Raw genomic sequence first — 102,984 nt, forward strand, 5'->3', positions numbered from 1 at the left:
AGGTCCTGGGGTAAATCATAGGAAAGGAACCTTCTTTTGAAGGAAGTATCCAAAGTTTGGTGTAGCTGCAGCCCTTGTCCTGAATGGTCCTGGATTTCTACAAAACAAAAAAAAAAAAAAAAAAAAAAAAGGAGGGGTGTGTGTGTGTGACAAAAATAGTAGCTGGTTCAGGAATTATGATTTCCCTCCTCTGTGCACATGGTTGAAGAGGTGAAGGAAAGAAAGTGAAGGGTTTTCTGGTGTTTTAAAGCCTGAAGCCACCCCCACTGTGTTCACCATCCCACCCATCACATTACACACACACACATCTCTCTTCCAGTCAGACTCGTTTCTCTGAGTAACACAGAAACTGATGGTTTCACAACAAACCACATCACAACACAGACCAGTTTTTTCTTTGAGAAAGAAAACTTTTTCATCATCCTTCACATTCGAGGTGTTCACTTCTTCTACTTGTATATTACTGTACAACCCTGAGGTCTCTCACAGACACATTTCCTTACTGGCTCCTGTACAAGAAAACGTATTGACTTTCTTACTTCCTGTCTTAATAACTGTTCTACATCTCACCACAACTAACACCTAGATTTCTCAACCTAAATCTAAGTCATGTTATAATGCCTCAACTAAGTACATGTGATTGTTTCTAATAAATATAAGTGTAAGTGTGACAGTGGGTGTAAGTGCATGCTCCATGTTCAGCCTGTGGCAGAAGGTTTTCTCAGGGTTTCCTGGTTTCTTTCCACAAATAACACGTGAAAAAGTTCATTCTCACCTCGTTTTACTTTCCTGCCACGAAGACAAATGTGACAGGTACCATCCTTGGATACGTTTAATAATGGCATTTGTTATGATATTTATATAGGTTCAGCAGGATGTATTGTAAGAATTGTCTGTGACGTCATTTCTATGCGCCATCACATGTAGTAAAACGACGAGCACGACTCTTTTATTTTGTTTTCCTGTACAAATTCTCTGCTTTATAACCCCAGTAAATAAGTGGATCAAGTTTTTAAAAAAAATACTTATTAAAGTATTAATACCTAACCTATACTTAATATAAATATTGCTAACTTTGTTGTCTCACTTCTATCTACACAACTGCACGATGGGTTAGATAATTTACTGCTGTAATCCAAGCGTCCAAACACTTTAATTTCCGACACCAAGTTAATCCGTGGTCGGAAAGACCATGAACAACATGGTCCTAGTTTCAATTTTGACAAGTCCAAGGACCAAAGATGGTCATGAAAGAATTGCAGTTGAAATGGTCCATAGTGTATTTGTCAGCATTGTTCTGCAAGTCGATGGCATTAATATTGAGGTCCAAAAAAATAAAAGGATCTCAGTGCCTTATATTATAACAAATCAGGGGGTTTAATGAACAGAAGTGTTAAAAAAAAAAAAACCTGCATTAAGCATCCCAACCATGGCAGTGACATTTGGATGACTTATGAAATCATTTTACAATGGAAGAAGAAGAATATTGCTCAGTCTCTGCAAGCTGCTGATCCACAAAAAGAAAATTTGATTTATTTGAACATAAAAGCAGCCTCCACTGCCTTATTATATTTGCAATATATGCATTAGAGGTAGCTGAAAAAATAATTGCTGTCATGTAGTCTCTTTTTATGTGCACTGTATGTGTAGGCAAAACCAGCACATCTTTTTCCTTCATGCAAATGCTTAAGTCATACGTATTGATAAGATCGTAGGATGACACAATCCACCCTAAATTGCCTTGTTGTAAAAAAACCAACAAAAACAAACAAAACACACACATTGCCAGGCAGTGCAATCACACTGTGGAACAAGTAGTGCAGGCCAGCACGTCTGTCAGGGGTGTGTTTCAGCTTTATTTGCAAATGAAACCTAGAAATGAGACATATGCAGGGAATGTAGTCATGTCACTTTTTAATACCTGTACAATAAACACCAGCCTTCACAACTATGCAAAGTACTTCTTAAATGTATTAAAATAGTTTTTACAAATAATTACAAATAAAACAAAAGCTCAGATGTCAGGGGATCCAATAAGTAATTCCAAGAGGAGCCGATAAAACTGCAGAGAATGGGAGTGGCTACGAGATGCATTTACACCTTACCCAATATTCAATAACTGCTTTATCCTGGTCACAGGAATGTCTCGTTTCTCCATGTTTGGACTTGTAGAACCTACCACATCTGATTAGATTGGACAAAATGTGTAGAAATGAAAAAAGACTCCTTACACACCTCTATGTTCCAACATATACACTGATACCATGACCATACTGTACAGTTTCTTTAACTTCCAATCTATGTTTCATGCCATCACCCCTCTAGGCTCCTTCTCTATCACTGTATAGTAAAACTTCTGAGGTACCAATGACACTGTTCATTTCTTCTTTCCAGATGACACCCTACCTCTGGATGGAGTTCTTTACATTTGGAGACATTTGCATTTATTGAGACATTACACATCCATAAACCTCCAAATCTTTTCCTCCTTCCTGGTGGCTCTATCCTCAGCATTCTCCCACTGATATACCCCATGTCCCTCCTCTGCACATGTCCAAACCATCTTAATCTTGCCTCCCTCACCTTGTCTCCAAAATATCCTACATGCACTGTATCTCTAATAAACTCATTTCTAATCCTGTCCATCATCATCACTCCCAACGAAAACCTCGACATCTTCAGCTCTGCTACCTCCAGCTCCGCCTCCTGTCTTTTACTCAACGCCACTGTCTCTAAACCATACAACATCTCAGGTCTCACCACAGTCCTATAAACTTTCTCCTTTCACTCTCACAGATACTCTTTTATCACAAATCACTCCTGCTATCACTCTTCTCCACCCTGCCTGCACTCTTTTCTTGACTAACACACTCTCCATTACTTTGCACTGTTGACCCCAGGTACCTGACGCATTGAGCTACCAAAAAACCAACGATCATAGAATCACATTTGAAGGTTACATTCTGTAGCAGCATTGCGTCATTTACAAATTCACGAGTCTAATGTTTATCTGACCTTCGCTAAAAGACTTTAGGTATTTCGAACAAAGACGACACAAATAGTTTATATGACGATCCTTGAAACAGAGTGACACTCTTGAAACAGCTATTAAATTCAGGTGTTGACCTGACAGGACGTCCCCAAAGCAGAGACAAAACTCCAGTGTTTAGTATTGTGTAAGTTTTTATTAAATCTCTGAGTACGGTGAGGCAGAACAAAACAAAAGACAAAAGGTGGTCTAAGGCAATACATAAATTAATGGAATTAAATGTGTTGGTGTGTGTAAATGTGCACGAGAGGTTCCGAAGGCTCACATGACCAGTCCTCCACCCATTATCTCCAATCTCTATAAAAAAATAAGGAACAGACATACAGACACAAAATGTATTAGTACAGGTCAATTGTATTGTGTAATTCGGCCATATTTCTGGCTTACAGGCAGCTTGTGTAGGTTGCTTCATACCTGCGGGGGCTCGATAAAGGCGAGCCAGTCAGACGAATGTGTTGGGAGGAGACCCATTGATTGACACTTGTAGATGGCGAGCGCCGAGCCGAGCAGGTTGCCGATTAGGTAGACCAAACCCTGGAGCCACTGCTGACTGGAACTCTCCAGGAGTTTAAACGCTGAAACACAGAAAGTAAGATCAAGAGCATGTTTATTTAGTGATATCCGGTGTCGTGTGTTGGGGTAGCAGGGTGAAGACAGCAGATGCCAACAGACTATAAGCTTCCAAAAGCAAGCTCCATCATAGGAGTGGAGCCTCTGGGTAACGTATCTGAGGAAAGAACGCTAAGGAAACTGTTCAGTATCCTTGACAACGTGTTACACCCAAATTCAACCATACAATGAAACCACCAAGGCCAACCACAGGAGGTCTTTCCTACCAGTGTCCATCAAACTCTATAACTCCTTCCCTTTCACGTATCACTGTGCCTTTATATGAATCATCATTATTAGAATTTTATAATAATTACAATGTACGTTCATATAATACAGAATCATGTCACGTGCAATATCACTATTATATTTTGTATATACAGAACTTTTATATTTGTAATCTGTAACATCTAATAGTATGGATGCTTCAGCGCCTAATTGCATGGTTGCAGTCTAACTGCACTGCATCAGGCTAGCTCTAAAATAAACAGTATAAACATGTAACTATTCTCTCGGATTCTCTTAAAAATCTCAATGCACAGCTCAAGTGACCTGCATCATAGCTCTGAACGTACACATGCAATCCAGGGAAAAGTGCTACAGCGATTTATTCGATATCCAGCTTGTAGTTTCAGAGTAAACCGCTAGAGGGCAGCTGTTTTTTTTTTTTCCTCCCCCTGCACAGTATGTATACAGATGAATAGCAACAAATATGGACAATTGGAGAGAAAAAAAAAGTTCACTAGCTCACTAGAATATTAATGAAGACTTAAAATGAAGATTTACTTACTGGCAGACATGGACATGAGCGCCTGAATAGGTCTCCACGCCATCATGCACACCATCATGATGGGGAAGATAGAAATTGTGTTGCCAGACATGTACATGATGAACAGGTTCATGGGGATTTGCTTCAGAGGGCCAAGGGCTACATCCCAGCATCTCTACACACACAAAGTTTATGATGTAAGGCAAATATGTAAAGAAATATTATGTATTTTGTATTTGTTATTATTACAACAGTAATAAATTGTATTATACCAATAACTAATATTTCAATAAATGTTTTTAAATGTTTCTAAAATTAAATACATAATATTGGTACAAATAAAAATATGTTTTCATTAATACTTTTATTATTTAAATTTTTTTTTATGACAGATTGGCATTAGAATCATAAGGCAACCTGGGATGGTTTTCATTTCACAGTTTTGCCTTATTAAAAGTTTATTTGCACCTTTTCTTGCTTTCTTAATGTGCTTTAGACTCGTGGTTCCCAACCTTTTTTTTTTCCAACCCCCAAATTCTTACGCACTTGTATGTTTTTAGTAATTACAAAAACAGCGGAATGCAAACAATTACCCGCAACAAGCAACTATTCATTAAGATTTTTGTGCAACAACCGGTTCCCCTTCTACAACAAATAACAGCAGCATTAACATTTTTATCTATTAGTGTAAATATCAAACATATGATCCATTTTACTTATTACTTTAATAACATGTAACATGGAAGGGTTTACAAGGACAGACTTTTCTTTTCTAATTCTGCTATTTAACTGTTGAACAAACAACAGGAGCAAATTCAATCTATTAACATGAATACCAATTAATCAGAGAATTAATCTATTATTGTATTTTTTTGTTTTGGATTCTAAAAACATACAAACATCAGTTAAAACATAACGTTTTATACACAACAATAATTATTTGTTGTGCTTTTATAAATGAAATGTTGATTAATTAAAAAAATATATACAATCAAATAAAATCAAGAGCGCACTTGGCGACCCCTAGTGGAAAGCTTATGTAAGAGCTATTTGTCCTATTTCTCTCATGAGGCTGAACTCCCAAGAGTGTGAAAAGCTGCCATCAAAGCAAAAAGTTTCGATTACATAATTTCATTCACGTTCTTTCACAGTTTTGACGACTTCCCTTTCACATTATTAATGTTTAAAATAATTAAAAATCCCTAAAAAATACATGTATTTGTGTGTTTATATGTATGCACACGCACTCGTTCTTATTTCTGTCCCAAACATTATTTCAATCTACACTTCGTGCACTTGTACCTTCTCCACCAGGTTGCGATCTGCTTCCTGCACGCTGGTGTCAGGGACTGGTTTATCCGAGTATCCCACAGGATACATAACTTCTCCATCCTTCAGCTGCCTGTCTCCTCGGCTCCTGCGCAAAGGAAGAGATGAGAGAGGCATTTTTATACGGCAATCCTTTCTCCGATAGTTACACCAAAGACTGTAATAAATAAAGTGGAAACACTGAATCTCTACTAGGAAACTTGAGTGGGCTCCATCAAATCTACAGTGGATATATACAGGGAGTGCAGAATTATTAGGCAAATGAGTATTTTGACCACATCATCCTCGTTATGCATGTTGTCTTACTCCAAGCTGTATAGGCTGGAAAGCCTACTACCAATTAAGCATATTAGGTGATGTGCATCTCTGTAATGAGAAGGGGTGTGGTCTAATGACATCAACACCCTATATCAGGTGTGCATAATTATTAGGCAACTTCCTTTCCTTTGGCAAAATGGGTCAAAAGAAGGACTTGACAGGCTCAGAAAAGTCAAAAATAGTGAGATATATTGCAGAGGGATGCAGCAGTCTTAAAATAGCCAAGCTTCTGAAGCGTGATCATCGAACAATCAAGCGTTTCATTCAAAATAGTCAACAGGGTCGCAAGAAGCGTGTGGAAAAACCAAGGCGCAAAATAACTGCCCGTGAACTGAGAAAAGTCAAGCGTGCAGCTGCCAAGATGCCACTTGCCACCAGTTTGGCCATATTTCAGAGCTGCAACATCACTGGAGTGCCCAAAAGCACAAGGTGTGCAATACTCAGAGACATGGCCAAGGTAAGAAAGGCAGAAAGTCGACCACCACTGAACAAGACACACAAGCTGAAAGCGTCAAGACTGGGCCAAGAAATATCTCAAGACTGATTTTCTAAGGTTTTATGGACTGATGAAATGAGAGTGAGTCTTGATGGGCCAGATGGATGGGCCCGTGGCTGGATTGGTAAAGGGCAGAGAGCTCCAGTCCGACTCAGGCGCCAGCAAGGTGGAGGTGGAGTACTGGTTTGGGCTGGTATCATCAAAGATGAGCTTGTGGGGCCTTTTCGGGTTGAGGATGGAGTCAAGCTGAACTCCCAGTCCTACTGCCAGTTTCTGGAAGACACCTTCTTCAAGCAGTGGTACAGGAAGAAGTCTGCATCCTTCAAGAAAAACATGATTTTCATGCAGGACAATGCTCCATCACACACGCCCAAGTACTCCACAGCGTGGCTGGCAAGAAAGGGTATAAAAGAAGAAAATCTAATGATATGGCCTCCTTGTTCACCTGATCTGAACCCCATTGAGAACCTGTGGTCCATCATCAAATGTGCGATTTACAAGGAGGAAAACAGTACACCTCTGAACAGTGTCTGGGAGGCTGTGGTTGCTGCTGCACGCAATGTTGATGGTGAACAGATCAAAACACTGACAGAATCCATGGATGGCAGGCTTTTGAGTGTCCTTGCAAAGAAAGGTGGCTATATTGGTCACTGATTTGTTTTGTTTGGTTTTGAATGTCAGACATGTATATTTGTGAATGTTGAGATGTTATATTGGTTTCACTGGTAAAAATAAATAATTGAAATGGGTATGAATTTGTTTTTTGTTGTTGCCTAATAATTATGCACAGTAATAGTCACCTGCACACACAGATATCCCCTAAAATAGCTAAAACTAAAAACTACTTCCAAAAATATTCAGCTTTGATATTAATGAGTTTTTTGTGTTCATTGAGAACATGGTTGTTGTTCAAATTAAATCCTCAAATAAAATTAATCCTCAAAAATACAACTTGCCTAATAATTCTGCACTCCTGTATATATATATATATATATGTGTGTGTATATATATATATATATATATATAAAGTCTACATACTATAAGTGAAACACTACACGTATTTGTACCGAGATGTTTCTGTACAGGGCTTTCGGGTCGTGTGGAACATAGTTACAATCGGAGTTCACGCAGGAACGTATTAAGTGGCGGACCGCAAGTTTGTTTAGTCTCCGCCTTGCACTTTGAGTGCATTTTTTAAAAATTATTATTAAACATAAACAACACTGCCAGGGGTACAATAAGAAACTAGAGTTAGGGCAGTGTCACTGTGGCTACTCGCTCTGTACCGGGAAATAACATTTAATTTTCAATGTGTAACGCTTTCTGGCACTACAGAGGAGGTGACGCTGCCCGATTGGCTAAAAAAAAAAAACTTGGAATTGGGAGATAAAAATACAGAATTGGGAAAAAGAAAAAAATTCGGAATTGGGAGATAAAAAAAATTAATAATCGGAATTGATAGAGAAAAAAAAAAAACAGAATTGGGAGAAAGAAAGAAAAAACAGAATTAGGAGAAAGAAATGAAAAAATAAAAGAATTGGGATAAAGAAAAAACAGAATTGGGATAAAGAAAAATAACAGAATTGGGAGAAAGAAAAAAACAGAGTTAGGATAAAGAAAGAAAAAACAGAATTGGGAGAAAGAGAGAGAAAAACTGAATTGGGAGAAAGAAAAAAAACTAAATTGGGAGAAAGAAAGAAAAAAATTGGGAGAAAAACTGAATGAAGAGAAAAAAGAAATCTGAATAAGGGAGAAATGATATTTGATTATGGCTTATATAAACCCGTCCAGAGCGCTCTAGGGTTTAGCGGTTGGTGCGTCAGTAATAATGGTCCGTGGGGAAACACAGTGCTCCTTGTGTATTTAAATGTGTATTTAACACAGTAAAAAGACCCTGGTGCTACATAAACAACATTCCTACCTGGTGTTGGCCAGACTCAGCTCGAGAGTCCATTTCATCCTCTTTGATCCTGTGGCTTTATTGGACAAAGCTCCTCCCTGTCCCCCAGGTGAGGACATGTCTCCTCTTACTAATAAAGAACACAAGAAACAAACACTTAATAAATGTACTTTAATCTTAACAGAACCAGCTCTCTCCTGGGGTATGTGGCAGTAGGTAGATGGAAATATAGGTAAAGAAATAAGTGTAGCTATATGGACTAAACTATATATATATTAGTGTATTTAATGTGCAGTTTGTATGAGATTTACTGTCCAAAAATAAGTACACCCTCAGTGATAACGGATACTGGAGTATACCATACTACAGTAGTGCGCAGTTTCAGCACCCAGCTAATGCTAACGTCCATATTCACGAAGAAAAAAAGCACCTATACCTTTTACATTGCGCTTATTTTTCCCCATACAGTTATATAATTAATCATTAATATGATTCTCCGTAGAAATGTAAAAAAAACTCCTGTCTATCTTACTTGTATTTACAGACTGAGTGCAGCAGCTTCGGTGAGCTTCTTTTTTATCGTGACTGGGTGCCAACGTGGGTTGCCAGACCTTCAACCTTTAAAACCCGTAAATGAGAGAACGTTCTTAACTCCCTGTGACGTCTGATTTCTGCGATATTATTTATCTCTCATATACCTACACATCATCCACCAAACAATTTATTGTGAATAATGAGAGGTATTTCTATGTATTGTGACATAATGTTGAATTTAATTAATGTGGAAAATTCAATTTATATTAGGAACATAAAATTGAATCAAGAAAAAGTAAGGTAAAAAAGAGGTTGAAATCGTTCATCTGGCAACTCGTTGAGTGTTGACACACCGGATGCATAAGGTTTAGTTAGTGGGCTGTGGTTATATCGCCCCCTATTGTACTGGAGACAAACAGCAGGAAGAGCACCAAGCAGACAGACAGACAGACAGACAGATAGATAGATAGATAGATAGATCTTTACTGTCATTGCATTGTACAGGTACACAGCAACGAAATGCACATCAGCTTCTTATATCCAGTGGTGGATGAAATACACAAACCATGTACTTGAGTTAAAGTAGAGATACATAAAGTAAACTATTACTTGAATAAAAGTGCTCCTTTTAAACTTTAACTGTAGTAAAAGTACAAAAGTATTTGCCTTCAATTGTACTTAATTATCCAAAGTACTATAATTTATGATGGCTTTTAATGTTCCTATTATCATTTTTGTAACAAGACTCTTTGCATAATCAACTCAGTTTCTTTGAAAAGACTCAAACACTGATTGATATCTCTTACAATTATCATGAGCCCAAAATCTTTTCAACTACTTAAAGAAATTACACAAATGAGTCCATGAGTTTTGTGGCAATTTAGAGCCAAGAGTTTTTGTAAAATGTAGTAAAGTTAAAGTAAAAAAAATAAAAAATAGTATCAGTAGAGATACATGAAAAACTTCGTTACCTGGGGTCAACAGTGCAAAGAGAGTGTGTTAGAGAAGTGAAGAAAAGAGTGCAGGCAGGGTGGATTGGGTGGAGAAGAGTGATAGCAGGAGTGATTTGTGATAGAAGAGTATCTGTAAGGGTGAAAGGGAAGGTTTATAGGACTGTGGTGTGACCTGTGATGTTGTATGGATTAGAGACAGTGGCATTAAGTAAAAGACAGGAGGTGGAGCTGGAGGTAGCAGAGCTGAAGATGTGGAGGTTTTCGTTGTGAGTGATGACGATGGACAGGATTAGAAATGAGTTTATTAGAGGGACAGCGCATGTAGAACGTTTTGGACAAAGCGAGGGAGGTGAGATTGAGATGGTTTGGACATGTGCAGAGGAGGGACATGGGGTATATCAGTAGGAGAATGGTGAGGATGGAGCCACCAGGAAGGAGAAAAAGAGGAAGACCAAGGAGAAGGTTTATGGATGTGGTGAGGGAAGACATGAAGGTAGTTGGTGTGAAAGAGGCAGATTTAGAAGACAGGGGGGTATGGAGACAGATGATCCACTGTGGCGACCTCTAATGGTAGCATGCGAAAGAAGAAGACAATAATCCCCAAAGCATCACTGGACATGTTTTATAATGGTGGGGAGCCTTCATTTCTGTGCTCACTGAATGCTAAATTGTTATTTTATCAGTCAAACCTGCTTCATCTTGGTGCCAAATTATTGACTCTATTGAATTTTCACTGAATTATGCTTAGTCTTATATAACTTCTAAAGAAACGAAACAATACACGCGTTTGAAAAGTGGATTTTATACCCATAACATTAGCGAGCTGTCAGTTATATACATCAGTATACTGTTGCTACATGTTTATGTTGCTACAACTTCAATACGTGTGAAATGAAAATAAAAGTGAATGATTCAATATGAATGCTGAAAGAAGCTGACAAAAAAAAAAAAATAAAAAATACTCGGACAAATGTAAACACCTGAATTTTCTTGTGGAAATAAAAAAAAAAAAAAAGTCAGTCTCAAATGTAGGACAAATATGTACTGCATCTCCTCCAGATCCTTCGACTCTCGGTCTCAATCCCCTCATCTCCTTTTGTCGCTCCATAAGAAGACTCGAATGCATTCGAGACATCACTTGAGGTCTTTCGTCTTCACTTATACAGGCTCAGTTCAGGGCAGTGATAAAGGCACATGTGGGCGTCGCAGAGCAATCTTCGAACCGGCTCTTTCAGTACGCTGGAGTCCAGGCGGCTGAGCTCGACCTTTGACAGACTCAGGTAGCGTCCCACCTCCGGACACGCCCTCACCTGTGGCACGTTGAATCCGTTCTCTCCTCCTGTCGACGACATCAGGAAACCAAAACAAGCAAATCAGGTTGTTTTTTATTACAGGGGGGTGAAATTCTCTATTTTTTACTGTCAGGAACTGATGCAACCATATATATATATATATATATATATATATATATATATATATATATATATATATATATATATATATATATATATATATAAAATTTCAAAAGCTAAATCCTTTCAGCTAAGCTGGTTTGTATTCTAATTACTATTATACACACACACACACACACCTATAAATTACATACATACATATATATTTATACACACTATATTTTCAAAAGTATTGGGTCACCTGCTCATAAGTAGGGTATGTGATTTTTGAGCATTACATTTCACAATTAGTCCCGTGCTTATGGATATTTGTGTTCATCAGCCACATGGGTATTAAGAAAGTCAGGTACTGATGTAGGTGAGGTGAGGAGACCTGGGGTGCAGTCAGCGTTCCAATTCATCCCAAAGGTGTTCAGTAGGGATGAGATTAGAGCTCTATAGCAGGCCACTCAAGATCTTCCTCTCATGTAAACCCGATCTTCAAGGAGCAGTGATTGTGCACAGGAGCATTGCTGTACTGGAACAGGTTTGGGTTTCCAAGTTCAAGTGAATACAAAATGTTATTATAGCGCATCTAAAGACGTCCTGTACGATTGAGTGCTTCCAGCTTTGTGGTAACAGTTTGGAAAAGAACCACATATGGCAGGAAAGGTCGGGTGACCCAATACTTTTGGCAATATAGTGTGTGTGTGTTGTTGACTAGGACATGCTGCCCTATAAAGCGACTAAAAAAGATACCTTATTCGTTCTTGAATTGTGAGATAGAAATATCCACCTCTATTAAAAAAACACTGTATACCTGCTTCCTCATAAGACAAGACAGATCATACAGAAAATCTCTTCCAGTGACTCCTCCCACTAGGTGCACCTTGCTTAACGAAATGCCCCGAACAGCATCCTATTGACATTGTTCTTTTCTTTAATTTGTCACCAGTCTAATTTCATACCCTCTCTGTCGGCCATACTGTCGAAGAAAAGCCAGTCGGTAGGGAGGGGCCCGTGTTTCACGAAGCTCACGTAGTGACTGGTCTCGATACACGTCACGGCGAAGAGAGTTAACAGCTGGCGAGCTCCATGAACCGGGCCCTCCCACGTGCCCTTGGGCAGTTTGACCTTGGCTGGCTTGTGTGGCTGGCGCTTCTTGTGCGCGTGAACCTGACGAGGAGAAATGCAGTCGACATGTGAAGTGAGTTCAAAGGTTAAAGGTGGGAAATGTGTGATTTTTCAAGACGTACACATACTTGTGCATTGCAGGTGTTGCAATATTGTTTTAACTGGCCAGGTGTGATGTCCAGATCCTCATAACACTGTGAACACTCCCACTCTGCCACTGACTGACATATACTACACTGTCGAAGAGCTGGAGGGAAGAGGAGATTAAGTCAGTCTGTCGACCTTCAATTCTTTATTGGTGGTCGTATAATTGTATCATGTTGTACAATAATATTGTTCAAACGAATAGTTTTAAGAATATAGGACAATCTCACTCTCGTCCAGAAGGTCGGTGATGTCGAGCGTGAGGGAGGGCAGAATGGCATCAAACATCTTAAACTCTTTACCGAAGCGTGGCATAAGCAGAGGAAGGCAGGACGGAGCCTGGAAATCAAAAACAGAAATATAGAAATATTCAGCACAGATTTATAATAATGCTTTAATATACATTCTTGTATTTAACACAGGACCTTCCATTATTCAAGATAAAGTATATCTAAAATCAGGACAAAATCAGTAACAAACTAAAAAAAAAAAAAAACACGACTAAAAACATATGAATACGTCTATATGAATAAAGTTAAGTTTTTTTTTTTTTGCTAAAATTAATAAGTAATGTCTGCAAAAACAATATAGTATATCATAAAGGTCCAGATGATTTTCGTATGCTCGTGATCTTGAAGACATTGCTTATTCATTTCAGCAAAAAAAAAAAACAAACAATAAAAAAAAAAAACGTTTTACTCGAGACATCAACATCGTCATATTATAAGGCAAAAAACTTGTTTAATATGGAGTATAAAAAGTCACTAAATCAAGAACATGATGAAATTGCTACACATCAGTCAAAACTGTTTATTATTGAGTTATTAATTGTAGTACATTAATCAGTATAACGAGGGATCAGGTAAAACAAGAGCAAGTGCCGTGAGCCAGTGACATAAAAGTGCTTTCACGTTTATGTCTGAATCTGATCTTTCTAGCGTTTCATTGCCTTCTACAATGTTTATGTAAAACCAGAACTTTTGCATAAAGTCTATGCATAACTACAGTATATTCGCTGATCCGAGACAAATACTGTTATAATCTGTAATTCAGAGTTGCGTTACCTCTGTGAATTTAAGCCCCGAATGCATGAAGGATGATTCCAGTAGTGTCTGCACACTGGCAACCCTCATGAGTCCAACTGAAGATGAAGATAGTGGGATTGGTGAGAGAGTTGGAGAGAAAGAAGGCAAGGGTGGAGATTGAATTGGTGAGGATGGACAGGGAAGCGTAGGAGGAAAAAGCTGATAAATGTGGCATTCCTGTGGCTCCTGGCTTAAAGATCTATATTAAGAAACAAAATAAAAACATACATGATGATTATGATGATGAAAAGAGGAAGACTAAAAGGCAAATCCCAGGTGTAAATTATGGAGAAGGGATAATAGAAGGACAGAGGTGGACCTAATCTTTAGAAGTGGTTCCACCCGGAGGAGCTGGAAAAGCTTGTTGAGGAATTCTTCAGGATCTAAAACACATAGACGAAACACAAGAATCCTGTCAGACTCGCCACAGGAAGTAAAGCCTGGCTACATTTCTCTACCTGTTTACCTTTTTCCTCGTTAGTAAAGCCCGTGTCTGTAGTCTCGGCTTCCAAAAGCTTCCGCAACGCCATAGTCTTACTGGCACACACGTATCCAAACCTAAACGAGCATATAGTATTATTATGAAAGTCTTCATTCTGACTACATAGAAAAATGAATGAATATTGCAGAATTGATCACATAATCCAAGGCCACATTCACACAAGTGGTCAAATCCAATTTGCTGATCGAGTGTCATTTTGCTTGGTGAATGCTGACTGTGGAGTTTAACTGAAGCTAGCATGGTTTCTACTTATTTGTGCAATGAATGGTCCAGGAAATTTCTAGAAGAGGCCACATGATTTATACACATTTCAGACGGCCTTTCTCAAAAAGATTTCATTTGAAAATCAACAGTAGAATCCTTAACGATGCTGATCTATGACTAAAACACACCATTTCTCATATAAACTATTACCTAAAAACATATTATTACCTCATAACTATCTGATCACTACACTAAGTACACACTACAGTATGGACTTCAGAGATTTCATTCATTATACTCATCAGATCACAAGTCAGAATCCCTACGATGCTACGGAGGTATCAAATGAAATGACACTAGTCAGTGGTGGGTGTTTGTGAACTTATGCATGTGGAAGAGGGCAGACAGTGTAGACAAGTGTCTACACAATTTGGATAGATGAACTCTGATAGTATTCCTAGAACACTAACTACAATACATGAACAAAAGCATTGAGACACCTGACTTTTCCAGCCATATGTTGTTCTTTCCCAAACTTTTAGCATGAAGTTGGAGACACAGCTGAGCTGAGGTACCATTTTTCCTTTTACTTAAACCAGGAGTCCCAAACCTGTTCCAGAATGACAATGCCACTGTGCACAAAGCCAGCTCCATGCAGATATGCTTTACATGGTTCGGAGTGGAAGATATTGAGCGGCCTCTGACCTCAACCTTGTTGAACACCTTTGGGATGAATTGACACTGACTGCACCCCAGATCTCCTCACTCTACAACCTGACAGCACAAATCTCCACAAGCACACTCCAAAATGGGAATGGGATGTTCAGAAAGCAATCTTATGGTCAGGGGTCCGCACACTTTTATAAATGTAAGAATCAATGTGACTTTCATAAGAGGGGAAAAAAAAGATCTTTTACACAAACCTGCGTAAAGGATTGACAATTTCACAGCGCAGTAATTCCTGAGCACCTTTGCTGCGATCTTCATTACAGGGGCAAAACAAAACCCAGTCGACTGAACTGCAGCATGAGAACAGACTGGAGGAAGCAAATCAAAAAAAGATTTATCACGTACAATCACAAAAATTGTTTAAAAACAACAACAAAAAAAAAAACGGAAAATACCTTTAAGCAACTGACTAAAAACGAGTTTTAAACACATGACAAACGAGTTTTTATGCATTTCCCAATATAAATGTAAATAATAATTCTCAGCCTTATCATCATGACATCTCAAATGAAATTCCAAAACAACTCCACATTTGTTTTGCAAAAATGTGCGACTCTTACCTGAAGAGCGATGCATCCAGGTAGCAGGAGTTGAGATGACCCTGGATACCTTTCTTAAAACCTTCATACAACTGCCGAGCCTCCTGACCCAACAGAGGTGGTGTGTTCTCCTCCACACGCTTACTGCCCCATTGTGCGAATGCTGAAATTCGGATGTGAACACAAATAAAATCGGACCAATACGTATTTTTTGCGTATTCGTTGGACTTTTGGAAATCTATCCTGAAAATTCACACTCACCAATCGAATTGCAGCGGTCCACCTGATTTATTGGTGTTTCTGGGATGGGAAATCTGGAGTCTCGCCTACAGTTACGAAGTTTGATGAACAGTCCTTTGTTAGGGGGGCAACGGAAATGACGCTCTCCAAGGTAGTTGCCATCTGTGGCAGCGGTCAGCTCCTGGTCCTGAAAAAAAACAACAAACAAATAACCAAAAAAGACGAACAGGATCCCCAACAAATTACTGATTAATCAAGAAAAGACGATTAGCAGTGTGGTGATATGAAGGACTACTTGTAATTAAGACATTTATTACATTATGTAAAGCGGTACAGATGCAATAAATGTCCACAGTTTTTTTTTTACATTTTATAATATTATGCTATAATATTCTCAATGTATTCAGCCATATTAAATTAATTTAATCCTTATGTTAAGGATCATAAAAATGATCCACCGTCATGGAATGGATATTTATGCCATCTTCCCCACCCAGATTTCAAATATAAAATCCAAAATTGTACCAGTTCAATACCAGCCACTGGCTCCGAAATTCCACTGATGTATCCAATCCATCGAATGACTCCAAAAAGTGGTGGGTCGTTCACCTCGACCATAGACCCAACCTCTAACCACGAGTTAGGCTCTACTTTTTCTGAAATTAGTGGAGAGGGTGGATTATGAAATCCATTTGAAGTATGGTCAGTGGAGGGGGAAACAGGTGGGACTTGGGGCTTATTAGGTGGAACAGGAGGTGGTCTGAAAACGGATTTAACAGGTGGAGGCTTCAGAGCCACTTTTGGAACTGCCTGTGATATTGAAGGTTGTAAAGCAGATTTGGCCATAGCTAGCATGGAAGGCTCTATTAGAAGTCTGGGATTGTGGCTGGCATTTGCAGGTATTGTGGTCTGTTGAAGGTGCCAGTTATGAGTAGGTGAAGAAGGCTGGTGGGCGTTTTGGGGGGAAGGAAGTGGAGGGATTTCTGGAGTGCATTCTGATCTTGGTTCTAAAAAAAAAAAATTGAAAGGAAACAAAACATTTTACTGGTAAAGCGAAACAAATGGCTCCATACCCTGAATTTCACCACTTGAGTTGAACATTACCTGCAATCACTTTGGAGAAGGGAAGAAGATGGCCGAATATGGGAGAGGGAATGGAGCAGAGCTTGTAGTTTCTATAGTAACCATCCCAGTTTCCTACTGGATTGTCCTAAAGAGAGACACACAAATAGATGCTTGAAATACTAATAGCTGGAATCAGCTTATAAACCCTTTTACACAATGCAACTGAACTGCTGTGTTATTTAATCGTTTAGATGGTGACACATTCTATAAGGAAACCTTTTTTTGAAAGGAATTTCCAATTTCAATGCTCTGTAACAGTCAGCAGGTTTTTCCGCCACAGGAAAGCCGTAATGACAGAGCATTTTCCAGTTTCTGTCTATGACTTCCTGTCGTTTAAGAGAAATAAAACACATTGGGAAGCTACTGGAAAATGATCAACTTTAGGGTTGTAACATTTTTAATCTTTATCTTTGACATCTGTAGTGAATATGAGATCACGACGGGTACAACCGTGAACACGTCCCCATTCTGCTGCGAAAAGAACAGAAAACATTGACGTTATAAGGAAAGAATTAGTAGTTAAGCTTCTAAATGTATTTATAGTGCCCCACTAAAAGTATTGGAATGGCAAGGCTTATTCTTTCAGAATACAGAATCAGAGTTTGAGATCAAAAGATGAATGAGATTACAGATCAGAACTTTCATTTCCTGTTATTTATATCTCGACCTGTTAAACAACTTGGAATGTGGTATATTTATTAACCGACCAGACGATTTTTAAGTGAGTAGACATACTGAAACAAACTATAAAACACTTAATATTATGATGAATATCCCTTGCTTGAACTAACTGAATCAGTTTGTGACCCATGATATCATCAGGACTGTTGCATTCTTCATGATGCTGCTCGTGGCTTGTACTGCAAACTCGGTCTGTGGTTGTTGTTTTTGTTTGTCTTGCTGCATGATGGAAATTCCTTCCAATTATATTGGATGCATTTCTTTGCAAAATGGCAGGCAGAATGTATCTTTACACTTCTGAATACATTCTGCTACCACCATGTTATATCATCAGTATAGATTATTAACAAGGCTTCAGAAGCAGCTATACAATCCCGAGCCATGACAATACCTCCACGGTGCTTGATCGAAGGCCTTGTCAGCAGATCCTTGCTTTAATCTTTTCCCAATATCTCTGCCTATGCGTTATTTTTGTAAAGGTTCATTTTGGTTCACCTGTAAAGGTTGTTGCTGACGGTTGTTTTAACTTTTACAAAGTTTCAAGTCATCAACTGCTATTCTGTTCCTTGGCTCACCTATAGTCCACCTCATGTACTAACTCACATTATTACAACCCAAATGGTTTTATTAGCTATGCCCAGTACTTGTGCAACGGCTAAAAATCCCATTTTTTCAGCTTTAGAATGGCTCATACACAGCTCTCTGCTCTTCATGTTGGTTTATCATAGGTGTAAACCAGGGCTGAAACCATAAAGTAGACATTCAGAGCTATTTATTATTAAACAATCAGTCAAGCAGGACACACTTGAGGGAAAAATGGACCGGTCAGTCAATGGAAAATGCAAAAATATTTTTACATTTCAAACATGTGTCTAATTTTAAAATGTCAGAAAATGGAAAGTGAAATTCTGATCCAGCATCCTATTTATTTATTTATTTGGTTTTAATCATAAACCCTTGCGTGTTTAGCAACCACAGAAAAATTGTCCTTGCCATTCTAATACCTTTAATCCCATAAGCTACGGATGTAATAGAGTTAGAAATGTTGGACTATCACTAACTAAAGCATCCTGACCTGACAGGAAATATTTAACTTTCTATCAAGTCTTCATAATTCTTACATAACATGCACCACCATGGGAAAAAGAAAGTGCACCCTTAATCACTTCTATGTATTTAGCTGTCAGGGGCCGATGACTATCGGGCGGTCTTTCTCAAAACATATTCATAAAAAAATGTCTACGTTAGAATAGTGTATTTCAGACTTATAACCCTTTCCAGATTAATATACCAGCAACAAATTCTGCTCTGAGGTCATGGCTGAAGGCCTTTCTTCTAAGCAAGATGTAGACACATTTTACCAGTTTCTGAAATATTTTTAACACCTGAGGCTATTCAATAGGTTATCATAGGACCTTACAATTGTGAAAAATTGTAAAAATATAGAAAAGATGTAAATTTTTTATGCCATGACTATATGAATTAATAAATTGCAACACCTTTATCATACCATAAACCGTCACAAGATGTTAGCCAATCGTTTTTTAGAAGTCATAAATTATTACACTTTATAATTAGCATTATTAACAAAGATTCATTCAGTATTTATACTCAGCTTTCACACACCAGCAAAACTCCCACATACACTCCTCCTGAGGATGAACGGCCAGGAAGCTGCCCACAGTACTGCACCGTGCCCCAGTGATGCACCTTGTCCTGTGTGAAGTAGATCCTTTGCCCCAGGGGTAAGCAAGTGTTAGCTGGCACCGATTCGGCGGTACGTGCTAAGACATTAACTGAATTTGGAATGTGACTAGAGCTCTGGTTGCTCTGGATTGGTCTGTTTAGTTCGGTTTGCTGAGGATCGTTATCGCCAGAACTGCTGCTTCGAGTGAATCGATATAGTGTGATATCGCTGGCTGACACAAAAAGGGCACACTGTTCAGGGCAGGTGAAAAGTTGGTGGCCTTTGTAATTCCCATTACTGGTGCCCCTGCCCACAGCCGATCCCTGGAAGAAAGAGAAAGACACTTAGGGTTTGCTTTGGAAATACTAAAATGCCAAGCACGCAATAAGAAAAAAAATAAAATAATAAAAATGTCATCAGTCAAATTGCTTACTTTAAGTTGGACCCCAAAATACACGGCTCCGCTACCTCGCATTAAGGGGCCACGGTAACGGAGTTCAGCTTCAACCAGGTCTGGTGATTGGCCACACCGCACTAGCACGGGCGAACCCAAGGGCAAACCTGTTAGTTTGTTCAGCCGGTGTGGTTTGGAAAGAAGTTTGAAGCGCAACTCAAGGTCCGTAATAGGCTCCAGCAAGCCGGCCTGATCAGCAGGTATTTCATTTAACAAGTGCTTATCAAGCTTCACCATTGCGCCATTGTCTACAACCTGTAGAAATTGGAAATATGGCAAAACATAAAAGTCATGGTTTAGGTTCTTTTTATTTTTTTTTTATGTGATTCAGCATCTCTTACCTTCACCCATAGAAAGTCCCCCCTCCCACCACGCTCCCCTCCACCCTCCTGCTCTTGGCACAGATTCCCCCTTTGCAGACGAATGGTACCGTCCAGGTGGTCTTGTACTTTGAAGTCGGACGTTAGTATGTACATTTTGGGGGTGCGTCGCCGCCTACTCTGATGCGTGGCGGCCGACATGGTGAAAGCCAAGAACCTCACTGTGTAGAGACATGAGACGGAAAAGTAGATTTGTTAAATAAAGCTGTCAAATACACTTTCGGTTTAAAAAGTAAATGAATGGACCAGTATTTACACCACTTAATATATATCCAGGTTATGGACTGGAAATAAAATGTAAAACTTTCAAAGAGTTCAGCTTAAGTTTCTTTTGACCGCATAGTAAAATCCTAATAAAAATTTGAGAAAGTATAACAGTTTTGCAAGGTAGCTTACCAGTAACGACATCCGCGTGAAATAAACTTTGGTACTTTCAGTACCGAGTTGGAAAAAAAAAAAACGAAAACAGGAAATGAAATGATGGACAACAAAACACACCAATCAGCGGCGAGTTCAGTTTTCGGCAGCCAATCAGAACAAACAAAGGCGGCGCGAGAGTAGATGTTTCGAGGGAAATTCCATTATTGCGTTATTGTGATTTCGGAAATGAAAAAGTATAAAAAAAATAAATAAAATATACATTCCAATGTATTCATGTAATGTTAATGCTTTCTACCAAAAACAACAAAACCAACAACAACAAAAAAATACAAACTATAATTTATGGCTATAACTTCTAAATTCACCATTGTAGAGTTAATGGCAGTCAGATTTTTTTTAATGTTTCATGAATATTCATAAAGTGTTGATTAATAATCAAATCTTCATATATTAAATTCTTGTATCTGTTATCATTAAAACACAGTTGCTGTATTTCCAAAATAATCTGCTTCCGTCTTTGTCTTTCAAATGTTTGTCTTGAACTTCTAAATGTTCATGTTTTAAAAACAAAAAATATTGTTTTAAAATCCTGTTTGCAGTTTTAAATAATGACTGTAATTTCTAAAACCACCAATATTTAGTTAATAAGCAGTGTGAACACGTGACTGAATGGGTTTAAATATTATGGCAGTCAGGGTTGACATGTTACTCAATGGTTGTTTCATAAATATTCATCAAAAGTGTTGATCTAATCTAATGTTAAGTTACTTAAATATTAAATGGTTGTTGTTTTTTTAATGACCGTATAATAAAAATAGCTTTTAAACTAATTTTACAGTTGCAGTATTTACTTTTGTTCCAAATTAATAGAGTTCCTTCTTTGTCTTCCTCATTTTTTGTCTTTAACCACCAAAAGGCAAGTAATTTCCATTTAGGGTAGCTGTAAAAAATAATCACAATAGCAGTAATGTTACATTAGCTTATAGGGCATCCGAGACATACACATACGCAGGCTTATTGGCAAATGAAGAGTAGCCTTTGTATGTACAATCATGTTTTTGTGAGGTGAAAGCGGATGGAAATTTGAAAACACAGGAGAACATGTACAACTCCACACAAACAGTAGACAGAGTTCATTTCTGAATTAAGGACTATGAGCAAGTAAAGTCAAACAAATCACATTTTAAGACAATTTTACTAATTTGGAAGGTTATGGTTATAAGTGATTAAAGCAGCATTTTAAAATCTCTGCTATACTCAGTAGAAGATCCATAAATATGAAAGTTTATCAATTATTTGAGAATAATATGATATTGAATTTCCTAATAGCTTGTAAATCTTCATAAATACAGCCAGTGATTTTTTTCGTTTGGCTAGTTTGTTTAATTTCACACAAAAAAATTCTGTAAAATCGTAGTAATACACATTGCATGGAATATAAATCAATAGCCTCATCATTATAATGGAGGTGGTAGCTCAGTTACTGATTGGAAGATTGGGGTTCAAGCCCTGGTATTGTCAAGCTGCCACTCTTAGGGCCCTTGAGCAAGGCCCTTATCCCCCTGTGCTCCAGGGGTGCTGTAACATGCATTAGACTCTCTGCATTAGACTACTGCTACATTCAGTTGGCTCCATCATTCATATTTGCATAAAGATAAACGTTTCTCAACTTTGTTGTTTCGCTGAACATTCTCACATCTAGTCACCAATGGTTGCCGTCATTCACAACGTCTGAAATCGGCAGCTCACGTTAAACAAGACTGGTCTCCAGTTGCCTTGTTGCTGCGGGTCGCTGTATGTTTGATAATTAATCAACTATAGGACTTATGTTTAGGATTTTTAATTAGAAACTGATAACTGGTAGAAGTGTGGGAAAGTTCTTTAATAAATAAATAAAAGGCATTAATGAAAACATACAACACAAAGACATATTCTAATATCAGTGTAGTGCATTTGGCAGATGTGCAAGGCCACATGGTTTGTAAACATTTAAAGTGCAGCATTAGCTGTACAGGAATTACTTATTCTTCAATCACATTTTTCAAACTACAGAACGAGGTACTGTTGCAAAATCACTTTCTTTTTTTTGCAGATTTCTGTCTGAAATTCATGTCTTACTTATTGCTCATTTTCGTTATAAAATTGATAAAGGCAGGGTATATAATATCAAATACATAATTAGCAATGTAGCCTTCACAGATGGGGTTTCTGAGTGATATCCATACAGTACAGAGTTTGAACAGTTTTCTCAATAGCATTTATTGGTGCTGTGATGGTGGATCAGTGTTGATGAAGTAAGTGGTAAGCTGTCCTTTTCCTTTCACGTTAACGATGCCTCTCTTGGTCACTGAGAAACCAATGCTCTCAACCACCTGCGCAGTTTCTTCAGTCACCTGAAGGGGGCAGCAAACAACACTTACAGCAGGGGTCACCAACATGGTGCCCCTGGGCACCAGGTAGCCCGCAAGGACCACATGAGTAGCCTGCGGGCCTTTACTAAAAATAGCTGTTTCCTACTTTGTTAAATCATTTTTGATAATTATTATGAGAAATCATTAACATGATCAGTGTCTTCACATAGGTGAATATCATTAATTATTAATAATAACATATAATAAAAGGTAAATTGAGCAAATTTCTTATTTCAGATCAAGCTGAAAAAACTGTGAGTAGCTCCACAATGCACTATATCATTTCATTTAATTCTTGTCTTTGTATTAATCCAAATCGGCTTTGTGCTCTGAAATTCATGTACTGAAATCATATAATGAGACAGGCAGGTTATTAATAAAGACAGATATACAGAATATACATGGTATGTAATCATATACTGAGAGGATCTGATATTTTTACATGCACCTCGTTGCAAAACTGCACCTTTAAAATCTTATACAAACAGCTGAATTACACCAAGTAAAAAAATATTATTTTCAAAAAATATGTACATCAAGTAAAAGGGAACAATTATACAACAGTTTTAGGGCTGTCAAACTTACCGCGTTAACAACGCTTTAACGTAAATTAATTTTAACAAGGCTAATTTTATTAACGCGCGATTGATGCAGCACGCAATTCTGTTTAACCATTTTTTATAAAATATATAAATAAATAAACATAAATGAGGCTACATTAAAAGCTTCAACTTAATACATTTATTCATAGTGCCCTTTCTTTACTCAGATATTAAAAAATTTATAAACTCAAGTGGAAATAATTTTTGATCACTAAACATTTGTTTACTGATGTGCCAAGTCTCAAATCAAGCAACAAAATCCGCCATGATGCACACATCCGGCAATTAAAACCGTCCGTGTGGAAACATTGCCAAAGTTTTGTTTGGTGTTGTGATGATTTAAAACACCATAATTACTTTAAAACCTTTACAAGAATGTTTTGTCTTTATGCTTTATTTTGGGTATGGTTTCACTAATAATAAACATAAATTTGCATAAAGCATCCATATTTGTCCATGCCCATTTTGATTAGAGTATTGAAACCTTGAAACCTAGTATTCATTTAAGGTACATTTAAAACAGATAAAAATGTGTGATGAAGTTTTGGTTAATTGTGTTAACTCATGACAGTCATGCGATTAATCGGGATTAAATATTGTCATCGATTGGAAGCCCTAACAGTATTTTAGCTTAAGCTTAATAATATCAAGTATTTTCATTGTAGTATAATCTGATTATATCAGTGTCAGCTAACTTGTATCTGCCATATACTGTATTACTCCAGCTATCTCACTAAAGACGACTGAAATATGACTGTTTGTAATTATTTGATTTCCTCATCTCTTTCCCACCTGTATTTTATTCAGTACACCAGTGCTGTCCATTCTGCTGGCTACATTCACAGCATTGCCCCAGATGTCATACTGAGGTTTATGAGCTCCAATTACCCCGGCAATGACAGGACCATGGTTAATTCCTGAAATAAAGAATAGAGTACAAGAAGAGCAGTACAGTTTTTATCAAAAGAATGCATTATGATTGAAAGCCTATTAAAGTATGTACATTTATTCATTAATTATCAGCACCCTCTTTGTAGTAGATCCTGAGCCTACAGTATACATTGTGATTTCCATACTCTACAGTCTAAACAAAAGTGATTTAGTGAGAAACAGTTCTTAGGGTGGAAACACCTTGTTTAGGAGAGACATCAGAGATGCAATGTCAGACTGGTTTAAACCCACAGGAAAGCTGACTCAAATAACCACTCTTTACAACTGTGATGAGCTGAAAAAAATCTGAGAACACTGAACCAGAAGGTGGATGGAGCCAAAGACCACATTAGGTTCAATCCTGTCAGCCAAGATCAGAATCTGAGGCTATCATGAGTGCAGACTCTGCAAACTTTACAGATTACGATTTGAAAAAATCATTGCTTTTCAGAACCACCATAGCCTTTATATCTACGCAAATGACCTAATCAATTTGTTAACGACTTGCAATGCATAGTATACAGCATACAGTATGTCTGGTAGGAAGTGAAACAGAAGAGGTTTCTGTGGTAGTTTCTCAGAAATATATATAATATAAAACTATACAGAAAATGTAAAATATTCAGTGTAAACATCTTTCACAAGCCATTACAGATGTATGTTCCTGATAATTCACTGTACCTATCCTGAGTTTGAAGTTGTTGAACGAATGCCTGTTGATGTTTTCCAGTCTCCCCATCAAAGCCATGGCGAAGTCCACCATACTTCGTACATTATGCTTGCATGCATCACTGTCCTACAAGAAGTGACAGATCAAAAGAAAAAAAAGAAGATTTTTTTCCCTGGGTGTAGAAATAGTTTTTAAAATAGATTTTTTTAATATAAAATAGAGAAATGTAAATGTATTTTTTTTACTATATTACAATTTATGTTTTATTTTTGTTAATGTTTTAGTGAAATAGTTCTAACGAAAGATTAAAGAGCAGTGAATTGGTGTTTATCCTTTATAAATGGAATGTGGAAATACATAATGAACATAAAATTAGACATATAAATGTTCTTTCTGTTTATTGTCTCACTATAATAAATTACATTATTAGTAATCGAAATTACTCTGCACTACACCTAGATATAAAACTAGCCTGTCTGTGTAGCACATTCCAACAATCGCAAACAAACCTACCAAATTAAAAAATAATGAGACATTTTATTCAAATCGAGGTACTTATTGTTAAAAGACACACCTTCCCATAATTTACTTTCAGTTTTCTTACCTTTCGCTCCTCTCCTGTGTTGGGTTTGGTCAGTCCAGCCGCAGCCATGTATGTGGTGCCAATAGTTTTAATTTTTTCAACTACACTGAATTTGGGCTTGCTGAGGAGCTTAAGAGTGAACAAAAGAAAAGACGAGATAGATCAGATACTCTAACATGAAAGCAAGGCAAAGCTAAGGTCATTTAAATTGCTTCAGTTACTTTAATAGCAACACTATTAGTAACAATTGACAATTTCATAAGTCAGCTTTCCATGAATCCATATCTAGAATAAGGTCCCCACAGAGCAAGCGGCAAGCAAAAACTCTTTCATGCTGATGGCATGTTGAAGAATCTTTGATAGATACCAGACTCAAAGGGGAACCCATTCTCTCCAGTGTGACAACAGATTATAATAGGAATTATAAAAATGTTTTACCTCATCAAAATCTGTGAAAATTTCATTGAGGAATCGCAAACACTCCAGGCCATCTCCATTTATATTGCTTTCTGTATAAAATTCCTTAAACTCTGGCACTGAGGCAAACATCACACACACAGCTTCACAAGACTGACTGTACAAGTCCTGGGAGAAAAACATACACAGGTGGCAAATAAAATTGAAAACTAGAGGTTGAATTATGTAGAAGAAGGTAAACAGTATTTGCTTTGCAAGAATTTGGCCCTGAGTCATGAATGCTGATTTGTGTGATGTGTTTTTTACTCTATTTAGAAGACTACATAGGCTGCAAACAAACCAATATCCATATTAATTTCTCTGGGCTTTTTAATCATCGTTATGTAGGTATCCAATGTTTAAATAATTGTTTAATCAATATACAAGAATACATTTTTAGATGATCGAATGATTAAATCTGATTTGTCCTAATTTTTGACAGAGTACAAGGCAAATCAAAAGTTTATGGTAATGTGACAGTTTATAATCACCAGTTTATATTATAATAATAGTTGGAGTCTCCAGTGTCAGTACTGTCAGAGTTAAGGCTGTTCCTTTTGAATTTCTGACAATTTATCATAAAAGATATAACAAAAAATTTTCCAAGGATGTTCAATAACATTAAACTTTATTAAACATAGTACTGAACAGACTACATCTGACTACTTTTGTCCAATAAGATCACATTATTCACTATTGTTTTTCAGTTAATGTATGTTCCTTTTTTATGTGTCTAGCATGCATACTTGTATTACCTGATTGGGGACATTTTTGCCAATGAAGAAGTCGGTAACATGACTAGGCAGCAGATTTTCGAGGAGGAGCTTGTTGACGTTTTCAGTCATCTCCATCTCCTCTCGTTCTTTCTCAAAACATTTTTTAAGAAGGAACTCGACTCGACAGGCCAACTCATCCTAACAAACATATACACTGGCAGCTTATAATGTACAGTCCTGAAATACTTACAGTGTTATATCACATGAAAGTAGAGTCACCTACAGTAGGTATACAAAGCCTACCTGCCGAGCAAGAATTAGAGAGGTGAAGTAGAAAATGCAGAGCCAAATGCCAGACATAATCTTAGGCTCCTTTAGAATTCCAGGTCTAACACGGGAAAACAGAAACAGGTTCAGTATTATTGCAGGAATATTTTTACTTTGTTAACATAAAAAGCCTTTTTCCTGCACCTGGCTGTATTAAATCAATAAATGTTTGTTCTTACTTGATGGAACCGTTGTAGAGTTGCAGTACGTAGCAATCCGAACGAGGTGCATACACATACAGAAAGAGAGCGAGGTAGACAACTAGTGTGAGGGTCAGAAGAAAGAGTTTAACGGAAAACCAGACTCGTACAAACACCACCACCCCCAGCATCGCCAATAAACAGCAATGCAGATAATACTGGAGAAACACACACAAGAAACACACAAGAAAGGTCCGTCAGTGACAAATTTATTTAAATCTAATGTGAGAATATCTATATATAAAATCTATGTCCTTACTATACTTCTAGCACCTAATATGTAATCGCAAATATGTGAATGACCCACAATATTACACTCTATGGACAAAGGTTTGTGGACACCTGAACATAAGTTGCATTTGCATGTGCTTTTTGAACATCCCAGGCCTCATTTACTGTTATAATAACCTCCACTCTTCTGGGAAGATGTTCCACTAGATTTTGGAGTGTTCTGTGGAGATTTGTGCCATTAATAACGTTTAGGTACTGATGAAGGGCGAGGAGGCCTGCGGGGCAATCAGCCTTCCAATTCATCCCAAAAGTGTTCAATAGGGTTGAACTCAAGTTCATTCACTCCAACCAATGTATATAAACCATATACACGGGGGTTTGGAATGGAAAATTATATGCTACTGCATCCAAAGACACCCTATACAATTGCCCGCCCCAAACTTCGTGGTAACAGTTTGTGGTAACAGCCTCAAATGGCTGTAAAAGTCCGATGTCCCAATACCTTTGTCCATATAGTGTATATTGTGTCTATACTGTGAAATCAGGAACATATGTTGTGTAGAACTATTTATATATTTCTCAAAATGAACAAAGAAAACAGGATAAACATTTCATAACATAATCCTAGTATCCCTACCGGTACAGAATAGAGATTTAGATGATCCAACGTGATGGCACTGTCAGTGGAGTTTAGGCAGTTATCACCTGGAATAAACACCTGAAACATGGCAAAAATAAATTCTAGGTAGAAGACCAGAGTAAGCATTTGTGTAGATGTAAATGTGACAGTGTGTGCAGACATCCTTACCAAATTCAGAATGGCCATTAGTAGTGTGATGAGAAGACAGGTGAAGATCAGAATTAGCCTCAGCACCGTCTTGGTGACCATTCCACATGGCAGTAATAACATCCATTTTATGCTAGGTGATATCTTAGTGTTCCACTGCAGAAACACACATACAAATAGGGATAATAGGTTATTTTCTTTTCTTTTTTTTACTTTATTACAAAGTAAAAGTATTTACAGAATTATATCAATCCCAAAGTCTCCTTATTTTTCTCTGATCTCTATCATCCACAAGCCATTAATGCTCAATGGATGCTTTTCCACCTGCAAACTTCTCAATGTCAAGTTTTAATCCTAGAAACTGTAGGTAAATCCAAAGTGGGCTATTTTCTGAAAAGCTCTAACCGGCCTAATTGTCTGAAGTTTACTTTATTTACTGAAGTTCTAGACTGCATATTCTTTTTCGCTTCGTGCTGCTGCCATGTGATTGGCTCATTGGAGGTGTTCTTAATTAATAGTGGACATAATAGTTACCTTCACAAATCCAAGGCTGATTACCAGCAGTATTAGCAACTGAACAGGGAAGGTGACTCCATATGATATCGCCAGAGGTGTATTTCTTCAGTTGTAGACAGACAGACAGACAGACAGACAGACAGACAGACAGACAGACAGACAGACAGACAGACAGACAGATAGATAGATACATAGATAGATAGATAGATAGATAGATAGATAGATAGATAGATAGATAGATAGATAGATAGATAGATAGATAGATAGATAGTTAATATAAAAGTTTATCACTTCAGTTCATTCAAGACTTATTTCATTAACTTAAACGTATCTCACTTTTGAGAGGTGAGCATCTGTACGATGAATATGACAATGAAGATAACAGCCAGACAGGCTGCAGACTGATGGATATCTTTTACATCACTCTGCAGATACTTAAAGAAAAGAAAAAACACATAAAAATTATGATCAATTGTCTTTATATTTTATTGTTTTATTGTTATTAAAGACACATAGTAGAGAGCTGGTGTCGCACCTGCTTCTCCATATTTAGATCCCGGAAAAGCAGTGTCAACCAATTAAGTTTCTTGGTTTTTGATCTATAGAATAATAAAGACACATCAGTAAAAATGTGTGTGTGTGTGTGTGTGTGTGTGTGTGTGTGTGTGTGTGTGTGTATATATGTATATTCTGATTCTTATATTCTCTCACCCTGAAGTGTCTAGTGGGGGATCCAGTGACACACTTGACCCATTTTCGGACACAAATGAATGCCTGAAAGGAAAAGTAGAAAGAAAGACAAACAATTTGACATAATTAAGATCCACGATTGGACAAAAACACAATTTACTGTTAAATCACCGCAAGCCTGTGCTTCATACCTTCTTTCTCGTTCGGAAGTATATGGCTGATGGTTTACTGATTCCTGTAAATCATAAAAGTGCAATAAGAAAGTCACTTGTGAACTTTGAAGACATTGCATATTTTAAATATTAAAAAGTACATTAAAAGATCATGATATACCTAAAAATATATTTTGTGCATTTAAACTAGCTAATGTTTATTGTGCTCACACAAGTCTACAAGGATTTATTAACGTCCACAAGACACACTTTTATAATGTGTCTGAATTGGAGTCGTATTTACTGCATAATCTACAATTCGAAGCTATGTGTTATTTTTGTTTTGATGTCTCAGTGGACACATTATATAGCTTGGATAGTTCTGCTATATAATTAAATATATATGCACAGAAAAGAGCCAAAGGCCTTGCTGGCTTTTTTTGGGACTGCAAGCTGGACCTAAATGCTAACTTCTGAGCAATTCTCAAAAACAAATTAATTCCTACATACTCTGCATGTTAAGTTTTTGAAGTCTCCTTATGAGAAGTCATTGGATATGGACATTTACAACTAAGGTAGTTCTGGTAAGCTAAAAACGGCACACAATGAGAAGATAAAATATTGAGCATGTCACCAAATAGATTAAAACTCAGGTAACGAGTCTGGTTTAAAAAATTTAGACATTATAGATATTAGTTTAAACATTTTAATGAGTGAAAGTAAAAAGTTAATAAAAATAAATATTGAAGTAAAGTACTGATACCAGAAAAATGTATTTAAGTACAGTAACAGAGTATTTGTACTTCATTACTATCCATCTCTGTATTTGACACTATAAGAAGTTTTAGTTTTAGATAAAACAGCATGTTCTCAAGTTGAGTTCATAAGAATAGAGAGAACTCACAATGTCCCCTTGAGGCTGACTGAAATCACGCAATGGGCTGAGGGGAGCGTCCTCTGCTCGGTTGAGTTCTGAGAAGGGGTTGATGCTCTTCCAGGACTGTAGATACTGAGACATTCTCACTGATGCTCGCTGCTTTTGTCTACTACTTGTAGCCAGCATGGTCTATGCGTATAGAGAAAAACAAGAAGCAGCCAATTGTCACTCTGCCACTACCGTTTTTAAACAACCTCCCAAATAATCAATGAAAATTTGTAACTACCTTTGGTTTTGTGTCAGTGCTGGTCTGTGTGCTAGGGTCAATCACTAGGTATGTCTTTCTGCCCTCCAAAGCAGAATCCCGACTGGCTCCGTTCCCCTCTTCAACTTGATATGCCCCACCTAAGTTTCCAAGTGTCTCTTCTGTAATGTGAACCCTTCTATAACGGCAAACATATTTATAAAGAAAATGCTTTTTAAAAACACATATCAATGTGACAATATAAGTATTAATCACTGTATCATCTTCCAAAAATGTTGGTCTGCTGCCATAAGTTTTGAGGATGTCAGAACACAGGTATTGGTTTACTTCAGTAGCAAGACAAAGACATGAATTATGCCCTAAATTGTATTTAATATCAAAGCTGATCATGTGATCATACAGTCTAAGGTTTTCAGTACAACACGACACAAAAAAAAGTCAGAGAATGCATTACACAACTGTGTAATTATATTGTTATTTTTCTTAAAGGGAAAAAACGTAATGCTTTGAAAATATAAACCATCATGATCGTCATGATTTTATGATTAGTTGTTCACCATGGCACAATGAAACCAGGCTCCACCCGATTAGTCTTCAGATGACTTACCCCGGAATACCTCCAGACTCCATGCGGTTGGCTAGAGTGACGTCATTTGACCAGACGTCGTACTGCCACTTGAGCAAGCCAATTACCCCGCAAAGCACGTTTCCTGAGTGCACGCCAACCCTCATGCTGATGTCCACACCTGTCGCCTCCCTCAGCTTACTGTGAAAAACACGACCAAAGGTTATTTCTAGGACAATGAACGCGATTAGCGCATTATCAAGGTAAAAAAAAAGAAAAGAGAATGAGACAGGAATAGATATGATTTTCATCTGCCTTTTAATTTTTTAAAACCATTACACCACTGTAGTTGAAATATTGCTCACTATCTGCATTTTGATGAGCTGTGTGATAATTTTATATCTTTCCTCTGGTCTTGACATGTATGGTTTAGGAAAGGAAGCTGAATATGTTAATGTGTAATTAAACAAATCAAGAATAAAAATGTTGTGCAGGTATCGAGCCTATTGTGCATAGGCTCCTACCCACTGATTCAGAATTTATTAATCTATCACTGTTGATATATATTGTGTTTCACAAGTACTTATTTGAATTCTCACACTATGATTCATAGCCAAATCCTCAGAGGGTTTTTTTGGTCTTTTTAAAAATCAGAAATTGTACTTTTACTTAAGTATGTTTTGTTTGAAGTATTGTACTTAACTACATTTAATAATATCTGTTACTAAGTAAACAAATAAACAAATGTAATGCAAAGGGAAAAGAATCGTGCCCCAGAAACTACTGCACTGATAGATGAACACGCTAAAATCACAAAAAAGAAAGATTGAGACGGACAAGACAGACGCCAGTGATGCAGAATCAGCTAAAAGCAAAATGCTTCCAAATTGGAAGTTGTTGAATGAGTGCGACCACTGTTTTAATTCTGAATCTATATTTGAAATTGCTCTCATTATCATAAATGACATTACAACAGGCAATTTTTTTTTTTGCTGTGATAGTAAATGATGCACATTAGACTGTTTTATTTTTTATTACACATTAATTTGTAAAGGTGTTCCTTCAATTAAAAACAATTACTTTGAGATTTATATCTTGTATTTTTGAAATACACTTGAATCCCCAACCTCACCCTTAAAAAAGTAACTTGGTACATTTTACTTTGAGTAAATTTAAACGATCCACTTTTTAATTTTACCTGAATAGATTTTTAAACAGGAAACTTTACTTGTACTTGAAATTTCAATTTCAAGAATACGTTAATATTGTATTACTCTTTCCACCTCTGCAGATCCTAACACTTTAGCTTTTCTTCCTCCTGTCATTTCCACACCTACTGACCTTTTCTGTGCACTGCATTATTTTTAAACTACTCTACATATAATGCTTAAAGGCATCATCCCTTTAAAAATGGAATACCGGGGCTTGAACCCCCAACCTTCCGATCATTAACCCAGTACCTTAACCACTGAGCTTTGAAATATCAGTCAAAGGTCTATTTCTGTGAAAGTAGGCAGGCCTTGATCAAGTTAATTGATAAACCTCGGTTGATGATCATTGGTGTGCATAGACATAAAAAACTATGGCATAAAAATGCACACACTGTAAACCAGATTATTCAGCAAAGGACAGCTATGCCACTGTAACTAAGACCATTATGACTCACTTTATGGCAGTGCACATATCCAGTCCCATCTGTACACAGTTGCGTGCATGGTTAGGGTTCGCATCTGGAAGGCCTGAAACGCAGTAGTAGCAGTCACCCAGAATCTTGATACGTAGACAGTCATTTTTCTGCAAAGCGAGCAAGTGTGTGAACAGAAAAACCCCACTATGAACATTTCCTGAGCCTGAATTTGTTAAATGTATTATTTTGTGACATACAATTTTCCAGATTAGGAGCAACGCAAATGAACAGTGCAACAGAAGTGTTCACCTTTGCAATATCGTCAAACTTGCCGAAAAGTTTGTTAAGGACGACGACAAGTTCCTCGGGAGTGTAGGTGCTGGCAAGAATGGTGAAACCTACAATGTCTGCATACAGAATACTGCAGAAAAGAACAACAAGCCTCATTTCAGCTATTTGAATGTGTTAACGTATGCCGGCATTCAGGGTATAAGTTTATGTGACTACTTGAGCTGTCACCTGACGTCTTTGTGCTGCTTGACATACAAGTTGTGGAAGTTTGGCATGTTGTCGGGTCCTGAAAATGTTTTTGAGAGGCTTTTGACAACCTCCCCTTTGAGCTCCATGGCAATGCCTCGCGGCAGCACGGACAGGAGGAGGTGTTCCTGTGGAAAGGGGCGGGACTTAAATGATCTGTGTTTTTTTCTACTTCTTCGGTTTAAGTTAATAGTAGAATAGAATAGCCTTTATTTGTCACATATACATTACAGCACAGTGAAATTCGCTCTTTACATATTCCAGCTTGCTCAGAGGCTGGGGTCAGAGCGCAGGGTCGGCCATGATACGGCACCCCCCTGGAGCACAGAGGGTTACGGGCCTTGCTCAAGGGCCCAAGAATAGCAGCTTGGCGATATCGGGGCTTGAACCCCCAACCTTTTGATCAGTAACCCAATACCTTTACCACTGAGCTACCCCTCCCATTGTGATCATTGTGATCATAGTGATCACTGACCAGATCAAATACATTTTGAACTTTGCACAACACTAATCTCTTATACTGCCACTTGCAATGTGTGTGTATGCGTGTGTTTATGTGTACCTGATCACGCTTCTGTGTTGCTCTTTTGGAGCGGTTGTAGCTAAAGGCTTCTCGGCTAATGGTGGACTTTCTGCGTGCATTCTCAGTAAGCCAGAGGTGAAAGAGTCCCACGCAATTGATACACACAAACAGCACTGTATTTGCTACGATCTAAAAAAAGAGAAGGGTTTTATAACTGCTAATCCTTTTGACAAGCACAAACATACACGTGTACATTTTGATTATATTTTGCAGATTCATAAAACCAAATGAATAGCCTAATGAATTATAGGACAAAAATAGATACCCTTTTGAACATCATTTTTAAAAATGCCCGAATGGAAAATGAGACAGAATGCAAATGATGATGTTAACTAACAGCATCAAATGTAAATATGTGTCTTAAATGTTGTGTGCCGGTGTCTGTTTTAGTTTTGTGGTTAGCCTGTGAATTTCTAGCTGTTGCTCATTTGAATAATTTTGCATTTGACTCTCACTTTCCTGTACTTTTATGACTGTGCGTGTATCTTACCTGCACTTCCACATCTCGTGGCCTAGGGCTGCTGACGGACACAATGACGCTAATGATGATGATGTGACACAAACTGGCTCCGATTCCAAAGATAATAGCCCACCAAAGAGTAAGAGGCAAGATTGTGTATACTGATAGAGAGAGAAAGAGAAAAAATGGCACCTAAGAGAGACAAAGAGTGTGAGACACAGATATAGACATGGGTTATATAGTGTTTCATAAAAACATTGTATACTTCATGCAATAGGTGGATTCTTCAGGGATTAAATGACATATATATTCAAATAAAGCAAAACGACTTTAAGACTTTAGTTAAGCAATCAGTTAATATACTGTGTCTGTAAATAGAGGATGTTGTTGCACAGTAGTTATTGCTAGTATTCCTTGAGGCTGTATAGTTTTTTATTAATTTTCTAGTTCTGCTAGTTAAATTTGTTAGCATATTGCTTTAGTTCCATTTTTGTATGCTACAGGTGTAGGAACTACTTTTGTATTTTACTATTATGTTCTGAAACAATATTTAACCAAATTCTTCACACAAAATGATGCAATGGTATTATTTCTTATATTATTTGAGAAAACTGTAAAAATAAAAGTGAGAAAATCCCTAAAAATTTTACTATCAAATTAAGGTGGATGTAGATGGGTTTTGTTCATTTTGCACAAATTTGATAATAATTTTAAGAAAATCATAATAAGATTCTTATCCATAAACATATATTTTAAACTTTTAAGCTGTTGCAAATGTTATGCATGTACGGGTGTGAAACCGTGTTAAACAGGGTATTGTTATGTGTCTATCACATGCTATTCTGAACTTATCAGCCTTCCTGATATATGACTAATCCTCTTGATAATAATTTCGCTGCCTAGTGGAAGAGCTATTTAAAGAAACAGGTAAAAATGAGACTGACTTGTTCCCATGCTGTGACGACTTTGTCGGTGAAGATGAAGACAATGGCAATGATGAATAGTGTGAACCAGATGGAGAGCGCAAGCATCTGTTCACACCTGCGCAAGGTGGGCAGACATGGCAAACACACCAACAGCGGGACATAAAGGCAGAGAACAACACACACCACTGCTAATGCTCCTACATAACCATTGATATGCTATAGAGAGATAAAAGGTAGAAAAAAAAGAAGAACAAAATTAGTAAATTCACTAAAACTTTTCTTAAAGCTAACGTTCATATTGTTACATGACAACCCATAATGACAAGTGACATGTAATAATAATGATCTACATAAACACTGAGGTTACAGAGAATGAGTGGGTAATGTGTGAGTGGTTACACCTGCTGGTGATCCAAAATTAAGTGTATTTATAACCTGTTTGCATTTCATTGAGTGTCTTGTGAGAAAGACAGTCAATGGGTGCAGTGGTCTCTATGATCATGATCAATGAGCAGACCTACAACATCAGAATTGTGGGCTTTTTCTTCTTTTTTTTGAAGCATTAAATGGAGGGAATACAAAAATAAATATTGTTTGTATCACAACTCTTTCCATTGCCTGCCTGTTTCCCAAACTTTTACTGCATAAAGGCTTATTCCATCAATCATCAGCTGACAAAAAAATTGACTTTGCATCATATGATGTATATTTTCTATATCCTGTATTTAGTGTTTTAAGGTGATAAATACTTTTTTTCAATGTTTTTTTGTGAAACTGAATGAATTTGGGTGTGATGTTTAAAACGTCACATTGTTACAATCATGTAACAAGCCAGAGTTTACACAAACCTACACAATAAAAAACGTCATAACACAGTCGTATGCAAATAAAAATCCAGGTCACATGACTTAGGGCTGTTATGTGAAGTTCATCGGAATAAATTAAAGGCTTTATAACAGCTGATGCTTATTAGAATAGGTGTTTATATAGCATTATATCAGTTGTCAGTCAATGCTTATGCATGTCATATAAGTAAAATGTTACTACAAAACTTTTGCACACAACAGAGAGCTAGATCAAGAGTACGGTATGAATATTACATTACAATTGGATAAGATATTAAATGGATGATTGAATCAATAGATGAATTCCTTTATTTCTTTGGCTTACTCTTTCAGTAGCAGCGATGACAACGATGAGGGTCACACAAAATATGATGATCAATACCAGGCCTGGTACAACAAATGGTGTGTCCTCCAGGCACTGCAGAAATCCTAGCCGGACTGCCTGGTAAAAGCGAGATGCACCTGTGGCAGCACTGCGCCGGATTTTCCCACTCTCAGGTACTCCAGTGACCTCAGGCTCTGCTTCTGTACAATCATGGTTAGTTCTGCGGGATTGTAAGCAGTTCCCAGGAGCCCTGATATTATTGCGTTCTACATTGGAAAAGCAATTCGGGGTTGCACTGGATGTCCTAAAAGATGTGCATGTTTGAAGAGGCTCTGGACTGTTCTCTGTTTTAGCAATACCTAGCTCAATGTTGAGATGCCTATTTCCATTACCATTGAGTTGTTTTTCCTCATCCTGCAAAGAATAGTGGTCTTTCTCTGTTTTATCTTGCTGACTCTGTTTTCTGATTTGGTTTACATTCCCGTTTTGCTGTGACAAGTCCTCTGGGGTGTTGGTGTTCATTCCAATGCCATCATCTGAGTCATCCTGCATAATGGCTCAATGGAGATCAAAAACTTTGTTAGATGCAGATATAATAAATAGGCTGCATTTAAAAAGTCTATTAATGCCAGAATGGTCAAATCATCCAGTCGTTTGGGCTATGATCAGGAAACACCAGGTTGTCCTCTTAACTTCCAAATGAAATGAAAATCTGCAGACCACATCCTGGTCTTCTATGGACACTTCAGGCTTTCCTATAGTTAGAAAAAGTACAAGAATAACAATTATTTTAAAAAACATCATATTATTGCCAGTTACTTCCTAAGACAGTCAAAGTTATACTGTGTTTATGTATTAAGGTGAGTGTATGTATGACTGGGTGTTTTCCTGCCTCATTCCCACTGTTTCTGGGATGAGTTCCAGATTTAATGTGAACCTGACCATAATAAAGCTGTTTACTAAAAATGAGTCCTTTAAAAATGGATTTCACAACCAAGGATAACTGTGCCATTTTACCTGTAAGCCTTTACCTGTCATTGATACTAAAGTTTGGGAAACATAATACTCCTTGATTCCGGTTCTCCAGGACTGGAGCACCACTGACCTACAAAGTATGTTTGCATTTCTGTAATAAGAACTGCATGATAATGAATCAGCAACAAGAAGAATTGTCAAAGGCATTTATGTTCTTCACACACAAACCTATGTGTAGGTGTTTGGTTAACTACACACTATCAGTACACTGACTTTGCATATAATTTGGTACTAATTTCGACACATATGCAAAAACTCACACACTATCCTTTGTGTTCACTGGGAAGATGCAAACAAGATCATTTTCCTGTGGCAAGATTAGCAACAATCAGCTGAAAAACAACCGGAAAGTGATGCCCAGTGAACATGCCCTTATTTCTTTACTTATTTATTTCTTTACTTATTAATTTATTTATATGTCTTTTAAGCATTCTGGTTCATCCAATTAGATTTCTTCCTCATTTGGGCATCATTAGTGACTTAAAAGATGTCTGGGAAATGCAGTCTTGAATTAGCTTGTTTATTCACTTAATCATCCTGCCTTTTTTTCTAAAAGCATCTCTTCTACTGCTAATAAAACACTCACCTATCTGGAAACCATTCCATATACACAAACTGTTTTATTCTGTTAGCTATGAAAAACCTGATGAATTCAGGTAAAACATCATATTTCACAAATACATGCTAATAAAGTGGTTATTACAAAACAAATACAAATTATGAGTCACTATCCACAGTTAATAGCAACTGGAACCAGTAAAAATAGCTGGTCATTAATTAACTTCTAAGGAAATACTATGTTGGAAAAAAATATTTTTAAATGGGGAACACTTCTACAGGTAAAAATAAATGGAGAGAGAGAGAAAGAGAGAGCGAGAGAGAGCGAGAGAGAGAGAGAGAGAGAGAGAGAGAGAGAGAGAGAGAGAGAGAGAGAGAGAGAGAGAGAGGGGAAGGTCAAAGGAAAATGGCTGAAAGTGGATAATTGGAGAACAATGATGAAACTGTGCCTATTGTAACCTCAGATTTCTATTTTTAGCTGATTTAAGATTTCTGCCCACAGATCTTCCCCTCACTGGATGATTTTGGTTTTGTTGTTTTCAGTTGATCATCAGTTTTCAAAATATTTAAAACAGTTCACCTGCCAACAACATACAAACCTTAAAGTCAAACTTAACAGGAACATTAATTTTTTTTAAGTTTTTGACATTTATCTGCATTGTGCTACTTCCACATGAATATGGTTATATAAATGTTCTAATAAAGTGGGTGGTACTATTTACAACTTTATATATTGAATTGTTTAAATTATGATAATGTGTGAAATGGTTTCATTCAGCACCTACTTATGGTGCGCTTATATTTTTCTTTACCTTTACCTTTTAACTTATGCATTATGTAATAAACATTTTGTAAATGTTCCCTTTATCAATTTATTCTCTTTGGATGATTCATGTCATATTATGTTTCCACTTTGTATTGAATTGAATATGGGTAAAAGTCAGAACAAAGAGGTTGACCTTTTACTTTAAGACCATGCTGATCTCAATAAACACTTTTTCAAAACCACAGTACAAAATGACGTCAACATCGTCATCAGTTCTTCATTGGCATAATAGTACTCATGGACATATAGTACCAAATTTCATTTTCGACAATTCCCAAATCTATTTGAGAGACAATTAAGTGCAGTGCACGTAACAATATATTTCTTCACCCTGTGGTAATTAGAGGAAATAGAAAAAAAAATGTATAGTGTTTTTGCTCAACATGTTTCTTAAACAAAATAAAAATGTCTAAAAGGTCAAATGCTCTTAGTGATATGTTCATATTGCTACTCGGTTAATAGTAGATTTTAGGAAACAAAATAAACATTCAACCCTACAGCTTTAAATCATAACAAAGTATTTATATACAATTACAAAATACAAAAATTAGGTTTGAAATAAGTATTCAGTGCTGCTTGGTTGGACTTCTGATAGGAAGGTTGTGAGTTTATATCGTAGCTCCATTAAGCTGCCACTGCTGGGCTCTTAAACAAGTCCCTTAACCCTCAAATGCTCAGATGTATAAACAAGATAATTGGAAGTTGATCTGAAGAAGGGCATCTGCCATATGGTTTAAATGTAATCTATTTTAGAAATTGAATTATTAAATAATGATCAAATGTTTTTAGAGTTGATAGCATTAAGTTATATGAAACTTAGCATACATTTGAATAACTAATATTGGCTAAAATGTACAATGAAGCAGTTATAAGCTTCCTCTCTTTTCTCATTTCAAAGAACAGGCCTGGTTATGTGGCTAATAGAAGCTTCTAGTCATTGCTGTAAACCTATAATAGGTATTTCCTGTATTTCAAATTGACCAGTGATAACAATGAATCTAATGCTGAACCTTTGCTTCCCCTTCAAACATCAATACAAAGGCCTAGAAGTAACAAGAACCCAGAGAGAAACATGTCACTCCGATATGCCCGAAAACACTGCTAATTTCAGCAACCAGACATAAAAGAATTAAACTGGTCGCATAACGAATAGTTAATAAATAATTTCTGCTCTTGCGAACAGTTCAGACAAATTTAGAATACATTTTAGAGAGACATAGTCAACAACTGACCGTGCTAAAAATACATTGAACCAATAGGTGAATAATTGTATGGCATTACCTTTGATTTTCCTTTGCCCATGTTTATTGGTCTTTATTTATTTTCATTCCCTGTCTCTCACATCTCTCTCTACCAAGCTCTTCTCATTACCCTATCTCTGTGCTCGCGATACATACATACATCTCTGTTTTTCCTCTTCCACCCACTCTCTATTCTGTTCCCTCTTTCTCTCAGTTCATCATATCCCTCCTTTATCATGCTCCTCCTTTATTCCTCCATGCTTCCTCTTTTTTTAGATCATCAGGCTTGTCAATGACACAAACCATTACTGCCTAACCATTTGTAACTCAGGTAGTCCAGGTGCCCAAAAACAGAACTGAAATGTATATATTAAGTCATGCACATGAAATTGAGTAAAATATAAACCATAAAGAACATGAGGTATGTGATATTTTGGACATGTAAAGACAATGTATAGAAACACACAATCCATTCCAGGTTCTTTCCTACTTTTGACTATCTTTCCTAATTGTTGACACTTCACAGTTAATAATACTAATATGTAATATTGTAAGTTCAATCACTGTATCAAATTTGGAAACGCTAAAAGTTTATTAGAAAGTGCTTTGATTTTGCGCTCACACAATTCCTTGATTGATTTTCTATATTTATATATTCAAACAGAATTCGGATTCATTTTATGATTAATGGTATTTTATTACAATAATTTTTTTGCATATTCTACTGAAGTCCTGGAGTACAGTAATACTGGAGTTCTTTCACTTCATATTCAGCTGTTGACTATGCTAATGTTTTTGATCGACTTTCATGGTTTCATATTATTATGGACATATGTTGTGTCGAAATAAAAGTCAAACAGAGTACAGTCAAGACAGACATATAAACAAAAAATACATAATAAAAAAATATATAAATATATTGTGGTAATCTGTTGTTCATGTTATATATTTAATGCCATTGACTAATTTATAAATATCAATGTTTCAAAGTTATGATGAATGAAAATGAATTCAAGTCAAATTAAAAAACAAATCCAACTTGCTATACATGAAATCATTTAGCATCGTATTAAATAAAATTATAAGACAAATAATCAAAATAGGGTTTACGAGACGCGTTGAAAGGTGGGAAAAAGATGCTTTAAAAGACAGCTAAAGATGGAATGGACATATAAAAATTAAGCTCTTATAGAATTTGTTTCAGACTTTTAAGATAAACTACAGAAAACGTGTAATAAACAAATGAAGTTGATTACAAGGAGTTTTGCTTTCTGGTAGTAGAGCAAGAGAGGAGGATGTCAATGGTGTGTGAGGAGCAAGACCATAAAGAATTTATACACATAAAAAAAAAACAATTTTAAAATCTTAACAGAAAGCCAAGAAAGAGCTTACACATAAGGGGAATTAGGATCCCTCTTTTTGGTCCTTGTTAAAAATGTAGCTGCTGCAAAGTAGTTTGTGAAACACCAGCATTAAAGTTACAGTAGTTTAACCATGCTGTAATATGGGCCGATATCAATTAACTTTTTGTAGAGAGAAATTTGTAATACACCCTAACATTCTGTAACAACAGAAAGAAAAGTAACATCAGAAAGTAAATTAAAATAGAAAATTATTCCAGACTGTCTGTAGCTAATCGCACAGATGTATCTTATCTCACCAAAACAATGTCTATCTGATATAATTTGCCCCCCAGCTTTAAGAATGTGGCAGCCTGAATTATCTAAAAGAAAATCTTGTCAAAGGCAAAAAAAATGGCACATTTACCTGTCAAATACACCTTTCCTTGTAAACACACCTATTGCGAGTGCCGTCTTTGCTCCATGTTCTCTGACTTTTTCATTTACTGTTGTTTCTTTGTTACCCTGATGTAGAGGAATGCTCCAGAAATAAATTGCTGTTCCATTTTTCCTCACCCAAGCACGTCAAACCAGTTGAACAACACTTTAAATACAGTACAATAAGCCTGGTAAATTTTCTGAATACAAGTGGGCTTGGCAGATCTTTTCAAACGGTGGTTGGATTTGTAAGAGGGAAACCACACAGGGGAGTTACCTTAAAAGTGCCAGACAGAATTAGTCAACTGTACTTTCATCAGAGGCAATATGACACGAAGGAACAACAATATTCCTATACTAAAGGCTTTTTATAGCACTTCATCTAATGACTTATTTCTACAATATCTAACATACAATTTCTTTTTCATGTGATACTTTTGTGTACAAAATGATAATGATCCATAGACAGTTATTCATTTTAAGGCATGATTTAGAGAAGTTGTCAGCTTACATTTAAAATGACTTTTTTATTTATTTATTTTTTTTAATAATCCCACTTCCCTAGTTTCTTCTCTTTCCTTGTCTTTTATATACACTGATCAGCCATAGCATCAAAACAACTATTAGGCGAATTTAATCAAATTGATTATCTCACTCCACTGGCACCTTTTAAAAGGTGGGATTACATTAGGCATAACATAACACATTATTAAATAAGTAAACAGTCAGTTCTTGAAGATCCGTTGGAACCAGAAAAAAAAATCAAAAGAGGTGTGAAGAAGAACAACTGGTTAACCAGTGGCAGGGTCATGTGCCCTCGAGGCTCACTGACGTGCATAGAGAACAAGAGCTAGTCCATCTGGTTCAAACCCATTAAAAAGTTATAGCAGAACTGAAAAGGTTCATGCTGACTATGATAGAAAGGAGGTAAAATGCAGAGGGCATTACAGCTTAGGGCTGCGTAGCTACAAACTGATCAGAGTGACCATTCTGGCCCCTTTTACAGCCAGGAGCCCCTACAGTGGTATGTGAGCATCAGTATTAGACAGCAATGGAAGAACTGGTTCAGACATATAGAAGGCTGGGCACCTAGGAAGGAGCTGGCACCTGATAAAATGAGAAGCCAACAGAATAATGCTTTGGACATAATTTTGCTTTTAAATAAAGCATTTTATTACTATTGCCTCAGATCAACACACTTAAAATACATCACAGCCTGCATCAGTCATTCAGATGAACTCCATTTCCCAAATTCCATCAGCTAATGGATTACAGATCACCTGAATTTGTCATATGATTAGTATCTACTGGTCAGTATTCTGGGACAAATACACTCATGGAATAAATGCTAGTGTGCCATCTCACTTCACTTCACTTTTATTTGTATTGCTTTACACAGACTCAATAGGGAGCCCATACTCAATTAACTGTTGCTCAATGAGGAAGAGGTTCCATGTCTACCACTGCACTAAGAATACAACATTTCTACAGTTTTTCCAAACACCAATTTGGTCAAATATATGTTTACACAACACTGTTGTGACAAATAGCCTCTTCGAAGAAACAGGCGAAATGTATGTGTGGTTGAACTTGTAAAAAGCCATGTATTAGATTGGCACTTATTTTTACTTTACATTGATGGCGTTTGGCAGATGCCCTTTACTAGAACAACTTACATATAACCTAATTTATTAACTTACAATAAAAAGTATTTTATTGTTTAAACACCCTGGATTCACTCAATCAGTCACGTGAATAAATTTAGTAGTTTGTTCTTGCGCCATCTAGTGGTAAGACCAATACCTTAACGATATTCATTTAATATTTTCAAGAATATTAAATTGATCTTTGGAAGGAAAGTCTAAACTAATTAAGCAGTTTATCCATGTTTATTCAATTAGCATGGAATTATAAACTTTCTTTTTATTATTTGCTGTGAGAACATGCTGTATGTGTACTAACTTAAATATGCAAATAAGCATGCAAGCAGAATAAAATTGTATCATTTCGTTTATATTCTGAACTGCTTTATCCTGGTCATGGTGGATAAAACTAGGTCAGAATTGTCCTTGGATGGGATGTCAGACCTTATAAACAGACACATTCACACCCAAATCCGCTGACAATCACATCACAGACTATACACCAACTAGCTTTGGGAAACCCACGTAATCATAAAGACTTGATAAACATGAGACATTTCATATAGACTAAAGCCTGAGCTCAGGATCGAATCTGTGAGACAGCAAAACCACCTTTTCTTCCACCTTATTACACTCACTTTTCATTATTATACAGAACAAGCTCTTAGTATCGCAAATTAAACTTTGTGCTATTATCAATTCATTGTTATAAACATGCAACACGTGTAAGTGATTTCCTTCTTTAATTGCATTTTAACATTAACAACTGTTTTTAAAGAGATGTAAGAGCACAGGTCCATGATGCTTTTGAAATAATTGAACTTTATTGCTAGGCTTTTCACAACATTTCACATTGAAACATCGGCTGGTACAATTGTTCTTTAAGGTCAATTAAAATGACTACAATATGCAGCATTGGACAATCAAAATAAAATATACCTTATATAAAAACTCTGATAAAATATCAATTCATCTTTATGTCGATCAAATCAGTGGAACATAATTTAAATAGAAATAGCTTAAAAAAAATACAAGATTAAATTGTATTGTACTGTATTTTCTAAACATTTGTCTGTAAATAGACACCAAATTTAAATTAAGGACCCAAACTTTGGTTTCGATGTCAAGATCAGTTTCATTGCTTCCTCATCCAGTTCAAATACAGGAATACAGGGCTTGATTCATCAATACTCTGATTTCATGGTTTTGTTACTGAGTCAGTCTCACACTCACATTCATGGACTTCTACTGCGCTGTGTTTCCATGTTCCAGAATGAAAAACGACAACTGGTTAATGTCTTTAATGGTTGGGTAGCACTGTAAGGTCATTGTAATCACGCTGTCCTGCCCTGGAAAAATATTCACTAAATCCTGTTTCAGCCTGAGCGTCTCCTCTGCTGACCTCGCCATCTCCTTTCTGTCCTGAGAATGACCTCTGGCTGACCTGTGAGCTTTGCTTGCGCCCCCGGGTGTCCGTTCACGGTACTTCAGCACTTCTGTTTGAGCTCTGGGTTGAGGTGAGGGTTGGGGGAAATTTGAGGCTGTACCAGCAAATGTGTGACTGCCTGCAGCAGGGGGCCTGCGTAAAGATAAAAAGAGACAGTGTGTATGTAGGGGTGTGTGTGTGTGTGTGTGTGTGTGTGTGTGTGTGTGTGTGTGTGTGTGTGTGTGTGTGTGTGTGTGTGTGTGTGTGTGCATGAGAGAGAGAGAGAGAGAGAGAGAGAGAAAGGAGAGAGAAAGTGAGTATCAGGCTTTCACAATTCTTTTACTATATGTTTGTATGTTCGTTTGTTCCCCGAGTTTTGTTGTACATCCATTCATGCACAAACCTGTTCTGGGTCCTTAAAAAGTCCTTAATGTGGGGTCCACTTCGGCCCAGAGGATCATCTGGGACCATAAAGAGGTCACCTGCAAACACATACTGGAGCAACCTGCAGAGATGTTTTTGTATATTTATATTAAAAATATAGAAATCTAAATGCCTGGTGTATATATGGCCTAGTATTTAAATGATATAAACATTTTCAGCTCAGCAACAACAATAATAATATTTTCTAACAACAACAACAACAATAATAATAATAATAATAATGAGGCTTCAAGTAGTATAATTTAAATGATAAAAGAAGTAGGATTCAATAAAATATAAAGTGAGCTAAAACAATAAAATGACTGAAAGAAATGCACAGGATAAAACAACTGTCTGAGTAACTTTCCTGTTACCAGTCAGTAATACTGTATGTATATCAGTGGCGGGCAGTCAACCTAGCAAAGCCTTCTCTGCTGGCCTAAACACTATCAAAAGCACTGACCTACATTTACAACCTAAATTCTAATATTTGTTCCATGAAACTGTATTAATTTATTCCCAACAGTTTATTCTCTTCATTCCGTAGCGTTTCTCTTGGCTGCACTGCTTCCAGTACGTGTATGTGGATGTTAGATTTTGTGTCCAATCAGATTTTAGCCTCTATGTGCTGCCATGTCAATCTAATCTGCACAGGGCCTTCAAAGTCAGTACTGCTGGACTTTTTTTTTTATATTAGTCTCAATGAGAAATTAGTCTGTTTTTTTAACCAATCAGATTTAAATTTGCCTCACAGGGCAGCTAGCTGGACCAGAATAGTGTCAGCATTTTTCCATCCTCTGATTGGTTGGTCAGAGGGAAACTATTACAGGCAAGTTCGACTGGCAAAAAACATCTATAGTGCTGCACACATTAATCTGAGTTAGACTTTTTTATGCTTACGGAGGAAGAGAAATTGATTTGGTCTCGGACATACTTAAAAATCAATTTTGAAGAAAAGCTAGACATCGTGAGGAGATCGGCCAAACCCAAAGCTAGCTAGCTTGTTTCAGTCTGAGAAAGGGTTTGTTCTCCACTTCCAAACCAGTGAATACAAGTGTCTTACACCCTCTGAGGAGCGGTGCAGATTATGAGTCTGCATCTCTGCTGAGTAGGTTGTATTTTATTTAAGGTTTTATGTTTTTGTCATGTCATTAGACAAATATTAATTCTGAACTGCTCCAGATGATGTAGGTGCACAGTTGCGGTTGTAGTGTAGAAGTTTGGAGCTTGTTTTAGTAAAATTTCACCCTCCATATGTGAAATGCCTCTCTCTGTAATGCCACGTGTTGTTAGATTACGTTTTTGCATAGTATTGATGGTTTCTATAATTGCGACGTGATAGTGGTGGCATTAAGAGGTGGATTAAGTCAGACAAGTCCCTACTGAAGGCCCAGGTACCAAAAGCACGGTTCGTTACTGATGTATAGGCATCACAGTGTTAGATTTGATGAGGTGGAGTTGTAAATCATAGCAGATGCAACAATAGAAGAAGTTCACAATATAAAAAATGTCCAGTAGAAAACAAACAACCAGGCTAATATTTAGCCCTATACCGATGTATGAACCGTCTTTGGTCTTTGGCTCTTAAAAGTTGTAGTTCACCTTTTCTTGATGATTTCTTTCCATCCAACTGACACATCCACAAGGTCTCTCATGTTGTCATTCGTTACAATCACTCCATCTGTCTGCATTGCAAGCTGCAGCATAAATCTGAAAGAATTGTGTATGAATAATTTAGTGGGGTATTTGTTGTATGATGATGTTGAAACTATTTGTACTATGACAGGCAAAATTGGCAAAAAAGGGATACAAATGGCCATAAAATATAACTGGATTTAACTAGAGATTTTTTACACTACTCAAGCATTGTGCTTAAATCTGTTATCAATATTTCCTATCAAATATAACTGAAAGTTCATGTGCCTTTGTTTGACGTGGGATCACAGGTCCAATGTACACTTTTAGTCTCATCCAGATGACCTATGATCTTTTTGGGCAGAATTTTTTAACTGTCGATATTTTATAACAAAACGATATGCTAACAAGACTATGATGACTTGCTGAACATCACTTGAAAGAAAGAAGTAAAATAAATTGTGCACAGGGATGTGTGTAAATACCTGTCATCATAGGAATTTATCCTTTGTCCTTCAAATTCTCTAGATGGGGTAAATGAGAGGAGACCAAGATCCTGTAGTTGTGCCATAAAGTGCTGCTCTTTAATAGAGAATATAGAGTGAATACAAACAAGCTAGTTTTTTTAAACTAGAAAAAAAACACATCTTTTACATAGTAATTACCTTTAATTTTTGAGTCTTTCTTCTGTCTCCATTGGGGAACAAGTGCTGTGATTTTTCGATGACCTTGGTTCCAAAAGTACTCTACAGCCAGGGCAATGCCTCGACAGGAAAAAAATATTCCCAAACCATGCCTTGGGACGAGTAAAACATAGAATCAATATTTATAATTGATAATATACATGATCCAGTATAATATAATGTGCTGTGCAGAATACTCTCTATAGAAATGTCATTATTGGGTGATGATTGAAGGTTGCTAGTGGTGTATATATATAGGCAATAGCTGTAAAAACAATTTGCTCTAATGAGAAATTGTCATATACTGTATTATAAGGTAAACAAAGACAATAACTAAGAACCGATACACGTCCTTGGATACAATTTATAACAATTAACAATTACACAGCTACAAAGTGAAGCTAAGATGAACATTCGGTTGCTTATTCCTTCTTTTTTTTTGTAGTCTGAAGCTAGTCAACAGGTCAAAATATCTACTAATAAATCCAGAAAGTATTTCTGTATTTCTGAGAAATCAGCCTACTCTTATTTAGTGACAATCATTGAATTGATCAATGTTTGTTGTGGGCAAGTCTCGTCCACTCTACTGCATGTATCTCCTGCCTTCTTTTGTGAAGTTAAAATAATCTTTTACTCTGTTTGCTGTCCGTAACAGTTTTCTTACGTCATGGCAACATTGCTCCCATCTATGATGATCTGCCGCAGCCCCGGGTCACAATGGCCATCCTTCAGCTGGAGGACAAAGGGTGTCACAAGGCCTTCCAAGAAGCGTTGTTGTCCGGTGATGACTGCAGCTGCTTTGGTTGGTGGAGGTTTGTGTTTAAACCTGGGAGTGGGCTCTAATGGAGCAAGTTTTTTTTCTTCTGCCATATTGGGGTGCATGGAGGAAGGGTATGTCGGCTGAGGAGGTCCACAAACAGAAAGTGAAATGGTGTGGAATGGGGTCAGTTTTTCAAAAGATGACAGAGGATCTTGTGTAATGGTTGCCAAGTTCTTGTCTGGCTCAGTTAAGTGTGCTGGTGTCTTCAGCCCTACACATGGCCTTCCTCTTCCATGTGCTTGAAGATCCTGCTTTGTTTTAATTACTCCTTCTAGGCTTACACTTCTATGATTGTCAGTCTTTTCTGTAATTCCACTTTTCCCTTCAGTCCTTTCAGTTTTCTTCTCTTCGTTCAAAGGACTTCCCTTGGCTCGCTGAATGGAAATGGGATCGTTTCTCCGCTGCTCCACTACTTCTTCTGCTTTCAATCCCTTGCTGTCTTTCTTCCCAGTGGATTCACTCTCGCCCTTTTTTTGAAGTTCCAGGATCAGCTCATGCGGTTTCAGTTCAGGAATGTTGCTGTAAATCTCAGCCACCTTGTCTTCTGTGTACCCACAGCTGGCTGCTGCTTTCTTCATCACACCGAGGACAAAATCCTCATCACTGGCCCCTGGAGTCCCATTCATCTCCTGCTTTAAGATCTGAATCACTGTTTTATCTTGCTCTTGCTGGATCAAGTCAAGAACCTGGGAAGGTTCTCTGGGTCCAGTACGGGCCAAAACCCTGCACACCACCTCATCATTAAAGCCCATAGCAGTGAAGAATTTAAGAAGGTGCTCATTTTCTTGTTTGCTTGTTGTGGACAGCAGACTTTCTCCATGTTGGTCCTCCTGATTTGACTCTGTTTCCATCTTTATATCATGGGCTCCACTTTCAGACCACTTTTGCATGTCTGTGTTTTGTTTCTTTAGATCTACCCCTGCAGCACCAGGCCTGGGCTCTATGGGCCTGTTGGGCTGGGCCTGCTGTGCTGGGCTGGGCTCTGGGCCTGCTCCCAAACAGCGAAAGAATTGACTTGGAGACTCTATTTGATTATTCTGTGTTCCTGTATCATTGATTTTATAATTTGGAAAGTCAGGAAATGGTGTCCCATTTGCTCTTGAAGAAACAGTGGTACTCCTTAAATTCTCAAGGCTTTTTTCCTTAGATTCACTGAGCATCAGTCTGTCCATCATCTCCTGGAGTTTTAGAGGTTTTGTGGCTCCGGCTGAAACTACACTTCTGTCCAAAGTATTTGGATCTGTTCCTGACTGCTTAACTAAGTCCAGAAGAACTTCTTTAACCATCACTGGCAGGACCAGCAGTTCCAGAGTGTAACTGTCCTCCAGTCTCTCCACCACAGATTTAAATGTCCGTCGAGAATCCATGGATTCGCGTCCTGCATCAGTGGTTTGTGATTGGCTAACCTTGTACTTGTCTATCAAGTCTACGACAAGGGAGTAGGCCTTCACAACAGGCTCAGCTAACCCATAAATGAGGATACAGCCTACTGAGCCGACCTAGGGAAAGTTAAGACAAAGGTAAATCCATAGATTAATAGTGAATATTAAAAAAAGAAGACTTATTTTCCAATTCTTACCATACTTACCTCTATATGTGCTGAAGTATTTCTAATCAGGGAGTCAGTAAACAATCCCCTGGCACCAAAGAATACACAATGTAGGACATGCGGATACTGAACTTCCTTCTGAGCCTCCTGGTTCATAAAACCCTTTATAAAAAGCTGAGACGAATAGAAATCCAACAAAACATACCATGAGACAAGGTTTAAATATAACAATGACTAACATTATCTTAAGACATAACCGTCCAAACACACATCTCTCTAGAACAAACCCAACCTTCGCTGCCTCCACTTCTTCTTTTCTTCCATTCAACTGGAGCCAAATTTGTCCATCCTCAGGGTCATATGAGGTGTCTTCCCCAAAGATTTTTAAAGTCACACCAAACACTCGATCCACAGTGGGTTTCAGGTTGATCAAAGGGCCTTGCAATACACCTGGGCAAGTAAACTCATCCTCCACTTGCTGCTCTCCTGCCATCTTATCCCTCCATTCTGGGACAGCTGAGAGAGCCATGATGGGATTGTAGGTAATAGTCAGGATTTACTTGTCTGTGTGTACATGTTCATGTGCATATAAAGGAGAAAGCAAAAGAGACAATCGTATTTAAAAAAAAGGAACAACATTATAATGATCACATTGATCCTTTCAATGCCCTTCTGCTGTGTTAACTATGTTGGAAGTGTATTTTTGGTCTATATAGAAGATTATTCAATCTTTAGATGAGTTTTTCATAAATAAATATATATGTCCAAATGAAAAAACAAATGGCTCAGATAAACCAGACATTATTAAAAAAAAAAGTATTATGATTTTCAACTATATTGTTGACATGGAAATGGGGGAAAGAAAAGCAAGGTGCACACAGGTCAATCCAATAATAATAACAACAACAATATTGATATTAATAATAATAATACTAATAAGGGAGAGTGTAGTAAACAATTCTTATTATATATATATATTATTTAAGACATTTTACCATTTACCTTTTGGTTTTCCAGTTTAAGTTTCGATTCCAGCATATTTGCAATAACTGATTTCCGGCTTTAGAGAAGGCGATATGGATCCAAAGTTTACCGTCTAACTCGCACCGAAGTTGTCATGATTGTGATCAATTATTATTATATATTCAATATATATTTAAAACTGAAAATCTTTTTATTTCTCTACTGGAGAAAGTCCTCCTCTCTAACGTGCTGCTTCTTCTTGTTGATAAATGTGAAACTCGGGGTGGTGGTGGGAGGTGGGGCTGGGGGGGGAGATAGGGGAAACACAGAGGAGGCGTGAAGAAGAAAAACTACCGTAAATACCCATAAACACGCGCACGCGTTCGTTATCCCGATCCGCTCGCGTCCTCATCCGCGTGGAACGTCGTACCACCGCCCGAGACGACGCCTCCGCCCTCCGCCTCCGCCGCCACGGTACCGACGACGACCACCCGTGGCGAGAGAAAGCGCGTGTCCGACTGTCTCTGAACCTCGTGCGCCTCTACTGTAGACAGGTCGCTTGGGAAATTCCGATGACGTCAAATAACACAGCCGGAAAAAAAAAAAGAAAGAAATTCCGTTTTAGGTATGTTGGAAGCGGCACGAGATTCACGCGTGCGCATGCGCGAAAAAGTTCTGCAGCTGAACATCTTATTCTTGACTTTCCATCAACTCGTCTAACTTCATGTCGTTTTATGGTAAGTTGTATTGCATGTATGAGTCTTGCAGGTGAAGGGTGTTGTGTTTACAAGTAGACCAGGTAGAGCAGGTAGAGCAGTTACAGTAGAGCAGACAGCCCTCTGAGGACAGACAGTGGCATTGCACTGGAGCTTCGAGCTTCTCTCTTCCTATAAGGAAGTGAAAGAACAGCACTTCTTACAGGGTCGGTGTGTTTTTGTCGCCATTTCAGTATGTCCACTTTTTACTCAGCAGCTCCTGCCTAATGAACTCAGAGCTCCATAACTTTCAAGCTTCAGCTTTACTGAGATTTTTCTCAAGAGCCATTCTAGATTTCATTCTCACCAGCCTGGTAAGTTGAACTTGGTTAGTTGCAATCCATTATTAACCTGAATTCAAACCTTAATACCAAGTTTAGAGCTGAAACTTTGGAGGTTGATATCAGTGCCATTCTCCTTTAACATCTTTTTAAGGGGAAAGTATTTCATCCAACTTAAACAAAACAAAAAAGTTGCTGTAGATGTCACCAAATGACGACACGGGACAATTTGCATAATCATAACAGCGTCATGATTGTTTGCATAGCAAAACGTGAAAGTCTGATGTTTTTATATTGTTCTTTTAGAGTAGAGAAGATATTTATTATCGGCGGTGTATGCAATGGTCTCGTTTTGTGACGTTCCTGCTGTGCGCTTCCTGAATTTTCTTTACTAGGAACTGTTATGTTGAGACGTTTTCCAGGACAGAAATTCTGAGTTACAATCTTTAGATTAAACTGTGACTACTCTAAACTGAATTAAACCAGATTAGAATATATAATTATTCTAATCTAATAAAATATAATTTCTTTTTTGGGGCAGCACAAAGCAACTATTGTTATATTTACAAAAACATATGTTGTAACATAGCAGGAGTATGATAGGAAATAGACATAAACGTTTCGTAAGGGCTAATATATATAATAAAAACAAATAAACAAACAAATAAATATAAATGAGGATGTGCTACTGGTCATAAGGTCAGGGTTCAAACCCCAGCACTGCCAAGCTGCCACCTTGAGCATCTGCCTTGAGTTAGGCACTTAACCTTTTCTGCTCCACCGCATCATAGCTGACTCTGCACTTTGACAAGCTGAGATATGCAAAAATGACAATAAAATTTGGTGTTAACAAAGTACAGCGCAACCTCGATACTCGCAGGGGGGTTACGTTTTATGACCTCTCGCGAGTAACAAAAAATAGCAAGGTTTTGACTCCTCTTTTTGATGTTTCCCTTTTCAAGGGGAATTGTACATGTTCTGTACTGTAAACTCAACAAAAACTGTAAATTACTTGTCATAAATGTTTTATTTACTACTTTAAATGAATAATACAATAATAAAATAGATTGTCAAAATTTTAATGCAATTTATTAGTACAAACTTTTTGTTTTGAAATGTTACTCCGGACTTTCGAGCCACTCACGGCTTCTAGAAAACGATCAGATTTTTCGCGAGTTACTCTCGGTCCCGTTTGAAATAAGAAGTTGCGAACTATTAATGTCACGAGTGTCAAGATCGCGACTATAAGGCTTTACAAATTGGTGGTGCCTTAACCAAACCTGTTTTGTCCACTCATAACTCAATAATGTAAAAAATATATATAATTAATAATAAACAAATTAATAATTAATTCAAACTTCAAACATTGATTAGATCTTTTTTTGTCAGTGTGCAGAGTATAATTACAGAGCCAATAAAATGCAGTCTTATAGATTTTTCCATAATTGTTCTATCATTTTCCATAGTAGTCACTGACATCAATTTAAAAATGGTCTTCGCATGTCCCTTTTTAAAATAAAGATGCTTAACTAAATTAAAACGTTGCCAAATCTTCAACAACACCTGAAAATAACCCGATTTACGTTTGTTTTATATTAATGCAGATACATGGACCTGGCCAACTGCTCCCTGCCTCCTTTCATATCTGATGACTGTCTGGAGCCCTGGAAGCTGATTGGGTCTGGTGGATTTGGAAAAATCTATAAGGCAAAACATAAAAAATGGGGGATGGACGTTGCCATCAAATTATTACACTCTACTGATGGGTAAATATACTATATTGTCTCATGATGTTCCACTTTCTAATGTACTAGTCGAGAGGAACCATCAAAGCTAAATTCTTCCCACCTCTTCTGGTAATTGGTTCTATTGGTGGTGTGTTATGTCTAATGAATAGAATTAAAAGCAAAACAATTTTGACAACTTGTTAATCACATGCTGGCATCTAATGGATACAATTAGAGACTATTTGGACATCAACAAGCATTCATAATCCAGGTTTCTGAAGTTTCTTTGTTCACTTCATTGTATTATGTCATGTCTGGATGCTCAACACTAACAGGGGATGTTCAATGCTATGCATATCAGATGTATTCAGTAAGTCAGCATATACTGTACTGTGGAACCTCGATACTTGTGATCTTGTCACTCGCGACCTCGATAGTTCGTGACTTTTCATTTGGAACGAGACTGAGAGTAACTCGCGAAAATCAGATTTTTGAGAAGTCGCGAGTCGCTCGAAAGTTCGGAGTAACATTTTGAAAACGAGTTTGTACTAATAAATTACATAAAAATGTTTCAAAAACTATTTTATTATTGTATTATTCATTTGAAGTAGTAAATAAAACATTTATGACAAGCAATTCACAATTTAAAGTGAATTAGAGTTTACAGTACAGGAACAATTCCCCTAGAAAAAGGAACCATCAAAAAGCGAGAGTCAAAACCTTACAATAAAAAAAAAAAAGGGTTCATAGAACGTAACCCCCGCGAGCATCGAGGTTGCACTGTACTCACAAAATGGCTGAAAAATCTAATTGAACATTGTAATAACCTTTCTTTTTCCTCCCTAGCTCCAACTCCTCTCTACTCCAAGAGGCAGACTTGATGCGTCATGGCGGCAACCCCAATGTGCTGAGAATTCTGGGCATTTACAAAAGTCAAGATCAAAAAGACAAGTCTGCCTTTCAGATGGGTTTAGTCATGGAATACATGGAGAGAGGATCTCTGATGGACCTCCAGCTGGCTTTGAAAGAATGCCCACCCTGGCCACTTGCTTTCCGCATTATCAACCAGATCGCTCTGGGAATGAATTTCCTCCACCAGTTGGATCCACCTCTTCTGCACCTGGACCTGAAACCCAGCAATGTGTTACTGGATGACAGTCTAAATGCCAAGGTTAGGGACACAATGAAAATGTTTATTTATGGCTAATGAGTTTTTAAGGAGAAAAAAGCAGTCTGATGCACTATATTGCAAAAGGTATTCGCTCACCCATCGAAATCATTGAATTAAGGTGTTCCAGTCACTTCTATGGTTACAGGTTTATAAAATCAAGCACCTGGGCATGCAGACCGCTTTTACAAACATTTGTGAAAGAATGGGTCACTTTTAGGATCTCAGTGAATTCCAGCGTGGTACCATGAACTAAATATTCCACAGTCAACTGTTAGTGGTATAACAAAGTGGAAGCGATTGGAACGACAGCAACTCACCCACAAAGTGTTCAGCCACGTAAAATCACAGAGCGGGTCAGCGGATGCTGAGACAATAGCTACAGACCTCCATGTGGCCTTCAGATTAGCTGAAGAACAGTGCGTAGAGAGCTTCATGGAATGTGTTTCAATGGTCGAGCAGCTGCATCTAAGCCTTACATCACTAAGTGCAATGCAAAGCATCGGATGCAGTGGTGTAAAGCACACCACCCCTGGATTTTAGAGCAGTGGAGACGTGTTCTTTGGAGTGACCTCACACTTCACTGTCTGGCAATCCGATGGATGAGTCTGGGTTTGGCGAATGCCAGGAGAACAGTATTTGTCTGACTGCATTGTGCCAAGTGTAAAGTTTGATGGAGAGAGATTATTATGTGGAGTTGTCTTTCAGGAGTTGGGCTCAGCCTCCTAGTTCCAGTGAAAGATACTCTTAGTGCTATAGCATACTAAGACGTTTTGGACAATTTCAAGCTCACAACTTTGTGGGAACAGTTTGGGGACGACGCGTTCCTGTTCCTACATGACTACGCACCAGTGCACAAAGCAAAGACCATTAAGACATGGATGAGTAAATTTGGTGTAGAAGACTTTGGGATGAATAATATCGGAGACTGCGATTCAGGCCTTCTCTTCCAACATCAGTGTCTGACCTCAAAAATGTGCTTCTGGAAGAACGATCAAAGATTTCCAGAAGAGTTCAAGCTGTTATAGCTGCAAGGGGCCAACATCATAATAAACCCCATGGATTAAGAATCGGATGTTACTCAAGTTCATTTGCACTTGAAAATAGATGAGCTAATACTTTTGGCAATATAGTGCATCTCTGAGTAGTCCCTCTGTCTATCTGTCTTGTTTTACTCCAGCTCACAGATTTTGGTCTGGCCAAAATATCTAAAAGTACCTCAAAATCTATTGAAGAGAATGATAGGGATGCAGCTGGGACCACCAGCTACATGCCCCCAGAAGCATTTCATTCCACTCAGTATCTCCCTGACTTTGCTTGTGATGTTTACAGGTAAACATTTTTTTCAGTTAAAGCTTTGGGTCTAGTCATGAAGGTTATGTGTTCAGTGCATTTAATAATAATGTTGGTTTCTTTCCGAATATTGTCTCAGCTACGGCATATTGGTGTGGTCAGTCATCACGGGAAAGCAGCCGTACGTCGGTGAGACTCCAGTGCATTCTCTAACTGCAGATTAGTTACAAATACACTCTAATACAGGATTCATGTTTTTATTTGCTTTATTAGATTCCCACTGCCTCATTCCCTTTCTCTCTCAGATAACTTTTCTAGTTTAGTGCGGTTTCGTGTCCGTGAAGGTGACAGGCCTGATACGAGCTGTATAGAAAAAAGCCAGGCAGATGGACTCAGCAGGATAATTGATTTGATGCAGAAATGTTGGGACCATAATTCCAAAATCAGACCCACATTCATAGGTAAGATTCTATGCCTTTACTGTGTACCGCTTGCATCCCACCTTCATCCTTTTATATTAGTTGGGTTATTCTGCATTCAAGCATCCTAACATACTAATATCCTGATATATCATTCTTTATTTTCAAGTTGTTTATTTATTCATGCTTATTCCACATTGTTTTCAGAGTGTATTGAGATCACAAATAACGTGTACGAGATGCACAAACAACATGTGCCTGATGCCGTCCACACCATTCTAAAAAAGCTGGTACAAAACTTTACAATTTCAGTTCAATCATAATATTACAGGATTCCTATTAATAATTTGCAATTGAATGTAGTGTTATTATTTTCTATTCATTCCATTGCATTATTGTATTGCCTATTTAATTTATTCTTCATATTTATGTGGTATGGTATAATAGGCTTTTCAACTTACACATTCTATTCTATTTCTCCTCTTTCTTTCCTAAAGGACAATAAAGACAATTTGAGTTCCAGTTTTGCATCACTCTCTATAAACCCTCAAACAAAGAATGGTACATTTTGTGATATACATTCATCTGTTGATTTGCATTTACTCTACTGTATTTGATCCAATTTGCAGAATGCTATGCAATTTTTTTTTTACAGCCACCATAAGTTAGGTAATAATTCATTGGCCATCTTTATGCATACCTCCAAATTGTGGACTTTTACATTTGATTAATGGACTGCAAGGAATATATTTTTAACTATGGATTTTTCTCTACATAGCACTTAAATCGCTATTTCTTTATTTAAACCTTAAGTGATTAATTCACATTATTTTTTTCCATCTCATTTTTTCCTTTTAAAAAAGGGCTGAAAAAGCAAAATGATTCTTCAGTGAAAACTTCCACACAGGTATTTATTGCTAAAACAACTTCAGAAAATCAATATATATATGTTGTTGTAATGTGTTTTAATGAGGTTTATCTTTAAATATACTTTGTTAATGAATATATGTTTTAGGAAATGGGTCCTAAACCTACACCCACCGGAGCAGGTAAAAAAAAAAAGTGTTTTATAAAAATAAAAGTATAAAAGTGTTATGGATCCCATAACACCATAAGTTTGTTGCTACTGATTGGAAGATTATATGTCATTTTAAACCATGACTTTTTTTTTATTAATTTATTTATTTTTTGGACATTAAAATGTTTGTAAATTTTGTTGCCACTTCCAAGTGGGTAAATCACAACTGGTAACTGGTAGATGAGAAACTGTTAAATTACAGTTAATGTGATAAGCTTTCTGCAGTTATACATTGCATTATGTATGTAATTGCCAGAGTGAATTCATAACTTCTATAGTTATCTGGCCCAAACATGTGTGTTGTCTGGATTTTAAAAAGTCTGATAGGACAAATTTTTGTCTTTATCTACTACTTCTTTCTTTTTTTTTTTCTTCATGGGCAGGTTCATTTTCTCACTCAGGTTCTCCAAAATTACCAGGAATGTATTATAAGCCAGCAAGAGCTCCACCTGCCCAATTTAGGCCACCAAATGCACAGGTTTAAAACAAAATCTTTTTGACCTGCATTGTTTTATTTATTTACTATTGCTGTCATAGTAAAATACACAATTTCAACATAAATAATTTTTCTTTTTACTTTCTTTCCAGCGGCAATTCTCAATTCCAAGTAAGTGTATTCTAAAATATCGTATTTCATAAACTTTTTCTGTTGCCGTAAAACAGGAACCAAAAACAGTAAGTCGTAAATTTACAGACTTCCTTGATTCTTCTCTTTTTCCTTCCTCTCAGGCAATGTGAGCATCTGCTTATCCAATGTCACAGGAGTACAGATTGGTGACAACAACTTCATGAATGTACAAGGAACAAGACAGCGCCAGAGACACCCAACAGCACCCTCAGTCACACAGCCATCTTCCAAACATCAGCAGAAACCCCCCCAATGACAAACCTTAAACTTTTCTGTTGGGATTTTCTACTTCATCCAGCAAGTAGCAATTGTCCTTGAACACTTACAGAGCCAAATATACATTTAGTTTTTTACTTATTGCTCATTTCCCCTTTTTATTAGCCATAATTTCCTTTTTTTTTTTTTTTTTTACTCAAAACCTGTGTAGTCATATATGAAAATGCACATTGCAAAAAGTTTTAGTAGGTGGATGTTCCATGTTCTGTTCGTTATTATAACTTTATGATTTAAATTGGTCTTTAATATGTCCAATGGATTGGTATCCAGGTATAAGGTACTTTGTACTGCTATAGTACTGTATGGTACTGCTGCTATGGCTTTGTAAAATCTGCTGCTTTTGTACATTTCAGTGATTTATCAAATTATACTGAAATATAATACTTCTTTCCACTTCTCATCTCTATGCTGTAAACCCTTGTTTTGTATTTCCAGTGTAAAGAGTATTAATGTTATGGGGAAATTATCCATGCCATGGTGGTGTGATACCACCAGTAATGCCCCAAAATTAAAGATTTTTTTGTATTAGAATGGCCTGAAGTAAGTTATTTCTTTTATACTTTTGCAAATGTTGAATTTATTTATGAATGACTGATGGCTGAATTTAACTTGCAAACAAACATAAAAAAACAGCTTATCATTAAAGCCACATTTATTATAACTATTAGTTTATTAGATTAGATGATATTGTGATTTGTAGTGAGAGTATTTAGAAGGGGAATGAAAGTCAGTAAGCGTAAGACAGAGTACAAGTGTGTGAATGAAAGGGAGGGCAGCGGAGTGGTGCAGTTGCACGGAGAAGAGGTGATGAAGGTGGAGAAGTTCAGGTACCTGGGGTCAACAGTGCAAAGTAATGGTGTGTTGGAGAAGTGAAGAAAAAAATGCAGGCAGGGTGGAGTGGGTGGAGAAGAGTGATAGCAGGAGTGATTTGTGATAGAAGAGTATCTGTGAGAGTGAAAGGGAAAGTTTATAGGACTGTGGTGAGACCTGAGATGTTGTATGGATTAGATACAGTGGCAGTAAGTAAAAAACAGGAGGTGGAGCTGGAGGTAGCAGAGCTGAAGATGTTGAGGTTTTCATTAGAAGTGATGAGGATGGACAGGATTAAAAAAGAGTATATTAGAGGGGCCGTGCATGTAGGACGTTTTGGAGACAAGGTGAGGGAGGTGAGATTGAGATGGTTTGGACATGTGCAGAGGAGGGACATGGGGTATATCGGTCGAAGAAAGCTGAGGATGGAGCCACCAGGAAGGAGGAAAGAGGAAGACCAAGGAGGAGGTTTATGGATGTGGTGAGGGAAGACATGCAGGTAGTTGGTTTGAAAGAGGCAGATGTGGAGGACATTAATTAATAATAAATTAATGCATGTGTTGTAATTTTAAAATTCAACAGTGCTGCAGTATAATTATTTTTAAAGTATATGAAAAATGTCCTCCTTAGTACAAATCTCCTATAGAGACATGGAACTCTGACACTAATAAACAATGACAGCGTGCATTGTGTAATCAGCGGGATTCTGGCAACCCCAAGTAACTATCTGCCAACTCCCCCATCTGTCACCGGAATTTCATGGATGTGGAACCTCATGATCAGCATCATCCCTCAATTATACTTAATATTGCAGTACTTTTAACAACACTAACGGCTAGGGATGGGGGCTCTTCCTGTTTATACAGAAACAAACAGCTGTAAGTATACTGCGGCTTACAAATGTATATCAGGCAAATCAAAAAGTTCTGAAGAGTTTTTAATTATACAACAGGACAGTCAATGATGACATCCAATACTTACTTATATACATATATATATATATATATATATATATATATATATATATATATATATATATATATATATTCATATATATATACACATACATTTCATTTAGTTCCTATGAAATGGGACATGTAATTTACATGAAAACTAAATAAAACACCAAGCCTTCAATGTATAATCACAGGGTTACAGGGGGACCTGCAGTCTCTTGGCAAAGAGAGCAGTCTTTTTTTATTTGGCTGACCTGTTTTGCCAGATTAACAGATGGCACTGGTAAAAATAAATAGAAATGAGTATGTGGCCATGTATCCATCTGCAACCATTTACACTTTGATCTTATTAAAATGCCCACATCAGGATGTTGCTCACTTTTTTCCCACTGCCTTCTCGTCTTTATCCGAGTTGTTTCGGATGACATTCACATCATCTGAAGCAAATCATCTGAACATGATGATGACATAAAGTTACTAAAATCACCAGCACAAAACAGACAAATGAAAAAAAAAATGTAGGTGTATAAACAGTTCTAAAAAAATAAATCCTTCTATAAAGGAAAAACAAGAAACCCAGAAAAGGTTGAATACTTCCAGCCACCCATCAGGTTTCCTCGCTCCAGTTTGAGGTAGGCCTTGTCTCCTCTCTCCATGGTAACCAGTCCTGCATTGGTTGCTGCTTCACGTGTCACATCCTGGTCCCCTGCAAAAGCTGAGATCACTGGCCAACCATTCAACACCAAGCTTACCTGGCAGGACAGATGGGTAGAGTTAGATGTAAATAGGGTGCATACTTTCCAGTTGAATGTGTCAAACTGCAAATGGAGTCATGTTTAAATAATAATGAATGAGAAATTTCTTAACTGTGCAGAAAAAGTTTAAAATTGAAACAGACATTGAGCATACATTTATGTTGAGACACTAGTTGGGAGACTCTAGTGAATGACTAGAATGACTATTTTCTAGTGAAAATGAATGACACTCTTTCACAAGACAACACTCTGATGTAGATCTCACTTAGATAAAACTACTTTACCTGTATCGTCTGTCTATTGTATACTTTAACCACGTGGAAGCTGAAGCTGTACACCCCTTTTCTAGGTGCCTGGAAGATGCTCCTTGCAGGATCGAAATGGCTGCCAATGTTTACCAAGACCTTACATTTAAAACAGGGAATATACAGTAAGATTTATATACCATAAATCTGGATATTTAAGTGATCTTTCTTCAATGTTCCTTTTTTTATTATTATTATTAATAAATGTTTACTCACATTCATGCAATTTTTATTTCTATCTAACAGTCCCATTAATGCATCCATCCACAAATCCATCCATTCTTCCCTCTATCCATCTACACATCTATCCTACTCATCACTTGCCACTGTTGACTCTGTTCAGTTACACTTTATTACCAATTGTTATTGGGCACTTGACCAATTACACATGGTCTTTTTAAACATTAAATTATACATTTTATCCTCCCCTTGCTGTTACAATAACATTTTGGAACATGACTGTGGTCTTAGTGAGGTTCCAATTAATCCCACATGTTTTTACAGGGGTTGTATCAGAGTAACCAATGATAAATAATCCATAGATACACTGTCATGCTGAAATTTGTTTAGAAGTTTGTACTAGGCTGCTTAATCTTAATGCCATACAAAGGCATTATGTTTCCAAGTTTGCGTTTCCAAGTTTGAGGCAACAGCTTGCAGTAAATCCACAGGTGGGTGTTATGGTCAGATGTTCACTTACATTTGGCCCTATAATGTATATTTATTTCGATCTTTGTAAAGTGCTTTCTTACATTGTGCTGGATATAAATGGATTTATCTATATATCATTTGTGTGAACATAAACAAAATGTAATATTCCTGAAAAAGCCTTAATTTCGCTGTGACATCAAGGTCATGTTTATGTGGCCATTTTGATTACACACACACACACACACACACACACACACACACACACACACACACACACACACACACACACATTTTTTAAATTAGATAATATACATTTATTTGCTGTTCACATGATACATATACTGGGTAATATTTGTGTGAGAAAAGAAAATCAGTGTTGCTGAAACATTGTAAAAAAAAACAAGTCTTTGTTCAGTTTGGTTTAAATTTAGTGCATTTACACGTGTTACTAAAAATGAGAAATTGTATGTAAAAAGTACTGACCTGATCAAAGTAAATAGTCATGGTCCGATTGCTCATCTCTGATGGTTCATGGTTAGTGTTGCGGATGGCAGAAAAGGCAACACGCCCTGTACCAGAGCGAACCGACATTCCCAGTGCATTGCCTCCTGGTTCTGTAGCTGGAGTGGAGTCACACACTACCAAACACTTTCCTTCCAGTATAATGGGCTCTGTGTCATTCTGAGTTTTCACCAGCAAAGGACACAGAAGAAAGATCCCACAGAGAGAAAGAAGGACGTGGCCTAATGCTGGACCATCCATCTCCTTATGCTGAAATTATGTATTTAAATGTTTTGCTTTCTTTAATGGTGATTGCAGATAATTATGTGAGGTGGAGTAACAGATAATTTTTTATACTTTTATATAAAATTGTATATAAAAGTTTTATACTTATTAGAGCTGTGAAAATTTGAGTTCTATCTAGTTAGTTTTTAAGTTTTATCCAGATATTATTCAGTGTAAGGCTCTCTGTGTTGTTTCATTTCGATTTTATAGACCTTTTATGAGGCCCATCAGACTGACAGCAAAGTCTTAAAAAAGCTGATCAATAAAGGTTGAAATAGGAGATATGTTGGAGCTTGAAGCTTGAAACAGAGTTTGTTCTAAAACGAGAAGAGAGACAAATATGTCCATTTGCTTTTGATTTCAGAATCCTGACTCTTTAAATCTAAATCCAATGAAGTTTAGATTTTTTTAAAATCCTCACAAAATGGTTATTTTTTTGGCACATTTCTGAAAGGAAAAAACCCACTACATAGCGTGCAAGATGATGATATCATGCTTTGGCATAGAAAATCAAGGACATATGCAAACAAACATGCGGACACTCAGCAGGCACCTACTGAGAAACCATCTGACTACTAAACACTCCAAACATTCCATAACACAAGCAAACTTGAAAATTTATTCAAAAACACTAAAAAAATACACAGTGAACTTTCATAACCTACATGAAGAACATACACATTGGCCTACAAACGAATCGTACCACATACATGCTTTGACAGATAACACAACCTTTACCGTATTTCTTTTTTTATTCTCTTTTTTAAGCAGTACATCACATTTTAGTCAATTACACAAGCCACATTTTAGCATTTTGGCTCAATGTAGTTATTTTCCCACTGAAAACATATTTTTTAGTTACAGCACTCTTTTCTTTACATCCAATAACACATGAGGTACAGACAATGATGTAAGAGAATTGCTTACCAGTCTCTTGGTGCATGTCCACAATTTGCTGCAGAGACTAGGAACATGCATCTATTCTAAGAATGGGCAAACATTAACTGTCCCACAGTCTTTTCCTGCATCACCCCCTCCCTCTCTCTCTCTCTCTCTCTCTCTCTCTCTCTCTCTCTCTCTCTCTCTCCACCTCCCTGTCCAAAAATCATTATGTCACATCTAGTTTTTTCCCCCATCTTCAAAAAACAGCCTTTTCTCACTGTATTCTACTATCTGCTGTGCTGATAACCATTGTCTACCAACAGGCCAAACATATTGTATGATATATCAAAGTCAGAATCAACGTCTGTCATAAAAGAAAATTGCCTCACAGCAATAGGGTATTATTTATAATCACTGGATCCAGTGAGGAATTTATAATATTCATGTCTTTGTTTCTTATTATTGAGTAACCTAAACCTAATGCCTCTTTTATATATATGTGCTATAGAGGTCTCCTTCATCCCTAAAGTAAATTATTGCTGTGAGAACTAAAGAAATGGATAAGCTGTTGCCTTTTATGCAACACATATTGACACTAAAATCTCGATGCCCATCTCAAACTCCCTCATCAATAATCCTTTCATTAAATTCATTCAAACATCAAACGACTAATTAGAATTTTATCTGCAGTGACATTCATATATTGCTACGATCACACCATCATTCTGATGCTCTCTTTCCTATTTTCCTTGGCTGGGAACTCTGTGTGTGTGTGTGTGTGTGTGTGTGTGTGTGTGTGTGTGTGTGTGTGTGTGTGTGTGGATTAAATGAATTTTAAAAATGTGCTTTTTAAATTTTTTTGCTTTTTAATATTTCCCATTTTACTGTTATAAATAGAGAAAACCTGAAATGGGAAATGAGAAAAAGAGTTTTTTTTTTTTTTTTTTATTATTATTTATTTCATTTTCTTTCTTTTTTTCCCCAGGATGGACTTTCCATTTGATCATGATCTACATTTTTGTTAATGCGCTTTCATTTTCTTGGTCATCACCTGTTGCTTATCAGATGCCATAGCTAATTAATACAGCTGTTTCTAAACATCTGTATATAACAAGCTTTTATTCGCATCTCAGCTGCTTTGACATGCAGCCAGAACGAGGTTTCAAAACCTCACATATAATATAATATAATATAATATAATATAATATAATATAATATAATATAATATAATCACATTCTATAGGGTATGGAAAGGATATGCAAGATAATAATCAGAAGGAATTGCAAATTATATTAGCAATTGCGCTTTCACATGTGGATTCATAAATTGACAGAATCCAAAAGCAATTGTAAATCTTGCATTGCGTTTTTGCACATGCGCGGTGACGGCCAAATTTCAAATGAAAAAATTTGGAAATGGAAAGTCCATTTGCATTTGTATTTTCACGTTTGCTTTTTCATTTTCTCTGCGTCGCGTGTGTCGACTGTGAAAAACTCAAATGGAATCGCAATTCATTTTGCATTCGAATTTCCGTAGCCGTGCACTCATTTAACCTGTCCAAAACTAAATGGCTTCTGACTAAGAGGAAATCCGTAGAGAATGAACTGTCAGCATGCTGCACGAACATGATAATGTCCTCCACAATTTCACTGACTGTTGACTGAACATTTTGCAAACTCGTCTATTACTAGCTTTTCCCCTGTTGGTTGTCGACTGTGAGTGACGTCACTATCGAATACAATCACGCCCTATAATATAATCCCACCCCCTGACACTTGATTGACAGCTTTCAGTGCAATGAATCTAAAATGCAAATAACTGTGCAAGGTTTTGGAACTTCAAATGCAAAAAGAATTGCGATTCCTTTTGAGTTTTGACAGGCTACACACAGAGAACGTGAAAAAGCAAACGTGGTAATTACCATTGCTATTTAAATATCACATGGTCATCACTCCTAAGACACAGTGGAAAATTTTACATTGCATTTCCATTGTAAATTTGGCAGTCACTGCGCATGTGCGAAAACGCAAACGCTAATGCAAGATTTGTAATTGCGTTTGGATTATGTCACAATTTATGCGTCCACATTTAGAAAACGCAATTGCAAATACAAACAGGAGGAATGGGGTAAAAGGAGTTTAAAAGTGAAGCTAAATGTTTCTGGGGCCATCTAGTGGCTGCCTGCAGTATAATATATTTTCTTTAGGGTTGTGAATGGAAGAATTTCTCCCATTGAACATTCATATTTATTTTTCCCCCAACAGTTTAAACTATTATTTTTCTACTGTTCTAACAATGGATTTAACATCTGGAATTTCCCTTCATGCTTTTTTTTTTCAGTACATGACAAATTTTAATGCCTCTCATTATCTAGGCAAAGCTAGCTTCGAGATAACATTAATATATAATTATAAAGATAATTAATATCACAAAGTTACTCACATTAAGTCATAACATTAATTCGTTTAGTATAATTAAAACCATATCATACTGAAGTAAAATTAGGTAAATATCTTGTTATTATAGCCAGGTAGGCAACCAGACATTTCTTATGGAAATCCACACATAAATGTCAATGTCACATCAACTTCACAATTTAAAAGGGTAACACATGTAGTACTTTTGCAATACATTTGGATATACAAAAATGACATTACTTTGATTTTGAAGTCAAAATCCCAGTCTAATTGCAAGTGCTCCCAATGATGGACATCAGTGATGTTCACCAGATATGTAAGACTACTCGCAAAGCTTCTTCTAAACTAGAACTCAAAACAGTTTACACAATCTCCACTTATTTTTATATTCATCATAAATTAGTCATGACCAAAGTGTCCCTTTGTGTTAAAATCTTTTTATTGATGGTTTGTGGAGCACCACTTATTCATTTTTCAGTGGAGAAGAGGCTGATCCATACTGAAAAAAGAGTTCCCATTTCATTTTCTGAAAGATGTAATACAAGATGCTCTGTGGAAGCATCATAAAATCCTGAAACATATTGAAGTACACTATAATCAACCTTAAAAACAATGTGAAAGTCCTCAAATATCGGTTCAAAATACTCATACTGGCTGGTGATGCTCTTGTACGACCAGCAGAGGGCACTGTTGGATACTTGTTATTCATCTGCAAATATACACGTAAAGAAATGATACCATAATGGTTTATAAGTGTACTTTAATGATATATAGCCACTCTACAAGACTAAAAGTTTGTGGACAACATGCCCTTATGCAGGGGTTTTCTGCAAATTGTGCACAAACACACAATAGTGTTGAAGTGGTGGATGAAGCACACAAGTACACATGTACTTGAGTTAAAGTAGAATATTGGTCCAGGAAAGTAAAAGTGCTCCCTTTAAACTTTCACTTAATAAAAGTACAAAAGTTTTTGCTTTCACATGTACTTAAGCATCCAAAGTACTATTAACATATTTTTAACAAAACTCTTGCTTAATTATCTTTGTTTATGTGACAAGACTCTAATGCTACTTTAAAAACACCAGTCTAATAATAAAATGATATTAATTAGTCAAACACTGATTAATATCTAATACAATTATGATGTGTCCAAAATTTTCTTTTCATCTACTTAAAAAAAAAAAGAAGTACGCAAGTGCGAGTCAGGAGTTTCGTCCATCACACCTTTTAAAATGTTCTGCTTGCTGTTGAACTGTATGTTGGTGATATGTAGATACCACCAAGCAGCAATCAAAACAAGTTTAAAACGGTGCGTGTTCTACTCTGATTGGTGGCTTGCGTGCATGTGCATAACTAGTTATGTTTTTATCCACTCAAATAAAAAGAACTGATTTCGCAAAATGTAGTTGAGTAAAAACATATTTCACGTTGAAATGTAGTGAAGTTAAATGTAAAAAAAAGTGAAGTAAAAGTCTCCCCAAATTGAAATACAGATATGTAAAAAAAGCTACTTGAATACAGTACTTAATTATAGTAATCTGTTACTGTTCACCACTGTGACTTTGTATGCTTTAGCCTTTAAAAGTCCCTTGAGAACTAACAGGCCCAAACCTGTCCCAGCATGACAGTGGCATTGTGCATAAAGTGAGCTCTATGGAGACATGGATTGCTGCACTATTTGTGCAAAAACTGTGAGGCACGGGAGTAAAGGCATGTTCAGGGAACTATAGGACTGTGGTGCGGCATGGTCTGGGGACTAAATCTGGATTGAGATGTTTAAAAAAGCATATCAAGTCAAGGAGCTTACGACCCATCTACATTCCAGATTCACTGGTCTGCATATTCATATGTAGATTTACATATTGTACCGGTATGGGCACATAGTCATGGACATACTCATAGCCATGCATTATTTTAGATTCACATCTATCTGAAGTCATTGATTTTCACACTACTTCATAAAATATGTTTATAGCACTTCAAATATAGAGTGTTATGCAGTGCTGGTAGAAGCTCAATAGCTTAAATGCATAGAAATATACGTTTTATTTGTGTTTACAATAAAGCTCATCTAATAAGCAGATGTGCGGTACGATTGTTGAAAATATCTGTAAACAAAAGCAACGCTGTACTTAATTCAACACAAAATTCTTTTTTTTTGAAGAATGCAGGCCACAAGACCATTAAAAAAAAGCTGTACATAGAGAGTCATGTGTGACCAGTGACCATTTTACAAATAAGGATTAGTTATTGATTCTTTTCTTTCCATAAGGCTCAATTTTTTATTTTCGTTTGTATGCGAACTGTAATTTGTATGTAAAGATCATTTGTATTTGCTAGTACATTTGAATGCAAAGCTCAATTTTCTTTGTAAGCACAGAAACGTATTATTTGTGTCTAACTTGGTTAGATTTAGTGCTCAATAAATATATTATACGAGAAAGAATATTATATTGCCAAAGCTATAAAATTGTGTATGAAAAATGAAACACACTCTGGACCCAATTGTTTCCCCAGACAGAGAAAGTGGATTAAACCAACAGGCTATGTGTGAAAGAGTCTCACCTGAAGTGCTTACAACCGTCACAGAATTGAATGCACAATAAAATAAATTGTGTCCTGTGCACATTATAATCTCACAACATCTTTTTCCCCCTGTTGTCAAGTTGCTACACTTTGGAGCCATAAAATCATACATGCATTGTCACTATCATAGGCCATCCAGACAGTCGAATTAAGCAGCTGCAAATCTCAAATCTGAATACTTGTGACTTTCCTTGTGTAAGGTTGTAAGTATATATCCAACTCTGTAGTTTGTATGTTTTTACAGTGCATGCGGTAAACCAGACAGAGAGTTGAGTCGAAGATGGGTCGAGGCTGGGTCTTCCAACATGACAATGACCCAAAGCACACAGCCAGGATAACCAAGGAGTGGCTCTGTAAGAAGCATATCAAGGTTCTGGCGTGGCCTAGCCAGTCTCCAGACCTAAACCCAATAGAGAATCTTTGGAGGGAGCTCAAACTCCGTGTTTCTCAGCGACAGGCCAGAAACCTGACTGATCTAGAGAAGATCTGTGTGGAGGAGTGGGCCAAAATCCCTCTTGCAGTGTGTGCAAACCTGGTGAGAAACTACAGGAAACGTTTGACCTCTGTAATTGCAAACAAAGGCTACTGTACCAAATATTAACATTGACTTTCTCAGGTGTTAAAATACTTATTTGCAGCTGTATCATACAAATAAATAGTTAAAAATAGTTGTGATTTCTGGATTTTTTTTTTAGATTATGTCTCTCACAGTGGACATGCACCTACGATGACAATTTCAGACCCCTCCATGATTTCTAAGTGGGAGAACTTGCAAAATAGCAGGATGTTCAAATACTTATTTTCCTCACTGTATATATATATATATATATATATATATATATATATATATATATATATATATATATATATATAAAACATTGGCTGAGGGTGTCTGGCCTGTCAGATAATTCACCAAGCAGAGAAAGATTGAGAGACATTTAATTGAACAGTATATTTTGTACCAATCGACTGCCAGCTATCAGTGATATTAACGACTCTTTGCCTGCTCACATAGCAAAGTGTTGCACTGTCTACTAACGCAGGAGTAAATAAAGTGCTTCAGGTGGTACATTGAGTCAAGTCATAGATTGATGTGAGCAGTGTGAGCAGATTAACTTTAATAAGGGCAAGTTGAGTAAAAAGCCACACACACACACACACACACACACACACACACACACACACACACACACACACACACTCTAGACTGAGCCAGCACTTTTTAAATAAGAAAAAATATCTGACAGGAGAATCTAGTCATGGAAAATTAACCGAGTGTATCACTTACACCCAGTTCCACACAGACTTGCCAGCATGGTTAAATCTACAGTTACACAACCTAGCTACAAGACTAACTCCTGTGGATTTATTCCAGCTAGAAACTAAATTTCTAAATGGGGAACTGAGGAAAAGTAGTTGTTTCCTTGGTACACCTTGAGCCCCTCGAATCAACTTAAGTACCTCTTTAATGTCACAGTCTAACCGAGTATTTAAACTAATCGTTCGCGTCTCCTAATATTAAAAAGGCTGCTTCCAGCATGATAATGCACCACTTCACAAGGCACAAAGTCAGATATGAATAGGAGGCATGCAATTAGCTTAAAGGACACAAAAACAGCATAGGTTTGACACACATAGTCAAAAGGTTGAAATGTGAAGAAAGATCATGCTCATTTAAAGCAATGCCACGCCATGCATTTTACAGCATTCATTCATTCATTCATTCATTCATCCATCCAGAGGTTGAATTTGGCTAATAACCTGTTTATATTTTTTAATATACAGCGATTTAGAGCAATAAACATATACAGACACAGACACACAATCAACATATACACACTGTCTCATATGTGTAACATATTTACAGGATACATTTTTTAAATGATGACTTAAACATTAAAATTGTGTAAAAAAAAATCTTTCTGGTCTTGAAAGAAAATAAATCTCTGATTAAAGATTTAAATGCAGCACATGTATACTTACACACTTAGAGAGAAATGCCTACTTGGTGCATAACACTTCTGTCACATAGATCTTTAAAGATTTTTATGGTAAAAGTCGAATGACTCACACATTATTCAATTTATACTTTGCTTATGACAAACTGCTGCGAACAATACTCCAACCTAAATACAAACCACACACACTTTCCTGTTTCTGAGAGACGGCAATACAAAATATAATTGAAAGTTCTACAGGCTGTAGTTGTTGCTGTATGGCTTTATTATTATGACTTTTATTGTTTTATGTTTCTTTCATTTGAACAAAAGACTTCCAGAGACCACATTATTCTATACAGATGGATAGATAGAGTGAGAAAGGTAGATATGGATGGAGAGTTTTCTAAGCAGAAATACATATGTAAAGACGTGAAAGAAATATGGAGAAGAGTGTATGTGCGCTACTGATGGACTGAAAGACCTATGGAGAGTGCGCACGCGCGTGTGTGCGTGTGTGTGTGTGTGTGTGTGTGTGTGTGTGCACTACTGGTGGATTGAAAGATGGATAAAAAGAAGTGTGTTTGCACTGCTGGCAGAGTGATAGAAGGATGGAGAGAGTATGTAGCACTAATGGTCGATTGAAAGATTTCAGTGAATGTAGTTTGAAAGGTTTAGTTGTTATATTAATCCCAATATTTCACTGGAATTTAATGGAAAATCTGGCCATTTTGAGTTCTGTTATGAATTTGGTACATTTATCTTGGAAGCTCAAAAGTATGTAAAGCCAAACAGCATTCTTTTAGCCTTTTAGCCAACCATTCTCTTGTATGGATGTATAATAAAATGTCAACACACAAAGGTGATAATAATATAACAGAGTTCTGCACTGCTTCATAGAGAAATTCTGTCATTCCTCAGTGGCCATGAAAAACATTAAGGGTTTATCATTGTTTATTGTTCATCTGTTTGCCAGAAAAATACTAAAAACATTGTATATAATATATATATATATATATATATATATATATATATATATATATATATATATATATATATATATATCTTAAAATTTTAACCTAACCCTAACCCTACACGTTTTTTATAAAAAAAAGAGCTCTGTTTTCATTTTATCATTATGCTGTACTGTGTGTAGAATTATGAAAAAAAATCAATTTTAATGATTTTAGTACCAGGCTACAACATCACATCATTGTAAAAAGTGAAGGGGGTCTGAACACTTTCCAAAGGCACTGTATATTGAAAGGTTATAACTTCCATAATATCAGTGTTGTCAGTCCTGTATAATCACACATAAATTGAAACATCCAGATTAACTTTTTTTTTTTTTTTGTAAAAAAAATACACAAATCTACCTTCTAACACCAAATTGAACACTTGAGTAAAAGTAATGTAACCCAAATTTTAGTCTGAAAAACTGGAATTTTGTATTTATTTTTATAACCTATTGAACATGTGGGGTTTATTGACCCATTAAAGTTAGGCTCAAGCATACTGGATAAAATATAGCCTAAGTATAAATAATGAATGAAATTATCATTGTTACCTCCAGCAGTTTGATATAAATAATACTAATTTAATACCTGATGAAAAACCGTGAGCAGAATTTTTTCCTGTAGTATTTAATCTAATGTAACACTCCTTATCAGGCTAATCAAGGACCTCTGATGCATGTGAATATGTAAATTAGAGATAAACTCTGCAGGAAACTAGATCTTTAGAACGGTTCTACATTGTACATTATTCATTTTTCTTCACAAGCAATGAACAAATATGAGGCATCTGTATCAGTAACCACTTTCTGTGGATCCAGGGTCTATCCTGGGATACCTGGGCATACTGTGGGAGAACTCATCTAAAGATACAATACTTGCACCATGATATTTAATATCATACCAATCCAATTCCAAAAAAGATTGCAAATAATTTGCAAATAAAAACAGAATGCAATGTTTAAAAAAAACCAAAAACAAACATTAAATGATTGAAACTGAGAGTATATACCATTTTAAGGAAAAGTTTATTTGAATTTAATGGCTGCAACATGTAAAAAAGTTGACATAGGGCCATGTTTTCCACTATGTAGCATCACATCTTCTGTCTGCATCTGTGAACTTGCTTAAACATGCAAGGCTGTCCCTGAAAAATACATTTTCTGGATGGAAGCATTTGTTGCTATAAAACCTGTATATACCATTTAGCATTTGTGAAGCCTTTCCGAATTCCACAGCCACTAATGCACTTTTATACCATCAGAGATGAGACTTTTTGAACTGAGCGCTGATAACAAGCCAGACAGTCCCTCTCCAGTTTACTCCAGAGGATGTAGTGTTCATGGTTTCCAAGAAAGAAATTAAAATTTCGATTAATCTAACCACAGGACCGTTTTCCAATTTGCCTCAATACATTTTAAATAAGCTTTGACCCAGAGGGGATGGCGGCTTTTCTGGATCATGTTCACGCATGCCTCCTTCTTTGAATGACAGAGATTTAACTAGAATTTGTGGATAACATGTCAAACTGTGTTCACATAAAAAAAAATTCTGGAGGTGTTAATAAACTCATGCAGTGATTTCCATTACAGAATCATGACTGTTTTAAATGCAGTGCCACCTGAGGGCTTGAAGATCACAGGCATCAAAATATATTTATTTCCCTTGTTCCTTTATGCGCAGAGATTTCTTTAGATTCTATAAAACTTGTGATGACATAATGTAGTGTAAATGATATTCAACTGTTTTGCAATTTCATGTTAAAAATGACCCTCTTTACTTCTGAGAGACTCTGCCTCTCTAAGATACACATGCCTTATCATCTTACTGACTTAGTTAACCTAATTAGTTGCAAAATATTTCTCCAACTTTTTAATTTCAATAACAATTTTTTCCAGATTTTTGTTGCCCCATTCTTTTTTGAGACTTGTTGCAGACACCAAATTTAAAAAGCTTGTTTTTTTTCCTTAAAGTGGTACATTTCCTCAGTTTAAACTTTTGATATGTTTTCTATGTTTAATTGTGAATAAAATATGGGTTTATGGAATTATAATTGAATTCTGTTTTCATTTACATATGCAATACCCATATTCATGTCACTACAGGGCTTAAGCGGCTGGATAAAGTGATCACTCATATAATCACGTTTTACAATTGTGGTGAGTAGAAAAGCATTAAACCTCAAGGAGAAAAAACAGATGTGGTGCCATTAATGCCAGCCAAGAACATGTATTTAAGGGTAGAGGTTAATCAAATGTTTTAAGTTGCCGATTAGAAAAGAATCATCTTTGTCCATACTTGTGCCCGAGATTGTCTCCAACTTTGATTCTTGACTGAGAAATTGAAATCTTTTGAGTTCTTCTACTGTTGTTAACCAGCTTCAATGATTACATAAACAGGATGTTTTTATTTTAATTTTAATTTTAATTTTGTGTAAACTTGTATAGAAAAATCCCAAGAGATCAGCAACTTCTGAAATACTCAAACGAGCTCATCTGGCACCAACAACCATGTTCTGGTGTTTTTATTTTAACATTATGGTAAGTAGACAATCTAGTGTATTACTAGTAGTTAGACAATTCTTATGCCAATTATTTAGATAAAGACTTCATTAATACTGTACTCTATCCAGAAACTAAAAGTAATGCAAACTCTTTTCTACTATTTACAGTTTTAAAATATCTGTTTAATCAAACTGCTATAATATCTATAGGTAGCAATGCTTAATTATTCATTTCCTTCTGTGAGCGATTTGTGTAAACAGCTCTATTTTTTTCCCTCAGTTTCTATTTTATTTTGTGCTAATAGAACATAGCAATGCAGTTTTTCAGTTCCTGTTTATACTGTCAGTACTGCTCAGAACCCAATTACATTTCCATTCTTTTTTAGCTACAGTACAGTACATTTACTATAAACCTGCCTCTGTAAACAGGGAATGGAATATTTACCTAGAACATGATTATGGTGGTCAAATGTGCACAACCTGTTGCCATGTAGCCTTTTTCTGTGGAATCTGTTAAGATCAAAATCAACATCAAAACTCTTAGTTTTTATTAGTTATTAAGTTATTACTAGTCGATGTGCAAACAAACTAGATGAATGCAACTCAATACTAAAACATCCATTGACATAATAATTAATGTAACAAATGAACCCAAAACTAACCTTAGATTAGCAAATAAGAATATTTTGGGGATTTTTAAACATCCCATTCCACATTTAGTCCCCTCCATTCTTCTGGGAAGATTAGATTTTGTAGTGTTCTTGTAAATTTTTGTGCTCATTCAGCCACAAAGGGTTTAGTAAAGTCCGGTACTAATGTAGCGTGAGGAGGCCTGTGGTGCAGTGAGCGTTTCCATTCATCTCAAATGTGTTCAATAGGGTTGAGATCAGAGCTCTATAGCAGGGCACTTAAGGTCTGCCGCTCTAATCCTTATAAACCACACAGTGTCTTTATAAAGCTGGCTTTGTGAACAGGTGAGTTGTCATGCTAGAATAAGTTTGCCTCAACTTTGTGGTAACAGTTTGGGGAAGAATCTTATACGGCTGGAAAAGTCTGGTGTCCAAATTCTATTGTCTATATAGTTAGTGTTTGTTTTGTTATGTACAACATTTATTTGAACCGTTTTGTTAATAGAATTGCTTTTATCTCTCAGTAGTTCATTTTAACGTTAAGAAAGCCCAGATTCTGCTGATTAGTAATTCCATTATTATTTACAGTGAACATGATCTGTATCATAGCATAACATTATGCTATATAAGATTTTTCCAAGTCCATATCAGCATGCTGTCATGTACTACAACAATCGTACTCACTTCACACATTCATGTCTTCAGCACCCCTCATTATTACAAACTGTTTCCATGCCGTTTTTGCACATCTTCTTTCGATTGCTGCTATTGCTCTTTTGCACATCATTTTGTTTACATTTTTGTTAATTACAATGTGCACTTTACTCTTTTACACACCGCAGTGTGCAATATACAACAGGTTTACTGGCGGCGCTATTTTGTGTTATGTATTAGTCTTACACTGTCTTGTGTTGTCTTACACTGTCCTGTATTGTCTTTGCACAATAGGAGGACACTTGTCCTTAGCTCTGTGTTTTCTGTGATTGTTGTTTTATGTAGCATCAGGGTTCAGGAGGAACGTTGTCTCATTTCACTGTGTACTGCGTCAGCTATATATGGTTAAAATGACAATAAAAGCTTCTTGACTCTTGACTTCTCTAGACATGGGTATTTGTGCTTTCGACCAACAGTTTAATTCAGACTTTAATACCATTTAAGAAATAATTGATCATCTGATAATCCTCACTCCCTCTAGCCTTAACTTGATTGGATGATAGTTGTTTATATCCTGACTCATTTTTTTGTGTAGGAGAATCAAAAATGTGATGATTGGTACTGTATAAAGATGGTTCACCAGGATTATCTTTGAGCAGGAAAGTCAAAAAAGTGACATTTTACTTTGCAAACTTTGCTTCAAATGTGAGGTAATGAGTAACACATGACCCATGACTAAGCAAATGTCAAACCTCACACATGCATAGATTGATAGAGGCTGCATTCTAAGACGTGCTGTGTTTTTTTTTTTAAGTAGTATGGTTTCTTTACAATACAGAGTCACACAAAGGTTTATACAATATTTATTTTAATACAGCATCTTCAGCACTTGCATAAAAAATAAATACATCTGTAAATTTACACCTAGCAGTGCACACACACTCTCATGTTTGCTCCTGCTTTGGTTTGTCTTTGCCAGAAGCCCACAACTCACCTCTAATTCTCCCTCTGACTTCCAGAGTAGAGAAAGTCCAATCTTATTAAACATCATAATGGTTCATTTCCTAACAGGAGAGAAACTCAGGACTTTCTAATTTAATATGTCAACTATCAGGGAATGCAAAAGAATTACAGGACGTCCATGACTCCAGAAAACGTCTGTGAATGTTTCTTGTTTCATTTATCTAAAACCATTTCTATAGAGCCTGTTCTATGCTCTAAATCCGAGCTCTAAAAGGATCTCTTCCAGGGTGAGCAGAGGATCTTGTGAAAAGCCCTTCTGAAGTCCTGGTTGAAGATGGTGTAGATGACAGGGTTGAGCGAGCTGTTGCAGTAACCGATCCAGAAGAAGAACTTGAAGAGGAGGTCGGGAATGTGGCACGCCTGGCGGCACACGCCGTACAGGCTGTAGCTAAAGAAGAAAGGGAACCAGCAGAGCACAAAGACACCCATAACCACAGCCAGCACAAAGGTGAACCGCTTTTCACGCACCTGGGACGCCCTCCTCCTCCTTATGCTGCTGCCTCCACTGCTGTTCTTCCTTCGTCCGCTCGACATCCTCCGAGACGAGAACAAATCCCGCGTCTTGCTGCTGGCCCGGGATGCCCGCCTGCTGGTCTCTGATGCCAGTGATGCCAGTGAAGACCCACGTTTTGAACTCTCACACTGGCTTCTGCTCGGCGTTGTATCTTTTTCCTTCCAGCTTTTGGCCTCTAAAGTCGAGGTGGCTTCTGGCTCGGCCTGAATCGAAGGCCGTGGCTCAGCATTTAGACCTGGTGTCCCTGGGCAGTGCCCGTTCTCTCTCTCTCCGTTCATCCTCACCACTGATGTGGCGATGCTGACCCCGTTCTCGGTGTCCAAACTCGGCTTTTTCTCCGCAGTCCTCGTTCTTGTCTTGGCCACCCTGTAAATGCGCACGTAGACAAGGATCATGATGATGCATGGAACAAAGAATGACGCAGAACTGGAGGCTAAAATGTACCACGTGTCGTCGTTGAGCTCGCACTGCGGGAGCTGCCCCGCGCCCTCCGCCAATCCGTCATCCATAATGGAGAGCAGGGGCGGCGAGGATATGAGGGCAGAGATGAGCCACACGACCAGTATGGCAGCCTTGATGCGGCGAGGTGTGCGCTTAAGGTTGTACTGGACGGCACTCGTGACTGACCAATAGCGGTCCAGGCTGATGGCACACAGGTGCCCGATAGAGGCGGTGCAGAAGAGTACGTCGAGCGCCAGGTACGCACCACACCACGCACGCCCAAAGTGCCAGTACCCCATCAGCTCGTTTGCCAGCGAAAAAGGCATGACGAGCGCCGCCACCAGGATGTCCGCCGCGGCCAGAGACACCAGGAACAGATTTTGCGGCGCCCGAAGCGCACGGCTCGTCAGTACAGCGAGCATCACCAGCGCGTTTCCCACCACCGTGAACACGATGAGGAAGGCGACCAGAGCCGCAAGTCCCACCGCTGCCGTCCTCGAGTAGCGTCTGCCCGATTCCCACGACGCGTTTGCCGACGAGGGCGGGTAGGAGACCGCGGGCGCGTCCATGCCACCCGGTGCGTTCATGCCGCGTGCGCGCAAAATGATTATTATTTATTTTATTGTGATTTTTCCGAATTATTATCACTCCTTTTATTCTCTTTACGTCCACATCATTAAGTGCATCAATCCGCAGAGCTTCATCTCCGTGCGCAATGGCTCAGGCATAATTACAAATAACGCAAACCCAGAAAAAAAAGTTACAAATGTTTAAAATCCCATATTAAAAAAAATTTAATTTAATGCATAAAAAAAAAACCTGGAGTCTTCTTCTAATGGAGCCTTCTTAGAGAAATCTTCCCAGCTCTCTGTTCCATCTCCAAAGCGCTTCTGAGCGCAAAATCCAGGGTTGCCAGATCCAAGGTTGCCAGATTGCACCACTGAAAGGCTGATATTTAAGTGTTATATGGATCACATTTCCAGATTTAAGATTTTCACAGGTTCAGCTACTTAACATGGTGTCTCTATTGGAAGGAGAATCAAACATCTTTTTTAACACTACGCCTTCTTCTTCTTTTTTTTTTTAGCCTTTAAGACGAACTTACTGAAATCATTCTCATGGCTGTATCTGGAAGCTGTTAAAAGGTTTTAATGGTTTCAAATTAGGAGCCAAAAGAGATGACTTTATGTGTAATAAAATGGCAATGATGGCGAAGGATGCATGTTGCAAATAATTTACATGTTAAGTAAAGTATATTGAGATATTTGTATACTTGTATACTTCCTTTTCAAACCGAAATTATAACAGAGGTAAAATTCTAGTGTAAATAAAGCTCTAAATACATTATGTTATCATTGCACATGGGGAAGTGGTAGTTGGTTAAAGTGTTGACTTTTTAATCAGTAGGGTTGAGTTCAAATCCCAGCATCATCAACCTGAAAAAAGCCTGGCCTTTGAGCGTGGCCCTTAACATGCAACTGCTCAGTTGCTCTGAGTAAAGACAAATAGCATAAATGCTTAACTAAACTTAACAACCTAACTTAACTAAAACTAACTTTCAGTTTAACGGTGTGAAGAAAAATGTACGTTCCATCTAAAGATGTACCAGCACCATTTGGATCCCACTTCATGTACAGTTTGGACATTGGACCTCTTTGAGTGTTTAAAGGCTCTGGCATGGAGAAGCTGGTGTTGAATCTGTGATGATTGCAAATGTTAAGCTATTTTATGAGTTGCTCAGTAGCTCCTGGTTCCATAACTATAAATGACTGCATACGACTGTAGAAAGGACATAATTTATAATCTTACACTCCAGTGCTCATGTTAGTTCTCACTCTCCAGTGTTCTGTATTGTTTAAAGACTGTAATCACACTCTTGATATCACCCAAATGAGGATGTGTTCCCTTTTGAGTCTGGTTCCTCTCAAGGTTTCTTCCTCATAACATCTAAGGGAGTTTTTCCTCGCCACAGTCGCCATGGCTGCTCATCAGGGATAAATACACACCATTCACCTTAACTGTTAAATCCTGTAAAGCTGCTTTGAGACATCTGTTGTGAAAAGCGCTACAGAAATAAACTTGACTTGACTAGACATTTACTTTTACATTCATTAGCCACATGCTTCATCGTGCAATGAAAATCTCTTTACCAACCGATTTGCTCTGTGCCATCAGTTTAATCCTATTTTATTTAGAGAAACAAAATAATAAAATCCTAAAAGTAAAAAAAACAGCCATTCACAGTTTAAACAGGTACAGAGTAAATCATGGCCTGCCACCTATCATCCCAAACTGTCCTACTCATGAAATGAAAGTAGGACATATTGATTGTTCATATTCTTAAAAAAAAAACATTTTGATGAGAAAAAAGTAGAACTTAAAAAATAAAAAAAATAAGGAGGAATATTTTTACATAAGAAACTGGTTTAAAAGTTTTTTTTCATCCTCCATCTTTCATATTGATAAATAATAGAAAGATTAAACAGTTAATATGGAGGAAATTGTTGCCAACTATAATCAGGTGTGTGTTACTCAGGGTGGGGAATGCAGATCATTTAATACAATTGCATATTGTGGATTGAACCTGGCAACCCTGCTGTTCAGATAACCACAATTAACAAGCTCTAGAAATGACAGTAAGAGTTTAAATGAGAAGAAGGTTGTCTGAGCTGGATGTTCCACGTTGTTATGCTAAATATTCATCTATGAACTTTAAATATAAATTAAGAATAGACCACCTTGTATGTATAGGAGGCTTTCGGATAAGCGGATCGTTTTAAATGGAGCTCTGATTTAAGGTTTAATGTAATGAAATGTTCTTATTATTATTTTTTAAATTATTATTTATTTCTGTGAAGTGTATAAGTGCACACGTTTTTTGATGAGTCATACATGTACATACAAATTTCAACCTGTATATATATATATATATATATATATATATATATATATATATATATATATATATATATATATATATATATATATATAAGACTAAGTGAAATAGTGGAAACACTAGCAGTTGAATATGAGTGTGTGTGTGTGTGTGTGTGTGTGTGTGTGTGTCAGGGCACAAATTTAAAACCTTGCAAAATAGACATGACAAGCTGAGAGCACTGACCTTTTGGGACTAAATAACACCCTTTGGTCCTCTGCTGCATTGCACTGAAGACCCAGACCTTGAAATGTTCATATATCTGGCAGACATCACAGCATCTTTCAGGCATCAATGTAAAAATGGAAAAAGGTAATTAGGAAAACAAAAACCAGGGAACCAAAAAAAAACCCCAAAAAAAAACCATGAAAGCGAACATGCTGGCAGCAGTGCCTGTGGGACACGTATTGAGTTATTGCAATGTAATGTTGTTACAGAAGTTTCCACAAAATGCAGCCTCTGTAAACTGTATTTGCAGAGTTCTTGGAAACTACAGTGATACATAATTTTTGTTATGCCTTCAGGACACAGGCAGGCAAGGTGGCAGAGGCAAATCAAAACAGGCAGGCCAGGATAAAAAAAATAACAGCTAGTGGAGAATTAAGAAACATGATGTCTTTAGTCCTTGTGAGACGATAATGATAGACAACTGTTTTGAGAGGCATTGCCCTCTAAACTGATGCTGACAGGGACACAGGCCACATCCTTGAGACTGTCAGGGACAGAAGCCACACCCCCACAACTGAGACTGCCAGGGACAGAAGTCACACCCCCTCAACTGAGACTGCCAGGGACAGAAGTCACAGCTCTTCAACTGTGTCTGACAAAGACAGAGTCCACACCCCCTCCAATTAGAGAGAATGGGACATACACCACATACCCTTAACTGAAACTGTCAGGGTCAGAGGCCACACCTCCTTAATTAAGACAGACAGGGACATACACCACACCCCTAATCTGAGACAGACCCCACACCATTCCTCTCAATTGAGACCACCAGGGACAGGGCTAAATGCTCTAAACTGAAACAGGGACATAGGCCTCACCCCTTCAAATGGGTTCAACAGAGACTGAGTCAGCACTTTTCACTGAGACTCAAAAGAACAGACCACGCCTCCCACAGGAAAAGCCATGCCTTCTTAACTGAAACTTGCACAGGCATATGCACTTGCAAACAACCAATCAAATTACAAAAATGAACAAATAACTGTCATTTATTATGTACGTTGGCGGCATTTTTCGGTTTGACAAACAAGTTCACACGTATGAATGGTGGACAATCCTAATGCAATTCACTAAATTAATTGACTATGAATTTGTTTAGCAGTCATAATGAACAAAGGGATCAACTGTTTCATAATCACACGAAGCCCTTGACAGTACGAGTGGAACACACACACAGGCACGCACACAATTAAATCTCAGGAACAGTTGCAATTTAGTACTCAGCCTTTAGTATCACCCTAATAGGAGACCATTATTATTATCATGATTACACAGCACTGTAGTGATAGTAATTATCTGTAACAATGTTTTTGAAAGCCGCCAAAGAGAAAACTAGGAAAGCTTTTAGAGATGATCAACCTTTTTACTCCCTTGAAATGCATTATCAGCACACTACTTTGTCAGTGAATAAAAGAAAATCGTTATTATAAGCTAAAATAGAACCATACAGCTGCTTATAAAGTTCATAAGGAAACAGCATATATCAGTGTTTAAGTTATAATTATGGCACGGTCATATTCGGGCGCTTTAGTGTTGTAAATTCAATTCGTATGTGTTTTGCTTTAATTGATTTGTGTTGTGCTTCATAAGTCCTACGTTTCTGCAAACTGCTCACCTTTTTGCCTTAATAACAAATTGAACAAAGAGAACGTGCAAAAGTGCAGCAGCTTAATATATAACGTCTTCACACATAGCCATATACACACACATGATTTTCTTGCATAAGATTTTTCTAATATTGCTTCCTATATGAGACAATAGATCACACTGATGACTGCTCGTGCCAGAGCTACTGAAATCCCCCCTCCAGGTAAATCAAAGGTTGATTGCCATTGCGTTACTAAGAAACCATCACTGATAACTTGTAATGGCTCCTATAAAAGGTCGCACATGCAGTGGTTCATATTTCCGGCTGTCTAACGGTTAATAGACCTTGTAATATAACCTCAAGTGGTGGTTTAATTATGAAGCTTCACTCAAGTGTGGTTTTTAAGTACTTCTTAGGATTGGCTGAAATCCAGAATCAGGTGTAATGCATGTGGTTGGTTTGATTGACAGGTTGCTATGGCAAAAAAAAATCTCACACAAGAAAAAAAAGTGAGAACCTTAGCGATTTATGATACAAGCACCAGAGGCAAGTGACTTCCTTCTTACTCCCACTTCTACAGCCACTGCAGTGTGTTCTGACATTCGTCACATCATTAATCTTCCTCGAAGCTGATTGAAAGTCAGCACTCGCTATTGGCAATCTAGTTTTGCACAAGGGGAAAAAAGTTGTGGAGAAATGGTGGGAGGTGGAGATTTAATCATTTTAAATGACTCCCTTATTACATGTTATGAGCATGTGGTTATGTAAAATAACCTGTAATGCACATCTACAGTATGTGTGAAAGCAAATTGAAAGCAAAAATTTTAATGAACACATTAGTTTTCTTCTAAATATTTCTCTATCGTATATTTGATCTTAAAAAGTGCAAAATGCAAGATGTCATTAAGTCGAGACTTACGATTGACTAAAGAGATTGAGAAGAAACATCACAATAAATGAAAGAATGCAGTTTTCTTTTAACAAAAATATAATATATAATGGGCATGCACGTTATTAGATCATATTGATTAATTATTACATATTAATTTCCTACATTACAGCATGTTGAGTTCTCAAATTCAGACAGAAAGTGTGGATAAATTTTTTAAAAAGCAACTTAGACATTAGTTCTAAATGCAAAGCAAATTGTAGGTTTGCATTAATGAGCTCATTCCAATGTGTTACCTATCTATCTATCTATCTATCTATCTATCTATCTATCTATCTATCTATCTATCTATCTGTCTGTCTGTCTGTCTGTCTGTCTGTCTGTCTGTCTGTCTGTCTGTCTGTCTGTCTGTCTGTCTGTCTGTTTGTTTGTTTACTTATATTCTGAAAAGCAATGTTTATTAGCATTTTTGGAACAAGTTTCCAATTGACAAAAAATATGCTAATGACCTACCTATGTGATAGATGGAAGCCTCTTGTATAAACCAATATAAACTTTTTTTTTTTTTATAATAATAAATTAATAAATGCTTCCAACTGTTCATTTAGGATATTAAAAACAACAACAAAAATGTTATTAAAATAATGAATATTTGCATTGACACTATAAGTAGAACAAAACACATCTCAGTGATGTGGGCAAATATTCCACTAGATGAAGTGAACCTCTGAAGGTCTGAACTGCACTTCAAACTGAACTCTAAAATGAACTGTAGGTCAGAAAATCCACTATGCAGCAGGCTGCAAACAAAATCTCAGATAATCGGTGGGTACACAGCGTCTTCACAGAGTTTTCCTTCTGTACAATCTGAGAACAGTGACATACTGTATGTTCATGAATTAGTGCACTTTCAATGGCACTACACATGGCATCCCCATGGCATTTTTATTTTATTTAGTTATTAGCAATAAATATGAGGAGCATAAAAACAAAGGATGTTTTGCTTTTCAAAATGCATTAATTTTTTCAGCCATTTTTATTACAGCTCTAAGCATTTACCAAATCTACAAGCTCATTCTTTGATAAAAGTATGTAAAACACACTGTTCTAGGAAAACAGTCCACAATGGGTTGAAGCAGTTTAAAGCAATGCACAGTAAGTTGATTACAGCTTTAATAGTGTGTTTTGAAAAGTTTCATTCCTTCCATTCCTTTTGAATCTTTCTTTAATAAAGAACATTATATGTCTGTCTAGTCCATGACAAAAGTCAATCCATCAGCAGCTTCTTCTCTTTTCTCTCCTGTAGCTTGAAACCCTCGGTAGTGAAGGCATATATCACAAAGCGTAAAGTTAGACCGAGAGGTACAGCTACTGGGAAAAAATGTAAATAAAAATCTATTCACAGTTTATTACATAAACAGTTATATTCAGGTTTACAATTACATTTGTATAATTACATTTGTATAATTTGTTCATGCCAAGTTGTTACTACAGAAATGAAAAATGACTACATTAATATGAACGCCTTCCGACCAATCATAGTCGAGAATGAAACAGCAAATATCATTGTGATAGTTCATTACCACAATGAGAAGAATATTAAATATAATTTATATTATAATTCCAGTGACTTTTGATTGTTACAGTAATTGGCTTATTGCTGTACATTTACAAAAAGCATATGGAATTGAAGTGACAGTATCTGTTGCTCTAAAAGATCTAAGGCAGTGTGAAATCAGATACTGGAGTGTGTTTGTGGGAACTGCACATACGCAGTGCGCTGTTCCCAAGCCAAGCCGAAATACCTGCTCATGACTGGTCACAGAAGGCAAATGCTAGTGAGAATGATGATGTTTCTGACACATAGTTGGATTTTAGGTTCATTAATCCTGCAACAGGATGCTTATCATTTTGTTGTCTACATGCCAAACTAATGGCTGTAATGCTTTGGGTAGGTTTCTGAGAAAATCTTTTTGACAAATGTGTGTCTGATAGGTATGACTCTATCTAGCTTACACGGCCTTATGTTCCAGCGTGAGGGGAAATGGGTTGCTTGAGTCATCAGTCTCTCGCTGTGGCTTAGTGATTTGTAGCTCTGGAACTGTACAGCAAAGAGGAGAAAAAAAAGAGAGAGGGAGAGGGAGAGAGAGAGAGAGGTATAAATAAACCCATAAGAACATCTCTTGTGCATCAACTACAGCAGTTCGAACATTTTCTAGGAAAAAACAAACAGCAATAAGAGGATATAAAGTCACCAAGAAACAGCAACACTTAGACTATAGTCTTATTAGTTCCAAAACAAATAATGTAATCTCTTCAAATCTACAAAATGACATCTTAACCGAGTCGAAAAACCTAATTGTGTGAATTCATTGCAAATACATTGCACTTCTATGGTTTACTTACTTCATAATATGCCTAAAACAGCCCCATGACAGTCTGACTGGACTCCCTCTATACAACACGAAAAGGGCAGAATGCAAGGGCACAGCATTGTTCAGTCAATTGAAATGTCACACAAACAAAAGAAAAGACTGGTGTAGTGGGTGTAAGGTAAGGTCAAGCACATTATGGTTTCTTTCCCTGCCTAATAATTAGGCAAAGACTACCATTTCCTTTAAAGGGAATGATAATGATAGTTGTCACATGAGTGTCGCTTCAGGCTGAGTGAAAGCTGTGAGGCTGAAAAACTAATCGTTAAAGAAGGATTTGTAGATCAAGTGTGGTTATTTGTACTCAGTTAACTATCTTAGAAGCTCTCAGCTTCTCAGGTACTTTACACTGTATAGGTATAATGGTGTGTGTGTTGCCCTGTGTGATTGGATGAACTTGACCAGGTTTAAGCAGTTACTGAGGGTAAAGGAAGTTAATGAGACTAAAGGTATGTATTGGGTTAACGTGTCAGTTCAGCATAAAAGTTATATATGTGTGTGTGTTTGTGTGTGTGTGTGTGTGTGTGTGTGTGTTTCCTTGTATCTTGTATGCAAATATACAAACTCTAATAATGTCTCAGGATTCAATAATGCACAATTCACTGATAACTTATAAGCCTGTAACATCATTATCACTATTTTGCCTGTGCCCAATGTGGACTCTAGAGTGGAATCTGATAAGGTCTTCTACTCTTGAAGCATATTCGCCTCAAGGTTTGATTCATCTGGAGATGCTTTTCTTCTCACCGTGCCTGTAAAGAGTTGTTCTTTGAGTAACCATATCCTTCCTTGTCAGCCTGAAGCATTCATCTCCTGATCCCATTCTGGTTATCTTTGACTTCTCAAATCCAGCAAAACTACTAATAGATGAATGTTGTTTTTTCTGCACTATCCTCATTAAATATGCAAACTATAAACAACCCTTCCGAGATCGAAATCAAATTTCCCCGTATTCTACTAATTTATGTAAACGTGACCTGAAGCTCTTGACCTCCGTTTGCATGACTTTATGCACCGTTCAGCTGCTATGTAATTGACTACTTGGATAATTGCAAGTTGTACAGATGTGCCTATTAAAGTGGCTGATGACTTAGTTATCAAGGTAATATTTATTACACCATCGTTTAGATGTTTGTCTCAGAGAAAGAGAGAGAAAACAAGGTGTGGGGTCGGGGATGAAATGGAGGAGGCTGTTCTTAATAAGAAACCAGAGGAAACGGCTCTGACAACCTATTTATTATTTTCAATATAATTAAATAGTCATTGCATTAAAAACCAGACGAGAAGAAGTAGCTTCCTAAGCGTGAAAAGAGTAATAATGTTAAAAGAACTGACAAGAGTAAGCACCGTGTCTTTGTTAAAAGCGAAAGAAGTGACAGACAGAGACTGAGTGTGTTTGAATAAGATCTCAGTCGCCCTAGAATAAATGTAGGGGCTGATCTAACATGTATAGCCTTCATGGTGTAGCTAATATTCCTCTGTTTTCCAGTTCTTTCTTAGATACATGGTGTAACTTAATTTACTGTGTATAGACATGAATACCAGGCTAATACACAGTAATTAATAGGGACAAAGCTCAAGTGTGTTTGATTTGAATGCAAGAAAGATTTCATGCAATAAAGTGCAAACAATGAAACACTACTCAACATGAAGCAACAAGAAAACCATGACCTCACCATGAGCATAACAATGACCAAAAATCACAGAGAGCAACAAACAGAAGATAAAAATGGATAGTAACAATTAAGTATATTCACAAAAAAAGTGCTAATTATAGGTGAATAAGAAACAAGTGCACAAAAATCATGTGACACTTTTGACTGAGGTGTCGTGGCTTGTGGGAGATTGTGTCAGCGTAAATAATCCTGATAATCGCATCTGTAGGGTAATTAACGTTTATATAAATGCATATATAAAAGCTCTCTATATGGAAGAAATCATGACATTCATTATATAGAAGGTAACTTCACCTTAAACTCTAATTAAATTGTAAAAATTACCAGGATTCTTATACATTTTATGGACAAAACGTTGTAGTTTTTGTTCTCCTAGTTCAAGTAAACAGACCTCATCCACAGTATTCAATTGTGTGCCTCTGACTTCGGGGTAACAGTTTGGAAAAAACCCACATATGGCAAAAATTCAGATGTTGCAGTAGTTTTTTGTCCATAGACCAAGATCTTGCCACTACACTACACACTACAGCAGAACTGCTTAACTCGTTAGTTTATGGCTGTAGGGGAGTAATGATATATATTCTCACTATATGGTGTCACCCTTAAAAAGATGGGTTTCCCTTTTAAATCTTCCTCTCCAGCTTTCTTCCTCGGGTTGATTCAGAGAAATTTACATTGCCACTGTTGCCCCTGATTTGCTCATCATATATAATACAATTATTTGTCAATAATCATATATCTGTACAGCCGACAATGTCCATTTGTAAAAGTAAAACTTTCTTTCGGCTTCTCCCGTTAGGGGTCGCCACAGCGGATCCTCCGCATGTTTTGATTTGGCACATGTTTTACGCTGGACGCCCTTCCTAACGCAACCCTCCCCAATTTATCCGGGCTTGGGACCGGCACTGAGAGAATTTCCCCGTAGCCCTTTCCAGCCTTGTGGAGGTGTACAATTTTGTCTCTAGTGTCTTTGGACAGCTCTTTGGTCTTGGCCATGTTAGTAGTTGGATTCTTACTGATTGTATGGGGTGGACAGGTGTCTTTATGCAGCTAACGACCTCTAACAGGTGCATCTAATTTAGGATAATAAATGTAGTGGAGGTGGACATTTTAAAGGCAGACTAACAGGTCTTTGAGGGTCAGAATTCTAGCTGATAGACAGGTGTTCAAATACTTATTTGCAGCTGTATCATACAAATAAATAGTTTAAAAATCATATATTGTTATTTCTCGATTTTTTTTTTCGATTATGTCTCTCACAGTGGACATGCACCTACGATGACAATTTCAGTAGTAGTTTATCATAAAGTGTGTAGCAACAAAACAATTATAACCAACTAGTCTAGTTGGATTGTAGTTAAACTAGCACTTATTGATTTGGTTACCTTTAACTGAGGTGAGCTCATAAAGGTTTTCTGTGTATTTAATTGTGCTATAAATGCATTTAGGATGATATTTATATATGAAATGAAGCTTTCAGAAATGTCTCTAAATTTGTGAACTGCTGTGAGAATATGTTCTTGATTATCCAGTGACGATAGATGAAGCAGAGAGGAGCTTTTCAAAGCTAAAACTAATCACTGGGGGAGATTTTGGGTCATAGGGGGCATCATTCAAGCTAAAAATGCTATTAACACTTGGTGGTATTTACTTAGCGCCAACATACAGTTCAGCACCAGTTTAACAGCAAGCAGAACATTTAGAGAGAAATAAATGATGGAAGAAAATCCTGACTTGAACTTGCCAGGAAACCCATGGCCTTGAGTCAATGAAAAGAAGGTTTTGGGCTCATCATATGTTATTATATATTAATCATTGTTTGACTAATCAATATCATTCTATTAATAGATTTCTGAGTAACATTAGAATTATTTCACATAAACAGTTGATTAAGCAACGAGTCACAACAATGACAACAATTATAATAAAAAATTATAGCTATCATAAATCATAGTACTTGGATTTGTACATTTGAAAGCAAACACTTCTGTACTTTAACTTGAGTAAAAGTTTAAAGTGAGCACGTTTACTTTTTTCTGGAGTAATATTTTACCTATTGTATCTCTACTTTTACATAAGTACATGCTTTTTGTACTTCATCCACCACTGCTTAAAGTGCCATTCATCTGTGAAATGTATAGCTTCATTTTGTGTTTAATAATTCCCTTGTCCTTAAAATATTCGAATTTTGAAAAGATCATATATTTTGGATAGTATTATTAAACAAATAGTATTGGTGCGAGTTCTCTGATGGCCTAAACCTAAATCAGAATCACTGACTTATGTTTAAAAAATGTTTTCATGAATACCGTAATTTCCGGACTATAAAGTGCACCCTTGTATAAGCCGCACCCACTGAATTTTACAAATATTTTCATTTTTAACATAAATAAGCCGCACCTTGTGTATAAGCCGCAGCTACACTGAAACTAATGAACTTTACCGAAAGACAGTGTCTGTTACACGGTGTAACGGGTGAAATATGTTGTGGCTCCTTTAAGAGCAGAGCGGCATTTTGGGAACGGCACGTCACTGCATTCTTCCGGTATTACTGCGTGTGTGTGCGTGTGAGACTTAGGATTATGTGCTCATTATATTCTGATGCTCAGTTCTAAGTTTCTTTGACTAACCCATAACGCTGTTGCCAAGAAAAATAAAAAAGCACAGTTTTGGAAACCTGTCTGTGCTTATATGATTTCATTTGCAACTGGAGTTAGCGAGCTCTCCCTTCACCCAGACTCAACGAGTTACAACGGCTTGTATCTAAACAGTAGCCGACCAAGAAAGTCATTGTTCACTGTCTTCCTCCTTCCTTTCACAACTACTGTATTTCTCTTGAGACTTGCAGCTCAGAACACAGGTGAGGTGCGTTTTTTCGTTTCGTTCGGAAATTTCATTGGTTTAATGTTATGGGGTTCAGTTTTTTGGCTTGAAGTTTGTGAAACCGGGAAAAACCCAGGAAAAATCCATAAATAAGCCGCTTCGTTGTTTAAGCCGCGGGGTTCAAAACGTGGGGAAAAAAGTAGCGGCTTATAGTCCGAAAAATACGGTAATGATTAAATTATTCTCAATGTATTTTCTCCATTTCATAGCTTTTCTCCTGGTTGTGCTGCTTTCAGTAGTGTATGTTTATATAAGAGATTTTATCCAATCCTATTTTAGCCATAAAGTGTTGCCAGTCTGGCGAGAAGAGTTTAGAATCAACCTTAAACGCGATTGTAGCTTACAATCCATGACAACGAACCTGTTGCTCCAACAATGCAAACTCAAAACAGATTTAGAGTTTGCAACACCAGGGCCATCTAGTAGGTGCACAATAATGTCTTTAGTTTTACCTACTTTGATTGTATAGTCAGAGAGCACACTAATCGGAGCTCGCAAACCGCATCTTTAGCAAACTGCACAGGCGTAAATATTTTCGTGTAGTTATCTTTTTTTATCTTTTGTTTTTTTATTCCACAATGGCTGACATTTATCATTCTTAATATTTGCAAATCAGTAAGTGCAATTTTAAAACTATTTGTACAAACAGCACAACTGATTGGATTTCCTGGAAAAGTCTGTACTTTTCTCAAAGTCCTTAGTTCCTTAGTATTTCTTGTCATATCATAATGACAAGTCCTTTTGTCATTGTTCACAAACAAGATTGCCAAAATGTTAGTCAGTATGACAGCACAGTTTCAGTACTTCAGTACTTCAGTACCTAAAATAAACTGTTTTTTATTACAATGATTATGTATGGCATCTATTAATTTCAGACAAGATTTTCACTTTTACTGTACTGTAATAGTGTCCGTTTGTTTTTTCATTTTCAGAAGTTTTTATTTCTATATATATGTGTTTATATTTGCTTTTATGATGTAAACAAGTGACTACATGATGTCAAGGTTATGAGAATTTCATTATTGGTCTGAGAGATGCTCCAAAGCAACTAAAAAAATCGGAGAATTTCAGAGCTTTTTGAAGAACCATTGATTCTTTCATTCTTTTTTTGTGCAAATTTTTACAGGAAAACAAAAAACAATTTCAAATCCCCAAGAAAAACAATACAATCCCTTTGGTTTCTCTGGTCAGAGTACACAAAAATAACAAATAAAAAGCACATGAAAAACCTGGGGGCATTTTAGGAGATTCATTTCAATGCTTCTGCCAGTGCTGATGTATGTGGCACAGCTGTAGCTGCAGTGAAAATAGGCTTGTTGAATTGTGTTAATTGGGTTTCTTGCTTTTGTAATGCAAACATTCCCACTGCATGAGATATCTATTATATTGCAATATTATTCATATTATAATAGTGAAATATTGAGGGTATCTATAGCCGTGGCATCATAATTATGGTTTAACATTATTTCTCGAATCATCCTCAATATAAGTGCATTCTCAAAACAATTTGCACAACACATTGGATTTCTTGCAAACGTCTGTACTTTTCTTAAAATCCTAAGTTCATCTCTTAAAGGTAATTATTTGTGCCAATTAACATCTCATTGCCTTTAGAATTAAAAATCCCTTTGTCATTGTTCACAAACAAGATCGTTCAAATATTTATTCATGTTGTGACGGCGCACAGTTTCAGTACTTCTTGATATACACTATGGTTTGGATGACAATAATTGAAAATGCACAAAATGTTTATTTCTTCTGTTTGGCATATATGAATTTAAGCAGCACAAACTAGTTGATTATTGGTTGATCTGATGCCACTCGCCTTCATTAGTGACATTCAAGATTCATCTGAACAGTTCATCAATTCAAGTCACATTTACAAAGTAAAAAATTTAATAGAAATTTTAAATTACAGATGATGACCACTGGTTTACCCATTTTGCATTGAATGACTTATGCAATGAACCCTGATGCCAAAATGTTTTGGAGGTTAAGACTATGTGGGTGAAACCAGTATAATGTATTTTGATCAACATGACAAACAACTGATAATGTATGTAACAGCAGACCATTGCATAGAATCAATTAAATAAATGTACCTATTAAAATAATTGTTTCTATCAAAGAGCAACAAGTGACTACATGATGTGGAGGTTGAACAAGTAGTTTTGAGAATTCTTTTACTGATCTGAGAAATGCGCCGAAGCAACTGAGAAAAACCTTGTATGTAAGCCTTTGCCTGGAACTATATTTCAGAGGGACTGTTATAGAAAATGAACCAACACCTGATCAATCAGAAGTGACAATTGTACAGAGCTGTGGTGAAAGCACAAGCAATCTAAGATACACCAATCAGGCAATATAATATTGTGTTGATTCCCCTTTTGCTGCTAAAACACTCCTGAACCATTGAACATTAACAGCATGAACTTCTTTAGAAATTTGTGCTACAGTAACTTGTCTGTTGGATCGGACCACATGGACCAGCCTTCACTCCCCACGTGCATCAATGAGCTTCGGCCACCAATGACCCTGTCGCTGGTTCACCACTGTTCCTGTCACCTTCCTTCCTTGGAAAACATTTTTTTGCAGTTTTGGAGATGCTCTGACCCAGTCGTCCAGTTATCACATTTGCCCACTTTGTGGACAAAATGTTTACTTGTTGCCTATTAAATCCCACCCACTAACAGTTGCCATGATGAAGAAATAATCAGTGTTATACACTTCACCTGTCACTGTGTTATAATGGAATAATGTTATGCCTGGTTGGTATATATAATAATGTATATCCAATTGACAAGGTAACATTGCTCTGTTATAGGTTAACAGTTCGATAAATAAAGGTTGATGAGAGAAATTACATAAAGCACAACATTTACATTGTTTCAGATTTAGGCCATGAATATAAAATAGGAATATAAAATAGTGTATAAACTGTACATATAACCTGTCTGCTGATCTTCTCCTAATATACACTTGTTGGCTGAGAATGAGAATGCAGTGGCTCGGAGAAACATATATATATATATATATATATATATATATATATATATATATATATATATATATATATATATATATATATATATATATATACACATATATAAACAGTTTCTCTCTCACACACACAAACATCTTCCAAGCCTGATTGGAAACCACAGGTGCTCAGCATGAGATTGTGGTATTCATCTACTGAAAACACCAGCATTGCTCCATTTGTTTTATGGATATTCTTCTCGTGTATATTATAGATTATATTTTGAAGTGTGAAGTCTAACTAGACATATGTACCAGAACAGCCCTGTATCCATCCAATTATTTATTCTTCATCTGCTTACTCCTTTACTTAAGGTGCTGTACATATCAAATCAAATCAAATTAAATGAAATAAAATTTTGTAACATACATACAGATTACGACATGCATTGAAATGCTTTATTGCTTTTTAATGCTTTATATTGTACAATTGATGTAGGTGGGGCTAAAATTGTGCAAAATTGTTATACAATCTTTCTGATAATGTCACTGGATGGACTGGCTTTCACTATCAGGAAGTGAGCTTCAGTAAATTATTGACTGCTAACATTTCTGTCTCGTTCTAAATGTACTTTTCTGGTGGATGTAGGAGACAATATTGCAATTTCAGAATGTAAATCTTGAATATACATTGCCTATTATTATTATTATTATTATTATTATTATTATTATTATTATTAGTTACCAGTGTAATTTAATGCAAATTTTTAATGACTTGGTAAATCTCACTGTGAGAGGGTAATTTAAATAATAACAGGAAATGAATTGGTGGAAATTAGTTAGTTTGAATATTATTTTTTAGTTGCTAGATAAACAACAAATGTTGCTACAGTGTGTGCATTTTATAACCAATAGGTTTCCTTTGTACACAGGCCATACATCTACAGGGATGACAAGATTGTTATTTTCTATTGATACAGATCATAGTTTATCCCCCTCTATAACTTTTTGTGCATTTGTTATCGCTCTGTGCCACACTGTCTAGTGTAAAAAATGCTACACATTTTGGATCTTTGTTGTATGAGGCACACCTCAGCTTCTTCTTCTTCATCTTTCGGCTGCTCCCATTAGGGGTCGCCACAGCGGATCATCCGTCTCCATACCACCCTGTCCTCTATATCTGCCTCTTTCACACCAACTACCTGCATGTCTTCCCTCACCACATCCATGAACCTCCTCCTTGGCCTTCCTCTTTTCCTCCTACCTGGTGGCTCCATCCTCAGCATTCTTCTACCAATATAATTCATGTCTCTCCTTTGCACATGTCCAAACCATCTCAATCTCGCCTCCTCACCTTGTCACCAAAACATCCTACATGCGCTGTCCCTCTAATAAACTCATTTCTAATCTTGTCCATCCTCGTCACGCCCAACGAAAACCTTAACATCTTCAGCTCTGCTACCTCCAGCTCCACCTCCTGTCTTTTACTCAATGCCACTGTCTCTAATCCATACAACATCGCAGGTCTCACCACAGTCCTATAAACTTTCCCTTTCATTCTTGCAGATACCCTACTATCACAAATCACTCCTGTCACTCTTCTCCACCCACTCCACCCTGCCTGCACTCTTTTCTTTACTTCTCTAACACACTCTCCATTACTTTGCACTGTTGACCCCAGGTACCTGAACTCCTCCACCTTTTCCACCTCTTCTCCTGCAACCGCATCACCCACTGCCCTCCCTCTCATTCACACACATGTACTCTGTCTTACTCCTACTGACTTTCATTCCCCTTCTCTCCAACGCATATCTCCACCTCTCCAGGCTCTTCTCAACCTGCTCCCTACTCTCACCACAAATCACAATATCATCCGCAAACATCATAGTCCAGGAGACTCCTGTCTGACCTCGTCCGTCAACCTGTCCATCACCACTGCAAACAGGAAAGGGCTCAGGGCCGATCCTTGATGCAGTCCAACCTTCACCCTGAACCAGTCTGTCGTACCTACTGCACACTTCACCGCCGTCACACTGTCCTCATACATGTCCTGCACCACCCTCACATACTTCTCTGACACACCTGACTTCCTCATACAATACCACAACTCCTCTCTTGGCACCCTGTCGACGCTTTCTCTAAATCCACAAATACACAATGCAATTCCTTCTGTCCTTCTCTATACTTCTCCATCAACATCCTCAAAGCAAATAAGGCATCTGTGGTGCTCTTCCTCGGCATGAAACCATACTGTTGCTCACAGATGGTCACCTCTTCTCTCAGCCTGGCTTCCACTACTCTTTCCCATAACTTCATGGTGTGACTGATCAACTTAATTCCCCTGTAGTTACTGCAAGACTGCACATCTCCTTTATGCTTAAAGATCGGTACCAGCACACTTCTTCTCCATTCCTCAGGCATCTTCTCACCTTCCAAAATCCTGTTAAACAATCTGGTCAAAACCCACTGCCATCTCTCCTAAACATCTCCACGCTTCAACCGGTATGTCATCTGGTCCAACCGACTTTCCACTCTTCATCCTCTTAATCGCTGCTCTCACTTCCTCCTTACTAATCCTATCTACATCCTGCTTCACCAACTCCACATCATCCAACCTTCTCTCTCTCTGATTTTCCTCATTCATCAGCTGCTCAAAATACTCCCTCCACCTTCTCAACACACTCTCCTCACTAGTCAACACATTTCCTCTCCATCCTTTACTGCTCTAACTTGCAGTACATCCTTCCCAGCTCGGTCCTCTGCCTGGCCAATCGGTATAAATCCTTTTCTCCTTCCTTAGTGTCCAACCTCTCATACAGCTCCTCATATGCCTTTTCCTTGGCTTTCGCCACATCCCTCCTTACCTGCTGCCGCATCTCCTTGTACTCCTGCCTACTTTTCTCATCACTCTGTCTATCCCACTTCTGTTTTGCCAACCTCTTTCTCCTTATGCTCTCCTGCACTTCCTCATTCCACCACCATGTCTCCTTGTCTTGCTTTCTATTTCCAGATGTCACACCAAGTACTTTTCTAGCTGCCTCCCTCATCACTCCAGCAGTAGTTGCCCAATCATCCAACACCTCCTTAACACCACTGAGCCTCTGTCTGACCTCTTCCTGAACCTCACACTACACTCTTCCTCCTTCAGTTTCCACCATCTTATTCTTCTTTCAGTCCTCACTCTCCTCCTCTTCTTCTTCACCTCCAAAACCATCCTACAGACCACCATCCGATGCTGTCTAGCTACACTGTCCCCTGCCAACACCTTACAGTCTCCAATCTCCTTCAGGTTGCATCTCCTGCATAGCACATAGTCCACCTGTGTGCACCTTCCTCCACTCTTATACGCCACCCTATGATCCTCCTTCTTCTTAAAATAAGTGTTCACCACTGCCATTTCCATCCTTTTAGCAAAATCTACCACCATCTGCCCTTCCACATTCCTCTCCTTAAAACCATACCTACCCATCACCTCCTCATCACCTCTGTTCCCTTCACCTACATGCCCATTAAAGTCTGCCCCAATCACCAATCGTTCTTTCCTAGGTACACCATCTACCACTTCATCTAATTCACTCCAGAATCTTTCCTTCTCCTCCATCTCACAGCCAACTTGTGGAGCATAGGCACTGATGACATTTATCATCATCCTTCAACTTCCACCTTCACGATCATCACCCTATCAGAAACTCTCTTCACCTCCACTACACTCTTACTGTACTCTTCCTTCAGAATCACCCCTACACCATTTCTCTTCCATCCACACCATGATAAAACAGTTTAAATCCACCTCCAATGTTCCTGGCCTTACTCCCTTTCCACTTGGTCTCCTGAACACACAGCATATCTACCTTTCTCCTCTCCATCATATCAGCTACCTCTCCCTTTACCCGTCATAGTACCAACATTTAAAGTACCAACCCGAACCTCCACTCTCCTACTCTGCTCCTTTCCCTGCCGTCTCTGTAGACGTCTTCCTCCTCTCCTTCTCCTCCTTCGGCCAACAGTAGCCCAATTTCCACCGGTACCCTGTCGGCTAACGATACCTGTGGCGGTCGTTGTTAACCCGGGCCTCGACCGATCCGGTATGAAATTTTCATTTGTGATCCGCATATTTGATTTGGCACATGTTTTACGCTGGATGCCCTTCCTAACGCAACCCTCCCCATTTACCCGGGCTTGGGACCGGCACTAAGAGTGCACTGGCTTGTGCATCCATAATGGCTGGGTTGAGGCACACCTCAGCTATCCATTACAAATAAGTCCTTTTCAACTTTCTTGGCAAAAATGGGCAACCTAGCATCTGTTATTTTAGTCTGAATGATTGTTTTGTAACTAAATTTCTCCACTCCCTTTTTTTTTTTTTTTTTTTTTTTTTTTAAACTTATGTTGTTTGTATGATGTATCAGTTGCTCTCTGATAAAGACACCACTATCTGTTGGAAACCATACTTCACCTCCAAGCAAACCAACCTGGCTTGTTCCAATCAATTTCGAATCATATAGTTATAGTGTAAGTTGTTCCCTGGTGGTCTAGTGGTTAGGATGCGGCGCTCTCACCGCTGCGGCCCGGGTTCGATCCCCGGTCAGGGACCCAACTCCCGCCACTCAAACATGCGGATGATCCGCTGTGGCGATCCCTAATGGAAGAAGCCGAAAGAAAGTTTATAGTTATAGTGTAAGTGCTTCCAAAAACTTGTCATATTTTCAACGTTGATGAAAAAACAACAACATAGACAGTAATTAGATCTTAGTTGTTTTTCTTATTGTCTTTTTAAAGGTTCCTCCTTCTTTAAAAAACCTGCAAGCAAAAAAAAAAGAAACAGTATATATACATTATAGTGTATGGTTTCCAATGACTTGGAAATATCTCATATCAACTTACATCCCAATTTATGTCTCAAAGTTCTGCCTTTTGCCACAGATCATTGTAGCTGATGCAGCATCATCCTGCATCAGGTAAAGACAATACATGACACCAAAGGTCAGATCAGCAGGCTGTTCTGAACATTTTTTAGACCTGCAGTTGCCATAGTGACCCATAGAGTGGGGCATATGTGTGAGACCCAATGAGCATATAAATGCTAGCGGTGTCAGGCTAATGAAAGGAGTAGATTGTTCCGAACAAGTGCGTCTCCTTTTTAAACAATTAATCTGATGCATAATTAACTTCATGAGTCAATAGGTCAACATTTATTTTTCTAAATTCAGCATTTAAAGCATTGTAAAGCATTTCTTCAGATAAGAAATAAACAATTTATAAAATATTCAATGAATGTCAACCCTGTATTTGCAGATTTTTTGTCTCCAGAATATCACCAGAATTATTAAAGAATAGAGGTCGACTGATATGGGTTTTTCTTTGGCCGATGCCGATATTTAGAAATCAGAGCAGCTGATGGCTGAAATACAATGCTGTTTTTTTTTTTTTTCTCGACATGTTTGGCGGATTTTTTTTTTCCCCTTCATCTCATAAAATCTAATAATCATGATACAAAAAATATGCTTAAATTGAACATTTATTGAACAACACAAATCACTAGTGAGCAGGTTTTGGCCCCGTGCCGACCAGTAGCCTAAACTACAGCTGGTTGAAGCTCGCTAACAATACAGTTCCAAGAAGATCCTCGCATTCTCTCTCCAATTGTTATTCTCATTCTTTCTCCAAATGTTATCCTCATTCTCTCTCCAAATGTTATCCTTATTCTCTCTCCAAAAGCGTCATATTTAACAAATGAAATATATAAAACTAGATTAAGAACGAATAAAGGGGGCACCAAGCTGACAGTTGACTATTGGGGAATGTCAGGTAGGTTTTAAGTGTCGGTCGAGTGTATTTTGTTCACCACACTGTTGGCTCTGGTTTGACAGCTGTTTTTCGGACGATTCTGCAGTGGAGCTTTTCGGGGAGAAAAATAACTCTAATTGGATATTGAGCTTAGCGATTGAGTACTCAAGAAAAAAATACACTTATCATTCTTGCTCTTGTCTTTAAGACGTAGCAGATATGATATTAAAAAAAGCGACACGAATCAGTTATTAATGATCGCGGCAGGTGGAAACGCTGCTTGCTTTATAAATTCACAGTTATAGGGTTCCGGTCTCCCTGTTTGGATGCCGAATACAGACAACTGCGACCTGCTGGTATGGGAGAGTTAAGTTTTCTCACGCAAGCGCAGAAAGTACATGCACGGTTTGCAGTGTTGCACCTGCCTAATATTCTGCCTACTTTGCAGCACAATTGGCCAATGCAGATTAATTAAAAAATGCCAAAAATCTAAATTAAAATCTGAATAAAAATTTAAAAGTAGATTAAACATATCACACACATCTTAGATTCAGTACCTAAGACTCATATTTACAGTGGCAACTTAAATCTCATGAGTTCAACTCATGGGGGAAGTGGTAGGTCACAGGTTAAGGCTCTGTGTTACTGATCGGAAGGTCAGGGGGCCAAGCCCCAGCACCACCAAGCTACCTCTGTTGGGCCCTTGAGCGAGGTCCTTAACACTCTCTGTTCCAGGGGTGATGTTTTATGGCCCATGACCCTGGACTGTAACCCCAGTCCTAACAAGCTGGGAAATGGGAAAAAGGAATTTTATTGTGCTGTAATGTGAAAAGACCTAAAGACCTCTGAAGGTTGAAACCAAGACATTAGCAGCAGATCTCTCTGTGGATCGAACTTGTTTGTCCAGGATGTCAAACAAATGCTCAATTAGATTAAGACTTGGGAAATCTCAACACCTTGAACTCTATGTTAGGCTTCTCAAACCATGCCTGTAGAGTTTTTGCAATGGTGCATTATCCTGCTGAAAGAGACTATTGCCATTAGGGTATACCGTTGTAATGACTTCCTCCTGTAGGGCAACATAGTGCCATCTAAACTCAATCTCTTGATGCAAATGCACTTTCTTGGACTACTTTTGGGAGGCACCTGCCACTGCATACTTGAAACCCCCACTATGATCTACTATTTTGGAGATGCTCTGACCAAATCATCTAGCCATCATATTAACTTGGAGAACTGACTGTTCTCTTGCTGCCTAATACAGTAAATCCCACCCTTTGACAAGTGCCACTGTGATTAGCTAATCAATCTTATTTACCTCACTTGTCAATGGTTTTAATCTTATGGCTGGTTGTTGTAAATAATGTTGCTTTTACAAAGTCTTTAGGTGGAATACAGCTAGCTTTCGGTAGTTCATAAATCAAGCGCAAGAGTAGCTTTTCACATGCATATACTGGAATAAACACATCAATCACTTCAGGAAAATGATCTTTATATTACCTAATGAAAGCTGATGTAATACTGTGTGAACTGCTGAATTGTAGGATTTTGATTTATGTACTTGTCAGCAAATACACTTGGAAAAAAAAAAAACCTGATAATTTATGCAACAATCAAGTCAGTCAGCCATGTTGCTACAGTCTAGCATACAAATTCATATAGCTAAAGTTCTTCAGTTAATGTTCACATGAAATAAACACGCTCACTCTGACTCGAACCAATAGTTATGGGTGCTCTAGAGTTTATGCAGAATTGTGTTAAAAACATAAACAGCCAGCAAGTAACAGTTCGGCAAGAAGAAGCATCTTATTGGCCAAAGTGCTTTGAACTAATGGGCAGGCAATAGTAAGGTGAAACCAACACCTAGCCAATAGTGACGAGGTGGTTGTGATCACACCCAATATCAAAAGAGCATTATACAGACTTGCTATCCAATGTCAAACAAAGCTGCTGAGTCAACAGCTACCTCTCGGGGAGATCCTTTGTGTAGCACTACATCCTTAATGCTTCTGTTCATTACAGCTCCAACCAGGGCCCTGTACCCTGTGATAAAGGTGTGTGAAAACCAGCTATTTTTCAATTCTGACTATCCAACCCTGTTTGCACTAATCACAGCTCTGAAGTTTGAATGTCAAATAGAAAGAGGATGAATGACTGAAGATAAAATTCAAACCAAGCAAATGCAAAACCAGGGTTGTGCCAAGTCCTGAGTCCTGTCTCATGCCAGTTTCTTCTTTGAAAGATGTCAAATAGCTGTTCATGTACACCTAGACATCCTGGGGCTTACATCTGACAAGAAGCTACTACAGGATATGCACTTTTTGAACATGGTGACCTTAAAAAGGTCAACAAAAAAACGTGTTCTGCATTAGTAAGTGTGTAAAAGTCACAGGTTTGGCATGCCATGAAACATGCATCAATTTCTTAGGTGCGTGCCTTTACAACAGCACTGGATAGCATCCAATAGAAAGCATTTGATACTGTAGGTCCTTCACAAGAGAGTAAATTAATGCAAAGCCTTCAGCACAGGTGACGAGTAGCAGCTGTGTCAGGTCTTTATAAAACACACCCAGACAATTGCTAGACTTGAGGGCTATCTATCAGCTCGCTATCACCCACATATTCCTCATGCCGACACCCCAGAATTCTCTGTCCATTCCATGAGAAATAGTCTGTCCTGATATTGTTGGGTGTGTCGCTATTTAGAAAATAGTCATGCTTGACTGAGTTGCTGTGATCCATTTGTAAAGCCTCCCATGGCTTGTTTTGGTGGGTCTGCTGATCTACAGGTCTTTTATATTGCTGAATGATTGTTCACTCCTGCATGCATAATTTGTGGAAAAAAAACTTTTAGTATAACAGAAAATGCATTACATTTCATTTTACACTGTTACTTATAGAATATTAATATCAGTGATGAGAAGTTTATTATAGTGACTTGGTGCTTTGAATCTCAGTCAATATGAACGAATCTTTTTTGGAGTCATTTAGTTCCTTTAATTACCTTTATAGCATCTATGGTAGTCACATGATAAAAGAACGAACGACTTGGGACTAAAAGAGTTGAGAAATGAACTACTCAATACTGTTTTCTGTATATAACCTACTGAGATTTTGCGATGCTTTGCTCGGCTCGTCTTGTAGAAAATAAATGAACAAAATGAACAAATCATTCATGAACAACCCATCACTAATTATCATCCACTATTCAAATGATCATTTCAATTTTTCACATCTCTGTACTCCATACATTTGACAACACATTGTTCTTAACAAATACTGCAAGTCAAACTCAAGGTCATCAGCAGGCTATTTTTAGTGATGCAACATGGTTCTCCCTCGGATAATGAAATAATTCACGACACCAAAGGTCAAAACAGCAGCTTGCTCAGACATTTTCAGACCTGATATCTGACGTCATATCTGCTGACCTCTCATGGTTTCCATGGTGACCCAAACTTTCCCAGGGCATGCACGTGAGACACAATCAGCATAGAAATGCCAGCTCTGTAACAGTAAAAAAAAAGATGCATAGATTTTCCTGAACAGTTTGGCTCCTCTCTAAACTGGCCCATGGGATGAGGTTCTTGAAAGAGTAAAGGTTT

General features: G+C 37.3%; 8 protein-coding genes across 13 annotated transcripts in view; 1 reads left to right on the forward strand and 7 right to left on the reverse strand.

Annotated features, from left to right (window-relative positions):
- Positions 1 to 907, reverse strand: part of lpcat4 (lysophosphatidylcholine acyltransferase 4) — an 11,395-nt gene extending 10,488 nt beyond the window's left edge. Inside the window, exons 1-2 of the mRNA XM_046843288.1 lie at positions 776 to 907; positions 1 to 97 (exon numbers count right to left, since the gene is read on the reverse strand). The exon at positions 1 to 97 is cut by the window's left edge and continues 152 nt beyond it. The gene's annotated coding sequence lies outside the window, so the exon portion shown is untranslated. The remainder of the gene's footprint in view (positions 98 to 775) is intronic.
- A 2,258-nt stretch (positions 908 to 3,165) lies between these two features.
- On the reverse strand, positions 3,166 to 9,151 carry emc4 (ER membrane protein complex subunit 4). 2 transcript variants are annotated; one of them, XM_046842675.1, is made up of 6 exons: positions 9,003 to 9,151; positions 8,492 to 8,600; positions 5,730 to 5,844; positions 4,449 to 4,602; positions 3,464 to 3,624; positions 3,166 to 3,346 (listed from the first exon to the last, which is right to left on the reverse strand). In XM_046842675.1, the coding sequence occupies exons 2-6, from the start codon at positions 8,587 to 8,589 to the stop codon at positions 3,311 to 3,313; spliced, it is 564 nt and encodes a 187-aa protein (XP_046698631.1). In that variant the 5' UTR covers positions 8,590 to 8,600; positions 9,003 to 9,151; the 3' UTR covers positions 3,166 to 3,310. The 2 variants fall into 2 exon arrangements, with proteins under 2 accessions (XP_046698631.1, XP_046698632.1); XM_046842676.1 differs by lacking the exon at positions 9,003 to 9,151 and adding an exon at positions 8,907 to 8,949.
- Positions 9,152 to 10,739: 1,588 nt separating this feature from the next.
- Positions 10,740 to 20,734, reverse strand: si:cabz01101003.1 (ubiquitin carboxyl-terminal hydrolase CYLD). The gene is made up of 16 exons (XM_046843313.1): positions 20,649 to 20,734; positions 20,214 to 20,413; positions 19,852 to 20,127; positions 19,358 to 19,741; positions 17,030 to 17,135; positions 16,451 to 16,932; positions 15,947 to 16,112; positions 15,707 to 15,848; positions 15,341 to 15,454; positions 14,178 to 14,269; positions 14,031 to 14,094; positions 13,691 to 13,910; positions 12,857 to 12,965; positions 12,611 to 12,729; positions 12,317 to 12,524; positions 10,740 to 11,296 (listed from the first exon to the last, which is right to left on the reverse strand). The coding sequence occupies exons 2-16, from the start codon at positions 20,391 to 20,393 to the stop codon at positions 11,112 to 11,114; spliced, it is 2,847 nt and encodes a 948-aa protein (XP_046699269.1). The 5' UTR covers positions 20,394 to 20,413; positions 20,649 to 20,734; the 3' UTR covers positions 10,740 to 11,111.
- Positions 20,735 to 22,504: 1,770 nt separating this feature from the next.
- LOC124381696 (adenylate cyclase type 4-like) lies at positions 22,505 to 42,472 on the reverse strand. Of its 3 annotated transcripts, none has more exons than XM_046843530.1 (26): positions 42,342 to 42,472; positions 36,915 to 37,669; positions 35,763 to 35,960; positions 34,849 to 35,010; positions 34,338 to 34,487; positions 33,758 to 33,903; positions 33,548 to 33,659; positions 33,278 to 33,405; positions 31,654 to 31,812; positions 31,068 to 31,224; positions 30,809 to 30,970; positions 29,944 to 29,987; positions 29,774 to 29,836; positions 29,598 to 29,661; positions 29,399 to 29,496; positions 29,081 to 29,165; positions 28,568 to 28,702; positions 28,397 to 28,477; positions 27,508 to 27,686; positions 27,305 to 27,389; positions 27,041 to 27,199; positions 26,268 to 26,414; positions 25,851 to 25,958; positions 25,258 to 25,372; positions 24,439 to 24,563; positions 22,505 to 23,026 (listed from the first exon to the last, which is right to left on the reverse strand). In XM_046843530.1, the coding sequence occupies exons 2-26, from the start codon at positions 37,464 to 37,466 to the stop codon at positions 22,892 to 22,894; spliced, it is 3,549 nt and encodes a 1,182-aa protein (XP_046699486.1). In that variant the 5' UTR covers positions 37,467 to 37,669; positions 42,342 to 42,472; the 3' UTR covers positions 22,505 to 22,891. The 3 variants fall into 3 exon arrangements, 2 of the variants coding, with proteins under 2 accessions (XP_046699486.1, XP_046699485.1); XM_046843529.1 differs by lacking the exon at positions 42,342 to 42,472 and adding an exon at positions 40,615 to 40,749; XR_006924914.1 differs by lacking the exons at positions 22,505 to 23,026; positions 24,439 to 24,563; positions 42,342 to 42,472 and adding an exon at positions 40,615 to 40,749 and having other exon boundaries at positions 25,851 to 25,950.
- A 2,325-nt stretch (positions 42,473 to 44,797) lies between these two features.
- Positions 44,798 to 51,987, reverse strand: khnyn (KH and NYN domain containing). Of its 2 annotated transcripts, none has more exons than XM_046843062.1 (9): positions 51,858 to 51,987; positions 50,824 to 51,095; positions 50,571 to 50,705; positions 48,827 to 50,481; positions 48,145 to 48,275; positions 47,965 to 48,061; positions 47,447 to 47,554; positions 45,825 to 45,926; positions 44,798 to 45,574 (listed from the first exon to the last, which is right to left on the reverse strand). In XM_046843062.1, exons 2-9 carry the CDS (start codon positions 51,058 to 51,060, stop codon positions 45,241 to 45,243), a joined length of 2,799 nt encoding a protein of 932 aa, XP_046699018.1. In that variant the 5' UTR covers positions 51,061 to 51,095; positions 51,858 to 51,987; the 3' UTR covers positions 44,798 to 45,240. The 2 variants fall into 2 exon arrangements, with proteins under 2 accessions (XP_046699018.1, XP_046699017.1); XM_046843061.1 differs by lacking the exon at positions 51,858 to 51,987 and adding an exon at positions 51,534 to 51,791.
- Positions 51,988 to 52,096: 109 nt separating this feature from the next.
- On the forward strand, positions 52,097 to 59,650 carry ripk3 (receptor-interacting serine-threonine kinase 3). Of its 2 annotated transcripts, none has more exons than XM_046843064.1 (13): positions 52,097 to 52,231; positions 54,135 to 54,296; positions 55,104 to 55,428; positions 56,606 to 56,757; positions 56,858 to 56,907; positions 57,024 to 57,179; positions 57,345 to 57,427; positions 57,635 to 57,698; positions 58,001 to 58,044; positions 58,153 to 58,186; positions 58,599 to 58,693; positions 58,804 to 58,822; positions 58,945 to 59,650. In XM_046843064.1, the coding sequence occupies exons 2-13, from the start codon at positions 54,139 to 54,141 to the stop codon at positions 59,097 to 59,099; spliced, it is 1,335 nt and encodes a 444-aa protein (XP_046699020.1). In that variant the 5' UTR covers positions 52,097 to 52,231; positions 54,135 to 54,138; the 3' UTR covers positions 59,100 to 59,650. The 2 variants fall into 2 exon arrangements, with proteins under 2 accessions (XP_046699020.1, XP_046699019.1); XM_046843063.1 differs by lacking the exon at positions 52,097 to 52,231 and adding an exon at positions 52,309 to 52,563.
- Positions 59,651 to 60,998: 1,348 nt separating this feature from the next.
- Positions 60,999 to 64,402, reverse strand: si:dkeyp-74b6.2 (cerebellin-1). The gene is made up of 4 exons (XM_046843198.1): positions 64,310 to 64,402; positions 63,080 to 63,699; positions 61,925 to 62,044; positions 60,999 to 61,637 (listed from the first exon to the last, which is right to left on the reverse strand). Exons 2-4 carry the CDS (start codon positions 63,356 to 63,358, stop codon positions 61,440 to 61,442), a joined length of 597 nt encoding a protein of 198 aa, XP_046699154.1. The 5' UTR covers positions 63,359 to 63,699; positions 64,310 to 64,402; the 3' UTR covers positions 60,999 to 61,439.
- A 12,452-nt stretch (positions 64,403 to 76,854) lies between these two features.
- Positions 76,855 to 79,026, reverse strand: LOC124381556 (alpha-2C adrenergic receptor-like). The gene has a single exon (XM_046843302.1). The coding sequence runs from the start codon at positions 78,570 to 78,572 to the stop codon at positions 77,238 to 77,240; it is 1,335 nt and encodes a 444-aa protein (XP_046699258.1). The 5' UTR covers positions 78,573 to 79,026; the 3' UTR covers positions 76,855 to 77,237.
- Between the last annotated feature and the right edge of the window lie 23,958 nt (positions 79,027 to 102,984).

The sequence above is a fragment of the Silurus meridionalis genome, chromosome 28 (genome assembly GCF_014805685.1).
Source record: "Silurus meridionalis isolate SWU-2019-XX chromosome 28, ASM1480568v1, whole genome shotgun sequence".
In the NCBI taxonomy this organism is placed as follows: Eukaryota; Metazoa; Chordata; class Actinopteri; order Siluriformes; family Siluridae; genus Silurus; species Silurus meridionalis.

Excerpts from the sequence above, each read along its gene's own strand:
- emc4 (XM_046842676.1), bottom strand. The coding sequence starts at position 8,934 with ATGGGGAAAAATAAGCGCAATGTAAAAG. Across the intron at positions 5,845-8,491 it reads CTGAGTCTGGCCAACACCAG|GAGCCGAGGAGACAGGCAGC; the intron begins GTAGGAATGTTG and ends TCCTTTGCGCAG. Across the intron at positions 4,603-5,729 it reads ATCGCAACCTGGTGGAGAAG|AGATGCTGGGATGTAGCCCT; the intron begins GTACAAGTGCAC and ends TTGTGTGTGTAG.
- si:cabz01101003.1 (XM_046843313.1), bottom strand. The coding sequence starts at position 20,393 with ATGTCGGCCGCCACGCATCAGAGTAGGCGGCGACGCACCCCCAAAATG. Across the intron at positions 20,128-20,213 it reads GGGACTTTCTATGGGTGAAG|GTTGTAGACAATGGCGCAAT; the intron begins GTAAGAGATGCT and ends CAATTTCTACAG. Across the intron at positions 16,933-17,029 it reads CTTCTCCAAAGTGATTGCAG|AACCAAGATCAGAATGCACT; the intron begins GTAATGTTCAAC and ends TTTTTTTTTTAG.
- LOC124381696 (XM_046843530.1), bottom strand. The coding sequence starts at position 37,466 with ATGCAGGATGACTCAGATGATGGCATTGGAATGAACACCAACACCCCA. Across the intron at positions 31,225-31,653 it reads GAGTCTGGAGGTATTCCGGG|AAGGGTTCACATTACAGAAG; the intron begins GTAAGTCATCTG and ends TTGCCGTTATAG. Across the intron at positions 30,971-31,067 it reads GCACTGACACAAAACCAAAG|ACCATGCTGGCTACAAGTAG; the intron begins GTAGTTACAAAT and ends CTATACGCATAG.
- khnyn (XM_046843062.1), bottom strand. The coding sequence starts at position 51,060 with ATGGCTCTCTCAGCTGTCCCAGAATGGAGGGATAAGATGGCAGGAGAG. Across the intron at positions 50,706-50,823 it reads AAGAAGTGGAGGCAGCGAAG|CTTTTTATAAAGGGTTTTAT; the intron begins GTTGGGTTTGTT and ends TATTCGTCTCAG. Across the intron at positions 50,482-50,570 it reads ATACTTCAGCACATATAGAG|GTCGGCTCAGTAGGCTGTAT; the intron begins GTAAGTATGGTA and ends AACTTTCCCTAG.
- ripk3 (XM_046843064.1), top strand. The coding sequence starts at position 54,139 with ATGGACCTGGCCAACTGCTCCCTGCCTCCTTTCATATCTGATGACTGT. Across the intron at positions 57,699-58,000 it reads AAACCCTCAAACAAAGAATG|GGCTGAAAAAGCAAAATGAT; the intron begins GTACATTTTGTG and ends CTTTTAAAAAAG. Across the intron at positions 58,187-58,598 it reads ACCTACACCCACCGGAGCAG|GTTCATTTTCTCACTCAGGT; the intron begins GTAAAAAAAAAA and ends CTTCATGGGCAG.
- si:dkeyp-74b6.2 (XM_046843198.1), bottom strand. The coding sequence starts at position 63,358 with ATGGATGGTCCAGCATTAGGCCACGTCCTTCTTTCTCTCTGTGGGATC. Across the intron at positions 62,045-63,079 it reads TGACTATTTACTTTGATCAG|GTCTTGGTAAACATTGGCAG; the intron begins GTCAGTACTTTT and ends TTTAAATGTAAG. Across the intron at positions 61,638-61,924 it reads ACAATAGACAGACGATACAG|GTAAGCTTGGTGTTGAATGG; the intron begins GTAAAGTAGTTT and ends CTGTCCTGCCAG.
- LOC124381556 (XM_046843302.1), bottom strand. The coding sequence starts at position 78,572 with ATGAACGCACCGGGTGGCATGGACGCGCCCGCGGTCTCCTACCCGCCC.